The 144179-nt window shown below is 34.2% G+C and overlaps 1 protein-coding gene across 2 annotated transcripts; it reads left to right on the top strand.

Annotated features, from left to right (window-relative positions):
* Positions 1 to 16973: 16973 nt before the first annotated feature.
* On the top strand, positions 16974 to 107836 carry LOC106710984 (netrin receptor UNC5C). Of its 2 annotated transcripts, none has more exons than XM_045678265.1 (12): positions 16974 to 17031; positions 69911 to 70001; positions 75611 to 76180; positions 82746 to 82945; positions 86054 to 86132; positions 89941 to 90114; positions 95555 to 95710; positions 102629 to 102766; positions 103418 to 103565; positions 104844 to 104965; positions 105139 to 105372; positions 105787 to 107836. In XM_045678265.1, exons 2-12 carry the CDS (start codon positions 69935 to 69937, stop codon positions 106965 to 106967), a joined length of 3069 nt encoding a protein of 1022 aa, XP_045534221.1. In that variant the 5' UTR covers positions 16974 to 17031; positions 69911 to 69934; the 3' UTR covers positions 106968 to 107836. The 2 variants fall into 2 exon arrangements, with proteins under 2 accessions (XP_045534221.1, XP_045534220.1); XM_045678264.1 differs by lacking the exon at positions 16974 to 17031 and adding an exon at positions 61363 to 61598.
* The last annotated feature ends 36343 nt before the right edge of the window (positions 107837 to 144179 follow it).

Below are 144179 nucleotides of genomic sequence, written 5' to 3' on the forward strand. Positions count from 1 at the left end.
CATCGACTATTTGAAGACTATTCGAAGATTATTCTTCTGGTGATTACTTGGCTATGTTTCAAGGTCACATCATGACTTATAATTCCGAACACTTTTTGAAGACTTATTTCAAGGCATATACAACTTTAAAATTTGCAATATTTAACTTGTACCACACGAAAAGAATCGCTGCCAACGCCCACAGAACATGCCTCCTCGTAAGATACTTAAACGAATATGTCTTCTTTAATGCAACACGACCCACGTCGCTGGTCCCGCTATTGTAAGTTCCCTACCTGATGATATTGCTTTTAAGGAACTAAATTGCAGTAATTTCGTGTTTTACTCCAATTGTAACAACATTTATTGTCTCACGTCAATGATTGAAATTTCAAATTATCTTATTGATAGTCGTTGCAATAAGAATTGAAAACATCTTGATATCTTAAGTCTATGATAAAATTATAACCAGATGGTTGTTAAATTCTTGAATTATTCTATTGGTTGCTTCAAAACTCTAACTCATGTCAATAATAATTGTATTTTTACTTTTATTGTTTAATTTACTTGATAAATTGTATCCTTACTATTATTATTTATATATTTACCAAGAAACACAATGCAACAAGATCAGTGAACTACAAAGTGCAACATTCTCGCCCCCGTCTTGTCACTTGGCCGTCGTAAATGTGATTTGTTTGGCATTAAAAGCGGCATTTTACAATCGCCAATGTTTATTGCTTTGACTTACAGGTTCGCTACAATGTCAACGTTGTATCGTTTTAGTGGCGCACTTCGATTGTTAGTGCTAATTTCGTTTAAGAAACCTTACACGGGTGCGAATCTTTAAAGATATTAGTACTGGGGGACATAGAATGTAATTCAATATAATATTTATACAAACTAGCTTTTACCCGCGACTCCGTCCGCGCGGAATAAAAAATAGAAAACGGGGTAAAAATTATCCTATGTCCGTTTCCTGGTTCTAAACTACCTGCCCACCAATTTTCAGTCAAATCGATTCAGCCGTTCTTGAGTTATAAATAGTGTAACTAACACGACTTTCTTTTATATATATAGATGAAGGAAATTTGAGTCATTTTTAAATTTTCCTTAGACATGATATTAGAAGTTTGCTATTGTTGTGTACTTCCATGAAACCCCAACGAAAAGTGAATTCTGAGCAATCAACAAATTCCAAATAAATTTGTGTACAACTATTATTTTCATGTTCCGTAATTATCCAAGTAATAAGTTATAATTCTACTCGTACTAATAAATAAAGTAATTTATATCTTGTAATACTATTCAACAAAATATGGTAGGGATAATAATTTACAAGTAGACGCACTAAATTTCGTCAACTATCAGCTCCTTAATTATGTAATTTATGTTATTAGATTATTAATTGCTACAACGTTTCAAACTTTTGACTTTTAAGGGACAGGATCTGTCAAGCACTTGTCCATTTCCAAACTTGCTTGTTTGTGTGCTTATTTTCTATGTGTTAATTTTTGTGTCAATGCGTGCGAAAGGAAGCAGAATTAATTTATTAAGACGACGACACTTTGCCCAGTCCGTTTCTCAATAGTCTAAGTTTTAGATCGTGGAATAACGGTTGACAGTTTTATTCTGTAACAATTATGAAATTAACATTTTTAAGATTAATTACTATAATTTAAATGTTACACCAGTTCAGCGGTTCGATTAAATCTTTATGTTATCGAGGTAACATTTTTATGGGCAATGAATACATATAAAGTTTTATTGCGAAGATACTACGATAGCTTGTTTACTACTTTTTGCCAAAAACATCGTAAACATCGAGGTTCAATTCACGAGAGAACTTTACACAGGCTATTTGTATTAAAATTCCCTTGTAAAGTGTGTTCTTTGAAATATCAGATGCAACCTTGGTTGCAAAATATTTTTTTTTTATTACTAAGAACTAAATTATTTTTTTTTAATTAGAGTTACGTTTTCTCGTTAATCTAATCATATGATGACAAACATGAGTAGGTATCTTAATATTTTACATTATAAATGTTGGGATGGATGTTTTTACTAGGTATCTTTAGAACCACTACACAGATTTCGCTAAAATTTGGCATAGATGTAAAACATAGTCTGAAAGAACACATATGCTACTATTTAAGTTTCTTTAACCGTGGTAAAGAGTCGCGGGCGACAGCGTATTTTATAAATGCCTTAATGTCAAGAAATTTCCACGTCATACAAACATTAAAGCTTTCTTCAATATTGTTTGTGTTGACCGCATTCTTGCTTCAGTTAGCGAATGCTGCGATAAACGTTTAATCAATTTGTAAATTGTGCCAGTTTGATACAGGGCGAGGTAGCGGCTTACTTTATCTCAGGATTAAAGTTTTGTGTGCAAAGTAATAAAAGGTGATGTTGACATGAAAGCAATATTTTTAATAACAATAATTATTAAGAGCTTACGTAGTGAAAAAAGAACTTGTACAAAACATTATAATATCAGCATTTACTGTGGCGTTGACATTGACATAAAAATCAGTTTCTATTCACACAATTAAATCGAAGCTCGTTAAACTTACGAAGTTATGATCAATAGGCACTATTCATTTATTTAATGTCACGGGTGTAATTTATACGAACTATAATTTTTTTTTCTAAATCTAAAGGTGGCAATAGAGCAAACGACCACCAGCATTCGCCGACATAACGAGACAACCGTTACCCATAGACATCCGCAAATGCAGAAGAGTTGCCTACCTTTAATCAACGGAGGAGGGGACGCACAGAAAGAGGATATTTCCCCTTCCTATGCGTCCCTCTTTCGCCAAATCCACTTCCCTTTCCCATCCTTTTCTAATGGGTGAGTAGGGAAAGAGGAATAAAATTAAGCCTCCGGCTCCACACTCATCAGCTTGTACGCGAAATTGCTTCCACGTCACGCCTGTCTTCGTTGTGGTCGTGGTATTACACCGGACTAGGCTCATACGTGCACCAAACAAATATTGTTGTTACGGAATCTACTACTGTTAAAAATATCAAGTGATATTATTTCAGTCAATTAAAAAGGTCGAGCACGAATTATATTTCTATACGTAAATCATACCTTTCGTGATACGAAACTGTTCAAAATTAGATTTTGCCTCTATTTTGTATCTGTAGCATTGTAGACATTCACAGCATTTTAATATGCCTAGTAAAACTTCTAAGAACGAAGACATTTAAGCTACCTTAATAACTTAATCAAACGTACTTACTTTACTTAACAAGGCGTGCCACCTACTTGGAATTGTATTCAATGAGTAACTAGTGCTTAGTAGCTGCCAAAGGGATTACGTCGTAGAGATTAATCTCGGCGCGTGTCGCGACAAAACAGGATGCGGTTTTATCTGGCTCGTATTAGCTACTCTGATGCAATGCGGCGGCCTGATTATGAGAAACGGAAATTTTCTTATTTGGATCAATTTTTGGATAAAGAATTTAATGATTCACATTTTACCTAAATTTAGTCGCTTATGAAAATACATTACCTACTAGAAAATATCTAATATTGATCTTCATTTATACTTTATTCGATACTTCACAATAAGTGATTCTTAATCTTTTATCAACTCTATTTAAAATCAACATCATTATAGAATCTAGCGATATAACTGTCAACAGACTATTAAACTGATATTGCGACAAGTGGTACGGCGATGTAACGCTCGAAACAGTATCGTTTTAATTGCGCTCGCGTGAACAGTACCAGTTGTAACGTAATATAGCGTTCTAATCGTTGTAATTAACGTTCCTAAATCACACCGCTTATCTAGTTACAGAATTAAAAGCAATTTGTTCCGCCTCATGAAATACTAGAGACAATTTCGAATGCAAATCACAGACCCCAAAACTTGTTGTCTGGTTACTAACGGTTATTGTTTTCGTTTTAACGCCTGATAAAATATTATCTTTTCAAAGTAGAGACTCGAATAATTGTAGCGGACCTTTTATGGTTAGCTTTTTATAACTTAAAGAAGTTAAAAAACTATTTTGACAAACAAATTAATTAATGTTCGTACACAGTACCTTAAATTAACGTATTTTTTCAAAACTTCATTCTATTTCTTTTTTACGTTCATATAGTTCAGAATATACCATAAAAATTTAAATACAAAAATTTATTTTCTTTTAAGAAAAGTTAACTAAAAAGTAAACAAATGCTGCAGATGCAGATGGCAACATACAAACATCACCTAACATCAAAAACTATGGTTTATAAATGACTTGTAAGTACCTATAAAAGAATTCTCTAAAAACAAATCAATCAAATACATAACAGAGATACAGAAAAGACCGTCCTTTGTTATAAAGAAATTTGTGTTCGGACGCATAGATTATCCACGGTGTGGCCGTACATACTCTAGGTTATTCAATATTCAGGTATAACGAGCTACAGGTAAGAGGCGGGGCTCTGGCTATTCAATTTGCTCTAGTGTGATACACTTCGTTTGTGTCCGCTCTTTCACTGTGTAAGCTTTTTTATCTTCACTTGTTTGTTTTTTTGCGATACAAACGTATGATAAAAATTACAGTACTTACAGATCTTATCTGATCTACAGATGTGTATTTTAGAGGAAATTTCCTGTGTGATAATGTTTCTTGTATCATCGTCATCCTCAACCTGCTCTTATCCCTATGGAGGGTCGGCACAGTATGTACTCCTCCATACATCTCTATCTGCCGTCATATCTGAATTTAACCCCTTTTTACGCATATCCTCTTTCACACTATCTATCCATACTTTCTTTGGTCTTCCTCTACTTTTATAATGTCTTTTATATACTTATATATTCTTATCAATATGAATGATGCATCTATTCATGTGTGTAACATGAAATTTAATTTACAATTGCCTAGTTGTTTCTAGATTATTATACAATCATATTAATAGAGTGTCGGTGTCTAAGGGAGTAAATACTTGACCTAATCTGCAGGTCCTGGGTTCGAATCTAGCCATGTATTTTTCGGTTTACATTTATCGGACGTTCTTGCACTGAAGGAAAAACATCGTGACTATGGCCTCGTCGCCTCTCTAGAAAGGCTCCAAGTCCCTCAGTGGAGACGTGTAGTGAGCTGATGATGATGATATTGAGGTGATTGCAACAAAAGAAGACATAAAAACAATTTATGTTTGGACAAAACAAAGCAATGTACTACACATCCGAGGCCGGATGAGCAAACGCAAAGAGTTGTCGTTTTTAATCAGATGCATCGGCCGTAGTATGTAGCTGTTCCCTTACATATGTATGTAAGTATGCCAAATACAACTCTTGTAAACAAACTCTTGTGTTGTAAGGTTAAAGAAACATTAGTACACGACATTGTATAGATTACGTTTGTCGATGCTGCTTTCTACTTGTTTGAATTAATATAATGTGTTAAGAGCATGACATTGCGTCTTGTAAAGTAAATTTAACATTTATAAATAAATGTGTTTATATAGACCTGTTAGTGAAGTGTAGACAAAGACTTGAAGTGAAAGAGAAGAACAGAAAATGTTATTAGTAGATATATATAGGTAAGTATACATACTCCCGCTATAGAAAAACAATTCTTTATACCAGCAAATAGTTTATCATTATAAAAAATGAATGTATTAAAATGAAACATAACTTAAACATCATCAATAATTCAAAAGTCGATGGAAACTTCTACAAATTTCCCAAAGAAAAACCAATGCAAAACGTACCATTGGCTACAACGTACGAGAGTGAATTTTTTATAGCATAGGGCGCTGCAGCCCCCTAGAAAAACACCGCAGTCGGGGCGCTGGCTAATAACGTCCGAAGACGATGCCTTCCCGTAATGAAATGGATACGATAAACATATTCGGGCAATATAAAACGCCTGAATGGTTGTGCCTATAGCCAAATGTTTATGACGACTCATACAATCAAATGTAAAGCTACAGAAACACTACGTACAAACACATCGACGGTGTAAATTAACAGATTTGTATATCCTACATTAGAATTTCCTACATTAGAAATCGAAAACGGATCAAATATGGATTCTCAAGTAATGTCGTTAATGTCTCAATAATGGCTTTGTATAATTAATTGTAACTTGTCTTATCCAAAAATGTATTATTGAATCCTCGGACCAAATACCACACTAGAAACATCTGGCTGTTCTCAGGGGTCCGCGAACAAACCCGGTGTTAAAACAGTCGGGTACCGCCGGTAAGTTAGAATATAGCCCGAGGCATTTAATTTGTATGGCGCCGTGTTCTAAATTATTTATAGGAATTTTTAAACTGTTTGATTAGAGACTTGCAATAAAGGAATGGTTGTGGACGGCTGTCTAGAATTTGTTATTTACAGAAAATGTATTATTAGTCTAGAATAGGTGGCCATTTTATATTTTCTTTGTGTTTATGCAAAATGTTTCTTTCATTATTCAGGAGATCGCAATGCTGGCAAGTGTTCAGCTATTATGAATGCGTTAGTTTTTTTTATTTCCGCTAAACCTAATACCGACAACTTCATAAAATAGCAAATTAAAAATTAAAAACATAAATAAATAAAAAAGTTTTGCTTAAAACTATACGGTCTGTCTGATAAACGGTCGCTTTAGTCTATTTTTTTTACTAACTCTTTACTGATAATTAAAAACATTAATATAATTTGCATGTATAATTAAATATCTGCTTATCGAATATGATCTCTATACCCCTAACTATAAAGTTGAATTATGATTCGTTTATAATAAGAAATAATAACGCTTTAGTGAGCTTTTGTGTACCATCCATCATAACGCTTGGCACATCAATACTATGAGCAAATACTGCATGTAAACTGGTTTCAAACTACAAATCGATTTTAATCCAGTAAGATTTATAGGCAATGTAATTTATATTTCTCTCCAGTAAAATCACCGCTTATTCTCAAACGATTATCCTATTGCCATGAGATATGTCCCCGTTTATTGGACGTGTTGTTGTTGGACTACCGTAATGTTGGTATAAATTTTATGACGCAAACTGTTTGTTTAAAATTAAACAACTATAGCAGTGCAATGTTCTGATTAACAACTTTCAATATTTATCAGAAATACCTTGATCTGTGTATGTGTTTATTTTGTACTAGTTGTTGCCTGCGACTCCGTCCGCGCGGAATTAAAAAAACTTAATATCTTATGTGTTCTACCAGACTATGTTCTACATCTGTGCCAAATTTCATCAAGATCCGTTGAGCCGTTCCGGAGATAACTTCAAACAAACATCCATCTAAACATTCGCATTTATAATATTAGTAAGATTAAAAACAATTTTAATTTCATGCATCTGTTTAAAGATTGATATTTTTCCACTTAATCATTATTTCCTTAAAGGCAACTATAGGTTTTTTTTTGCTGAAATCATTGTCTTGATAGATAAGAAGCCTCGCTCAATCTTCTTTAGCCGACTTTAATTCCGAAAGTAGACTGGCGTCATCGTCGTAATGGCACCTACATCAAAACCGATACAAGCATTATTAGGATCATCGTCTTCTTCCCCCAAAACAACTTCGTTACAAGTGCGAGCGAGATGGTAGAAGGCACGTGCGCTGTTCCCAGATTAAAATTGATTGTTCGGACGTTGGCTGTATTTGTGGGACACGTTGTGCGATTGATTCCTCATCAATCTTTATTCGCGGCATTAACAACTATTTTTTCTTATTTCTCCGAGCCTTTGTTAAACGTCGGCCTATTTGTTTTTCTGAAGGCTGTACGGGAGTCATTATCTAAATAATAGTTCTCCGAGATTAGTTTGCTTAGTATTAGATTGCTTTTTTCTTGTATGTGATTAAGTATTTAGCTTTTTATATCCTTCCTGGTACACAGCTTTGATTTTATGAATGAACTCTTAAAAAATACAACACGTACTTGTATTATTTAATTTGATTCTTATCTAGTTTAAACATAATATAATAAAAAATGGGTTCGATGAATTACTTTATACAGGAGTTGGCGTTGGCGTTATATTTTTTTAAATCCCTAATGTACGGACAACAAAATAAATTGGTCTCAAAATATTGTTAAAAATAAAACCTTAATGAATTTTGTAGCAGGTGATGCAATAACAATAATTTTTAAAAAGGCCAATAAAACCGTTGTCTCATTAACGCGAGTGTCCACTTCGTTCAGATTTAAAGAGATTTAATTTGACGATTTATTTGTTTCCATCGTTAAGCTTCACTTCTGGATACGAGCGAAGCGATTAGACACGGTAGGCGATGACAACACTTATCGTTTTCGAACTTTAACGCCATTTAAAATTTAAGCATTGATGCATTTACAAGACCTAGTTAATATAAACTCTACTACGTACTTACGTTGTACAAAATCTTTAATTTTGTCTAAAAAGAAAACTAACAAATGAATTTGCCGGTTCCTTGAAAATGTACTTTATACTCGTAATACAGAAGAAGTGCTGAACTGAAATAAACCTTAATATTGTTCTATGCGTAACACTAAACAATAATATTTTGGTAAGTTCATTTTTAACATAAAGTAGTTTACTCTGACTATTGTAAATGATAATTTTCACCTCATTTCAATTGCGAGGTGTCATTTAATTTTAGTGAATACTATTAACAGAGCTAAATCGAGTGTTACTCGCGGCGGCTGATTGACGTTTTTAATTAACAAGCCTCTTTCGGGACAAACCGATTTTGTTTTAAAAGTAAGTGCTTAAAGTTCTTTTAATGGACGCACCGAATGATCGATCGTATAAGTTACGATCCTCGATGAATAAAAAGTAGATTCCGAGTTTAATGCAGGCGTAACCTTAAAAAAAGTTTATTCAAAAATCGAGAAATATCACCTTCAGTTTTGCCTTATTCTATGTACGAGAATAACTAATGTAACTAATTTATGAAGCTTCACCGAAAAAAAAAATTCTCATCAGATCTATATATATTATCGCTAAGAAGTTTTATAGGATTATTTGTTAGAAATTATAAATTTAGCATTCCTTTCAGCAATTTCTACATCGTTGATTTTACACCGTTTGGCAATTTAGTAGGCGGTCTGAACACATGTAATAAATTTCTTCTCATTCCTGGAATCACCATCCAATTTATTTCAACACTTCTTTATTTATTTTATAACTTGATTTCACATAAAGAAAATCAAATGAAAGTTCTAACCTAAAATCATAATAAACTTTAACAAACATAATTAAAGACAGTTTCGGAAATAAATAGAAAATTAAAAGAAATTGTGTTCATAAAACATGGATAAAAATATTCCATTCGACTTGAAAAATATATTCGATTCCCAACACTTAGCGGCTCAAATACCGAAATATTCGTGCATTATTCGTGTGTCGTATGCAAATAGCCCTAGAGCCAGACAAACGGAAGGTCAGCGTGTATATTCAAATCGCTCAACTAACCCATATCTCACCTGCGATACCTCCCTTGTATTATTTTAATGCACTCATAAATATTTAGTGGAGTCGTTACGTGGCTCACGAAGCGTATGAACTTTTGAATTGTCGTTACAAATATTTTTATTTTATAGTCGTTTGCAAGTTTCGCCTAAAATAGACGAAAACTTATTTTAACCGCTATCAATTACTGTTCTATTATACCATACGGTTTATTGGTATCAATAAATATTCAAGTAAACCTTTTCTTCGAAACAATCTTCTCACGCCTCGATTCCAAAATTGTCTCCGTCAATATTCTGAGAAAGGGTAATCAAACAATGTACAAAAAACACCATAATCGTGCCTCATATATCAAGTCACCGGCGTCATAAATTCATTATATTGTGATGAGAGTTGGTAACTACCAGCTCCGTTTATGGTGAAGTAAAGGTGTCCTCGGAACTTTCCTTTGATTACGGTACTAAAATTATCGTAGTTGTAAGAAGAAAGTTGCGTAAAACATATTCAGAAGTAAAATCAAGAAAAGAGGAACATTTTATTACAAATCTAAAATAATAAATTGACAACATGATAAATTATCACCCATTATAGTAATATTGAAAACTAATAACTTCTCATTCCGAGAAAAAAAGAAAACAAAAGCGGCAAATACTTCAAAAGGCAGACATAAAAGCCTGATGAGGCATTTTAAACTATTAAGATAAAGTCATTACAGATGTTCATTTGGAAATTAAAAATAGACAAAGAGCTAAAGGCAAAACCGACGAATGCGTAGCCGGTCCGCTATTAGAATCGGTGTGGTCGACCGATAATGCATTGGTCACGCGTAATAATTTCGCCCTATTACGCCCAGAATTCGGGGCAGCGAGACGAATTGACGTTTTTATAAAAGATTTTAAGTCCCTAATGTTTTCAAAAGAAAATGTTTAAAGTATGGAACCTTAAGGATGTCGCTGCTTTAAAATATATTGCACTTAATTTCGTTACGGCGAATTTTTTTGTTTTTTTGTTAAGGTCATTTACAATACAGTCTGCGGTTTTCAGTGCCGCCGGTTTCTGCGATTGTATTTGGCCAAGTAACTACAAAAATAGTACCTAAAATTAATAAATCGCTGTGGTCTTGTAGAAAAGATAACAAAAGTAAGCAAGTAAGAAGACTACCTTTACGATTCCTTTATGAGAGAACTGGTTTGAGCATCCTAAAAAAAATCCGTTAACGCATAATAAAAATCTGACGCAAATTAATGTTGTCACTAAGGCTCGTTATAATTGCATCAACTCGTTAGCAATGTATTTTTAATTCACAATTCTTATTTAAAAAGGTAATTGCAAGTTGCCCTTGATTAAAAAGTAATATCACCCGTAAATATAATATAGATAATGAATAGTCTACTTTTGTCATATGCTCGTCTTCTAAAATTGCCATGAATTAGATGAAGAAGCTTTAATTATTTAACCACTAATAACCAGCACTATAGACAGGTTTCATCACTAAGCAGTATCACCTAACAACCTTAACTAAGAGCGGCATTATCCCAGCAATTAAGTACCACGCCAGCAAGCGTCCTGTGCATATTATAATCAAGTTTACACTTAATTAGCCGAGTTTCAAACAATTTACCGCGGATCCCTTAGCATTGTACTCATTAATACATTACGCACACATTAAGATGCGACTCAAGGATTCATAATGGAGCGTTACGCAACCCAAATGTCCTATGTCAACATGGGAACAATTTGATTCTAAGGGCACAACACGCCCACGTACACAGTTCACCCACAACGAATAAACAACAGTGTAATTGTGTCTTTAGATCCGATTGGGGTTGAATCTCAATTTAAACATTTTCCCTAAAAAGCAAAAATAAATAGAAGAATATCTTAAAATGACACAAGTCACAACACTAACGTTCGTCGTTAATCTGTTAATAAAGCAAAAGTAAAATAGTTACATATTTAAATAAGAAAAACACACAGGTTAATTTGTTTATGATAATACCAGCTGTTGCCCGCGACTCCGTCCGCGCGGATTAAAAAAAAAACTCAGTAAGTGGTCTATGTGCCAAATTTCATCAAGATCCGTCCAGCCGTTCCGGAGATACCTTCAAACAAACATCCATCCATCTAAACATTCGCATTTATAATATTAAGTAAGATTATAAAGAGTAAGGATTTGATTGGTTGTTTGTTTGTATTGAATAGACACCGAAACTATAGAACCGATTGGAAAAATTAATTAACTGTTGGGTGTAGCTTACACTATCCCCGGGTGACATAGGCTATATTTGCTATTATTGTAGATTTCTTTAATTCCGCGCGGACGAAGTCGCGGACAACTACTAGTTTAAAATAAATTTAAAATCATAGACAAAAGTTGTCCGTCACGTTTACTAGGCAGGTGGTCATGGTCAAAGAATAAAACGGCTAGATGTATTTTAAATAAAGAAAAAATATACACATCAATGATAATGTATTTTTGATTTTAGAACATTAAATAGTAACCTCACTCATACATAAATACATTTACATAAATAAGTAAAGCTCGAAAATTGTAAGATTTTTTTTTTGGCCATTAAAGTTTTTTATTCCCGCGCATACTAATTCAACTTCCAATTCTATTTAACTACATAAAACATCGGTTATTACAGTAATCATCTCGTAGAACGGTTCGTCTTAATTTATCGCTTGGTCTTTGTCAGTGTCGCCATCTTGCCGTCGCGTCGGGCCCTTTGATATCCCGGCGCGTGCGCAGGGCATGTTGTCAGCGTCGCCTATGATGCTTCGTATTTCGAGTGCGTGTGAAAAACGTGTATTCCTATGAATACAATGCACTCGTTAATTCATTTTATGTTTTTTTGATCATGTTTAACAAAAAATTTATAACTTCCTTTCCTTATGAATATTAATTTTTCATTTATATACAAAGAAAAAATAAACATAACATTAATTATCATCTACTGTAAATTCAGCTCTGAAATTTTTAGTATTCGAATATTCTTGTTGCAAATTTAAAAGATGTTACGGAAAAAATCACGCCGTATAAAAATGACTACTGGCAACATTAATTCGAACATTTGACATATAAACAAATTTGATATTCTAAATTTAAAAATAACATTTTTTTTAAAAACTAATGGCTTTGTACATTACACCTTTGATTGACAAGTTACTAATTTATTCATTTTTTAACCATTCCCAATTGGACATGGACTGCTTTCCACCAAACTCACTATCCCATAAGTAATAATTGAGCGTGTCACAACTTTTCTGCTGTTTAAGATATCATAGTTAATTAACTTAATGTTACAAAAATAGATATATGTATTACTATACTATATTCGGGAATACATAAGCTGTTGAGATAATAATCAAATGATATAGGACAATAAAAATACTCCGTGTGATTTAAGACATCACGCCCCCTTAATAAAGCGAGGCGACTTCATCTCGCTAATTGTCACACAGAGTGCGTTAATAGTCGGCGACATTTATAATTGCACTTCTATGCGGGTCACGTGCTTCACTTTTTTTTAATTACTGCATAATATTGTACAATTCCTTTGTGAATATGCATAGATGTTTATGTTAAGATACGTGATCATAAAATTATGAAGCATTATCTTGTACTTGTTACGTAAAAGAACGTTATAAAATCTGATTATGTGCCGTTTTTTTGTCTCTTTACTTTTTAATACTATGTGAATTGCATTTTCACGGCTAATTAGCCTTCTTTTGTTAAAAAGGTAATGCAAAATAACTACATCTCACATCATTGCTTATAATATGACAAGCGAATTAACACTAAACAGATATTGATAAATGATCAAAGTTTAATCTTTTAAATTTGCTTCATTGTGAATTTTATCATCTTCCATTCAAATGCAGACATAAATAAATTATAAAAGTGAACGAGAGATCTGTCTGGCCTTTTTTTAATGCTTCAATTCTGATTCGGTTCATTTTCGATCAATCACTGCGATGTCGCGGGCCACTTTGCGAACATTGTGTGCCGATATCTTCATTCATCATAATGCTTTACATGTCCACTTATTGACATTCAAATTGTTCATTTAAGAGGATTTTATTATAAACTAGCTGTCCCACACGATTCTGTCTGTCTGTCTGTAGCCTATGTATTTTTCCTGACTATGCTCTACATCTATGCCAAATTTCACCGAGATTCGTTGAGCTGTTTTGGTGATACCTTCAATCAAATACTAATAATAAAATAAAAGAAAATAAATAAAAGAAATATTAGTATTTCTACAATCTAATATTAATACAAACATACATTTGTTTCTATTTTTTCAAAGAAAATGTGAGGGATGACAAAATCTTTTATTCAATTGTTTCGACATTTGATACCCACAACGATTGAGGTCTCAAGATATTAAGTACGTCATTAGTATAAATACCAAAGCTGGGAGCAGACTCGCAGACTGAAATAGTTACGTGTCTAATAAAGGCGAACGTAATAGTCAATACAGGCCTATTACGTAGAAGTTCTCCAAGAATAGCGAAGCATTTTTCAGGTTGATACCTCAATATTAATAGATGTAAATAGAATAACTTCGATAATTCATAGTACTGAATTAGGTCTTTTTGGGATCAAGTAAAGAATACAGGCATTTTTTTCAACAATATCTTCAGCCAATTTTATCAAATAATCTATTAGCTCCATGTTTTTAATCATTCTTTAACTAGGGAGTAAAAGTATTCTTTATTTTTATATAAAATAAAGATTTGCTTAATTGTTTAATGATAAACGAGTCGATTGCTTCCAAGATAATGTACATATAGATACAACAATAACAATATATGGGACAGTATCACAAAGAGGACCAAAACAAGGTACAGCGGCCGATACAAGATAACCGATTCCAAGTGCATCGTAAATGTGCTTGTTACAATTAAACGAATGTAGTATTATTGAATAGCAGATCGTAGTAGCTTACAAAACACAGAGGTCTCACTCTACACAAATTTATATATATTACTCGCGATTTTTTGATTTTTCTTCCTTTTTTCCTATATCTTTATTCATTTTATTTGTTAAATAAATGTGATTTAATAAACCATTCCGAGTTGCGATATAAAATAAGCTTCAATAAGCATCTCCGTGTCTGTGTTAGTTAGTAATTATGTCTCTGTGTTTAGTTACTCTGTGTGGTGAGTACGCAGGCTCACTTTACGAGTTGTAACGTTTATAATGTAATTGGAATGTCAGCCGCTGATCGATATTTATCTCGATTGAAACGAGTAATTTTAAACCGGGAAGCGCGCGTTGTAATTCTTTATCATAGTGTAGCGCTCTGAAAATCGATTACATTTGTCATATCTGACAGTATAGTTTAATTTCAATTGAATATCATATTTATGTTTCTGTTTCGATGCTCTATAATTAAAATTAAATGAATTTATATTTTATGTAAATGTAATCTTTTATGAAAAGGGCGCAATTCATAGAACTAGTAACGCCATCTATTACAGTAAAAATGTACCAGTACCTGAAATTGTCTATATATATAAAAGAAAGTCGTGTTAGTTACACTATTTATAACACAAGAACGGCTGAATCGATTTGACTGAAAATTGGTGGGCAGGTAGCTTAGAACCAGGAAACGGACATAGGATAATTTTTACCCCGTTTTCTATTTTTTTGACTAAAAGAAAAGCCAATGAAAATTTATTAACGATTTTCGAATGCCTGTTATTAATAATAATAGTAAAAATTACAAGATTATTTGTCAATTGTACATAAAAGTTTTTATAGAGAGCCACCGATATCAAATTTACGACATGATTAGAAAGTGTAAACTTTTTGTGGTGTTGGCTTACGGCTTCTATGCGGCGCTAACAATACCTTGCGGTCAGTAACTCGTGTTTACAACCAAAATATATCCGTAATAGAAACTTTTTTATGTTTCCAAATGGATAAAGAGTTTTTATATCAAGTTTTTCTTTAAGTAAAGATATCGCAATCTCAAATTCCAAATATTAGTGTACAATCCATTCTATTATACATTTAAAGAACGATATAAATAAGTTCGAATTTTCTTTGAAATGTATATAGACGTTTATAAATGACTTATAAAATAATCTTCAATTCTTTTAGAATTTCAATTTCTGAGGCAATGGAGTGTAAGCGTGTACGGAGAGGATTACCTTCGTTATTCCAGATACGTTTCATATTATTGCAGACAGTAGTAATATTTTCTTTCATATTACTTTCTTTTTATTGGAATTTCTCTTGAATATGTATAGTCCTATTTGGAATCCAATACAGTTGAACGTTTATTAGTTAATTATAATTTTCAATATTCAATGAATGTCAGAAGATGGGAATATAAAAAAAGGTGTGTTGACTTTTAACTAAATGAGACATCGCCTTGCATTTTCTGTTGCTGTTCAATCTTCATTCAATCACCTTTTCCTTTAAAAACGCGTCCCCTATTCCCGCTGCTCTCCTCTCTCCTAATGAGTTCAACAGGCGTGAAAGAGAGAGCCGATATTATCTACTTCAACCCTACTTTTAGTGACGTAAATGGCGTCCTGCAGGAGTTCGCGACTCTCTTAAAAGAGCGACGAAGCATTAAATAACCTGCTCTAAAGGCGGCTATTCACTACTCGACTGTTATGTTTCGAAGTGAATGGGAGCGTTTCAATTTAAAAGAGCTTTTAAGGAACTACTTAAAGTTGGGATTTAAATTTTAGTGGAAGTCGATGTAGGTGTAGTTGTGAATCAAAGAGAGCACGCAAAAGATTTAAAAAAAAATCCGAATTTAGTATAAGGTACTTTTTTACAGCCCTGATGCGTCAAAAATAAATGGGGTTCCGAATTAACACACAGATATTTTTTAGATCATTTTTTTTTATTATTAAACTGATTTTGCCAGGTTAACTTTTTCTTATTAAGAATCATGGTCTATCTGTAACATCTTTAGATACGAGTAAGAGAAAAAAACACATTTCAACACTTCTAAGGCTTTTCTTCGTAAAATACCAAACAAAAGATTGTAATTCGTATAGTGAGTATTCTCCTCTTTGCTTCAAGTAGCAACTGTTAGAATACATACCTTTCACGTGTCTCATGTGTTTATTTTCAGCGTGGAGTTGACAGAGATATCAGATTACAAACTGAAGTTGCTTTCAGTAAATTATTTTGTCATCTCATTGTTAATGTAATTTAGATATAAAAACGTGAGTATTTCATATTTTTTGTATTAATTTTTAAGGACAAAATGTGACGATGTTCAAATGTTTATTTGGACAATTGAGGGATCAATGCCATAATTGCTATAAGCAAATTCTAGAACTGATTGATGGGAACTTTATTTGGATGCTTTCGAAAGTAAGAGACAATTTGACACAGTTTCAAAAACAGTGAAAAAATAAGCGGTAATTGGAACTTCGTATGCTGGACAGGGACAATGTGTGTCAATAGAAGAAAAACAGAACCGCTGACCGTTTGTTGCAGTCTCGTGCGAGCCTGTGTGCAATGTGCCCGCTTTAACTCAAATCCCCGAACTCGCGCTCTACTGAGTTTAAACTTTTTATTGTGTTCTTGGAATTCGCAGTTACGGTGAGGTGCCGACTGTGTTTATATCACAGCTGTTTGGATTAACACTGCCCTTCTCATCGTAAGTATTAAGTAATTGACGAAGCATTCTTAGAAGCTTTTGCGAAAGTTAGAAACATTGCAAAGTTTTTGCAGTACCTACTGGATGATATCGTAACGAAATTAATAGTCAATAGTAACAATTTTACAATGTAAGACAATCTACAATCTAGTTAGTACTCCATAAACTTTATTGACTACCTATTCCTTTACAATTTTATTGGCACACATAAATAATTTAATGCAGACATATTACAGGAAAGCGTGAAACACTTATCATACTAATATTATAAATGCGAATGTTTAGATAGATGGATGGATGGATGTTTGTTTGTTTGTTTGAAGGTATCTCCAAAACGCCTCAACGGATCTTGATGAAATTTGTCATAGATGTAGATTAGTCTGGAAAGACACATAGGCTACTAATAAAGTTTATTTATAATACCGTGCGGACGGAGTCGCGGCCGACAGCTAGTCCTCCATAATTTTAAACCACGAAATGATAATGAAACAAGTGAATGTAAATGACTTCTAGAAGCGCATTATAAATATACCAATTTAATCAATGTAATAATATACCAATTTAATCAATGATAATTAATAACAATTTATTCGTATCCTAACGACCGTCCGAAACATTGAGTATAACATTAACATAAGTAAAGAGTTCCTCAATACTGGTTATTAGGATCGCCTAATACGTTGAGGATATCGGAAATCGGATGCACTAATGGTTGGCTTCCTGACTTCTTAGAAAATTATATTTACATACATTTGTACTGACTACGTTTGAAATTTTTAACATGAAGATTGGCATGGACATACTTGATTCCTACATTATCTATGATCCTCGAGGACAGGGGTTGGCAACATTCGAAAATTTGTGCTTTGTGCCAAATAATTTTAAAGGCAAAAATTAATTGAAATTATATTGTTCATCGTTCTAATCATAGATCGGGTTAATGCACTTTAAAATTTTTAACTCCGATATTTTTTTAACAGTATCCGAACCGCGACAATTTCCTTAAACTGTACTCGAATTACAAATAAAACTGTTTATTGAACCCTGCTCTAGACGAAACAATATCCTAGCGGTTTGCGGCTTTACTTCGATCGAATTGATCTGTACATTCACACTCAAAATATTGCGAAATATTGAATCAAACACTTGGAACTTGTCTGACAAAATTAAATAATTTACTGTACTGAAAACTAAAATACAATATACCCAAATTTGTATTCAAAATGTTTATTGAACCCTTCATTTAAAACTTCAACGAATTAAGACTGAACTGTTGAATTTTAAAGTTCAGCCTACTTATGCAAAGTTCGTGTCATCGTGTATAATATAAAGATAAGTATTGCTCGATACAAAGTTATATAGAGGCATTCACACAACATTACGAAGCAATTAACTAGTTAGAACAATGGTGCATTGTGAGGGCCACGGGCTAGTCGACACGATGACGACACGGGTGTTAATTTGTGATTCCATCGACCCGACCTTTGTGTGCGTCGTCGTGAAGATCCCTGATAAGGGGAATACTGATGTATAATTCATAGATTATCTATACGTAAATATACGCTGCAAAAGCATGAATTAACATATGCCTTGATCGTTGGAGAAGCTATTTTTATACTAAACTGCATCGCAAGAACATGTCTTCATAAGTAGATTAAGATTTGAAAGAAGCGAAATGCGAAACGACATATGTAAGATGATTTAAAAAAATCCGATTAACGGACTTCAAAAGAATCCGATGAATTATTAGACGACAGTTTTTTAACAGATTTTTTTTTTCTTAAAAACCTAACAATGGACAGAACAGGACGTTCCGTTTCTAATTCGAACTAAAACATCGTGGGAACAGTTTGTAACTGGATCGCGGAATTGGTCGCCACCGATAGCGTCGGCGGCGTGGCGTCCAAACGCGCCGACCGTCTGCTGGGACGTGCGCCGAAGACGGCGCTACTGAAAAACAAAGAGCACGATGCATTAGTATGCACAGCACAGCGTGGCCGGCAGCCATCGAACTCCGATCAATAAGCAACACTCTAACTGCTCTAACCATATCCCCCCTTCTATGAACCAAGACGATAATTACTATTAACGTTACGACTCTAATCACCGTTGTAATGTAAGATGCGTGTGAAGGTAAAGTGGAGCAGAGCAGCGCCTCGATACCCAAAAAACTGTTTAATAAGAGCACTCATGCGTTGTTACACAACCAATTGTATTACTTACGATTGTTCTATGATAAATATGAGGAACTCATTATTACGGTAAAACACACTTTAATATTTTCGTTCCATCGACAATCGAATGTTTCTGTTCCGTACCCAACATCCATCATTTGTGAAGTACCTCCAGGCACTGCAGCCCCATCACCGAAGACTAAGATTGAACGGCTTATTATCACTAATGGCTTCAGAGATATCCAAACAGCATTCTGTTACTTGTTATAAGGGCTTGTCGGACTGACCAATTAAGAATTACGACAACTTTTTTCCAGTTGTTATTCGATAGGCTTTAATCAGTTGTTATTTTATTCGGTAAAAATTAAATAGTGGTTCAGAATCAATATCAAACTATTATGTCAACGTTTACTTTTTTAAGAGGAGTTATTTAATAAAACAACTAGCTGTCGCCCGCGACTTTGTCTGCGCGGAATTAAAAACAAACTTAATATTGTAGCCTATATGTTCTTCCAGACTATGTTTTATATCTATACCAAATTTCATTAAGATCCATTAAGCCTTTCTGGAGATACCTACAAACAAACATCATTATCCATCCATTTATCCATCAACATTTTTCTGTCATAAGAACCTTCTCTTGACAATAACAAACACAAAAATAAAGTGAAATCGGTCCAGCCGTTCATGTGATGTGGTCAGCGTGATGGCGTGACCAAGGTATATTAAGTAAGGCATTCATTTTTATATATATATAGATTGTTTAATATTGTAAGACTGTAACATCTAATCACAAAAGCTTCCAAAGATCTGCCGATCCCGTGACCTAGAAGTTGGTAAGTTATCATGAATATTGCATAGTACGACTGGAGTCGACCCGAACCTTTGCCGATCGGAGTGCTGCGTAAAATTTAAATGACTTCGAGAACACTTGGAAAGTTTACTGGTTGCTAGCAAAATATTTATTGTTAAACTATTAACACGTATTGTATAACTTATTTAACTTCCTGTGTATTGTGCAATGTTAAGAATTGTACACTTCAGTTAAAAAATAAAATTTTGTTCAAAATTTGATGCAAGTTTCATGTCATGCATTTTTAAAATTTCCAAAGTTCTATTTTTAACTTCTTAATTAGTTTCACTCTGACCATATCGTGTAGCTCCCCATGAAATAAATTCAATCTGAACAATAAAATTGTAACACTTCTAAGTCCATTAAGTTTCAGTGACCGTTCTTTGATTTTTCCGCTCATAAATTTTACTACTTCGACGGGCTGTTAAACTGCCAGAACGGAAAGTCGAAAACAGCAGTCGGACAATGAATTGATAAATGGGAGAAAAATACTGGCTAAAAGTATTTTTAGAGCAAAAATCTTTCTCGTTTTCTTAAATAAGAAACATAATCTCAGATAATTAACTAATTATGTTTACTAAAAAAACAAATTTAAAACGCTGGGAACCATAACTAACAAAAGAACTAGTCCATTAACTTGCAAGTGAGTTGCGTAGCATTTAATTCAATATCTATCAAACACTTTGTAACCATAATGTAATTATTTATTAGCTGTTAAATACAATAGTACAAACATTGAAAATTAATCCTTCTATAATTATTTACTAGAATTAGCACACCTTGTACTCTACGAAGGATTCGATTCTATATCTGAAATGAATAATTATATAATTTCATACAAAACATCAACTAGAGAAATGCAGATAACGTCGCACCATCAATAGAAATGTCGAAGGGCTAACATCACGGACATTAATAAAGAAGCAGAATTGAAAAGAGCACTGTCATCTGAGTCCGATGTACTTCTAATTCATGCCATGTTAACTTTAGACGTTCAGGAAACAGCGAATAACGAAATATAAAATATAACTAATGATCTTTGCCACAAAGCAAATGAATAGTGCGCGGTGGATACTAAATACATTGAATAGGGACATTCATCACACGCCGGCCGCTTTCTGTGATGTTTATTAGGAAATTGTGTAATACTAAAGCCAATTTATTGCGCCGCTTTCAAATTATCAAGCGATCACGTATGAATAACTACTGTGATATCTGTTTTATAACCAGGAAAACTGTTTTATAATTTCATCTCATTAGTTTCTTCAAATTAAATAATGATTTCGTAATTTGTTTTCCAATTCTCACTGAAAAATTCATTTCAAATTTTTCGATGGCCAATGTTTAGAAATGTATTTAGTACAAAGGTCACTAAACATTTATCGATTCTCTTTTATAAGGATCAATATAATTGTATTTTCTTGTGTTTTTTTTTTACTTTTTGTTTGTATTTTTTTTATATTATTGTTCGCGCAAAATATTTGTGTAAATTGCTTCTATTTGTGAGGACCTATTACTGGCTATATTTGTATTAATTACTGTCTTACCTACTTTGTAGAAATGGCTGTTGGTCTCCCTAGAAATAAATAAAAAAATAAATAAATATATAAAGAAATATTCAAGCTTCAAACAGCTATCTTCAAAATAAGATCAATAATAGATGCTATCAGATTTGATGACAACTGGCAGGAGAAATTACATGGTTAAGCAAGAGAATACGTCAAATAAGGCTTTCTCATTGAACTTGCGACCTCTGTTTCAACAGTAACTACGTTGCGAGCTATGAACAGAATGACGCTATAATTACTAACCACTTTATAACTTTAGCAGCGTTTGCATCGAAATGTTAACAATTTTCCAACTAAACTATACCTTATGCTAAACAAATCTTTATTATTTCATTTTTGTAGCTTTTTTAATATTAAAACCCTTTGTATTTTAAAAACAAACCAATCTTTGAAGCAACAAAATAAAATTTCATTGCAAGCAATAAAACAGCGCAACTCTGGTCAATAGCAAAACAACAAATGTATTTGCACATCCGAATAATTTATACTTCTTACAAATGAGCATAAAACAACGTTTTCTATTACAAAGACTACCATATCAGAACCAATAACAATCGGAGTGCAATGACCTTTACGACAAACGTGTGTTTAATAACTATGCACAACACAAACTAACAACGATAATATTAACCATTGAAACTGAATCGACGACCAGATTACCTAGACCTATGACGATGTATTCGACTTCCCCGCGACATTCCGATACAAAAGTGCAAGAGAAAGGCGGTGAAGGTCTATTTTAAATTTGCTACTTGAATATCCATAGTCAAATGGTCGATTTATAACGTTTCTGAACGACGATTCTTCGAAGGTAAATAGCATTGAAATATGTCCATTTCGACAGATGTGTGGAATTATTGCCTGGGAATGTACCGATTTAACATTCAAAATGTGAATAATCAAATACTAAAATAAACATGAGATAATTTTGTATACGTCAAAAGAATATTAGTAATATTATAATGTTATAACTGCATCCAATAAAGATCTGTGAAGTAACTTATAATTTCATCTCATTTTACCATTAATAATACCAAAGCTTTCTATGTTTATGTATTTGTTACATTCACGTGGAACTTGAAAATGAATTTCTTTTTTATATTTATTTATTTCATAGTATTTATCATTTTAAGTATGAAACATTTATCCAGAAATTCGATGTAACTTGTATTCGAGAGGTCAAGTAAAATTTAAAAGTACATGTTTATTTAAATGGATTCCATTAATTATGTATGTAAAAAAAACAAAAGCGAACGGGAAAAATATAAACGATAGGCCGTTACTGTGTCACTTCGGTGCAACGAACTCATTCATCACGCATGCATTGTTTTTACGTAATTAGTAGACGAAAAAGTGCATAGGGATCATATGCGCAGTATACAGAGTTGAAGGTGAAATTGTACGTTTAGTAGAAGCAGAATTGAAAAAACATACCTTCTAGGAAAAACGACGACTTGAATAACCAGAACGCTGATTCAAAATCCTACCTCCGGATCAAACTTCGATTTTGATTGATTGATTTGAATTGATTAAAAAATGTAAATAATTTTGTCAGTTTTTCTCTTCTCTTATATAAAATTTAAAAAATAATAACCTGTTCGGAAAATACATAACAAAATTCTACATTTCCCGGTTATGGGATTTGACAAGAGCATATCGAATTAGAAATGAGACTAGATTCGCTCGAAACGATTGCCTGCGCCATATTCCCGAACGTAATCAATCATGTTTGATGGACTAACCGCGGGACAGAAAATCTGATGGTGGTTCAATACAGTTCCGCTTAGATATTGCAGCACAGGGATATATTTGAAATATTTCTGGTATATTGCAATAGTTAAAAGAAAAATTTAAGTTTTTTACGTTCAGTTTTAGACTTCATAAATGTGCATCTAACCAACTTTCAAGATATATTTAGTCATTCATGGAGACTTGAAATTATTATGATGTATTCTTTTCAAACGTTGTTTTAACTTTATTATGCTTAAAAAATTATTCAAGAATTTATAAAACTCAATTCTCATTATAATATTTCAACAGTACGGGAACGCATTAATTTCCTACTCACGACAACCAATAGATACAACGGCCACATTTACTGGCGCTCTTATCTCGACATGACATTTGACATTTCCTATCGCCTCCGAAGTGTCATACACGCCGTTACTCTCATCTTATCTCAAAGAAATTGCAATTACCGCTACACACTCACTACGAACACTACCGTTTTTGATCGCCTGTTGTTTCTATACAATATAGAACTCTTTGCTTTCGAGTCACGTTCCAGTCTATTTGTACTTTTGGAACATACTGTACTTTATACACGACGTGATTAATTCCCGCTCCGTTTATGTCATTGCTAATTTAATTATCGTAGAATAGAGATAAATCAGAGCAATTACGATTATTGCCTCTTGATTTATCTAAACGGGTACATTAGCTCTACACTCAAAACAACGACTAGTTGTTATGCAAATAATTTATTATATCTATTGTTTAGTTGAAGTAAAACATTATTAGTTTTATTCTTATTCTTCCCCGTCTATATTTCTTTCCCTGGATACTATTCGAGCTAAAAGCCATTACAATCGCATTGTATAAAAGAGGTATTGAAACATTTTCATGTAAACAAAGTTTCTTAGCAAAGGTATTGGAGCGTATAAGCGTGAAGCGAGCCGGAATGTTTGACGTGGAATTGTTGTCAGAGACATTAGCCGGCTAAATTGTCGAGCGGCGTCATTGCGGGGACATTGTAACGGCGACGCAGTGCCGTCGTCGGGAACTTAACAGCGGAAACTTTGTAAAGATAAGTGGCTCTTTACTGTTACAGTAAACTTCCCCATGATTGATAGCCCACCGCAGCGACTAGTGTAACTAGTTTAAATTGTTTCTTCTGCTTCAAAATTTGATTCATTGTCACTTGATACAATGGCTTTGGTATACTTTTTTTTAGTTTGTTCATTCGAAATTATTCAACAGTATAAAAATATAAGTATAGTAGCATTGTTTCTATTCAATTTAGTTGGAGGTTGTTTTATTAGTCGTTAGTTTTATATTTGTTAATACAACCCTAGAATGGTATACTAATCACGTCTTGTACTTAGCATTAAAGCGAACTATTATGGAGCTCGAAAATTGTGAGTTTCGGACATCGGTAGTTCGTTACTTAGTGGAAGGCGCCAGGGGAGCCGCTAATCTGACAAGTAACAAAGCACAATACAGCCTGCGGCCGGCCGTGGACTTATTAACGGGCCCCTGTCACTTCTCCGACTAACTTTCAATTAGGGCTTACACCGGATTAGAGAAACGCAAAGGTTGTTTGTTTGCTAACCCTTTTGTGTTCCGACACTCGGCCTTAGTGGTATTTTATTAAGACATTTATGTAAATATTAAATAACAATCGCATGTTAGTCGTTGCTTGAATGTTTCAGTGTGTCGATGCAATTTGTAATGTTGTTTTATCTCTGATGTGTTTAATTTATACTTATAGATACGTTCAAGTAGCCATTTCAATAGATTGGAGCAGTTCGAATAGGAATAACGGTTGTATTAGAATTAAATATAATTTAATTAATAATTAGATAACATTTATTATTCCATGAATTTGATTCAATCGTCAAAGTGGAGTAAATTTTGGCAAAATAATGATAACACATGTTTATTAATTTCATTTTATCATTAAATGATTAAGGTGTAATGCTTACTGATGTACTCAACAATATTACATTTTCAAAGTAAAATTCTATACACTGAACCAATGTCAATATTGGTCAAATTGATATCGTATTGCTTCTCTTGGAATTCCTTCGCACTTCGTAATCTTATACAATATTTGACTTTGGTCAATATTTAAAGAAGTCAAAGAACTATTCAAATTCTCAAGTCGGAGGATGCGATTAAAATAAACATTCAATAAAGCATTACTGTTATTGGAAATAGATACGAGTTATCGCTGCTAGAGATCAGAATGTCGAAGATTTGATTCCAAACCAAGATACCTTTAATGTAATCCATTCTCTATTATATAAGGTCACTACAACGAGCCGATACTACAGACATTTTTGGTCTTAGGATTAGTTCCTAGTATATAATTATGATTTTTTTTTAACTCAAAAACGAAAACAATTATACGTACCTCAACCAATAGAACGTCTTTTTATTGATGAAATTTTTCAAAAGTAATAAAAGTGGTAACTAATATTTATATACGAGTACATAGGTATATTAAAATACAGTGAAAATTTATTTCAATCTAGGCGATTGAAATAAATTTTCACTAAAAATAATAATAATAATTTCTTAACTTACTTACTTAAAGGAATTATACATTAAAAGAACCAATACCTGCTCCAGTGGAATCGTAAAAACACCAAGAATCGAAGCTTGTAAAAGGAATTTTCTAACCGAATAGAACTGGTTTCCGAACTGTTGAATTTTCGATCGAGAGGACAGATGCTGTGTTATTCGATTATCGATATAAACGAATGATTTCAATTATAAGACGGTCAGATCTTATATCGGAAATGTCGAAATTAATGGAGACACTAATCTGAGATTCATCAGTTGGTATACACTGATATGAAATGAGGAAATATTTTTATTAATGTGATGAAGCTTTTTATTTATAATTCTTTATATAATTAAATTGATAAAAGATGTTTTCATATATTTTTGCATCACATTTTACATCAAGTGAAATAAACAATAGAGTATTACCAGACGTTATACTAAACTTCATATCCGATGTTCTTACGGTGAATGAAAACATCGTGATGCTGCACATATCTGAGAAGAAATTAAATGATATGTGTGAAGTCAACCCGCACTTGGCCAGCGTGGTTGACTATGGCCTATTCACCCCTAAGTTAGGTTAGGCTCCGAGCCCCTCGATGGGGACTTATAGTGAGCTGATGATAATAATATACTAATATTATAAAGAGGAAAGATTTGATTGTTCGTTTGTTTGCATTGAATAGGCTCCGAAACTACTGAACCGATTTGAAACTTCTTTCACTGTTGGGAAGCTACACTATACCTCTATACGCTACAATATATAAGTGACATAGTTACTATACTTTTTAAATTCGCGAAGACGAAGTCGCTGGAAACTGTTAGTGCAAAATAATAATTACATTATTTATACGTGAAAGAAGTAATAAACATAGAGAATAAAAATTCTTCACTAAACAGTTTATGCTTTCACCGCACCGCGCACAAGGGGTCCATCAACCAATTACAAATGTTGACAAAGAGGATTTGGTCCATTAGCTCATTGAAGGAAATTAACAATTGCTTGAACTCTAAATAAACTCGTCAACTTAATTCCGTGATGTCAGTTATCATTTGTCTTGCACGGTGTCGTTACAATGAAGTTGATTGACCCGCTTTTACTATATCGAAGTCTACTTGAAAGGTAGTTAGTTATTTTTCAATTAGTTAAGTATTTCTAACATCCTTTATTAACTTACATAACCTCAGATATTCAAATAACCAAATTACTGAAAAAAATGTGGTAAGAAAATATAATATACTTACTAAGTAGGTGTGAACGGCTAAAATCACGTCACTTATTTCAGTGTACTGTAAGTTAGTTTTCATCTTCACCCAATTAAGTGATAAAACTATCTTTGTAAAGTAAATTTAAGATAGCATATGAGTGATGCGGGAACTGATTAATTTTGCACACTGAATTTTACAATAAATCTATATCTATATTATATATCTATCTATATATACAAAAGAAAGTCGTGTTAGTTACACCATTTATAACTCAAGAACGGCTGAATCGATTTGATTGAAAATTGGTGTGCAGGTTAGAACCAGGAAAAGGACATAGGATAATTTTTACCCCGTTTTCTATTTTTTATTCCGCGCGGACGAAGTCGCGGGTAAAAGCTAGTTTAATATAAAAAGTACAACATAAGGATGCGAACAAGAAGATATATATCAAAATGTCAAAAAGAAGATTTTATAAATGTTTTATAAAAATTTATTGTCTTTGTAATTCGTTAGGCATTCATCAGAATACCAATATGTATTTCTAAAACAAGCGTGACACGTACGAAGGCGAAGTTCAAAAAGATATAAACGTGCAAGAACCACCTTCACTTTGATCGTGATCTGAAATTCAAACAAGCTTTGTTTACATACAAGTTATCAAATATCCCAATACACTGCCGAGACTTGATCGTATTTTATTGCACTTGACAAAATTTCTCCGCACGAAGCGTCTTTCTTCAAATTTTTCACACGTAACACTTTCGATTATGTAATAATTCTTTTAACAGGAAAATATCTCGTTGGTAAAATTAATTTTAATTCATAAACAACGTGACATATTGAAGAACATTTAAATAATAATTTTAGTGTTGTTTCCGGTAGTCATAGCGGTTGAGTTTGAAGATAATTCATTGCCAACTATTAAGTGAATTTTGTTACATTTTCTATTCTTGATCTTCTGCAAACTACTCGTTAAATAATTCTAACATGTAATCAATTTGTCTGTTGAGTTGATATGAACCGGATGTAGTTGGTTATGATGAACAATCAAACGGAAATGAAAGTCGTATATCGGATATTAAAATTGAAAGTTCATCAAAAGTAGTTGATCAAATTTACAAAGCTTACAATAAACTGCTATTGACTAACAAAAGTTCCGCGTATGGCATTTGTTTCTCTGTACTTAAATGATATTTTTATAATTCAATGAATATTTCTTTTCAACAATAAGAAGTAAACGTCGTGTATGCAGCATCAAGAATACTGATCAGTGTAAATGGCGCGTTGGTGCAAATTCCCTGCATGCAAACTATGCGCACAGTAAAAACTTCAGCGGATGTTTTCATGTCCGCCGCCTTTGTTCCTTTTGCTTTGAAACTATCTGTAAATATTTCAGACTGAAGTTTTCAGTTGGAAACAAATGTTTGTTTTATTATTTTATGTAACTGGTTTAAAGGATCGCTTGGTTTGTTTCAGTATTAATTTAGTTAAAAGCATACTTTAGTATCATATTATTTGGTTTTGAATTTATTAATTATTTTTTATATGTTATTTTTCATATGTTGTTGTTGTTATTTTAATTATAATACTTCATTTCAAAAAGTTCGTTTCGTAGAAAGTCATTCTACCGATATATGATACCAACATTATTTTGTCGAGTAAACATTGAAGTTGGTTCGGTCACATTTCCATGTAAATAGACGGCTGGGTAATTCCGCGGAGCGATGTCAAAAGCTTATATACCTTTGGTGATCGTTACGATTGCCTCCTCACATATTCAGCGACCGACACGATCTTAAGGTCACATATATTATGCATACGACTCGACCTCACTCGTATCCGAATCAATCCAAGAATGTTCTGAATAATGTGATCGCGCCAAACAAAAAGCGCCTACATAATAAGGGCCAGTGGAAAACTTCTATCCCTTTGAAGTTTTGCTCAAAGGTGATGGCTCACATTGGCCCAGATAGGGAATGTGTGTCTCATGATGCCTTCGCGATTTATCAAACACTTTCCTATTGTAATTTAAGTAAGAAAATAAATAGAGTTTTAAAATTTGTTATTACCTACTCGATTTTATAGACAATTTATTATCCCCTTCGATGGAACCTTAATTCGGCGCCGCATGGCAAATTGCTCTCAATCTCTGCCGCTCTCCCTTCGAGCCGGATATGAAGCCCTCACGTTATTATCTTCCCGCCAATCTATAGGGAGTAAAACGATGCGGCGATTAGCGAATGCGCTCGCCGGAGCGCACACGCAGATAAGCGCGCGATAACACCTAATGCAGATGCTCGGTATTCCACGACGTCCGCTACTCTCTATTTCAATGCCCACAATAACATTATTGACCAGTTCCACGTCCATTGCTTCTCCCTTACCTTTATCACGAGCATGTAAATTAGTAAAAACGTTAATGGACTTCCGGACGTTGTGAATTGTAGCCCCGTGCTCCCTCTATGGCGATATCGCGTGTCCGCTCTTAGCCTTTATGCAAATTTTAGTGCAGCGAATATAATTATTTGCGGACTTTTGTAGGTATTCCTGACCCCGGATAAAACGGTTTTTGCTATCGAAGAACAAAAGCTTCTTCGGTGCATTGCGGTCTCCTAACATGGTCATTTAAGTAAGACTCTACGTGCCTTTCTCATTTTGTACATAAGTCAATATTTTCTCAGTAAATACTTTAAAGACTTGGAAAGTTGAAACGTTAAACAGTTTCTTGTTTTTCGTGACTTGTCGTATTTGAAGAGCTTAAAAGTCGTGTCGCTAATATTCTTTATTTAAACGCGAAATTTGCCATACTATTGTAAGATGTGTTAACATGTTTTTACAAAGATAATATCTAATGTTACAGATTATTAACTTTTTTATTTTTAACAATAAAACTTGCAAACATTAAGCTGTCGTTACAATAACAAATTCTTTTTCATTTGTTTTTTTTTATTCTGAATTGTATTTGTTTTATTTTTTAAAAGCCATCGTTACATTTGACAATAATATTTTAGTCTGTAAAGCTTTTTGCATTGTTATGTTAAATTCAATGTTTTAGCGGTGACCCAAGTCATAAGCGGCTACTGAATTTAAGTATCTTTCAAATAATGAATTTGTTTTGGCATTATAACAAGGCAGAAGGTATGTGGGCTTAATAGAATAAAGGTTGTTATTTCGACATTCGATTCTTCAGATTTTAAAACTATCATGAATTTAGGCCTTTGTCCTAATAGGCCCCAGACCCAATCTTACCTTCTAGTTTATTTTTTTAATGACACAATTTACACAATTAAACAGTGGTAGATCCCACAACAACAATATTTGTTGGTAGCACGAATGGGCCGGAGGCCTAATTTTACTCTTCTTTCCCTTCCCACCCTTCTTATAGGAACGGGAAGTGGATTTGGCGGAACGCAGAGGAACAGCAAATATCATCTTTCTGTCCGTCCCCTTCTCCGTTAATTAAAGGTAGCAACGCATCTGCATTTGCGGATGTCTATAGGCAACGGCCGCCTTGCTATTTCGGCGAATTCAGGTAGGCGTTTGCTCGTTTGTCACCTTTTGAGATAAAAAAAAAATGCTAAATTCCAAAATTGTTACCTACTCATAATTACTTTAGTTGACAAATATAAACTTAACTTAAGTGTTATATAAATATTCTTAACTTCATCTGACCTTTCGCCTATACCTTGAGCCTCATTTAGTGCTCTGACCATTGTTATCGCGTATTTAATTGTTTACGATTCAATGTAGGTAGTTTTTGAATCGATTCGCTTCAAGTATTGAACTCTATGAATGATTGCTTTTGCGCTTTGTGCAGCGTTGAGTATGTAATTTTTATTGACTACGAGTAGTCTCAATTCAAATCGTGTAAAATTGTCCAAACGTTAAAGATGTCAAATGAATCAAAGCTGGTCGAAGATTTATGAAGTTTGAGGTCGAATACAAATTTTATGTCGCTTTTATTCGTATGTGATGTGGTGATTAATGTAGAAGACAGGTTTATTTTATCAAAAATATGTAACTTGCATTTCAAAGGACAGATGTAAATACACTTTTTGTGAATTTTCTTTCTAGAAGAGCATAGTTGTGTTTTACTAATTGTTTGTCTTCTATAAAACTAAAGCAATACAAATTAAATAGAAATGTTATATCAAAACAATGTAATGAAGATAACGAGGTACTTATATCATAGTTTGCAGCTGCATTATTTGTGTTTAAAACATCTACATAACTTCAACAATGAACACGTAACAAATGTTAAAAGTAGCGAAGTAATCCTAAATTCATTATTTGGTTGGGTTGAGTAAAAGAGATTAATTGATGCAAATAGCCCATAGGGTCACTAGGAAAACCATGGCTTTCAAAATTCTAGTATAAATGCAATCCAGTCTCAAAATTCTAATGTCATTCAATTTAGAAAAACACGATCAAGTACTGATTCAATATTAATAATTTTCTCTATCAGAGATTGCATTTTTACTAAAGAAAGATAAAATATATAATTTTATTAATAAATACGTCCAATAATTTCCCGAAGAATTGCTATTTCATGGTTCACGTAACTTTAGACCATTATCACCGTATTAATCGATTTGAACCCTACTATTGTCGAGGATCCGATCGTTCATCCATTTTATTTCATTGTACGAACCCACACAATTTACTTTTTACCCTTTTGTATTTTTGAAACATTTTTAAAACAATTTATATCAGTGCAATATAAACCTTAAAACAATGTAATAGGGATCTTATTAAAATATTTATACCTAAACGTTTTTAATATTCATGGGAAAATGTGTGTTGTGGTATACATATCCTATAATTTGACAGTATAAAATTTATTGAAGAAAAAGACATCTGTCTTTTAAATATAACAGTTTGTTTTAAAAAAGAAAAATATTTGATGTTATTGATTTTTTAAATAAATTAAAAGTATTTTCATAAACCGAATTTCAATACCAAAAATAACACGACTTTAATGTCTGATGAAATAAAATTGTAACCCAAATATTCAGTGAGGCAAATTCATTACTCTATGATATTTGCTCGATGGATGACAGGAAATTTAATACAGAGAAACTTTAGGTCCAAAACTGGGACAATATAATTAAATCTTCATTATCAAATTTTTGGTCTTTCTTCAAAAAGGTAAGTACAAAAGAATATATAACATAGTTTTGCAACAAAAGTCGTAGATTTGTTCAATTAATTCTGTTCGGCGGCAACCAAAGAACTCGCGACATGGAAATGAAAGATAAAAGTCCATAGACAACGATGCTACGACTATTTGCATATCTTTTGATATAAAGCTTGAGACAAAAATTCATTCTAGGTATATTTTACCATAAAAAAATGACGTTTGACCACTAGAAGAGTTCATAAAACGAATAATACGACAAATCCGCCATAAAATATACCGCAAGAGCAATACGATTAAATTTTTTTACTCGTGCAATGGAATTTTCCTCGTTAAAATATGCTCAATGGACTATAAAAAGTCTGAAATACTCGGCGGCAGGGCGAACGATCAACAATTTTAATTTAAAACTTGATTAGGGAAAAGCGAAACGCCATTAAAAGGACCCTGAGCGATAATTTTAATGCGAAACTAGTGCTATTATTTTTATTTCAATAAAGCCCGCTCCACGACGTCATCGGCAGAGAGGAAAAAATTTCACCAATAATAAAATTATCGGGCACCGCCCGGCTATTAAACGCAGACCGGCCGTGAAATGTGGAGCTCGCGGAGCGGGGCGCAGGGGACGGCCGCGAATTGATTGTTCTATCCAAAGGAGAGAAAAATGTAATTCACCAAAGGACGAAAACGTTCCGAAGATTGGATATTGATAAAATAAAAATATGTATACTGTTTGGCGACAAAAATATGGCATTATTCTGTTGTTATTTTTACTAAATTCTGAAATTAAGATTACTGAGATAAGATTAGTAATTTAAATTATAATTTATAATGTAAAGTATAAGGTGATAAGCGAGCAAGCGACTACCTGAATTCACCGACACGCACACTCATCAGACAAAACGCGGAATTACCCTTCACGCATTTCTTCTGTGTAGTCGCAGTATTATTGATGTTGTTGTTACTGGTGTCTACCACTGTTATTGTTGTCTCTTCCTTTTATCTCATAACAGCTGATCATCACGAAAAAGGTTTTACAATCTCACTAAGTTGTGTATTAACCTCTTTAGCTTTAAATAATTAACTTCAACAATCCGTGTGAAAATCAATTAACTCCTAATTTACGATAACGAAGTAACATAAATATTTATTATCCATTAATATGAATAAATTGTGACCACAGCAGTCGTTCACAGTTTCATAGTGACATGACACATTGGTCATTGCGGTGTAAATATTAAAACAACTGACGCTATTTGGAATTAGTTCGTCGACGGAAATTAATTAATTAAATATTAAACTACTGTTTTATCCATTAGCGTAATTCGATGTTCTTTTCCTTAAGAGCATTAGTCCACCAACACCGTCACCGTCACCGGCACCGTCACGAGCTGATTTCTGTCCGAGATCAAAATGACGTGACGGCGTTCGTTTGTCCACAGCGGCGATCTCGGTGGTTCAGTCAACTAATTATCCTTAAAATGAAACTACAAATAACAAAAATAACACCGTACATGATAAAATCAACGTACGGCGCCCGCAAGGTGGACATGTACTTGTTCGTTTACTACTGTTTTGTATTATCGACACATCGGGACGTCACAATGTCAGCACCGTTCAAGAGGTAGCGCCGATCTACACAAAATATCGAGATGACGGCGCCGGGTGACGTGTGGTGAACAAGCCGCTTTCGTTAATGCATTGTCGCTACCTCGGCGCGGCGCCGTCAAATGATTCTCGTTCCCGTGACGGTGACGGCATTGGTAGAGAAACGGCCGTAGGTAAGTTTACATAAATATAATAAATGCTAATCCGCTCTTGCAATGTGCCCGCAGCCTTATCGACAGTATTTATGCCTGCTTTATGCAAAGAGCTTGCGGAATTTTCTAAGCCAAGTTTACGAGAGCTCCATTCATTCTAAAATAATGTTGCCGTAAATTTGAAGCACTGTAAAGTTATTTGTATTTTTATTTACAATCCAAACAAACAAAAAAAACATCCAATTTATTTTTATACAATTTTTTTCTAGTCTTGTTTCTGATAAAAATTAATAAGCAACTTAATATGACACGCTAATCTGATGGAGAATTTTCACTCGCTTTAAATTTTGTTGAATGAAAAATCATGTATCCCACCTCTTTTGTAGACAAGGAGTTTGCGTTCTGCCAAAGAGTTACTGGCTGGCCACTAAAACGTTTGCCTTTTGAAAAAAGATAGATTAAAAATAGTAGGAGAATAATAGCGCGCGGGAAATTAACAACGGGATGTACTAATTATTAGAGTTTAATGGAATTTTAGTTTAAATATGTATATAGTTTAATATAAGTGATTTAACAACGAATAAAAAGAATATTTGGCAGCCGTGCTGGTGTTTTCAATTTATACAAATTTTACTTTAATTAGTCAAGATTAGCTACATGTGCACCTCCACATTTAATCATGTAATTCTACATTTAATTAGTAACACCCCGTAGGCAGTAAGAAACGACTACTTATAGAGATGTCTCTAAAAGAGTCCTATGTTGTAATACGATCGTGTCATAAATAAAAATAACAATAATCAAATACGATCTGCTTGTTTCAATTATGTAAATTAATATTCAAATCATCAATACAACAGCGTTAAAAAATTCGCAATGCGAATACAATCGGGTCCTAATTTATTTCAAACTTGCAATATCAGTTAACATCGGTGCGTGTTTAGAATTTTTAACAACGCCATAGTAATTGAGGGGCAAGTAGACCGCCTACCGAACAGACGACAAATGAAAAGTCGCCGCCAATTAATTACGGGACCCGGCGAGGGCTCGTGAGAACTGTTCGTGACTTGGCTCTAGTTATGAGAGGAAACAGGAATTAAATAACTATTATAATTTAAATATGTACTTTATAACAGTTAATTAAAGAAATACAGTTTTCTTAAATAATATAATTTTATCCGGCGTATACAACATATAATATTACTTTATAGGTATATCTAAAAATGTACTTAACCTATTCTGCCTTATCTTCCTGTAAAAATGAAAACTTCACAAATACATTATGATAAAGTTACAAATTAAAAGAACCATTTTCAACTTTCACTAAAAAGTAAGTATTTTTTAAAATTTATCTTAATGGATACTTTTCATCAATTAAAAAGTTGTTAGCTTATTTCTAACGCTTCCGCCCTTAAATTAAATAACTTAATTGTTAGACTCCCTAAATTTATAACGAGCTCATTAAGAACTTTTTAACTTCGAACTCTTTTCTATGAGCCTATTGATACCAATCAAACCGATTAAGGAGTAAAATGACGACTTCTCTTATACGTATAAGTACCTACTTATAGTTTATTTAGATACAGATTATTAGACAAAATAAAATATAAATTAATTTAAACATTACAAAATAAAACTCTCGATGATTAAATGAAAGAAAAATCTCTACATATTATTTATTCCACACGTATAATTAACGCTGTTTAACGTATTGTGTAACATTGTTTAAAATCACACTAATGTAAATTGTTAATAAAAAGTTTTATTACTTGTGAAAACAATTATTACCTAATAATTTAATTATTGATACTGAATTACGTTATAGTTAGTAAATTACATTTTCAAATACAGATATAGATTGATATAAAATAAATAAACTTTATGTACTACATATCGAAACTATTAAGCTAACAAAGTTACCGTTAACCGATGTCGTATAAGTAAATAATATATGAAAGAGAATGTACACGTATAATTCTGAACCTGAACGCCAATCAATTTAGTTAAACTTATCTAATCAAGACAAGGGATAAATTTGAACCGAATCTCTCCAATGCACAGAGCAATGAAACACAGAGATACCTAGATAAGATAAGTTGTTATGCTTTCTCCAAATAGGAAAAGACAAATATAAGCTCTCGAATCCTAATAAGGTTTTCATGAACTTTGTACAGTTTAATATTTAAAATGTTTAAACACTATTTTATAATTTCTTATTATCTCTTAAATTAAACTTTTTTAATTCAATTTGCGTATTTGTACAAAACTTGATAATTATATTTTGCTGAGGCAAAGAAGAAATCACTCAGCGTTGACAATCGAGTAAAATTTATCATGTACGCTTTAAACAAGTCTCTCTTTCACCTTACTCTATAGTGTTGTTATAATACAATTCAATTTGTCTATGTTTACGATGGCTCCATTACATCAGTGTATTATTAATTCTGCACGGCTCAGGAGTTGCGGAGACACCATTAGATTAAGCGAGCGATAGCTCTGATAGGTGGAACTGGCTTGATTGATGGTCCCGGCCTGTGTTTACACAGATCTCATGATAGCGAACTTGATTTATTTCACGCTCACTAAATTGACTATTATGAACTACACAACGCTCTACAAAGTATAAGACTCACAATCTATTTGTTATAAAACATGTTGAAAGATTTCATTTTAGGTAGGTGAATAGTTCTTGATGCCATGATTGAAAAAATCTAAACACAACATTATTTCGTTAAGTTAAAGATAAAACTTATAATGCAATTAAAAGTAAAATTCGACATTAGATACATGCTGTAGTTTTATGGTTATAAGTAGTAAACAATAAAATCTCTTCGTATTGACTTCGATTTAGACCAACAAACTAATGATCCAAGAGGCAAAAACCAGTGCAAGCAATATGCGCTCGCCGGGCATACGGTCTACACTTGTTAGGCCGCCCGGTGACACGTGCGAGCGTAATCGCACGCCACGCGTCAAATCCGACGGACGTGACAATTTCGAGTGCGAAATTATATAATATATATATTTTTTTTTTGCTTAGGGGCGTCGGCAATTATTTGCATTCGGTTTGTGTTTCTCTGACACATCTCGGTTACAGTATTTTTATTTGTTATTTCTAATAGACTGTATAGATTTGCAACCATTTATTTTATATATATTTTACTAGGCTCATAGAAAAATCATTCGTGTTATTTTGACATAGGTACGTACTTACTCTTAAAATGCATATAAAATTTGAAGTTCAATATTATAGTAACAGACAGATCTGATCAAAACCTGTCACTGCTTATGAAACTCGAGTTTTTTTGTTACAAATAAAAACAAGTTGAAATTCACGTGAACTGTTGTGGTCGAAAGTTTTTCTGGAATGCTTCATTCACTAGTTGGAACGTTGCGTTGGTAATCACGCGTCTGTCATACAGCGTGATAGGCAAAGGGTGACGTGACAGGCGACGTGAGGGAACACTCGGCGTGTTCCCGACGTGACGCTCGGCACGTTTGGGTAATGGAGCCTTAACAACGTCTTATGTCGAGATGAATTTTTGGCTCAGAGATTTCTTGGGAAATTCAAAGATATTTGTGTAATCAAAGTGTTCGGATTAAGCTTACGTTGGTTAAATGTTTAATTTTAAATAATTTGCGGGTAGTTCGAATAGATTAGATAGAAAGTTCTGTAAAAACTCTATTGGTGGTAGAATAAAGGTTCTAATGTGGATTCTTATACTAAGAGGAACATAGCTGCAAATGTGGTAATGATCGGCTAACTTTTCACTTAAGCTGTTAAACTTGTTGAATACAGTTTTTTTTCTATAGTACACAACTTATCAAACAGTATAAACATCTGTCTCGCTATTCAAATGCTATTCGGAAGCCGCAAAACATTTTAAGTATATTGTACCTTCCCTGTCGGTGCGGGCAACGCCACCAAATTGCAATGTCTACTCGAGCGAGGCCGTCAGCCGCGGCGCTGTCATTCCGATTGATGGTGGAAGTGACAGCATGTTGTGATATATTTACTTTCGATTTTATTAACAGATATTGAAATCTCCAGACTTACCGTTGGTTTCTGAGAACATCTTTGGTAAACAGATATTTTGATCTTAGAAACCCACAATAAATGAATAAGAATTATACATACAAATTTAGATTCGAATAAAATATTTAACCAAGGGTCGTGAAAAAAAAAAAGACTGGAATAAGCACTATATAGCCTAGTTCTGTCTCCCTTACAAGAGATAAGATCCCTATATGCATACAACGCGTATATGTTTGAGTTAAAAAATTAAACGAGCAGGAGTCCGGTCACCCCGCAGACTGCTGGACCCGAAGTAGATGGCTATCGATCGACAGCCAAATTTTTACACACACGTTCCCTACAGTAACAGAGTGATGCTTTTCCATATGCAAATTAGTTTGTGTCCCCTGTTTAAAAGTGGTACTGTTTGTTTTGGACGTCGGACTGTCTGTATGGATACGTCTAAATTTATGGCGCGTCCCGTTTGGGGTGTTGAATTGTGGGCTTTTACGTAATTTGTACAGCGCGATTTTGTTTGCTTTGTCTTTAATAAAACATTGCCCGATTTCAAATTGATTTGGTACTAGTAAAATATGTTTTAGTGGTTTATTGTAGAACTGTCTTTGTACAATTCATCCTTTTATAAATATGCGACCATTAATAATCTTAAAAAATAAAGAATCATAACTGCTAGTTTACTAGTTTATCTACCAGTAAGGATCAAAGTACTCGTTTAAATGCAATAACTTTCAGATACGAAGCTCCCTTTCAACACCAATTTTAATATTTCACGAATAATTTAGGTACGCCTTCACCAAAACAGTATCTAAGTTGTTCTAAACATGCCTCTAAACTATAATTAATAAACGTATAATAACAATTGGGAGCGCCATTCGTTATGCCGGAGTCAAAATCATCGGGGGAGCGTGTATAAAGGCAACACTTCATATTTGTTATTATGAGGAGCGCGCGGGAGGGTGCTATTCATATTCAAATTACTTTCAAATCTACAACTATTATTATCCCCGATGCATTGTGCCGGTCCTCGGGGACCTATATCATTATTCCTGGGCGTCCTCCAAATCAGTCGCGAGGTGGCGGGCATTGTCGCGACCCGGCTCTGGACAACGCGTGGGCCAAATTATTGTCACGAGGGTGATTTGGAAACGCTTTATTTCACTTAACTGCCTGTTTACCATACACGTTTATTTTTTCGGCATGTATTTAGGTTCCGTTGAACGAGTGACCCAAAAATTACAATACACCGAGAATTTCAAGATGTTACCGATTCTAGGAAATAAAAAAAAGGAATTTTAAATAAGGTCCGATGTTAATAAATTTTCGGGTAGAAATTATAGAGTCGGACAACATCCATTAGTAATAAAACATTAGAGCCGTAGATTCGATAATTCGTCGGCTCCTTTGCAGAGTAATTTATGTGACGGTAAATATTTTTATGTTTCATTAATCTACAATTGGATTCTGGTGTCGGATTTTGTAATGCGAGTGGCGCCTGAATACCGCGTCACAGGCGGACATCCTCCGCCGTAAAACTTGTCTCGAACAAATATCAACTTTTAGCACCCACACCACACCACACCACACCACACCGAACCGCATCTGCGTTTGTTTTTTAAATAAGCATGTTTTGTTTTGTCAGGATTGACTTCGCTAGCTTGTATCAAAATATTGACTTCGCTGGTGGTGTTAAAATGTATTGTGACAATTTAAACTTAGTCAAAATACAATAATACTATGACGTGAGGAATATTTAACCTAGAAATAAGTATAATTTTGAGTCATCCAAACTAAAAATCATCAAACAATCGTCGTCCTTTGTATTAATTACCTAAAATCTTGTAACATTATCTAGTCTTCCGCCATCACTTCATTAATTCGTTTATTCACCACAAATAGCTTTGGGAAACCAAAATCTGTCATCGTGCCAACAAAACTTCAAACCTCCACCGTTCTGCGAAAACAGACGGCACAAAAACACTTGGACACGTGTTTAGAATTTCAACTTACCGGTCGCGTGTTGGGGACGAGATTTTTTGTCCTTTCGATAGCCTCCTAAAATAGTATTTATAGGATTTATTATTCTCGTAGGGACGTTTAATGGTTAGAATAATTTTAGTTTACGACTGCGTGAACTCGGAACACGGTATGGTTATCGAAATTTTTCAGTACATAAAATTTTATTTCTAACCTAACCTAACAATACTTTCTTTTCTTGCATTATCTATTATATCTGGAAATAATTAATTAATTCGAGACAAATATATTTTATAATGATTGTTTTTTTTATAAATGGATAAACTAAGCTTTACTACTATTACATCGATTTCTATTTAAATTTGATCGTGTCCAATCAGTAATATAATCGTATATTTAAACAGAGAAAGTCGATGAGACCACACCTACATCAATAATTATGACTTGTAATGCATGGCATGTAGCGTCTTGGGCAGGGGAAGGGGCGCTCATGACATTCGGATTAGCCATACAAACAGTTATCGAGTAAAAAGGCCATGATGCCACATTATAAACTCGTATCGCCGCGCGTTTCCGCTGATGGTGTTAGAATGATAAATTCCGGATATGACAAAACCATGGCTATTGTTTCAAAGCTAACAATGCAGACAGACAAACAAAAAAATAAAAGGGCGCCCGGAGTGAATAAATCTAAATCGTATTTAAGTCGAGAACTGGTCCAAGGGTCCTTTTCGTTTTGTAGTTCTCTTAATCTTTAGAAAGCGACATGGCTCGTTTAGAGAATCAGCTTTTGACTTGCCATAATAGGTAACGGATTTTTGAACCAGAATTTAAATGGACTTGACCAAATGGATTATGTTTATTGTTGGAACTACTTAAAGAAATCTCAATTTTTCCTTTTTTTAATATAAAGTTTTAATCAATTAAATAAAAGCGATTGTAACAATTAAAGTGTAATAACTTATAAAATTATTATTCTACGCAGTACTTTTCCTAAACATAGTATTATTTGATCCGATGTCCTGCAATGGCACAAATTTACCAATGATCTTAATTAAATTTACATATGCTTCGTCATTGCAAAAAAGCCTTTTAAACGTGACTTATCGGAGCGAGCATCAAAAGTGTCAGTATTCGCTGAAAGCCATTTGCGATTGCGTCCAATTAAACAGACGTACATAATGAAGGGCTAAACCAGATTGGAATTAAATTATATTGAAATATTACGTTGATTGCCATAATTCTATTTGACTAAAATATATACAGCAATAAAGAAGGAAGGATGAAACTAAAAACTTATGACAAGGCCATATAGAATAATTAATTAGGAACTCACGTGTGATAGATTCGGACCCTTCGGGGGTCCATCTTTAGGGCGAGTGTTTATTTTGAGGACTTCTCGGTCGCGTCGCGTCTCGCACTGACGAGTCACCGGACGATCACACGAGAGTTAAGCCGTTCTTAATTAATTAATTATTATGTCTTACGAAAGTTTAAACAAATTGTCGTTTCACGCGGGAATATAAAAATTATTATATGTTAATATTAATCCTTGTTATATCTTTCAATTAACATACATGTCTGCCTTTTTATGTTTTTTTTTGTACTTAATCTTCGTATTCATAATGAAAACCAACTCACAGTCGGCCTTTTTCTATTAACTTATTTAAACCATCAAAAGGGAACCTTAACCTTTTTATGAACAAGTCAACAACATTGCATAATACTTAATAACAAAACAATAAATATAGATATTAATAGACTTCTTTATAATACCCGTTATTCTCTTTGTTTGAAGCTTCTGTGTGAAAGATCACCAACGAGTTTATCTTGGTCGACCTTTAACCTGAAAGAATTTCATTACGCACAGTGACTAATGCATCAATACATCATCTAGATACGCGAGATGAAAACATTCCTGGCGGCAGACACTCAGATAAAGTATTACATATGTCTTTAAGCGTTTAAATATAAAAAATTGCTTGTAATTTAAGTCGCGATAACTTTGTGTTAAGCTTTCAAAAGTCTTATAAAATAATAAGCTTAAAAAATTATTTCAAATAAAAAGCCAACATTCTCAAATATCGTTGCTTAATTAAAACTTTTTGAAATATTTAGGATACTGTAAATTCAAAATGCTTTTATAGGAAAGTTTCAGCAATATAAATTATAAGTACAATAAGATATATGTATAAGTTAAAGTACCTAAGTTCTCAAGATGTATAACTCATACTGTTCAGAAGAATAACAAGCAATCGCTTTGATGAAATTAAAAGGATTCGCGATAAGCCACTGAGTTGTGCAAATTGAGTGTTGTCGGTATCTTATTGTATTGTAACTGTGTTACTTTAAGTCCTGGCTTAAAGTATGTTGTTACAAAATCTTAGGATATTAAATGTGTCATAATTATAGAAATACATTCATGTTTTTTATAAATATGTGTCATGGTTAAAAAATCATTTAATTTAAAGTTAGGACTTTTAAATGTTCGTTCTTTGAATACTGGCAGAGATGAACTATTTGTGTACTTGGAAAGACATAAACCTGATATACTTGCACTTAATGAAACCTGGATAAAAGCTGGCAATGAAAAATACGCGCCAACAATTCCTGGGTATATTTTAAAGCATAAGCCTAGACCTCATGGTATAAAGGGTGGCGGTGTCGGATTTTATATACGTCGCAATCTAAAAATTAAGGTTATAGCGAAACCGGTATCTATTATGGAACAAATGTGGCTGGAATTAAAATTACCAGGACTCGGTTGCTTGGCTATTGGTACTGCTTATAGGCCAGAATCTGTTAAAGTTGATACGGCCATCGAGGAACTTAGTAACATGATTGCAGTTTTTGGATATTGTAAGCACATTTTCCTATTAGGCGATCTTAACATCAATTTAATGCACCCAGATAAGAAACCAGCGTCAGATCTTATTTCGTTTCTCTCAAATTACAATCTAGAGCAAGTTGTTCATCAACCGACCAGAGTAACAGACGAAACAGCTACATTGTTGGATTTAATAATAACTGATTCACCAAACCTATGCAAAGACGTTAACGTATTTCATAATCCCACGCTCAGTGACCACGCTATGGTAATTGCTGAATTAAAAATAAAAAAACCTAGAGATGTTACACGCTTTGTTTTTAAACGATATTGTAACAACACGCCAATAGATGTCGCCAGTTGCAAGCCTACGTCATCCTGCTAAGCCGCTACGCCATCCTCCCACCGCCAATGACACCTGCCATGCCTGGAGGGAGAAGCGTAGCCAGCCTATATAAGCCAATGCGCAGCTCATTTAGACAGATTATGTTTACTGTAAAATTAATTAAGGCGAATTACTGCCCGATTACACGCATAAAGTTACCTTTAGCGTTTTATTTCTCAATTACTGTTTTATAATATATTGATAGGATTAATTTAGACATATTTAAAAAAGACTTAGAAAGCTTACCATGGGAATTAGTACTAAAGTGCAATACAATTGATGACAAAGTAGAATGCCTAAATGCTCTCATCAATGTTTTATTTGATAAACATGCCCCTTTACAGCGTACTCGTATAAATAATAAGTCTCATCCCTGGATCACCGAAAATATAAAATTAATGATGAAGCTTCGCGACAACGCTTTTAAAAAGGCTCGGGCTACAAAAAGTACATGTCACTATGAATACTACAAATCACTACGAAACTATACCACCAAGGCCATTGATAGGGAAAAGGCAGCTTACTTTAATTTTTATGTTAACAAAAACAAATATAGGCCCTATCATATGTGGAATTATTTGAAAAGAGCTGCAGTGCTTGGTGATCCAGGTACACCAATAATTGCACCTCATTTGAGTGATCCAGACAAAATAAATGACTTTTTCTTGAATTCGCTTAGCACTGCAACGGACGTTAATACCTTAAGCTTTTTCGATAATAATATCTGCACCGATAGTAGATTTCAATTTGAAAACTGCACAGAGAATGAAATAGAAACAATTATAAAATCGATCAACACAAAAGCGATGGGTCATGATGGAATAACAATTGACATGATTAGGATGACTCTTGGATCTACTTGTAGTGTAATAAAACATATAATTAATGAATCTATACAATCAGGCACTTACCCTGAGCAATGGAAACTTTCAAAAATCAAGCCAATTCCTAAACAACCTCACGTAGAAGAATTGAAAGACTTAAGGCCAATAAGTATTCTGCCGACACTCTCTAAGGTTACAGAAAAGATCGTATGCAAACAGTTAACGTGCTATTTGGAATCTGAAGACCTATTACCCTCACTACAATCAGGTTTCCGGAGTGGTTACGGGACAGCTACGGCACTGGCTAAAGTAAGCGACGATATCCTCGCAGCACGTGATGTGGGGGAAGGAACTCTTCTAGTACTACTAGACTTCTCCAAAGCTTTTGATACTATAAATATAGAGCTTCTAATTAAGAAATTAAGCTATTACGGTATATCTAACAAAGCTTGCCAATGGTTCAGGTCTTTTCTCTCCGGTCGTAAGCAATTTGTTGAAATCGAGAATGTTGAAGGTGTAAATGTCAGATCACAAGTTAAAGACATCATTAGCGGCACCCCCCAAGGCTCCATAATAAGCCCAATTATCTTTAGTCTTTATACAGCTGATATCACAACATCGATCGCACACTGTAAGTATCATTTATATGCAGACGACACGCAGTTATACTTGTCATGCCGCCCCGAGGATTTAAAACAAGCGGAGGCAAAGATTAATCAGGACCTAGACAATTTATCTAATTGGAGTTTGAGAAATTCTCTTAAGATAAATCCCTGCAAATCTAAATATATAGTTTTCGGAAATAGACACCAACGTGAAGCTATTGTCAGGCAGTCTCCTAGAATCATGATATCGGGTCAAGAAATTGATAGAGTAGAATACGCGAAAAATTTGGGGCTATTGATGGACGGGGATTTACGCTTTGAAGGACACGTAAACAGCAAGATAAAAAATGCTCTTTATAGACTGAAACACCTATACCAACTCCGTAAATATTTAACCGAGGATATCAGAAAAACAATTACCGAAGCACTAGTACTTTCCCTTTTCAATTACTGTGACATTATTTATGGACCTAGAATTACAGAAAAGACAAAAAGGAGCATTCAGCGCGTGCAAAATACATGTATCAGATTTTGTTATAATATACCAAAACGTTCGCATATTACTCCGTACATAAACTCGCGCGAAATCTTAAACATGGCAGCGAGAAGGGAATTACACTTAGCTTGTTGTATACATAAAGTTATAAAATCTAAAAAGCCATCATATTTATATACAAAATTCGACTGGTTCCAAGACAGAACTGACAGAAAAACACATAGAAGAATGGAGAATTTTCTTAAAATTCCCAAACATAGGAGTACAAGCTACAGAGGAAGTTTCAAGTTTGCTTCCACAAAAATATGGAACGACTTGCCCCCACCCTTGCGCGGTCCTGTATCTGTACAGATTTTTAAAAAAAAAAATTAAACAAAAATTATTGTGTAGACAAATAAACTTATAATTAAACTTATAATTAATCTATTTTTTGAATATAAAGCTAATGTGCTCTTTTTTATTTTAAAGTAACCAATTTTTTTTTTTAATTCTCTATATTAGGATGTATTTTTTTGTTTGTATTACAAAATTCCTTATGTTGTAAACCAGCAGATGGGCACCTCTGAACGGGCGCATGGCCCACCGGCACAGGCTGAAAACCAGCTCCACAAGGCTATGCCTTGCGGTCTACGCTGAGCCTGCAGCCCATTGTTGTCATATTCTTGTGTTGTTATTAATGCCATAAATATTGTATGTATTCCTTATGATGACAATAAAGAAGTTTATTATTATTATTATTATTATTATTGAATGACTCTTAGTACATGGTGGTCGAGAGCGGAGCAATCAAGTGAGATGGGGCACATCGGTCTGAGAGCACATGTCCATCATAGATTGAACGGCTACAGCCTTAATCAATTGGAAAACATCTTGATGTGGATTATTTGCAGTATTTTCTCTTTTGCTACTAAAAATGATGATGAGTTACTAACTGTGAATTTCTGAGCCTAAAATCTCCGTTTAAAACATATTATATGTCTGTTTTGTTAAAAATAATTGCAAGAATGACATGCTTTATACAGAAAATTTGGTCTCAGAAACCCACGGTAAGTGATGATGATATTTCTTTATAAAAATTTACTATCTAAATTGTATTCATCATCAGCTCACTATACGTCCCCACTGAGGGGCTCGGAGCCTACCCATAGTTAGGGGTGACTGGGCCATAGTCAACCACGCTGGCCAAGTGCGGGTTGGTTGACTTCACACATATCATTGAATTTCTTTTCAGATATGTGCAGGTTGCATCACGATGTTTTCCTTCACCGTAAGAACGTCGGATAAATGTACATATGTAAATCGAAAATCGAAAAACACATTGGTACATGGCGGGATTCGAACCCTGGACCTGCAGATTGCAAGTCAAGTGCTTAACCCCTGAGCCACCGACGCTCTTCAAATTGTATTGGTTAATTTTAATAACTCGTCTTATTATTTAAATCCGAAGGATGTTGTAAAATATATTAAAGATTTTATTTAAGTCTTTTTTGTGAATTTAAAAACGGAAAATTAAGAAACGACTACATATGTTTTCTCAATGTATAAAATTGTTTACATCCATTATGTAACGCTCACTTTTTAATATAATAAATGACTTTATCTAGTGATGCTCAAACTGCAGCTAGTCCGGAAGTAATTACATCATAAAATGCGTCAGGTGCAACAAACAGTGTGTTATAAACAAGTCAGCTGACATGTTTGATTAGGGTCGGAACACTGTCAGTGCCGATAAACATGTTCCCTTGAGAATCTTTCGAGTTCACTTAGCCGGGATTTATTTTGTTGTTTAATAACTGTAAAGTCGAAATCAATTGATAGTAGACCATTTTATAAACTGCTAATTAAATTTTATCCCTTTACTATTTCTTTAAATTGATTTTTTAATTAACATTGATATTAGCTTCACACCAAAATACCAAGTTAAACTAAGAGGCGTGTTAAAAAACGGATTAATCCTTTTTACTGCGAAACTGTTAATGCCAAGTTTTTATAAAGTATGAATTATGCATATTTATAATTGCTTACTTTTTGTTGTTTAGCTTTGCAACTTATGAAAAGTTTAATCAAAGCCCAACCGGTTATCTCCGATGGCCATAAAGGCGATGTACGACTAGGCGTGGTTATAATTTCGTTATCAACACATCTCTTTTGGGCGCCGACGCAACTTTTTATGTTCCCCTTTGTCCTATCTCACGGACATCGACATTGTTTTCTTTTAAATTCGTTGCCTCACTCCCAACAACTTGTTCGGGGATCGTTCGTTTCGCTAAACTGTTATTATACAACGCTTCAGACTCTTTTATACTTTGAACTCCAAGGATGGTATTGATTGGATAGTCAGATCTTGATTTAATTAATTTTTGATGGTTCGCATTAATTATTTGTACTAAATGTAGTAAAACCTTCGGTGTTGAAATGAAAAAAAGGCTTTAATGCTAAAGGTACATGTTAAGTCAGTACGTTATAATAATATCGACAAAAGCTTTATTGAAATAATCCATGAATCTTGATTTTGTTTGGTGTATTTAGAAGATTGACGTCACCAACGTTAGTGGAACATTTACATTGGAGAAATTAAGAAAATAATTTTGAATATTAAGTATCCTTCGCACAAAAATAGATCAAACAAACGACAAACCGCTAAATTCTATGTCGAATTAATTAAGACTCAATAAAAAAAGAACAAAGGAGAATAAGAAATCGACCGAATGACAATCCAGATTCAACAGCGCCGACAGTCTGTTTAAGGAATTTCACGATCTGAAATTCTAATACGATACAAATTTATTTTCTTTTTTAGTTACGACCAAAGTGCGTCCACACAAGACTCCTAATTTATCCGTTAATGAAACTAGCGCTAAAAGGACGTTTTTTACATCGACCCAAAACAATCGTTCAAATTCCAAATCGAAAGCAGGTATAAAACGTCCGAAAGTAAAACAATAAAAATCCACCCGAGCAATATAAATATTCATTCATTTCCAACATAAGAGCTGAGAGGGGAGCAAAGTGCTAGATATATGAGGTTTATCAAAGTGAAAAGTAATAATAATTTTTATATGTCATTACGTATGTGAAATGTTCCCGCGTCAAAATTTGCATGTAAGAGGGAGGAATAGGGGCCCGTAATAAATTATATCTCATGCTTTAATAATCGCGTTAGAGATTTCGTAACGCTAAGATGTTTCACGCTTCTACACACATAAATACACATTTCAAGAAAGTTTAATATAATTTAAACTAAGGCACGCGAATGTTTAAATTTTAATCTGTGTTAAGGAATAACTTTAATACTAAACATCATTAATTATGTAACTAAAGATTGTAAGTGTCTTGATTAATTTTAAAATCTTAAAACGAATTTTTAAGACAATTCTTAAGTTATTCACAATTTCGTCTTCTTTCCGTGTGACAAAATTTCATATTGAGTTTAAATAAAAAAAAATACGAAACATTAGAAAAGCTCTTAAATAAACTGATACATTTCAAAGCAACAATAAATAAAACGTTTTTTGATTTAAAACGGTTATTTAATTTAAAACTGAAATAGAAATAAGTTTGTGGGCCAAACGATCCGTAATAGACGTTCCCGAATATCAAACATGGTCGGCTAACAAAAAATATACAAGCCAAAGTTTTTTTCAATATCCCAAGTTTACGTGGGTCGTGTTTTGTGCCCACCTTTTTTATTTTTAGGGACATTGATTGATTGAACCTTATGGTACGTCTATGAGAATCTTAGCAGGGTATTGTTTTTTGTCGAATACAACCGTTTTCTGATCGTATTCAGTTTCGAATTAATTTCCAAATTTATTATATCTTCATCTCGATATTGATATTCATGCATCCATTTACAAAAGGTAAAATTGTTTGTTTTTGTGAACATTTTTTCGATGATTGAATCTTTGAAATTTGTTCTTATAAAAAATAACGTGTATTTCTTTACGAAAGTATTAAAATGAATATTGCCTACTTCTTATTTTTGACGACTGTTAATATTTATATCAATTTTATAAATGTACTAGCTGTCGCCCGCGACTCAGTCCGCGCGCTGTTAAAAAAACTTAATAGGGGTATGAAAAATAGATAGTAGCCGATTCTCAGACCTATTGAATACGCATATAAAATTTGGTTAAAATCGGTAAAGCCGTTTCGGAGGAGTACGGTAACTAACATTGTGACATGGAATTTTTATGTATTAGATCTAAAAACTTATTAAGCCATTTTATAACTAGACAAACACAATAATACTCTATTGGCCATTCATTGTTCAGTAGCGATGTTATTTCTACCTAAATTTCCTTCACCTAAAAATGATTTCTAGAAATATTAAAAAAAAAAAACTTCTCTCCACATTCAAAATGTATCCAATAACGTACGAGTGAAATACAAATAGCCATCAAAGAATGTTTAAGGCTAAGCATATTGAATTACAATTACGTTACTTAATATTTTTTTCAGTCGAAATACGTCGATACACATACGTCAGTATGAAAAGACTGTTGTTAAAATTCCGGCCGCGTAATTTATTGTAATGATTATGATACCACTTGTCGATATTTCGATAGCTACAAGGCCTTCGCTTAAAGGTTCGCGGAGTTTATTTTTTCTTATCCCGACAATGGGATAAGAAAAAATAAATCTGATGATGAAACCTTCTTTTGATTTAGCTTGAAATGATTTTGTTAATGATTACAATTAAGCTTGTTAGTTTAAGAGGATACTTCTTGGTTCTTCTTTTTGCGAGATAAATGAAATTGTCATTTGAATGCTGATAAAATCGCATGTTATCATTTTATATTATATATCATCATGCCTTTACTTTTTTTAGTCCTAACATTTTGTACATCGTGATATATATTCTGTTAAATTATGGTTCCATAAAAATTGTCTTATATTCGCGAGTAACATCAAGATTCTGCGTCGCGAATAAAATTGAGTGTATCGCCTCGGGGCTGGAGGGAACAAATAGCCTCTTTACCCCAATCTCTCAAGTGTCCGACAAGAATTTTATTCGTTATTTCACTCCTTACTTTTTTTTTTCTTTCGTCCACAAACTTTAAATTGCCGTCCTAACAGAATACTGACAATTATTCTTGTGCGACTACTTTAAGTAAACTTTGTTACGTACTTAAAGAATTGTGCGGCAATAAACTTAAGTAATGTTTTGTTCTTGCAAACAGAGTTGTTCACATTTATTAGCAGAGGAAGAAATAGCGAGGTCTGTTCTAATTTCAAAATTGTTTTTTTTTCATAATTGCTTCTGATTCTTTACTGCAAAGATCAAAATGCAGCTAATTGTAACTAAGGGCTTGTTCACGTTGACTCTAAAGCGCGGTAGCAGCTGTGGTCACGTACGTAACGCACGTGCAGTCTAAGTAGTGGGCTAGTTAGCGACAGGCACGCGCGGCTCACTCGCGACAATATCAAACTCTTTAGATATTTGCGTGTGTTCACGTTGAACTAGCGGCATGAGATTCACTCACGAGGTTGTCATTGACAAGACGTCACATTCACGAAAACATCGGGCAGCCTGCTTATTTTAAAGAACCTTTTTTATTTATTTACTAAAACACCCTTGTCAAAGTAAATTATCCTCTTCGAGTGACCTTATTTCAGTCCGGTGAGCTCTCTGCATGAACGACCGCAACCCATCATGGGTATGAGTAAGTTCAAAAAATTAAAAAATTAACCTTTATCATTTCAAACAGTTGTCTTATATTTGTTCTTAACGCAGTGCAAGTAAACAGTAAGGAGTTTGCGACACAAGTCGTGCCTTAAATTATCACACAAGTAGTTCTGTCGAAACCCCCTCGGGAGCTGCATTAAGTGTACGTATTATTCAACATTTAGACAAGGAATTTCAGCTCAAAGTATGCCAACGTAAATTACACTGCTACGTTATGCGCAGTGCAGTAAGTAAGGAGACTTTTGTTTGTTTTGTTCTAAGCGAACAGATATTTAACTATTTATTTTTAAAATGATAATCAAGACTAGCGCTAAACAAAGAATGTGGACGAAAATGTGTTCCTAATAATACAAGTTGAACGTGTAAATTGTCATTCATTATTTTACCTGACAAATAAATTATCGAAGTTAATACACAGAACAACAAAATTTGGAATAACCTTAGAAGCCATTCATATGTAAAGTAAAAACAATTCGCGGGGCCATTAGGTACGAGGGAAAACGAGATAAATCTCAGGCAACAATGAAAAATTGGAACATAACGGGGCCGTACGTGACACGGCCGCTGGTTGCCCCATGAGTTGCCCCGAGCCGGGAATTTCTTGGAAGCATTGCCCTTTTTTGGACAAGGACACTTAGTCAAGACGCACCCCAGACAAAGTTGCATCGATCTTGTGCAATAAAATTACAATGTCAACTTTTTTCGACATAAATATTTTCGGTTTTAATAGTAGATCAACTTGTAGTACTTTAAATACATTACAACTTAAAATATTAAAGTTAAACTAAGTATGTGAAACTGATTGTAAATTTTCAGGTGTTTTTTTATTTGATATCAATCTACTCGATACTCCTCGCCTACGGCATTTCTTCGACTGTTTGATTTATGTTATTTCTCTGGAGAATGTTTTATTATTACTCATGCCATATATTTGTTGGGATTCGATGGTGGCGCAGTTTTTCTTTATTTTCCTCCTTGTTTCCTTGTTATATTTCACAAGTTGTAAGCCGGTTGTTCTCTGGCTTTAATAAATCATAATATTTTGTAGCCACAGAGAGCCGAGCCAGACCGTCCGCGGGGATTAGCAATGATGTTTTATTTGACGGGAACGTCTTTTGAGCTGGATACAAAAGAAAAGGTGAATGAAACGAACGTTAAATGCGGCTGGGATATTGTGCTTACATCTTTTTTTGTCTCTATTCTTTATGTTATTGGCTGTCTTTTTCGAGTATTTAGATGCATTTATACAATACATTACTTAATAGCGTTTATCGAATATTGGACGAAAAAGTTTTTAATTTACCAAAGATTTATCACCAGTACCAAATTTTCCGAGGTCGCAAATTTCTCTTGTAAAATCTGTCGTCTATCAAACGTTAGTGATTCGCTTTGAACTGTGATTGAGCTAGTGAAATTACCGGAGTAACGAGACGTACCATTCTGTCTCAATGTAACGAACGGAAATTCGTTTCGTAGGGACTTTATGCTATAAATATTGTCGAAGGTTTTAAATTCTTGAATTCAAATTCTGTGAAGCTCTAGACGTATTAACGTTTAAATGCCAGTAACTATTTTTTCAAAAAATATGTACAAGAAGCTAATATCAATAAAGCATTAATCACTGTAACAGTCTATTGGTTTGTTTCAAATGAGTAAAATTTAGGAACATGTTTGTCTTCAACAGTAATTATACCTTAATGGCTTGCTATCAATCGTTAAACTAAAATGCAAATTAATTATGCTCTCTACGCGATGCAATGGATATTTAAATACGGAAAATATGTATGTAAAAGTCTTAATGGCTGCGTCCCAACGAGACGCAATCAAGTGCTGAGTGGAATGGCTGCAGCGGGACATTAAGGCGAAGCGCACACGAAGCTATGACTTTCAAGTTATGAATTTTAACATCTCATCTTTTTGTTTTTATACGAATGTACGAGTATACAGGATGTTGTGAAGGATGGATGGACTGAGCAAAGTTTTGTACTTAGAATATAACGTAACGCTGCACTTATATATTTCTTGACAAAAACAGTGATGTTAACAAATTATAGGTATAAATTTTATCTTACTAATATTATAAATGCGAATGTTTAGATGGATGTTTGATGGAAAGTATCTCCATAACAGCTCAACAGGTTTTGATGAAATTTGGCACAGATGTAGAACATAGTCTAGAAGAACACATATACTACTCAGTATTTTTGTTTTTTAAATCCGCGCGGACAGTCGCAGGCGACAGCTACTATAAATATAAATGTCCTGTTGAAAAAATCGTCCTCTTTTAAATCTTTATAGAGCACATAAGTCACCGTCTCAGAGGCGTTGAAGTAGAGTCATATAATTTGCAATTCATTTATATTATAAACATATAATTTTATTAATCTCTCACGTTACTCCCCGCGGCTGCCTTCAGCCGACCGACTGATGCTTTTACGACTGTAACATGGAAATACACGTAGTCTGTTACTTGATATACCCCTACAAATAAATCAAGCTTTTTTGCACCTTTTCTTCTTTACAATAAGGTTTTTAATCGTGTGTGTGATAAATTGTAGTACCCAGCATATTGCTTGCATTACTCGGATACCTTGTAATCGAGTAACATATAATTAGAAGTTGATTACTTCTCATATTTAGATTCGGGGCCTATTTTACGATAATGGCCGAGGTGTTAGCCGCTTGTTGGTCTTAAACATAGTGATTAGCGCTCGGCTCGCCAACTTTACCTACGTAAATAATTGAATTCATTTACAGAATGGCCTAAGGCAAGTACGCGTTATTTTTGCAAGCGATTGCAAGAGAAATTTTTTCATTGGACTTTTTTCATACTGGTTTCAAAAGCTTGAAGGTATATCGGTTCATGGGCTTAAAATTAAAGCATACAGATTCGAATCCTAACACAAACGCACTTTTTGTAGCAACAGCATAGCATAGAAAACTTTGAATACTTTTTATGACTTAGAAACATTTCAGCAATCAGATTTTTACACCAATAAAAGTAACATAGAATTAGAAAAAATACTACAAATGAATAAGTAGCCACGGAATCTAATCCCACTAAATTCAATGATTTAAAGCTATTAAAACGATAACCACAAAAGCTTACTATGTCTAACGGAAAATATTATTCAAAACAACTACTTAAACTGGAGAAATTAACTAAATTCTAAAACGATAGATATTTTATGTTAAACTCTTGTCACATTATTAAATATAATGCCACTATGTCATCATTATAACGATTTCCTGCAGCGTCGTGAACTATGACCGTGCGACTGTCCGAAAAGATATAACGTGCGCCCACGCCGCCATAGATCCGGTTGTACCTGAATATGAAAGGTTTATTATAAAAATATATCACATACGTGATATTGGTGACCCATAGATTATTAAGATGACCTTATTTTAATAAAGTTAAAGTGAACTTGAACACCTGAGATTTTTTTATCGTAGCTGTTGTATATTTTTTTATAACTGCAGATGACTCTGCCTCTAGAAATAACGCAAACCTTAACATTTTTTCCATGAGTGCGGTAAGTAATAATGTCGTAATACATGTTTCTTTATAGAGTACAAAGTGCACCAATTTACATTTTAATAAGGAAAACATTAATCAAAACAAAAATGGACCAAAACACTTAAGAGACAAGTCCGCTACTAGAAAATTTAGCGAGCACGACAAACGCTTAGAGGCGCACGAAAATATCCGATCGCGAAGATCTTAGCGATAAACTTAAGTAGCGAACAATGCTAGAGTAATGTAGGGAGCCGCTGGGCGTGGGCATGGGATGCAAATTGTGCGGCGTGGCCATGGGCAAGGCGTCGTGGGCAGTGGGCAAAGCGTGCGCCGACCGCACCGGTAGCACACGACCGCCGCCCCGGGCCGCTGCTTACTGCTCTAGTGTTTATTATTCCGACGGCGGTGAAAATACTCAGGCGGTCATGTCTATGGGGAATTTTAGTATTCGTATGACACGCCAAAATTGTTTTCTAAGTGAGAGTTTAAGGATAGCTTTGTTAAAGTCGCAAATATTTCCTAAACCTTACATAATACATGTTTACCTACCTATACGCAATTATACGTAAAAGTTATCTTTAACACATTATCCAAAGAATTTAATATTTTAATCAACAGTATAGTTTGGCATTAATAGCAAAGATTTTAAGTACAAAATCAAGCTATAAATACCACTTCATAAATAAACATTTAATAACCTAGACTTGGTTTAAACATTTCAAGTGTATTTAACGTAGTTTGATAAAAATTCACTGACATTCAATTAGCCATTGGTTACAGTGAGCACTCGCAGCACCGTGAGTCGAGAACTGATAGACTGGAAAAAGGAAAAGCTTAGCTCTTCAATACAGCTCAGGTCTTACCTTTTTAGTCTAGACTAGACGGAAGCAAAATATCGTATCATCGATATAAGGAAAATATCCAATGAAAATGTTATAATCTAAATTAATTAAATGCCATTTATTTATTAATAACTCATTTTAAGATATCAATATGATGACGGAAATAAGTTTTAACTTCAACTTTGTTTTAGAAACTGAATACTTCGGATAATAATTGGACCAGTTTAATTTCGATACGAAGTATAAAGTGACATAACAACATAGGATTGATAAAAAAGCAAATTTAATCTTAAGAGCTTATGTTTACATAACATAAATTACGAAGATATTAAAGTTACAATAATAAAACCGGTATCCAACTCGTTCCAATAGTCATAATAAAATAAATTGACATCTAATGCTCGTGCCACTTTTATTTTCATGTTGAGGTACTAAAAGAAAACCACTTATCTAGTCGAGTCTCCGTCACTATTTGTTTTTATGTAAAGAGATAATATATTGATATATCTGCTAGAGAGTAATTTGCTTCTCAATACTATCGACGTTTTGAAATTACATATATATGTAACAGATTATTTAACGATTCTATTAAAAATGTAGGTATATAGCCTACGTAATATTTGGAGTATAATTTTCCTATCAAGAGCTTTAGCTAGGAAACATGAAAAAAATAAAAAAAGTGCATAATTTGAAAACACCCACCGAAGACTTTTTTAATACATTCGAAAATGAAATTTTGTTATAAACGACTACTTTCTATATAAGCACTTTTTACGATAGGTAGTTGAATGGAACGGTCTGATCGATTTCTTATAAGAAAGATCGAAAAGGTCAGATTCTAAAAACGAAGTGAGCGCGGAAAAGCATAACCGTTACGAAAGATTACTCTTTAACAAAGGGACCAGAACGCAAAAAAAACCTTGGTACGCCCTAATGGAATCTCCAAACTCGATCTATTATAGACGCTTGAGTCACGTAGAATATTAGACCTTTGCATTTGGAATAACGTGAAACGATCGAATTGACGTATACACAGATCAAAGGGTTTTGTGAGTACAGGCGATAACGAGCAACAAGCCTTCAATTGGTACTAACACGTACATTTACCGCCTATCTCGTTACGAATCTAACCGCTAATGTTTAGTGGTAATCTGCAAACTTGTTACAACATTTCAAATTATTTTACTAACTAACAAGCAAGCAGATAGACAAGACTTTTGCTTTGGTTTTTTGATTCAAAAGTGTGAACTAAAACTTATGGAACTCCACGAATTTACGTGGACTCGATCACCTAACATTTAGATTTCACTCTTCTTTTGGAGTTAAATAAATTCTTTCCACTTAGTCGTTGTGTAGTACCCACAGTATGAGTATTGCTAAAATTAGTAATATGATTAAGTCACGAACCACTGCAACGTAGGATGTGAATTAATTTTCTCTGAGTTTGAGCTGTATCGAACGCCAGACTTGTCCAGGTCTTAGGTCCCTTGTCGCTGGTCTGCAGTAGAATTTTAAGTTAGCAATGTTATTATCCACCTTGGCGTCATTGACGTTTTACGTGATGCGCATCCTTGCATTTGAATGGAAAATGAAAAATTACGAATGCAACTCTGTTTGCAGATGTTGTTAAGGATTAGACTTGTTTTATGCAGATTGTTGATTAGATCGTGTGAACGACAGACTTAAAATAAATGTCTTTATACAACTAGTTAGTTCAAGGATCCTTAAGAAGTGTCTTAAAAATCAATCATACAACGTGTAAATTAAAATCAACTATATTTATATGCTTAACAGTAAAAAAAATTATTGAGTCTTATTTCTTCAGTAACAAAACTACGTATTAGATAATTTACAAATGTCGATGAGTTCATATCTCCAAACAGTTCAAATGATACATCACTTGTCATAATTACTGATAAAGAGCGAACAGACAAACAAATTTCGAGGGTTAACAATAGTTTATCTTTGGCCACGTATACGCTATTTATAGTCGAAGAAGAACCGAACGCAATTGATCTCCCCGATAAAACGTCACACCAACGATAGGAGAAGAATAGAAATTCTCTTGAACAGAAGTCGTTTCTGTGCAATTCTCTCGATGTCTGGCGCAAATTGATCGTAAAGAAACTATAGTCGATGCATTGAAATGTGAGCGTGAAGATCCTCGATGGGAATAAGAAGTGCATTGGTGTACGACGGACGGATGAGTTAAGTTGGTACGCGTCTTGAATAGTAATTGCGCGAACGACGATAGTGTCGACTCGCATGCACCGCGGCCCGGGAGACTAACCACCGGCAAACTGAGCTTTACTGACCACCCACTAAACTTGATAAGGAGCCTTATTATCTCCTTAGCTTGTTAGCAGAAGGAAATGTCTTAACCTGATACCATTACATTAGAACTGTCGCTCGGCATTTACAGCGTCGTTGTACTCTGTCTATTTAATATATCTTGATAAGCTTAAGAATTTCTCAATTCCTGGAGTTGCAAAAAGAACTCAGAATATTACGTGTTACGATAATTTGTTAACAATAATTAATAATTTAATTAGTAGCATAAGTAACTTAGTATCTTTTTCTGGAAGAACTTCGGCACTTAGTATTAATCGTGAATAAAAAAATATAAATATTTGAGATGAAAAATTACCACAGATAATTAACACGCAATTCTATATATTTACTACTGAATAAGAACAATGACCAAAGCAATTAAGATGGCGGCTAAATCCTACAATTTGTATAGCTTAATTAGTAAAACAGGTTCGGGAAGAGCAGTAGGAATAAGGGGAAGCAATCAACGGGGAGCCTTTTAATTATCCCTAAATAATTCGTGGTTAAAAATGTTGAATAATTTAAAATGCTAAAAAGACCGCGGCTGGAGTCTGCTTTGTAATTAATCGGCTTTCTTGATGATAAACATGTGTAGCTTCCTATAACGCCCACTTTTACTTTTAAAAATATGGTTTTATGTTTAAAGTTTGATTAATTTTCCGCCATATTTTAACATTATAAGTCCTCTATACATCTTCAGTTTTAACTAACAATTTTAACTGAATTGTTTAAACGCTGTAGAGGGCTTTAAATGTAACAATGCCTATCCGTCAAGTAAACACATAAAACATATAAATGCCACAACTGTCAGTAGATCAAGCATCTCCTTAGATGTTGTCTAGAGCCCCTCAGTCTGAGAGCAGATCTATGTAGACATGGGTCGGACATATTAAGTTTGATTCTGATTAGATATGATTGAGTTTAATTTAATTAATTTGACCATCGTTGATGTGACGTAGAGAGAGATCACAAAGTGCCAACAGTGCGTGCATAAAACTAAAATAAACTCGAAACGAACAAAATGTATTATTCGGTGATCAGTTGAATCCGTAGAAGTGATACCATTGGAATCATAGTTCCAAAGTTGCAAACCAAAAACTTTTTCTTTGGTACCTTTGCAATATATTACCCTTTAAAGGTCTCGGCCAAGCGTCCTTAACCTTCATGCCTTTGGGGGTCATTATATGCCTGGGAGTTAACAAAGGCCATCAGTCATAAAAAGGTCTTCGCACCACATCACTGTGTTCGCAACGGGTGCGCACATATGGGCCGCAGTTGCATACAGATCGGTTGTAAAACTCATAAGTACGCATTTACGAATCACAGCTAACAAAAAATCACCACCCAGGGCTGGTAAAAAATGCTACTCAAACGACATAAAAAGGGTTGAGAGAGTTAATCTTCGCTTTGGTGGTTAACAAGCTTAATGTCAAAGGGCATTTACAGTTTTATGTGTCAATAGTTTTCCTATTTTTAAGACCAAAGAGTTTTTATGTATTATATTTAATCTAATATTTTAATTTTCTATATATATTAAGTATGAATTATGTAGAAAATATTAAACTACATCATCATAACAGAGTAAATCCACATATTCATTATTATTATAGCTTTTACTTGTATGACCTGTAATTTATATATTACCAATAAAATTGTAATTATAATTGTAATTATTAATAAACAGACTTTCATGATAATAGGAAAAAAATATTGAAAAACAATAACAACATTTGAAAACAGCAACAAGTGGATAGATGCTCATCATATTGAAGCAAACAAAAGTAACTTTAAGAAATGAGATAAATTTTAAAATGTTCACACTTCAAAAAGGTGTTAGATAAAAGTTGAAAGCTAGGAGTGGCATGGAGCTATTATAGAGGGAGCCACGAGAGACGCGGCTCGAGCGTTGACGGATGACGGCTGAGCTCCGGGGCGTCTCTGAGTAATGATCGGCCAACCATTACTCATTACGCGCCGTGACTCGCCGCGCCAAGCTTTTATTTCAGCGTCGCACTACTGTTTGCGATGATTTATGTCGCTTTGCGGTGCATTGAGATGTTTACCTTTGTTTAGCTTTTTGGTTCGTTTGCGTCTCTCGTGATCTTACAAATATTAACATTATGTATTCAATTTGTTTTAAATTATGACTTATTTGTAGTTAGTATTTCTACTGTCGCTTTATTTGTATTATATTTTTTTATCATTTTAATAATATTATAAATGCGAATGTTTAGATGGATGGATGGATGTTTGTTTCGAGGTATCTCCAGAACAGCTGCAGATCTCGATATTTGGCACAGATGTAAGACATCTGCTGGAAGAACACATTGGCTACTAATTAAGTTTATTTTTAATTACGCGTAGACGGAGTCGCGGGCGACAGCTAGTTGTTTAATATTAGTAAAATTGATTTAATGAATACGATATCGATATTGCATTTTTAAAATGGTTCTGAAATAAATTGTATATAACTGAGGTTTTTTCTAACACTTAAAGAGTTTATATTTCGTAAACCTAAGGTAATCATCCATCTTAGTAATATATAAGATATAATAATCGAATAGGTACGGCGTTAAAAGTTTTAAAAAGTACAGCCCATCTCTGTGATTTTATTGTTTTTTTTTTTTTTAAATCTTTCATTGGGATAACTCATAGTTCATAGTTTAAAAGGTTCACACATTAAGGGCTTTTATCATTGATTTATATTGACAGTAGATATTGAAGAATCTTATAATAAGGCAACCGTGAAAGTGTCCCTTTCTTGTATGAGATTATCTTAACTAAAAGACTTTTTTTTTAATTACAGTTTTCTAGTCACTATTATAGCAATGTAACTAACAAATTTCGTTTAAAAACTTTCACACGCCTCTCTTCATTGAATATTTGTGAACGCAAAACCGGAAGCTAGAAAAAACAGGCTCTTGAAAATAATTTCATTTTATCTATAAATTATTATCTGCTTCTATAAATGTATACAATTTGTTCATACACTCGAATTTCACAATGTAACTATTTGACGCTAACGGTACGCCCTGCAAATATCTGTGAACGAACGGATCATGGTTTCCCGTAAAAGAAATATGGACTATAATAGTTCTCGTATTACTTGAAAAGTGAGAGAAATCACAGACGCGATAAGGTAATAACAGGAGCCGATCCTATCTGTTGCGCCCTTTTGTTGCACGCAGAGCACAATGCAGTTGTAAATTTTTGGGTTCTTAACTCCACAATGTTCCCGTCATTAATCTATGAGACGCCCGTTGTAATTCGAAGCGGGGCCGGGCCTGGCTTTTGTACCTGCTCCGCGCCTTGGCCCTTTGTACATCCCCTGACATGTGCGGGGACCAGATAGAAACCTTGTGCAATATCGGCTGCCTCCGACATATTTGAATGATCTGGAAATAATACGATAGAATGGAAGACTGAATGTTGGATTCGAATTGTTTTTGATTTTTTTTCTAATATCTGTCTCTTCGTTGGCTTCGGTATGAATCTAACCAAATTAAATTAAATCTCCCCAGATCGTTGTAGCTATTTTAGAAATGTCACCCGCAAGCCTCACCGCACTTTTTCTAACACATCGTTTCCACTAAGCCCTCGACATGCATTAACACTTAAAGCTGTGACGTGCACTTTTTTCTGTTCGATCTCCAGATGTGCCTGTGTCATTAAAATTTTCTATTACTCCAAAAAGATCAAAACTTATCTCCTCGGCTGGAGACTCTCCCTTTCCCCCGTGAGCTCCTTGCCCCTCCGTTCCCTGTTCCCCTCTATCGGGAGCCGCGAAGGCAGTCCAATCGTGACCTCGGCGGGCGACGGACGTAAAAGCCCGCGTTGGCGCTACGATCGCGCCTCACCGCGAAATTGTAGAAACAGTTTTCGTTGTGTCGATTCAAATCTATGAAGTGAAACTTTGCATACGCGTGTGTTGTGTTCAAAACTGTTAAACTAATAGTCTAACTTTTACACAGCTTGGATTACGTGGATTCGAAGTTATTTCTACGAGGAAGTGATACTTTTTGAAGGAGACATAACTCTTTCTGTGGTGTAAGTTCAATGTTGAATGAATTGATTTACAGTTTTAACCAAGTTAAATGTAAAACTAAAATTATACACCATAGAGGTAACCTTCGACAACATGAGTTGAAAACTTACTTTTGTACAAGTGTGAAATTAAATTTTCGTTAAAGTCAAATAAACTTATAAAACTCTACTTAACTTCATCAATAGTTTAAGAACTACCCGAACTGCTGAAGTCGACAAAAACATTGTTATCGTGTAACCTTTCTAACTAGAAACTGTAATGTATACATTTCTGCTGATACCATAAAGATTTATTAGACTCTCCAACCCTGTTATTGTTGATAAAGAAGTCGGTCACCGTACTATCGGATCTCCAGCCTCTGTTATTACATGGTTTTATTTTTTACGACAAACGAAATCGTAAAGGCGGCAGCAATTGTTGGGAGCTAAGCCAAAATCTGATAGTTGACAATCATGCGCCTAAAAAATAGGTTAATGTCCTTTCCCATTACCGTGTTTTGTCACGTGTCGAAGATTATAGATTAAAGAGAAGAGACGCTTATTAAAGTTTCGGATGTAAGTAAAAGAGATAACATTTGTAAATTGTAATATTATGTACATTCGTAGAGAAGCTTTCTATGACTGATTAAGTGTCTAGTGGAACAGTTAGAATAATGGTTAATTATAAAACAAAAGGAAACGTATAATTAATCTTCAACTTGCAATTTAAAATAGTTGTTAACGACCACTTGGCGCTACTGTTAGCTTGTTTAGAAGTTTAGCCGCATGTTTCTGGTTCGATTAATTCGATTGACAGAGAATTTAAATTCGAATGATAAATTAAATTATAATTGTTTTTTGACAATTATTTTAATATTTTGTCTTATTTACGATTCGAACTCAGCTGCCGTCGGATATCAACTACATATTTAGCTTTAAAAATTGATAAAAACATAACGCCATAAATCTATTAAATAGTAGTGTGAAATATTTAAAGTCTTAATGTTTGTTGGACAAAAATAAAGTGATTAATCGAAATGAATAAAAAACGGTCGCTGAGCCTCAATTTGACAAGTTAAGGCTCATCAGAATTTTTTTTTTTTTTTTCAGATTAGAATTTATACTCTTTAATATAGGTATGCGAACATTCTCTAAATTTCAGCAATTGTTTAAAACTGAATAAGCTAAAAATTAACATGACAAACTTCTGCAATGTAACTGTTTTTGAAACAATTGTAGTTAATACGAAATTCTAGATTTAGGTGTAAAAATTGTGTAGCTATATTTTTAAATCATTTTTAATCGATCGATTCGTTATGATATTTATTTATAATTATTCAAGTTAATATTTTAAGTGATAAACATTATATGTTACTGAAACAGGAATAGACAATATTATTCGTATATTCCCAGAATAACATAGATTCGGTTGACTTCATGGACTTAATTGTAATAAGTTAATTTTGCTACCCTATTTAGGAACGGAAAATTTGAATTTTAGTGGCTGTTTAGTAGCGGATAAAAAGTTTTAAGGTTTTATTTATTTTTATTAGCCGTCTTCAAAAAGAAGGAGTTTATAAATTCGACTGTATTTTTTATGTGTGTTACCGCGAAGCTCTGCCCCTGGTGCTCCGATTTTGATAAAAAATATCGAATAATATTCGAATTAATATTTTAATCGAAAGGTAGTGCTTGCAGATGGGTCCCATTTTTTTGATTATCTTTTTAAAATAACTAGAAGACTAGTAGATTTTGAGATTAGCTTCAAAATGCGTTATATTAGGGACATTTTGGCTTTCATCGCTTATCATAATGAACTCCGCATTCCTTTAAATCTTAGTTCAACAATCTTGTTTAATAACATGAATTGTATATTTAAGTAATAAATTAAATTAAATAATATTGCAAGGTTTCATCCGTAGGATACATTTGATTGTACTTTTGATGAAATATTATAATATGTGCATAAAGATTTTTTGGTGCAAATGCTTGGCTTTTTGTAGAGGCTGTAAAAAACCTACATGAGATCCACTGCCGAAACATCTGCGCAAAAAGAGATTTTTGTTATACTTGCTTTTTTTAAAAGAATGTTTGCACTGACAATATTTTAAGATAGGTGTTTCGTCAGTGAAAACTCACGGTTATCATACCTTTGAAAACTCTCTTCAAAATAATGTAAAGGTTACACACATCATAATAAAAATTCTTAACAAACTTATGAGAATTTATAGCGGCACTCTAAAGCCTATAAATTATTTTATCTTATAACAAAAAAAAAAAAACATTTTATAGCACAATAAAGCGAAATAATAGTTTAACGACCAAATATTGCTTAGGCGGATGGGCTGCGTTGTCTATTGTTATAAAAATCATATTATTTTGTATTATCTTACTAATATTGCTAGCTATCGCCCGCGACTCCGTCCGCGCGCAGTTAAAAAAAACTTAATAGCGGTATGAAAAATAGATGTTGTCCGATTCTCAGACCTTACCCAATATGCCCACAAAATTTCATGAGAATCGGGAAAGCCGTTTCGGAGGAGTTTAACCACAAACACCGTGACACAAGAATTTTATATATTAGACTAGCTGTCGCCCGCGACTCCGTGCGCGCGCAGTTAAAAAAAAATGAAACTATATATACTATATAGAAACTAATGAAACCTACTGAATATGCTCACAAAATTTCATGAGAATCGGTCAAGCCGTTTCGGAGGAGTACGGTGACGAAAACTGTGACACGAGAATTTTATATATTAGGTCCTTACATATGAAATTGGCGTTTTGTATGGGAGGAACAAAAAGTCGAATATTTTTTTAATATAATATATTTAATTAATCAAAGTATGAACCATTATTTTCTATGCACTTTTGCCATCTCATAGGTAGTTCATTGATCCCTTTACTAAAAAAACCAGTCGGACGGGAATCAATAAAATCTTTGAAGGCGATTTGGACTGCCCCATCGGAGTTGAATTTTTTCCCTTGCAAGAAGTTATCCAAATTTCGAAAAAAATGGTAATCTATAGGAGCAAGGTCCGGGGAGTACGGAGGATGTCTTAGACTTTCCAATTGAAGCTCTTCTAATTTAGTAGCCGTCTGTTGCGCAGTGTGTGGTCTAGCGTTGTCGTGAAGCAGCAGTGGCGTGGAGCGATTGACCAGCCTAGGTTGTTTAGCCGCTAGCTTTTCCATCATGGTTTCCAATTGCTGACAATAGACATCAGCCATAATAGTCTGGCCAGATTTGAGAAAACTGTAATAAACAATACCGGCACAAGTCCACCAAACGCTTACAAGTAACTTTTTTGGGGTCGTTTCCGCAGCACTAGTGCCACGGCGGAACTCGTACTCGTAAATAATGCGATATTTTAAGTTTTCCATTTTGTAAAATGAGTGACGCAAACAGAAAAAAACAGAAGAAAAAAAACAAATGAATGACGGTCATCGAACCACAAATACATGAGTCTATAGCTGTACAAATTTGAATTTGGAATTCCTTACCAAAGAGGAGAAATTCGTGATTAAAGTGGTCAGTACGAAAAACGCCAATTTCATATGTAAGGACCTAATAGGGTAAAGGCGAGATAGATGCCTCAGTGGGATAGATGCCTCATTTTCATAAAACCTAACTTCCCAAACTCGCGACTAAAAATCAATAGTATAACTAAGAGCCGCAGGTACCCTGCACCTTAGTTAGCAATGGGCCGTGGTGCGGTGAAGATGCATTTCGCTTATTTGTGGATTTATGTCCGCGGCGAACTTAACAAACACGTCAAAGTTTTAAAGGTAAGTATTTGCTGTTGTATATCTTTATAAGTAGTTATTAATTCCGTTATATTTTTTATTACGTTAATATACTGATTCATCAAGTATGCATCTAGGTGGAAATAGTAGCTCTTTTGTTTTTTACTTATTTAAAAACTACTTGGGCATCTATCCCTATCAAAAAGGATAGATGCCCTGATTTTCTGCGGTATAGGTGCCCCTAGGGGCATCTATCCCTCCATTCACCAAGTTGTACTGAATGCGCTTTGAACATATTTTTATGTTCTATTATATTTTATATGTCTTTATGTATATTTATATTTAGACTTTTTACTGATTGTAGCAGAACTATGCCACGAAAATACAAAAGAAAGGAAGGAGTCCGAGCTCGAATATGTTCTTGGACTAGAGAACAATTACAGTCAGCTTTCGAGGAATTGGACAAAATACAAATTAACTAAAAGCTCTATCCGGTTAAGTATCATTTCAGTAGAATTACAAGATGAAGATCTTTTTGTGTATTTTAATTTTTTTAAGTAAAGGCTTTTATGAATACGCGTGTTGAAACTTAATAATTAATAAGTTATAATAAGAATTTAGAATTTCTGTTTTTGTTGAACAAATGATGTTAGAAATTTATTATGATAATTTTATTTGATCTCATAATTAGAATTAAATTGTAAAGATGACAATTAAAAGGTTTTAAAAACTGCAAGATGCTTTTCATTATAAATAAAAAAGACAAAGACACAAATAAAATGTTATAAATATTATAATTTTAAAGTATGAAGGGCATGTATCCCGCGCCGCAGGCATCTATCCTTGTTAGTATTTTCATGGTGGGGCAACTATCCATACGGGAAGGCATCTATCCTCAAAAATCGAGGTCCACAAAAAGCTAAAATCTGCAAAATCTGTCATTTATAGGCCCAAAAAGACAAATCATAGTAAAAGATAAAGAATTAAACTAGCTATATTAATAAACACTATTTATATAAAATTAATATTTTTTAAATTAGGAGTATATTCCAAAAAGTGGGGCATCTATCCCGCCTTTACCCTATTAGATAAATCGGAATGTCTAGATGGATGGATGGATGTTTGAAGGTATCTCCGGAACGGCTCAACGGATCATAATGAAATTTGGCACCGATGTAGAACATAGTCTGGAATAAAACATAGGCTACTTGTTACTTTTTTTTTTAATTCCGCGCGGATGGAGTGTGACAACTATCTGTACATATAATATGGTACAAATATGTGTTCTATTTTTAAAATCTCATTTCGAGTTCTCAACAGTTTGTCATATTCCGATATTTGAAAGTATTAATTTAAAATTATATGCATGTCTATACTACGGGCTGAAACCTGTGTCATGTCTATATCCTTTCGTAGAACATTTAACATTTAAACTATTTAATATTAATTTATTGATTTACAACATATTGATAACATTAAACGGAATTTCATTCACATTTAATGTCGGAACAAACTTGCTAGAAAAATGTTTATCATTTATTTAAATAAATAAAAAAACTTTTAAATGAATTAACAATAATAATACACATTTCCTTTGAAGTTCAAGAACATAATCAACACAAGGCGTTGTAACCGTCTATAGTTCATTTGTTTAAAAAACGGTTTACGGTTCTTAGAATCAATATTACCACGAACCCGAGTCGTACATCGAGCGTAACAGTAAAGGTCATTAATACGAAGCGGGGTCGACAGAGATAGTCTCTATCCGTGTTTCGCTTAACTAATTAGATTGTCAATGAGACAGGGGTCGGCAGTAATACATAGTAAAAATCGCACCACGAATACATGTTTTTAGGCAAGGGTTTTAGTATCCTTGCAAATATGCTGTAACTTACAACAATTATAGCTTTCGCAATTGTAATTTGCTTACATTATAAGGCCTTTCGTACACAAAATAACGTTAATCGTTGAAACCAATATTATATCCATGAATTGGGAGTATCGCGTCGCGCTCCAATGATGAACGTCGATGCTAGATTCCGTCAATACAGTCATTACTTCTTAACGGGTGACGCATATTTACAAAATTACAACTGCGTTTCTGCTGATTTGCTCCGCCATCTTGAAAACAAGACTTTTCTCATGACGACGATCTCAAACAGAATCGATCACGCGAACCTGTATAGGAACCTCAATGACATTTTATTGCGTAAGTTACTTAGCGACTAAAAACGCCAGATTTCGCTAATTTATATCGCATAGTGTATGAAGGACTGATTTTTTTTTCACAAAATTAATTGCACCTCATTTCTTTATGCAGTCGTACAACTTTTAATAATGTCAAAGTTTAAACACGTAGTACAACGTATTAAACTTACTTTACTAGAAAATGCTTACGTAATATTCACTTTAGCATCACCAGGCTAACATAAACATGACAAAGCTCACCGCAGGTTGTTTACGTAAAACCTATCGCTCGACGGAAGCTGAGCTTATCTGGTATAAAACAAAGTGTCGCAACCCGGAGGTGGCTCGCAACAATGAAATGGGCCGGCGTCGTGTTGCGACCACTCCTTATCGACTCAACGCGGACAGGCTTAAGTGCTCAATGTATAAATTACACATAACTGCAACTCACTAATGAGGTTAGCTAGGCCACACAAGTCGGTAGATAACGCAATTATTTTAAGACGAATCATCTTTGTTGTTATCGAACTATTTGCGTATTATATGAGTGGCGAAAACCTACAACATGTCAAGTCTTTGTTGAATATTTAAAAAAATGAAACAATTATGCCTGGTTTACATTATGCCAGTAGAGCAGCGCTTAAAATCAGTGTTGGTATATAACTGGCATATTGGAAACACAAACAGGTGTCAGCGAGCACTTACAATCCATGCCAGTCCAGCGCTACCAACTGTACCTACTGGCAAAAAGTAAACCAGGAATAAATTTATTGTTATAGTTTTAACTAAACTATTTGTTGCAAACTCACACTTACAAATTAATAAGCTCTATTTATACAATTCTATTATTCTATGGATTGAACTGGTAACAACAAGTATCAATTAAACAATAATTTTAATCGCAATTTCCCGCTAATGAGCAACGTTGAAAGGTAAACAATCAATTTACCGTCGATTCGCTTTCAGCGTCCGATCAAAATTATTGACGGCTGAATCAAATTGTTCTTTTCGTTTTCTATAATGTATCAGAGATCGTGACCCGATGCCCGACACATCGTCGACAGGTATACGTTCTACTGACTTTGGTGCGGTGTAGGCGGCCTCTTATTTGGCAATAATTTCTCGATCATTTTAAAATCATTTCACGTTTTATTTTTTAGTACAATTGAATATTACGGAGTTTGAAGAAAGCATAGGTCAGTTTTACTTTAAATAAAAGATTTACAGTTAGTTGCCAAAATCTAGAGACAAAAGTTATTTGACGAAAATTTTGCAGTAAATAAAAATTGCAAGCGATTATCTGAATAGCCGTTACTTTTAATACGTTTCTCTTGAAATCAACCAAAACGTTAACATATAAATCATGTACAATAAACATCTGCCGCAAGGTATTAGTTCCGAACCCAATAATTTCACACGACGGACCATAAAAGTGGTTTTACAACATTTCTCGACCAAACCCACAATCCTGTTATTTGGTTTTTACACAAAAATCTCTTCGAAAAGGGACCAATTAGTTACGCTCTGATGCCAAACATAAATTCCAACCACTGTCCTTAAAACGTCGAAGTTAAACTCGCTTTAAACAGGTAGACATAGATCAAATAAAAAAAACTTAGGTAAAAACAAAAGCAAATCGAACACAAAAGGATTAAGCTTTTATAGGTAACCTTATGAATATAGACAATTCACACTCAACAAAATAATAAGGTTAAAAAATGGTGAAAAAAAAATAAAATCACGTAGATGCCATTTGCAAATGTTTTTCTTGTATGATTTCTAAATTAAAGTAAACCGCCATTAGTTATAATATCAACTTTGTAGATAAACTAAACAAACTTCGTTAAAATTTACTTCGAATAATGGTTACACCATAACACGTTTGGGTTACAAATGTTATGTTTTATCTTTTGGAATCGTTTACTGTTACAAACATAGAAAACATATAAACCGCATCTTGTTAACATTATTTGAATATAAAATTCTATCTTTTAAAGCGGTTTTCTGAGTCCAAAATCCCATTTAAAAAACAATGTTATTATTATTATTTATTTATTTATTTACAATACAATAATAACCTAAAATAGAACTATGTCCCACAAAGTTATCTTTGCTATGTCAAAGATAATGACGGGGATGACGATACGTTTTATACAGAAATTTTTGTCTCAAAAACTCACAGTTAGTTTTTAAGCTATAATATTTGTGTCTGTTTAGAACGTCCGTAACATTTTTAATTAATCTCTGACAAGTATAAATGATCGATTAAAGAATAATTCTACTCGCATATCTGTATCTATTAGTATTAGTTCCCATTAAACGGCTTTAAATCTACAAGCGTACACTCAAGGAACTGAACAAACAATGTGGAGTTTTACAGAGTCAAATATGGTTTATTGTTTTAGGTGATGCGAGGTCGCGCGTGAAGCATGGCGCGGGCAGGGACCGTGTGTCTCGTCCTATGGCTGCTCGCCGTCGTCACCGATGGTAAACAAGGTCAGTATTACAATAACACAGAATAATACGTCCAAAGATTGAAAACAAGGAAAACAAGGAAATCATTTAAGTTATTGAACAGAAGAGAACCCAAATAATTTTGTATACGCTGAACTTTCATTCGAGCACATAGTGAAATGGCTCATCGTAGGTTTCTGAGACTTAAATCGAATGACGGTATGTTATGAAAAAATATTTCGGTCTCAGAATCCCAAGGTTAGTGATCTAGTTTTATTATACTTAATTAACAATAACTTGAATAACTCTACTACGAACATTTATGATTGCAAAACGTAAAAAACTACATTTTGACTCATAAAGAATTTTAAAATAAACATTGTAAGTAAGTACTTCATTAAGAAAATATGAATAACCAATGACAAGCTACCCACTTATGAAAGCGTTAAGAAAGATAATAGTAGCTAAAAAAATTTAACGCAAGGCTCTTGAATATAACCGAAAAACTTTGAGAGGGTGATAAAAAGCTTGAAAGATAACGCCAAAAATTCACTAAAAAAGACTCTCTTCACCTCTCCGATCAGATAACTGAAGGTAGGGCAAAAAATAACTGACATCTGCACTGAGTTACCGTTAAATCTGCTTTTACCGCAAAAAATGTTACGTAATTATTTTTTAAAATCACTCCCAGCTATAGCTATAGAAATCAGATAGACATACCGTCATACAGCGTGTCATTTATCGCTATGTGTCGACGCTTTTCACATGTCTGAAATATTATGTAAGCTTTAAAAATCCCATATTACTGAACATATTTGGTTTTATAGTATTGTTATAGAAAGATGAGTTTAATTTTTGTAAATTTTTTTATAAACACAAATTAACAAAAAAATGTGTGATTGTTTAAAAATTAAATAAATATAATATACAAATTCGTAATAAAAATAAAATTACTGAATCAAAAAGAAATTGTACAAAAAAAAAGATATTCTAAGTTGTTTTCGAAAATGTTTAAAAGATAAAGCGAAGACGTTAATTATCACTTTTTTCTCTGCTGGATCTCTGAAAAAAATTAGAGATATAAAATAAGGCAAAGAAGGACTCGCAAAAAAACACTCCTTCGTGACGAACCAAGAGCCACTTCCGAACACGACAATCCCATTAAAAGTTTTATCCATAGAAATTGTATTATGTAGTCAACAGATAGCTTTTATTAACAAAATTATGAACTTAGTTGTATAAAAACTTGCTTTTTATTCTTTTACGTAGTGACTTTTGTAGTTTGAAGAATATATTCAACAATTCTTTAAAGTTTAAACTTTTCAAATTCGCATTTTGGTTTACTTCCCATCCCAAAGATCTAACCTGATGGTCAAGGACAAATTCCAAATACAAAAGAGTTTTAAATTACATTTGTATTGCAAATAAATTGAATATCAATGAAACCCGATGCACCAGCACGACACACAGCAGCTGCTCGCAATGAAACAGAAAATAATAGCGGGAGAGTCCCCGGAGATGCCATTATAACTCCACTAACAAAGGGATTATCTTGTTTGGGAACCTCTTGACTGGCACTCGACGACTCTTTGTATGTATCGTGTTACATTTCCAACGTAAAGGTAAAGGCTATTCAAGCAGTTTTTGTGGGTGTGGTCCGCCTTTGTGTTTTTTCTCGCACAGGGGTGAGAATTTGTCGGCGCGACTGTTCAAAGAATAGTTTAATGCGATTCTAGATTGGTCTGCTTGCACCTTTTTTTCTGCCACTAACGGACTGTTAAAAGCGTTTAAAAAAATAATTAGCTCCCTTAAGGGTATAGTAATAATAAAAAAGTTGGTCAAACGAAAAATTTAAATGCAGTTTACGTTTTCTGTAGCAACTTAAATTAGTTGAGGGAAAAACTTTAGAGTTATAAATCAAGATTAACCTTTTTGGCTATTACGTGACCACAACTGTACTACAAAAAACTATCAGAAAAGCGATATGTAAGGAAATATATTACATTTTTACTGCCACATTGTAGAAATACACGACATTTATAGACAACAAATTGTAGTATTGTTTAGTAACTTTCGACATTCAATGAGTGGAGTCGGCCTGCGCGGGCAATGAGTCACGTCGGGACAGCGGCCGTATATCAAAATGGTAGTCATCATTTTAAGCCCCTCTAACATTTGATTTAGTTTAGGAAACGTCGCAGGCAAATCATCCCGCCCACGGAACCGTTAACTACTCCCAGTGCATCTTTTTATGTCTCCCTCCGCGTTAAGTGCATTTACGAGTAAACTACATCAAGTGAAGCGACTGCGCCACGCCTCTTTATTTTATTACGTCCCGACTCAAATATATTGAAACACATCATCCTTGATTTATTGCATCTCTCACAAACTGATAATAAAAGCATAATGCACTACTATGTTGAAACTTTTCGTCACACAACATAATACAAAAAGGGTAAAATTTGTTGTAATAGATGCAATTTGTTCAGAAAAACATAAAAAATAAAATTGTTACATTATTTCAGTCACAAATACAATTTTATTTTAACATACTAACCACCGTTAAGAAGACGATATAAATTTTCGGATAACGAATTCACTGAGAAATAAAGCTCTTTAAACGTGCATGAGTGAAGCTACGAATGCTCGAAGCACTCAAAATGCAGACCGGACAGAGTTTAATGTCCGATATCTACATCCATTACACTCTCTGCATTTTATTCGATCCGTATTAGGTTCGAGTGGCACTTATATAGGTACTATGCATTATTAGTTGCATGTGTTATACTTTAGTGATAAACTGGTGTGTGGCACGCTCGTTAAATAGACCTTTTAGTATTGACTTTTACTTCAGCTGTATCTAGTAATTGGGGCTATTAATACTTATTCTGGTTATTTCTTGGTTGTTAAATCCGTTGGTTAGTTCTATATGCAAATTAGTGGTGTTGTATCAACTTATACATGCGATAATTCTTAACGTAATCAAATTGTAAAAGTTGATATTAACATAGTTAACGAACTTATGTTTGTAATAAATAATTCACATTAATTGCAAAACGATGTAGTGACTGCTGTTAGAAGTAGGATTAAATGTTTTCTGCTTTGATTTCGAAAAATCAAATTTCGAACTAAAAGAATCTGTTAAACAAATGAAGCTCATTTAAAACCGATATAATGTCTATTTAAAAAAAAAAGACTTAAATTACCTGATCCATTTATAGACATCTATTATGAAGCAAACAATGCAAATTTAAAGATCATTTATTATCCGCTGGCTGTACATTCCGCCGCCACAGTGAGCCGGGCGTTGATTAAGTATTTCCCATCAATAAGGACCTTCTCTATCGTGACTTGTATCGATCGGGACCTTAATTACCGGAATGCCGGACAAAATGTCGGCGTCTTTGAACCGCTCGGCGACTACGACGGCGACGGGGCGGCGACGCCAATTCAATGAGTTTTCGGTTTGTTTTTAGATCTCGTTAGTAGTCGCCTCAAGAATTCGAACATTCATCAGTACAAACATATTTCACTTCGTGCCGCGGTGATGTGGCATTTCTCCATTTGCATTCTCTGATTTCCTCAGCCTGTCGGATCTGAAATGGTATTTTAAAAATAAGAAAATAATCTATTTAATAGACCAGTTTGTCGACTGTTGGAATTCTCTGGATGATTTGACAGACTTTCACTTTAGACATTACCATGATTAGTGAACATAGGGCCCTTAATATTGGTAATACATATAAATAATTCAAATCATTGAACATGTATGATTCAAAGAAGTCCGCAGACTGTCTAGGAGCGGGAGCCGGCAGTCGGGACACTCGGGGCACTGACATTTATTTACATTTTACAATCGCATCGTGACGTCCGTCCGCTAGTTTTCGTTGCGCTTCTTGTAATAGCGCATAATGTATTCTCATAACTTCAATTTATGCATTCGACTTTAGATCTTAGATAAGTCCGAGACGAGATATAATAGGGTGCACGTAGCCGACTTTCGACTAACAAGCCGTTTTGAAGAGCGTACACGGGATTTCGTCACTTGCCAAGATAACACTCGAAACTGTTGAAAAGAAACGTGAGTACTTCAATCACTTAAAATCTTTAAAATGGTCGCTGATTGAAACTAAAAATATAATTGGTATACGAATGAATCTATATACTCGAATTGTATAATATAAATGAAGTTTACGTCGATAGTCGATGAAGAAATAAACAAATCGAATAACTTACTGAACTTATACTGACGGACTAGATTACGGTGGATATTGAAATACTGGTTATAAATCAAATTGAAGTGTTAAAAACCAATTAAAACTGACGCCTCTCGATACGATAAAGTGATTACACAATTCAAACGATAATACGTATTCGACACGGGATAAACATGACTTTATCAAACGTCTGCTCAGAACGCCGGTGATTCAGGAATTTATTTATAATTGATTTTACCTGTGTCAGAATAACAAGTGACACGGACCTTGTTCCTGTGTTATTGATTGAAGTCATAATAGAATAAATCTTCTCACTTGATGCTTGTTTGTTTTCTAAATATCAAAATGGAACTCGCATAAGTCTTGGCAGTTAAGCTTGTAGACATTTTATCAGCCACATCCGGTCGTAATGTATGAGCGTTTGTGGCAAACTTCGTGAACTTTCGGTTATATGATTAGTTTAGGTATATTGACTTTTACTAGAATTTACCAGTACCTTTCTTTAAAATAATCAAATCAAGATTACCGATGTCTCAATAGTTTTGACCTTCTAAATACTGCAATAAAACTTATTTGATATTTAAAATTTATTATACTATATATATTTTATATCTACGTATATGTCTTTTACATTCTATTGCAACATATTAATTTATATACTCAAATATTTTAGCTAGTAAAATATATTACAGCAACGATAACAAACAGCAACTGAGTTTAAAGCGTACTCTCCACTCGTCATCGATTTCTCTAAAAGTCCGCACCTGGTTTGACGCTTCACTCACGCCTATTTACACGCAAAACATAGATATTTGGATATCGTATACCCTACTTTATCAACTCCCCTTCCTGCTAAGCGAAATTGGAACGAAACTTTTTGGTGCTAAGATAAAGTTTTCATTGGGGTTTAATTTTACAGCACCCTCTGCGGAATTTCGCTCAGGAATTGTTATCAGAACATCAGTGTATGTTACTTTTCCAACGGCGTTGACAGTAATACCTCTAGCATTGTATTATTATTCGTAGCAAGGAATAGCACGAAAATAAGCCGCGACTCGCACGAAGCGAGGATAACTTAATTAGTTTCACTTCCGTTCTATGTGTTTCTATTTCCGTTTCGTAGGGAACGAGAGCTATTTCCTTCAGGAATCTATTTTTCCTTAATAAGAATTGTTTTCAAGTGCGGTTTTCCCCATCCCGCGGTTACAGATGGTGCGTAAACAATTTTAAAATGCTTACATTCTTTCTGCCATGTGCGGTACGTTTATTGTTGTTGTTAATTATCCATGCTCTAGACTTCCGTTAAGTTTAATTAAAAAACCAATTCAACATTGGAACCGCCATAATTTAGTGTCATTTGGATAACCGTGTTTTATAAATAGTATGGAAACAAATGGTTATTCGTAAAATAAATATAGTATTACTTTGTTACAGAAGTGTCAAGTTCAACAGAGGCCGAGCACATCACAGCCGCCCCCACTCCGCCAATACCATTGCGACCTGAGTATGCTCACCCCGCGGGAGCCGAGGCCTTAGATCCTTACAACTCAGAGAACAATCACCCAGCTCCTAATCACAGAGACTATTTAGAAGAGGATTACGATCACGAATCCCACAAGGAAGACGATCATGACAGTAGAGATGACGCGGACGAGCTGCCGTCGCTCTCGGGCGATCATTTGCTACAAAGTTCAACAGACGATCTTCCAATATTTCTATTAGAGCCGCAACACGCGTTTGTAGTTCGGAATAAACCGGCCATGTTGAGATGCCGCGCCGCCAACGCACTGCAAGTCTACTTCAAGTGTAACGACGTGCGCTCCGTGGCCAGCACTCAATTCGAATTTGTCGATCCTCAAAGTGGCGTCAGAATTGTCGAAGCGGAATGCAACGTCACCAGAGACCAAGTCGAGGAGTATTTCAGTGAGGAGTTCTCTTGCACCTGCTTCGCTTGGAGCAGCAGAGGAGATATACGGAGTCAACCCGCCATTGTTAAACTTGCATGTGAGTATTGAACCAGAGCAAACATTTATTTAAAACGTTCAAACTTTTATCGTATCGATAAATCAAACTTGTTCGCTTCTACGTTTAGAAATGTAAATATATTTTATTTTATGTTACCTCTTCGGTGTGATACAAATATACACAAACATCCGAGTAATAAAAAGGTCGATCAACTGTCATTATGTAACGAAACTGTTTTAAAACTCCCTATATCCGCTTCAAATTGGGTGCCGAGCAACATTTCATCAAAAGTCATAATTTGAGTGAGCTTCCGTTGATAATTATAGACTAACCCAGTTGTACCGGCCGTTTCTATCCATTCCAATTCGTAGACAAATATTTCTTTAAAACTCACCACCTATAAGAAAATAAAACATAGGACAATATAACTTACAGTTTAACATTTTGCTATTAGTTGACTATAATAATTAAAACCCTTATTACGCAGTGGGACTACTTAGCGATTACTAAGACGAAGATGTAATCTTTAAAAATTTTAAAAACTGTTGTAGAAAAGAATAATAATAATTTGCAAAACATAACTGTTTCCTTAAGGCCTACCTGAGACCATAATAATTTTACATGTTGAAAATTCATGAATAAATTAAACGATATATAATTACTAATCATTATTGTGAACGTTATACAAGGCAATCCTATTAACTTTGAGTCAATTATCGATCATTTAAATATGGCAATATTTGATTTATTTTCTTACGAGACGTCAATCATTGTATGTAAATTCGAAGGTGTAACAACAAAAGATGAATTGCTTCAATACGCTACTCGACAAAATCGATTACTGAGACTCGATTAAATTCAATGTTCGCCGGAGGTAAATCTTCTGTGCATATTAAATAAATGTCGGAGAGACCGTTTGTCAGATTTATGTCGGACACTTCTTAATATACGGCGGCGATTAGCTGTTCAGTTCCACGTTCAGTAGAGCAACTCGTGCCGTATTCGATCTTGAACATTACCAAGTGTTGTTGTTTTATTATTTACACCGAATACTCTATTGATGAGGTTTTGAAGATAAAATGATTCTTGGTGTATTTGGGTTTAGAAAGATGGTTGAATAGGAAAATTTATGTGTAATTATTTTTTAAATGTGCTAAAATATAAGGTAGACAAGGTTTGATTTCTTTACCTCTGCTCTATAATATTTATTTATTGGTTTAAAATATTCTATGGAATGAAACAAAGACATTATTGTCTTTGTTTCATTTCATATAATCTATAATCTTATGATTACTTGACAGATTTATCAAAACAAACTGGATCATATGTCATTGTTAATAAGTAATTTATCTTATAACATACTAATTTTATCATCTGCTAGTTGGAATTGTATACGTATAAATACACATTTGTTCCAATGCATCTTTTTCAGACAAAAAACCTGTACAGTCGTTTAGAACATCACGTCAGGGTCACCATTAAAGACACATTTGTTCCAATGCTTTTTTACTCATATATACATCTTACTATCTAGCAGTCTAGTTCCAACTGATTGACATCTCATCTGACATGCACAGTTAGCCTGCGCAGTGGTAAAACGCCACACTTTTGGTAAAATTGTTTATCTTTGATGATATATTTACAGATGTACTTTACCATTAGTAAAAATAAATACACATCCTTTAGAGCATTCAAAGGCGGCTTTGTACAAAGACAATAAAATCCCTCGCAAGAAGTAAATTGAACGAGAATCAGAATAAACACGCGGAGTTGAAACTCATAAACGTCTAAATATACTCGAAACAGAAGCGAAAGCGAGTGAGACGTTCCCACTCCGTCCTAATTGCGCGAAGCAGCCGTGTGTAACACAAACGGTCTAAATTCTCCTTCTGACAGTTTTAATTGTTCCCTGAGAGCTTTAAATACACTCACAAGTGCCATCTATTCCGCTATTAATGAATGTACGCGTGGTATCGCAGTGTGCGTAAAAGTGTCAGTTGTAAGTCTCCCAGTCGAAGATTTAGAGCTACCCACTGCGTTTAAATTGTCCCTTAAGTTATTATCCGGGTACTTTTTAATGGATCAATGAGCACGTGTTAAATTAAGTATACATGTAAGCCATGGGGCGACGTTAAAGAAGAACTAATGTCATTTTTATGAGTACCTACAGACGTATATTTAAAATGTACCTGTCCTATTACGTATAAGTTATAGACGTGGAAATATTTCGGAAACCCTTTGCATGCTATTTAAATAAAAAATCTACGTTAGCGATTTAAAATGCGTGAACGAAAACACTGTGTAGAAAGACAGCGTTTCGCACGTTCACAAGTTGCAAGGTTCAAGCGCGGTGTGATTCCCGCCCACTTCGGTTCCGTAGATACGAATCCTATACAGGAAATGAAACGTAGTCTAGTTAATTTATTGCCCTACGCGAACTCCCCTTTATCATTCACGCTCACCAACTGCAGAATTGAAGAATTTTCCATGATTTCATACAATTCTTAGTACTTGAAAACTTTTAACTGCAGTATATCACTGTGCTCGCGACATATAACTTAGGACCTAAGATATGGTCTTCTACTCTGTCCATAAAACTGGAAAACTGATTTAGCTTGACATAGTCAATTTACTTTAGCTACTCTTGAACATCATTCTGATTTATTTTGCGCTGAGGATGACCTCTAGCGGTGAGTTTTTGAACGTCACTACATAGTTATAGATGTCTACGCCGTAGTAGGTACTCAATACTCGCTTTTCAGTGTAAAGACACTAAGTTTTCTTGAGATATTACTTGATGGGATCTGTTATAATATTATTACGGTAACTGTATGTTTTTTTCATTCAACAACTGTATCTCACTAGCGGCACTTGTCGTTTGAAAATGCTACACAAGCACACAGCTGCTGAGAGTCTAATTTATAACGTAGCATAGTGTTGTGACTTCAGGCTTAATCCTTTAATGTCGGCAGCATTATACCGCGCGCCATCTGTCCAGCATTTGCCATACTTTACAATGACAGCAACGGCAAATGTAATAACTTAATATAAATTAACACTTAAATATTGAGCACTTAGTACAAGACGTTTATTATTTACATACATACATAATAACTTTATTGTACATATTAACTTTTGTTACTCACGTGTTTTTTAATGCGAAAAAGTTATTTCAATAATTGACCTCTATCATGTTATATGTTGGCGGTAACCGAAACTGTAAAATTGCGTTATTTATAGTAAAAAGTTTTAGATGAAAATGGAAAATTATAATAGCTCCGGCTCGTACTATTTGTTATAACTATAAAAGTTCCCACTCAACGTAAACAAAAACATTTTGTTTGCACGTGACATTAGTTCGCCTTAGCAACCTTTTACTGTAGTATTTTTACATCCGCCCCCATATATCACTTGGAGCGCGTTTAGAGTAACTAATGCACCGGTTCGCGCACTGCAAAATGAACGTTTCAACTGTGAAGTGGTCTGAGCGAACGCAGCCATAAATCTGGTGAATGTTCGCTCCATTACCCGCCCGTGCCTTACTCGCGCCTCACCCGCAACCGAGATGCCCTGTGTCAGTTTTATTGTTCGCCGCTGCGGTAGCCAAGTGAATTTCGAAACATGAGGTTAGCGCTCTTGTAAAACGCATGCAGCTTTAAAGGATCGTTCGAATGCATATGCTTTCAACTTTATAAATTCAGTTATTGATTTCAGTCTCATCAGAGTAGTTTATACGCCTCAGCACCATTGAATTGTATACTAAGGTTTACTGCCACGCTCATTAACGTTGATTGGTGACTAAGGGAGTCCCTTAGCGTAGGTATATTATGTGTGAAAAATCTATATGATGTAACTGCGCTAGTAACCATGGACGACGGTAAAAATGGCAGTTTTTATTAATATCACGTTTTACTAGCTGTCGCACGCGACTTTGTCCGCGTGGCATTAAAAAAAAAAATAAGTAGCCTATGTGTTCTTCCAGACTATTTCCTACATTCGTGCCAAGTCTCATCAAGATCCGTTGAGCTGTTCCGGAGATACCTTCAAACAAATATCCATTCATCCATCTAAACATTTGCATTTATAATATTAGTAAGATTATTGCTTGAACTTTCCTTTTCACGGTAAAACTTCAGTGTATTTATTAGTTATGGATATGGTTTAAAGTAGTATTTACGAAAAAGTTTCGTTTTTTCGTTGGTCAAGAATTGTACGCGAATAAATGTTTTTTCCTTTCATGTCGCTGATATTTCTGTTTTAATAATTAATTGCTGTAACAAAGTTGAGATTTATTCGAGCACCGCGTGTTGTCGGGATATCTTTTTTCGTGTATTAACGTAAATCATAAGAGATGGCGCAGCTGCGCTGTTCTTTACGGAACCATTTCTCTTGCCTACGAAAGTATTAAGTTAAATTATGAATTCATTTCACGTTTTTTCTGAACATTTACATTAAGAAGGTAATAAATGTATGATACATTTTTATGAATGAACCGGAATTTTGAAATATCGTTGTTCCGGAATTTTTACGGAATATTTAATTTATGAATTTGGTTATTCGGTAACTGTTTTAATATAGCATAACGTTTAGAATGCCGTTTATATCTTACTAGTTTTTGCCCACGATTCCGTCCGGACGGAATTAAAAAAAAGTTCTTCCAGACTATGTTTTACATCTGTACCAAATTTCATCAAGATCTGTTGAGCCATTCCGGGGATACATTCAAACAAACATCCATCCATTCATCTAAACATTTGCATTTATAATATTAGTAAGATTAAGTTAGATTTATAAGTTTTTACTTTGCTGTAATATTAGCACCCGCATGCATCATTTTTAGTCAGTTATTAGATAATGTATGCAACGTAAGTATCGAAAATTCAATATTTTACACACTCAGTTGGATTGTAGTTTGACCAAAACGTATCAAGTAGTACTATCAAAATTACTATAACAGTTCAATTATTCCATTCCATTTATATGTGATTAGCCGATAAACGGCTAAACAGCGTTAAATTGTTTAATATAGGCAATTATAGGTAGTGGGCCGAGCGGCGAAGGACCGCTGAGCGTTGTACAAGCGACGTTGTCGTTACGATTTTTTATTAGGATTGACATGGGAAGACAGGAGACACGATGTGGTACAATTTATAAGATATTGCGGGAACTTTTTGCAATATCTAATCTGGGTAACTGTGTGAACTATTTTCGTTATCTTAATATATATAAATCTCGTGTCACAATGTTTGTCCTCAATGGACTCCTAAACCACTTAACCGATTATAATAAAATTCGCACACCATGTGCAGTTCGATCCAACTTGAGAGATAGGATAGTTTAAATCTCAAATTATAGTCGCAATTTTAATTTATTGCTAATTATTTGTCTGTTATTATTTGACAGTCACAATTATCTGTTAACTGCAAATGATTCTAACAGATGTCGATACCTTTCGACTGGGTTGAGTAAGTAATCAATAGATGGCGCTGCTATGGTAAATCTACGAACGTGTCATATAAGCTACATTTATTTTTATCTATTTTTCATACCCCAATTAAGTTGTTTTTAACTGCGCGCGGACGGAGTCGCGGGCGACAGCTATATTATAATAAAACTCAATCTAAAATACACGTGACTTTTGATATCTAAACGTATACGAATAGTTCATTAAATGAATGTTTAATCGTTAACGTTAATTGAGTCAGTAAAACTTCGGTTAATTGCTTATAAAATTCTATATACGAGTTAAAAGAATTTACAAAAACCGGTTAAGGTACTATTTGTATGATTAAGACAGAAATTTATAAATATACAAAAGTATGCCGGGAGTTCGCGTCACAATTCCCCTGTAAATCTGTTCCATAAACGATACAAATAAAAAATAATGAAAATTGATGTCAACCTAAAAAAATCATTTCGTATTACGTACATTTAAGTTCTAAAAGTACAACAATCGCGGAACACACCATATACATTTACGAATCTAATACATGTTATATTCGTAAAAAAAAAAAAACAACTTCAAAAACGCTTTCTCTTACTCTTTGCATTTGTAACCAGCTAAGTAACGAATTATGAAAGAAATTGCTCGAATAGCAGCTATTATTGAATTCATTCGCAAGGTTTCGTTTTTGACAATGTCTCGATTATTATTATTGACATGTGACTGTCACAAGATATCCGAACTGTAACCGCTTTTTATTCCTTAATTAGATTCGATATGCGGGCAATCGGCTTCTGTTACATTATTAAATCCACTGACGTCTCAATTATATTCGACGTAATATTAACGAAGATATTAATTACTTTCCCACCCACACAAATATGTGGTTGAAAGGTCGTTGGCTTGAACAGTGAGATTATGGCTCAATTTTTTCGTCTGTCGACTTATTTGCGGTAACGAGGTTTTGATTTACTTTAACTGAGGAAAATAACTACCTACAATAAAACTAAAGTTACTTAAATAAATTTTAGCTGTATCATAATTATTCGTAACACTTGAAGCTTTTGAACTGTTTTGATTGGTTAATAAAGCTTTCTAAATATTTCCTTACAAGTATGACCGATTCACAAACAAATTATTCACGTTAATTCTCTGTTACAGATATAAGAAAGCAGTTTTCAATGTCGCCGTCCCCAACATCAGTGGAAGCAGGTCTTACGGCATCGCTGCGCTGCTCCCCGCCTGAAGCAGTGCCGCCACCTCGCGTCGCCTGGCTGAAGCACGGTACGCCGCTGCAACAGGATCACAACGTGGTGATATCTGCTGAAGGAAACCTCGTTATATCTAGAGCAACATTACAGGTATGTGTGCTTATGTGAATATCCTACGGTGGCACTTGTTTGTTTTTTTAATTGTTTGGATTGGATTGAACTTTTGGATGGACCTTGGATTTTTAATGCAACGGAAGACTTATGATAATTCTTTAATTCTGACTCTAGGTTATTTACAAAATAAAATCTATAAAGCATATCCATACTTTACGATAAGAATGTAATAATATAAATTGAGATAAAAGTCACACAGCATCAAAGCGGAACGATAATTACTAAAAAGAAATAACATTTGTATGGTATAATTATAATTGACACATGACATTTAGTCTCGGTGGTAACACCCCATGCCATACGCCCTACGCCCTCACGCTATTGCGTTTTGTGAAAGGCAGCTGGTATTATGATTGATATGATATTCTATATGTTTCCCTGTCTAATGTTATTGATTAAAAAACTTAAGTTACCAAGTAGGTTATACCTCAAATCTTTTCAACGATCTGAGTCCGAAATTCAAAAAAGGAATGTAACAATATTTTCAATCGAATTACAAATCTGGCGCAATTTAAAGCCAATGTCTCAACCACGTGTCGGACACATTTTATAAGTATGCCTTAAATCTCACCCGTCTTTGTTCATAAAATTAATGGGATAATAAATCATTATAACAGTCCGATTATCATTAATGAAACCACAAGAACAAACAATTGATAACGCACTTTACAACCACGTGTAAGAATTGGGTCTTGAGAATATCGCTTTAAGCTAAGCAAAGAGTATCAATTTAAGAGCATGTTCAAGCGAAACGTGTTATTAATTCTCAAGACAAAAGGACTTTAATCCCATATCCCGGCTAATATTTTATTAGTCACTGCGTGAGTCACATCCTGTATGAGACGTGTTTCATTTGGCGACACATAATCAGAGTTTAACTAAGGGATTGTTTTAAATCAAATGATGTAATACACGTATCGCTTTCATTTCCTGGCGCCTGTTAAATTGATTAATAACTGTTGACTTGTTAATTAGAGCTGAATATAAAAATGTTTCGTGCCGCAACTTATCGTAAAATAATTCATAGGTTAATTGTCACTATCGTAAAATTCGATAAAATTACGTTTAAACATTCATGAAATTAATTTTATTTTAAGCTAAACTTAGTAATTTTATAAATGAACCAAAAAAACACGCACCAGTTACGATAAACGTAATACTTTTTCCTTGAGCCATGTGCCCTGTACAGATTTTAATTAGATTAAGGGACGTCAATCGTTGGCTCGTTACGCACAGAGGCGTAGCCATCATCGGCCACAATCGCGACATCTTGTCGTCTTGTCGCGAATTGTTTGTTTTATCTGGAACCGACTGCGACTAATTAGTCGGGCTGGACTGACGTTTATTAATTGCAGCACAAGTCACCGCGCGCTCGTCCTTTTGCGTCCTGGCTCGGGCGTACTCTTTCAAAGCTTCGCCGGACTCGTTGATAAAAGCGCAAGCTTGTGTCCAGGATTAATTTAATTCAGTACTTGTGTCTTGTTGACAACAACTCTTAGTTTAATTGACTGTTGTTTTATTTTTGTATACTATCAGTTGATCAATGATCTTAACAACAGCGGTTAAGTTTTTATTTAAAGTTTAAAAATCTTTTCAGCACTAATATTTTTCTAGTAATACTAGCTGTCGCCCGCTACTCCGTCCGCGCGCAGTTAAAAAAATCTTAATAGGGGTATAAAAAATAGATGTTGGCCGATTCTCAGACCTACTGAATATGCTCACAAAATTTCATGAGAATCGGTCGAGCCGTTTCGGAGGAGTATGGGAACGAAAACTGTGACACGAGAATTTTATATATTAGATACTATGTTAGCATTAATCTAAGAACAAGAACACCGTGCAAATGCCTACTGCAATGATATCCAAAACCACAGTATTGCGGGCTTTTCATACCATCTCCGGTTGCCGCTACACAGCGTTTGCTAATTAGCCAGTAAAGCCAGACATGGATTAATAACAGGCACTGTCATTCTCGTCTCTCCCATTGTAGCCTACTACATTATCCCTAGGCACAAAGGTGTTGGAGAGCGTTCTTAATTAAATGTAATGTTTATAATCATGAGTCGTGTGCGCAGTTTATATTAATGAACACATCCTTTGTGATTTAAAGCTACATGAATTTTACTCGTATTTTAAAGACCACCTACTTGTTGATTATAGGGAGAAAAACGCTTTGTTATTTTGAAAAGTTTACTGTAAAGAGATGTTTATTTCCAGCCTCGTTTTAGTATTATTTTGCGACGTGAATTTTATGGGTCTTGTGTATTGTTTTTTTAAGTTATTTTAATTTAGAATTTATTATTTGTATATTATAAAATTAAAATAATTAGTTGTAAGTAGCTTTATCTTAAACCGCTATTGTTGTTACGTTAATAGATTTCTAGTTATATTTAAAAGTTCTATCATTGAGCGACTAGAGTTATGGGTGAAGTGTGCAGCGGCGGCGTAGTCGTGTGGGACGAAAGTCTTTGACAACTGTTATTGATACTACGTTCCTTCATTATTGCTTATATCACACTGTCGCGAAACCTAATCTGAATCAAAGTGTATAAAAATAAATAAATAAAATAAAATAAATTTTATTTCGGACCAGTTACATCCATATAGTGTTAGTGCAAAATAAAAATAAAACAACAAAAATCAACAATAAAACAACGTATAAATCATGTATTTCAGCAGAGGAAAACTACGGTTAGAGTTTTAGAAGCTTATGTTCTTTACGTAATAGTCACGTTAAAATTGTTTTACTCAATCAAGTTTTAGAAAATACGTTTCTTCGTTGTGTTGAATAAATTTATTTTGTAATTTTAATATGTTAATCTATAACGGTTCTTATATCTATTAACACACTATTAACAAATTCTTTTTCTTTTCATTTTATCAATTAAGAAAATTGAACTTTTTGTGTAATTTCCATAAAACATGTAATAAAATTTCGTTACACGCCAACAGGTATGCCTTTGGAATTATTAACCTCATTCCGTCTACCGTTAGCGTTGAAGAATTCCAACGTGGTTTTGTTTATTATATACAAACAAATATGTGTCGTGATAATTGGCGATTACATGAGTCTTTTGTTCCCAGGACATGGCTAACTACAGTTGCGTGGCTGAAAATATCGCAGGCAAGAGAGTTTCTGAGCCGGCGCTTTTGACCGTCTATGGTGAGTTTAAAACAATAGCTTTATAAAGGATTGTAAATACTGAACAATTCTTTGCGTGTCAACTTTGTACAATGGGTTTTTTTTTATATTTGTTTTTATTTGTTTACTTCTGCGAAATGATGTTTTTCACTAAATCGGATTATGTTACGAATGCATGTATTTATATCTAAATAAAATCATTGAAAATACACACGTAAGTTCCTTTGTTAAATACGGTTTTGATAATTTTAAAGGCTAATTTTCTTCACTTGTTTTATAACTTACGTTACAAAATTAGTTGATAAAGCTCTTAGAAGGCATTAGTATCAGACTATTCCTGGTTAACCTTTGCTCGTGTTGATTGCATTTCCATTACATTAATAACTCGTAATCCTACAACAATAAATCGAATGATAACCGCAGGTAGGTTTAGACAGTTTAATGCTGCGTGCGCTAACGAGCCTTAGACATCGCTTTCATTATTTCATTTGCAATTTATTGGACGGCCGACGGGTCTCGGTGCTATTTAATGCTCATTTCACCCTCACTTGTGCATAATAACTATCTTTACTTCATAGAGATCAAAGGGCACGAGCCGATGCCTTGCAATTATATAGCAGTGCGCCGGCGCATGGGAGAGTCATTAGGGGCGCTGCGATCGCCCACGCCATCTTGGAAATATGGCGCCTCGCTAACTGATTGCAATCGCCACCTTCGACTTGGCACGGCCGAAGTTTATACTCCGCCGCTTGTTGCTATCGTTATTAATAGTCATGCGAATCAATTACTAAAATTTCGTTTAACAACATGCATATAAATACATAAAGTAACAGATTGTCAAATTATAATTTGTAGTGTTGTTACTTACATTACCTCAATTATTTGTAATGACTAAGGTAATTACTAATAATCTTACCTAATAATGTCGCCTAATATAAAATATGTGTGGTAGATGTGGTTGAGAAATGCAATTGGTCGCTTTACGATGTTAGTAACCAGAAAGTAATAAAATAGGCGAAGAAATAAAATCATTAGTGAGGCAGTGCAGCGAACAATTTTCACCGACGTGATAACAAGGATATATTGTCCAATTCGCATGTAAGCGCTACAACTGCCATAGAACAAACACAAAGGGCTCGAAGCCCTCTAATAAACGTAATTGGTCTCAGCTTGTACCCGCACTAACTGTTCCAATTAGAACCTTCGTTTCTAAAGCTGGAATTGACGAAGTATACAAACAGTTTCCCGTGCTACGTCATCCAACGCCAGTTACAGATAAACTAAAATATATTTCTGTTTTTGATGGATGTGAGAGTTTGTCCGACTGACTGTATATGATAGGATTAGAAATAATCTTATAAGGAAAAAATTTGATGTAAAAGAGAATGTGTAGTGTGTAGAGTTGAAAGAGGTATGTTTAAATGGACACGTTGAAATGATGAATAAATTTAGATTAGCAAAGGAAATATATGAGGTGAAACTGAGTTGCAGCCGTCCAGATTGATGAAATACTAAAGAAGGCGGTATAAACAGCACCAGAAATCGAAAATAAGGTATGCGTGGATATACGAATGTAGAAGCGATAGAGGTGTTTTAAACCGCGCCAAATGGAGGTCAATGGTCTTTGCTTATCCCTCTGGGTTACAGGCGTGAGATATGTTGTAGAATGCCTATAACGTAGTATATAAGTATATCTGTCAAAGGTTATTTTTCTACTGTGTTTGTTTTACAAATAACAATTGAGGTTAAAGTTTTGGCAAAACAACATTCGGTATTTGTCAATCATTATGTTTCGAATTTATACGAAAAATATAACTTTTTAGCCGACTTCAAAAAGAAGGAGGTTATCAATTCGACTGTATTTTTTTTGTGTGTTACCGCGAAACTCCGCCCCTGGTGGTCCGATTTTGATGAAAAATATTTTAATCGAAAGGAAGTGTTTGCAGATGGGTCCCATTTTTTTGTTTTTTTTTTTTAAATAACTAGAAGACTAGTAGATTTTGAATTTAGCTTCAAAATTTGTTGCGAAAATTAGGGACAATTTTGCTTTCAGCGCTTATTATTTATATTATTTCCCTCTCCAACATATCTAATTTTTCACTATCTAAAATTATTTTCTCTGAGTTGGAGTCCATTAGTGTTATTTAAACAGCTTCACCTAATTCCCGGCCACCTTGTTTTCTCATTTGGCCAGATATCTTTAATACGAATTCCGAGTTTTATAGATTTTCCTCTCTTAAGAACATCATTGTTTATATTTACAGTACTTTAATGGGTTAATAACAAAACCCTAACGCTAATGGGAGCTATTAATTTTTATAGTCGAGAAAATGCTTAAATTGGGACCGCGGGTGGTCGTCCTGATCGTAATATTCAGTGTTACAACTCTCTTCTAATCAAAAACAAAAAGTAATGCAGCTATCTTTATATTCTAAAAACAGATCTACTAAACGATTGTATATTATGAGGCGAAAGTCAATGGTAACACTAATTTCTATGAATGATATTTTCGTAAAGTTTATCGACGAGTTAGGTTTATCACGAATAAATTATATCACAATTGTGTACCTTACACATTTGTGATTTTTTGTGATTCACTATTATATGTATTGTTTTAGCGTCCCATATGCTTGACTGAAGTTTTACCAAAAAAACGGCTCCATTAATACCAATTTGTGTCCCGTACTCGATGTAGGCAGCATGTGGCGTGGCTGTGAAATCTGACAATTTATAACCGTTAAGATAATGTAATGTTCACCATTACCAGTAATTTGGGGAAGTATTGGCTATTATAAAACATTTTAGAATATCCCCTGGATACTCTGAGTAGGGAAATTATTATGGAAAATTATGGTATGATGTAAAGTTTTTTTTTTTGTAATATTTGAAAGTGATCCTTCATAAATTACTTTATCGTGCTTTACTGAGATAATGATGAGAAAAATTGTAGATAGTTAAACTTTTTTAGGTTTACTTTATGCATTACTGATGTAAGATTTTAGTTCCACCTTCTTTCTGATTACATTAACAGCGAATTAATGACCAAACCATAAGAAATTCATCGCATTTGTTAAAATAATAAAAAAACAGTAGTAGGAAGAAGTTAATGTAATAAATTAAATATAATATTAAAATTTGACCGCTAAAATAGATTAAAGTTGAGATAAATTATGTAGGCTTATTTTTGTTGCACACTCTTGCCATAAAAGGAATCATTTTAAAATTTAAATTCGAACATATCAAATGTATTCTATCTTTGACTTATATAACAAAGGTGTACATTCTAGGCAGAGCGCGGGTTAGGCCAACACGCCACCTAGCATGTCCTGATGCATGATCGCATTCATAGATATAAATTATATTTGTTGTGTTCCTTACATTTGCGTGCCTGATACTTATTTTGCCTTATTCAGCCTTTATTTTAACGTCGAATAGCTTCATTATACTAACTTTTTAAAGTTAATTAATGAATTTAATTGAATTTAACACATCGAGTTCGGTTACGTTGTAAAAGTCCAGGTGTTATTAATCTTTTGGGACTTTAGACGATTAAATAAAGCTTTTGAATTTATAATAGAATTTTCTGTAGGTACGTAGAATTTGAGATACATTCATCAGACAAACTCAAACCTAGAAGTATCTTATCTTTTAATTTTATGTGTTGTGTTTTGTCTACGCCAGAGCAAATCACATGTAAACGTATTTCGAATTCAATTGTTTTAATCATATATTGTCGTATATCTAAAAACATGACCTCTTTTACCTTACAACGGCTGTCAACCCATTGATCGCCCTTTTAAAAGTTTTCCATGTTTCTTTGTGTATGCAGTGAACGGCGGCTGGTCGCCGTGGGGCCCTTGGACGCAGTGCCGCTGCGGCGGGCGCGCAACGGGCGGGCAACGACGCACTCGCACCTGCACAGAGCCGCACCCGCTCAACGGCGGCGCTCCCTGCCAAGGACAGGCCGTGCAGAGGACCAACGACTGTGTACCCTGTCAGAGTGGTCAGTATGATTTTGAACTCTATTTCTATTGAATATAAAGCAACTATTAGCGTCATAGGTTAAGATTTAGGGTTAGGATTTTTAATTGTGTAAATGACAAGTATTTAAAGGTTATATTGGCAATTAATTGTTTTTATCGAACAGAAACTTTTATGTGTATTAATATAAAATATGCTTCTTTTAATGCTTACTTGTATGAAGATGGATTTATGGATCTTCAAGCATATGACAATACTCAGCAATTATTAATTGGTAAGTACGACACAGCAAAATCAGTTACATTATCAACGTAGACATGTAATGTCGAAGTAAAGAGGTCCAAGTAATGAATGTCTTCTAAATCAGACGAAGTTTTAAAAGGCCCAAACCTGATAGGGTTCAAGAAGTTCTGTTATGAAAGGTATAAACAAAACGTAGGAACAAAAACCTCATAAAAGTCTACAGAGCACGTGCCAGAAATCCTTACAAATCTAACTCAACAACACTCGAGTGTCATAATCTCTCATTTCCATCTAAACTATAAAAATCAAGCCATTTAATTTACAAAGGGCATAAACTGAATGCCGACCGCACACATCAAAGGCTTTAAGTATTTCATAGCAACACTAAAATTACAAGCGAGTGCTGTGTACGAGGAAGTTGGCATTTCTAAATTGATACACATTGCTTTGAAGAGCGAACTGACTCCGTGCATGATGAATAACAAAGACTAATTAGGATTAATGAATTAGTTCCTGTACGAATCTCAGGAAACGTTCGAAATAAAACATCAAAAGTTTTTTGGCGTTCGAAATTTAAATTGTTAATAATTGCAAACAAAAAGCTGGCTATTTTATATACAGGAAATTATATTATCGTTAAATTTCCTATTACCTAATGAGTAAATGATCAAAATTTTCCTTTCGACTTGCATAGTTTTCATTTCCATTCCTTATCATCTATAAATAAATCAATGCAAATATTTTAATATGAACCCACCTGTAGTTAACAACATTTATATGTCAAACTAACCGTGCCCCGCGACTTCGTCTGCGCAGAATTAAAAAGCGTATGTGTTCTTCCAAACTATGATCTACATCTATGCCAAATTTGATCGAGATTCGTTGAGCCGTTCTGGAGATACCACCTTCTAACAAACATCCATCCATCCAAAAATTCGCATTTATAACATTAGTAAGATGTATAAGATGCTTCATAAATACCACCGTTGGTAATAAAACTGGAAAAGAATCTAGTAATCATCATTTGTTGTAAGTAACATAGATGCACTAGAACATGATAGACAATAAAACGCAAACGTTAGTGGTTTGAGAGTGAATCGTGGCCGGATCATTGTTCGCACTAATTGGTAACACATGTCGAAGCGGCGAAGCGATGTAGCGGGCCGGCGGTACTGTCTGGTGCAGATACATCGGAATACTATCGAATGACAGCGAGAGATTCAAATAAGAAATGTTTTAGTACATTGGAAATGTTTGTTGACTCAACTTCGAAGTCACACAATCAAAATTAGGTAAATACTATATCGTGCAGAATATGTATGCATATTTCGAAAAAGTGATTTGTCGTTGTTAGATTAATTTGCTATTATTTCTAAACACTTAACAGATTATACCCCAATAGTAAACTCCATTATTAGCTAAATATTTTAGTATCCAACAAAACATAAGTAAATGTTGCAAGGATAGTCCGCGGCAAACGACCGCATCATGACGCGGCGCCGCTAAAGGCATCGTGCACGGGTAATTGCCGTTAAACTTAAATGGAACTATAATCGATTATTCACCTGTTTTATGTCACTTTTTTGCAAGCGACTTAGGCATTGATATCTTAGGCATAATGTGATCATAAAGAACACGAGATTTATTTAAGAGCATTGAATCACCTGAAGGACCTTCTGAGCGTATTCATCGTAAACATACGATATCTCGAGTTTGCTGTAATAATATTAAAATTATGAGAACTAATTAATTTATGATTTACTTCATATGTTAAAACTTTTGAGCATGAGACAAAAAAAATAAAGAATGTGAAAGTCCTCTGTTGCGTTGTTCCTGCTCTAACGAACCTCGACTGATTTATGTGTGCGCGCATTAATTAATAAGAAATGATGCACACTCGCTCAGTTAAATATGGTTTTACACCCACACATACGGCACAGAGCATGTGTGGTGTAAGTTATGGAACATTAAGTATTCATTAGTAAGCTTTGAAACGTTTATTTATTATTAACTAGATAGTTAGAAGCTTATGAGTTGGATTTTTATGACGCTGCATGGTTCAGTGGATATATAATAGCCGCCATTATTTCAAACCTTGTAATGCTGTATGGGTGTGTAAAAACTTACCTTATACGGCCAATGAGGGCCACTACCGTCCACTTTCGCCGTCGATAGATCGCTATCATCTTTTTTTTTTTGTTAAACATGTAAAAAAGTCTGTCTATCCTAGTTCACATTAATTAGTCGACCAACAAAAGAAAAGTTGTTTATTTGGACCAACACGACAGGAGGTAGGTCCATTACATTTTAATGATCGACTCAGGGATAATTTATTCCACTTTTTTAAATTGTAACGTATATATAAATTTGACTAATATATACGTTACAAAAAAGGGTTATCCACATTATTTTGTCTATTCACAAAAACTAAATTATTAAACTTGCAACGATCTGTCATTGTAATAAATCCTATTTGATTTTTCTTTTTGTTTTTAATTTCGTTTTATTAATAAATTCCAAGCTTACAAGGTCCTTAACAGTTACATAAGCTTCGTGTTACCATTTACTTTCGCATAAATCATTTATATCAAGCTATAAAACAGTTAAATACAAAACGAACGAGCCGTCATCGCTTGTCGATTGGACCACGCGATAACTCAGTACCGAGTCACGGCACTATTATTTCTTTTGTACGAAAAAAAATATATTGTGATTTATTCCTCAACGGCATGTAAGGGCAGTTACCATCTTGGCGGTGTGTTTTAATTTCAATTTATAGGGTGATTGCTTGCGACTGGGATCGTTGTATAATTAGATATAAGATTAGTAACAACTCTTTTGTAATTGGTTTTAAGATATACCATCAAGTTGTTTCACAAAAACGGGTTATGTTATAACACATCTCATTCGCTTCGCTTGTGTGGTGTTACAAGAAAAGATAAAGTTAAGAATGTGTATATCGGAGGAAGTTTGAAAGTAGCGCCAGTTATCGAAAAATTGAGGAGCAGAAGGTTAGCGTGGTTTGGACATGTTATGCGGAGAGATGAAAATCATATAAACAAAAAAGTAATGAGATTGAGTGTGGATAGCTATAAAGGTAGAGGAAGACCAAAGAAAGTATGGATGGATTGTGTGAAAGAGGATATGCGTAAGAAGGGGGTAAATTCAGATATGACAGCTGATACAGATGTATTGAGGAGTAGTACATATTGTGCCGACCCTCCATAGGGATAATGGCAGGTTGATAATGACATGTCCCGCGTGGTGCCTTTGTATATTTTTAAAAATAACTACTTATTCTTGACTGTAATTAAAAAAAATACGCAGATGGTCTAAGTATTATATACCAATTCGTATGTTAAATATAACAATACCAACCGTGGGTTTCTGAAACCAAAATCCCTATTTAAAATATATTATTATCTCTGTTTTGTCAAAGATAATGACAAGGATGACGATATGTTTTATAAAGAAATTTTCTTAGAAACCCACGGGTAAAAGTTCAAAGTTCTGATAACTTACGATAATATCCTACTTTGAATATTTATCGTTTATAGATTATTATTACTATATAACATCAAACTTTCGTGGTTTTTACTAATATACTGTTCGTAAGAAACGGGATTTTTACCACGATTAGGCTGTTTGAGCTCCGATCAGTCAACCCGTGAACATGGCGCATACAACTGTGCCGAAATATCGGGAGCTCAAACAGCCTAATGGTGGTAAGAATCCCGTTTCTTACAAACAGTATATTATTATTACTGCTATTAATTATAAACTTTAATATAAAACTAGGCTGTAAGTGGTTTAAATTTTAGATTAAATCATAAAATTTTTAATTAGTTATCAAGAAGCAATCATTAAGAAGCTTGGCCGATGACACTAACCTCAACTTCGTTGGTATAATTTTAAAATACACATTAAATTAAAAGTCCCCAGTGGGCGCGATTAACGATTATATTCGTTGTGGTAGCAATTTATGATAAAAATGAGGTGTGTTTTGTGGTGATAAAATTTAATTCCCTTTGCTTTTAATGTAATGTTTCTCCCTTTTTTAACATTTTAATCATGATAAGGTTAAGTCATGTATTAATTTTTTAATTTTATATCAAAACGACGTCGGTAGTTATTTCTTTAATCAAAAATTGATTATTTTACGTTAACGATGCGACCAGTAGCTGATTACATAACTAAGATATACCTAAGATATCGAATTTAATACTTGTAGATAGCAATGACTTACTGATTAATTACAAATATGTATGAATACATTTCTCGATTACATTTATACGAGTATCAAATCTATTCACTCCTAGTATGGAGACTTTGACCTCAAAAATGTTCTATTTTTTTTCATCATAAGCGAAGTTTTGGCAACGAATTTATATTACGAGTGTTATTATTCGTAACAAATCGATAAATGTGGCGATCGCATGTAATGTAACAGTAATAAATATATGGTATCAACGATTCAATTTACCACGCCCGAGTTATTGTTGGGAACAGGAACAGAAGTGGATATTTTTTGGCAACCGCAAATTGATTATGCAATAAAACAGCGTGTAGCTAAGTCGTAACATATCGTAGCTGTATGTTCTGTATATAAAACACACTAAGACGCTTGTAAGATATTTAAAATCGTTTTTAATGTATCAAACTTTAGAATGGTTTTATTGTTAATCGATGCCACATTATTTTATTATGTTCTCTCTCAAATTCACTAATCTGCTAGATTTCGATGAAGGCAAAACCTTCTGAGAAACTTTAATGACAGACGAAGTAAGAGATAAATAATAATTAATCTAATACGAGTATATTAAATTCTCGTGTCACAGTTTTTGTCACCGTACTCCTCCGAAACGTCTTGACCGATTCTCATGAAATTTTGTGAGTATATTCAGTAGTTCTGAGAATCGGCCAACATCTATTTTTCATTTTTTTTTTAACTGCGCGCGGACGGAGTCGCGGGCGACAGCTAGTAATAATATAATAAATAAATAATAAATAGCTATGATAAATAATCTCTTGATTATGTCCAGCGTTTACAGATTGTGTCCAAGACTTTGAGAACTAGAGAAATAAATTAGTAGTCTATCATCCAGATAACAACGAGATACCTATATTCGTAATTATACCTCAAGTTTACTATATTACATACCTAGATGGTTCTAACATACTCTCCGTGACGTCATCTCTAAAGTGTAATGTTCTTACAGCGTTGCCGGGTCGATGGGGCGCGTGGTCTGAGTGGTCGGTGTGCGGTGCGGACTGCAGGCAGACAAGGAGACGTGCTTGCGCTGGCGACACGCCCTGCGCCGGCGCACATACACAACACGCTGACTGTGTCGGCGACTATTGCGGCGTGCATGGAGGTAAGGATTTGGAGTCTAATATAGGTCAAATATTGATCGATGACTAATGTGGCAGTAATTGATTCTACATAGCCGTTTTTTTAAGTGAAAAATATTATTACTATGAAAAATATTTTTTTGTAAATGTTGTAAACGAATTAAATTGCACCAACATAACTATAAAGTTCATATTTAAAACAAAACCATATCGAAAAGCTTATTAAAATATTTACTCATTAAAAGACTACACTTTGAGAGCGGCGTTCTGTTTCTCCTCACGTAGGCCCGTAGCCTTCTTGTGGCGTCTTTGATCTCTGATATAGAATGCATCGAGCCCCACTTACGATAAATTTACACCAATGTGTTAAATGCTTTTAGGAAACATTAACAGACTTTATTTAGTTATCTCTTCATTTGAAACTGGACATTACTTTTGTTACAAAAAACATATTGAGTAAAAATAGGAGAGTAATTAGGTGAACCCATTTTAGGAACCGGATCCTATGAAATGATTATAAACAGGTTCTTTGGGATAAGTTTTTTAACGTGACATTATACCGTTTGTCTTTTTTTTTCAACAAAGTAATTCATCACGTACCTACTAAAATTTACTCCCAAGTTCAATCGTAAGGACGCAATTTCATTAGTTGATAACTCGGTCATAATACAGCATGCGGGGAGTCTCCGCATACGCGCTAACGACAAATGAATTGATAGATCCATGTAAAACAAGCGTCGTATGGAGACTCAGTTGACGAGGATAATGCGCGGTAAGAAAAAGTAGAGACTTTCGCCCAACGCATGCGGGATTTAACGACTAATGAAACTGCGCCCTAACGTACTATTCTATTAACCTCTAGAGTTAAGCAGCTTTCGATAAGATCAACTTTCTATCACGTCAATAACATTTGCACTGAATTAATGTTTACACTTCTTGTGACAGCTCCATTAAGGTAATGTCCTCTGACCTTCTTATTCCAAACATCTCAGTAACATCAGGTGGTCCGATTAGAAAGCCACAGCTGCTGAAATTCCAACGTAATGACGTCTCATAAACCGTACAATTTTATCACACCTATGTTTCCTGCAACACGTCTCCGCGCATTAATTTAAGTGACATGTCATTTTTGTAACACCAACAACACACCGCAAATAGAATGGACGACAAGCTTTTAATAAAACTCAACCTTAAGCTTTATGATTCACTGTCACACGACACGGAATCTCTAGTTATGAAACCGTTCCTCCAGGGACATGTTAATTAAGCCGATTCTATGAAAGGTACACGGATTCGGCCACCAGATGCCAACAGACTAAAAATATACACTTCCTTTTCCGCGCACGCTCATAACTATGAAATGTAACATGGCCCGGTCGCTTTATAACAGGCTATCGGCTGTCATAACCTACCAATGTAAAGTGACCTACGACACCTTTACTCTTCACAGATCAGGTCGACATGATAACCAATATCAGGGGTCAAGAGCGAGTGGACGCCTTGAAAAGATTTGAGAGATACTAAAATTGGTGGCCGTGACCATCTGGGTCGTGTCATATCATCTAAATTTGGACGACGAACTAAAATTTTATGACAGTACTTTCGTTGTAACTTACAACTTCATATCTTAATGTTTTTTGCTCAAAATTGGAAACATTGTCCAGACTTCTTATCTTTAAATCTCTGTTGTCTTTGTCCTGTATGAAGTTAATGACTTTAATTTAAAAATCTTCAGACGCAAAGTGAACTCAAAGTTTTTTGCTACAAATTTACGTTGAGAGTCTTTTGTAACGACTTGTAAAAATAATTTTGAAGCATATTGGCAATATTCTGATACTTATTTTACATTAAAAGTCCTGCATAATAAATCTTTGTTAATGATAGCCATACCTGGAACAACAAAACGATTAAACATTCACCATAACAGCTGGAAACGTGCAAGCGTGCTCCCTCGGCGGTCCCGATCCAATATTCTAAATGGAAAATGAAAATGATCAGTCAATATTTAGTTTATAAAGCCAATAAATCATTTTTGTGGTTGCCGTTGATTCGGTTTCAATTTCCTTTGCTGTTTATCGAACGCTTGATAAATAGCCGTCGGCTGTCTCGTGTTGTTCGCTTAACTCGACGAATTCTTCCCGCTTGCAAACACTTTCGCTTTTTACGCTAAATAAATCTGCAATCTCCGTCATATTTGCCTATAGATTGCCTTTGTTTATCTTCTCGTACACACTGATTGTTATTTATTGCTTATCGTTTTTCAATTTTCTCTTGTTGCTTCTTAAATTATTGTTTGTATCAAGTTACATTGTCTACTCTCGCATGTTTTTCTGCCTTCATTTCCTAGTAAAATGAATTTGAACTAATTCGGAAACACACTTGCTCACTTTGGTACGCAGTCAAACTTATTTCAAATATTCAGAAAATAACAAAGCTTTCTGAATAAATGTGCGTCGTTCAAATAAGTGTTACATTCTGTTTTTTTCTTTAATCGGTCATAATAATCATAATATTATAAAAATATTATTCTGTTGTCAATGAACTCATAATTTTATGTAAAAATACCGCATAAAAATATACGGAAGGGTTTCATTACCTTCCGCTATGCTTGAAGGAATATCGATCGCGCGCGGAAAAAACGCCAGCTATCCGTCCGCAGTTCACTCGCATCTAATTCAAGTAAATACTGAAGCTAGGATATGGAACATCAGTAAATTAACCCACATGAAAGGTGAGCGGTGAATGCAAAGAACGCTTTAAAGGCCCCATTCATTGCTGAGGCGAGCGGCCACTTCATTAGCCTAATTGCCAACATACAAAGAGGAAATGGTGAATTTTATAGCGGCTTTTCATCTTTTGTTACTAAAACATTCGAATATCCTTAGTTTAAAGATGTAAACGGCGGAGAATTGAAAGAAACAAGTAACAGTCTGAACGCTACTCTGAAATTGAACGGTTACCGTCTTACGTCATTTAATTTTATTTACTCCTTGATATTTTTCTCGGTGTACGTTCAATAAACTTCATATTTGAGAAACAAGTTAGAAACATACTAACGCTTAAAAGGAAGACTTTTTTCAACGAGCATTACTCATTTATTCTTTAATTTTTTTTTTTTTATATTGAAAAAGTTAGCGCTTGACCACGATCTCACCCGATGAGGTGAAGATGTGGTCTAAAGATGGTACGCGCTAGCTTTGTAGATGCCTATTCACCGTGAATGGTACTCAACACGACTGTTGTTTCGTGTGTTTCGGACAATTCGGCGTTGTTTAGGAAAATTGGGAATTATTTGCAAATAAACCGAACGTAGATCTTTAATTAAAAAGTATGAGCATATTTGCCTATTTAAAAAAATAGTTCGAAGTTTACAAATAGTATATACCTATACAACGTTCTATACTTAATATAATTTGAATAAAAAACTAGATAAAAAAAATGTCTCCAGCAATGTCAACGTATTAAATTGATGGAAAAAGTATCTGATCTCTTTTTATATTCAGGCTCAAGTCGTTCAAATGGTGATAAACACTATACAAGTTCTAGTAATAACATCTGTCAAGAACTTGACTTTTTATAGAGGCCATAACAAACAAAATAAGTAAGGGGAAGGGGATTTATACGCGATGCAGTTCTCATTATCGAAGGTGGGCTCCGTGAATGATTTGTTGTGATTTCGCCGAGTGAACGCAGCGGGTGATCGCAAACTCCATCCACATATCCCGTCTAACGTAGCACACGGCTATAACCATTAAGTTAAAAGACATTAAGAGCGACATTCCCGTATCCGAGGTATTGTAGAATTTAATTCGGAAAGGCCTCCTACCACGTTATGGCCAACGCGACAAGGGTTTGTATATTTCGATTGGATTTCGTATCTGCAATCTCACTGCAACGGACTCGGATGTACGGCTGGCACTGACAAATGTTTGCAGAGTACAAATTTCAACAATACTGCTTAGGGGTCGTTGGAGAATATTTATGGAGTTTAAATTGTTAAGCGTTTTCAATAAAACACCAATTTTTTTACATATCGTTTAGTGTTTACAACTAAAGTCTAGCTTGGTTACAACTAAAGTTTTCTGTTTAATTAAATTCATGACATCCAATATGATAGATTGTTTCGTTCTTTTGGTTAGAATTAACTGTTAACAAATACTAGATTTTTAAACTACTTTACTAACTAGCTAGCCTTCAATACAATTTGCCATTATTCCTACTACTTTAGCTCTTAAACACGGTACTTTGAAGATTGGAGAGGATTAAAATAGTGAGTATATTTGGACCGTTTTAAGTCTGTCCCCGTAAATACCCCGACCCGTGCGTAATCCGTTAAGCTTCAGTACGTATCGTGCGCGAATTAATACCCTTATATTCACGTTTACGTTTACGAGGTTCCGCGTAACGCACGGCACGAAGTAGCGGATGTTAAATGATTTATTGAATTACAAACATCGTTCGATAATAAAACGAACGGGGACTTGAGAATTATTTATATCGAAGATTTATAGGCGCGCCTTACATTTTACAGCGGCGTTGCGCCACCGCATACGTCTTGTGCTGGATACGAACCCGCTATCAAATTTGATAGGAGGTTGCGGACAGTTACTAAAAATTTCATTGCTTTTTTATTTTTATACCAGACTTATAGCAAGACTTGAAACCCCAACGATAACAGAACTTAGATCTAAGAATTTGTGATTTCTTACTTACCTAACAAACAAAAAAAGGGATTATTTTCGCTTCAAGTTACAGTAATTATAAATTGTTTAATTCTATAAAATTAATAAATTTTAATTGAAACATTAACTAAAAGATTAATTGTACAGATATTAAAGTTTGTATGAAACGTAAGTAAAATAGTAGTTTTCAAATAAACAATGTTTTCATTTAATTCCATGTCGTAGCGCACTCAATGTAAAGAGATTTACCGACTTGTGTACTTAATACTTAAGTCTCTAGAACTCGTAAATTTTATTAGGTTATTACCCTACTGTAACATGTTACATTTATAAATGTTACATTTAAACTTAGTTTCACATAAATATTTTAATGACCAATATTACATAATATCTTCGTACTCGTTAATTTTAATGGCATTTTTCTTGAATTGGAAATATCGTCTTCAACCCATTACTTGTGGTTCATATAAACTCCACAGATGAGCTCAGAGCTTACCTAAGTTAGGGGAGGGCGAGGATGTAGTCTACTACGCCAGCGCAGTACGCGTTGGTAGTGGTACCATAATTTTTTTGCAGATTTTTCAACACGATTCTTATGCTTAAATCTATTCCTATTTTACTCTTTTCTAACGGGCTTAGGAAATTAATTTATATTCAACATAACGATATTTTCTCATCAGGCAGCATCATAATATGTTATGTAGGGTTGCGAGGTACAGTGTCGCCAGCTCCGTTTTAATTACGTTCACAACGAGCGATCGTTATCGGTTTATCGAGCGCACGATGACTTCATTGCGACCGAACGACGTTGGAGATTATTTTCGTTTTTTCGGTTACTCGACGAGCATGCCCTCGAGAGACAGGTACACGATCTCATCAGGATCGTACGTATATTGAAGGAGTTTTTATTTATTGGTATTTAATCACTTTTACGCTCCTATCGTAGTTCGATTCTAGGCTCTAAGTTATCGCTCAGTACTTACTCTTAACATGCATGTCAAAATGTTTAATCATGACTGTTATTGTTTCTTAGTGGATTATATATAAAACACTTATCAGTACTGTTTTGCGGGCGGCGCTGGGGTTCTTTTTAAAAAGAAAACCCAAAACTTTTCCACACACTTTTTAATTGAAAACTTAGATGGTCTCCGAATCCGGGTTGTCACCTCGAGCTCTAGCAATCGACTGAATTATTTGTATAAATTACTTATAAAGAAAGCTATATCTGCTGATGACAGATATTGCAACAGTTATTACAACAATGGAAAACTTCGTCTTCAATATATTGCTGATTAATCGATACGTCCATACTGTGAAGGGTTATAACAGTACGTTACTTTGGTTAGCATACCAAGCTATGATGAGCAAATATTGTTGATAAAAATCTTTATGTAACAACACTAACATTACGCGTATTTATATTGTTCGTAAAGTAAAACCAACGTTTCATAATTTCAACTCCTTTTAAAGTTGGATAATTACACGAAACCCACTCGTTAAAATGCGCGGCGGGAATCGTAAACTTGGGGACACGATGACATAAATAATATTAAGAACCGCTGCCAGAAATTGAATGCTCGTTTTCATTTGTATAACATAAAACTATCTTCAAACTTTGCAGTAATAATGGAACTGTTCACAGGAAACTGTACCTTAGCACTATAGAGAGACAGTCTATTAAAATTTTATAAACGCATAGTATATCTTTGTCGAAGGCTATTTGAAATTTTATAGTCAAACTCGTAAAACCGTTAAAAACTTATCATATCACAGGTGTCGAGCAATTACGCGGTGCGTTTTATAGTGTTAGACAACATCTCTTATCATCATTCACTCTGCTGTTGTTACTTCACTTTAATGCACTGATAGTGATGTTGCCGTTATATTTCCAGTTGAAAAGTGCTTCGAGAAAGTTCGATGAAGTCAGTTTGCAATTTATTCGACTTTGTTGGCTCTGAAAAATTTTCTAGAGGAAAAAAGAAACATTTTTTTCTTAAGGCGAGCTAGTAAACTAACGTTGAAATAACACGCTAGCTTTTGTTCAACAGACTTGAAAACTTTATGACAAGTTTGCTTTGGCGCTTTTATTTTACGTTTGTATTTATAATTTATTCCTAGTTGAAACAAGTAAAATAACAAATGTATACTCTAATAAAGCAATAAATACGTACATCAAAAAAGATCGACCCCTTTTAAATTAAATTCGCAAGAATCTTGTGTTAGTGAAAATAAATTATAACATCCTGTATTGTTATACAGTAGCGGCTCACAGCGACATCCCCCTGTACATTGGGATCGCGGTGGCTGTTGTCGTGTTCCTGTCCGGAGCCGCTGTTGTTTACAAGCTGCTACAGAGGAAGACCAGGGATCACTCACTTTATACCATGACCAGAACAGGTAAAAAAAATTGAAAAATCATCAGATATGTAATAAAAATAAGCACACCATCAATCTACATCAAAGGTGCTCTCTTCGTGACCACTTAATGACTAACTGGCAAATAAGACTTGACAAAAATATTCAAAGTAAGCCGAACGATAAACGAACCGTAAACAAGAATTAAATTATACTAACCAATGTTCTTAGATGAAATTATTTGGAATATGTTACTTTTGAAATATAAAAAAGAGCCTACATGTATGTAATGTTAAATTGTGAATTTTGGTTGATTTCCACAGAATTGAATTAATCTCGCATAATTTGGGTGGCCGGATAATTTAATTCGAATAGTATCGCTCACATAATCCAATTTGCTTCGGTACCAATCAATTGGTGCACATAATTTGGATGATAACGAAGTGGAAGCCTATCGCAATAATTCGTTGGAAGCTGTTTATAATGATTTATTTGCTTAGATAAATAATACAAGAATACATCACTAAATTTGAATAATAATGGAAATGATAATAAAGCTAAGAATGCTCTGATTTCATGTTGGCGCTAAAATATACATACGCAATTTTCTATTAAGACAGTACTATATTGTTACTCGATTGAAAATTATTCTTTCCATTGCTGTTTATTTTTACAACTGCGCTTTTTGTGTAGATTTTCAACCGGAGATGTATCCAACTGTTGAGAAACAGTCGCTATCTCTTGCGCCGGACTTGATGCAGCACCGGCCGCCGCGCTACGAGCACCCGCCGCCAGATACCAGGGCAGAGCATCACTATGACGTACCACATCTCACGAACAGGTTAATTTTACATTGAGTCTCCACTGTAGTAATACATGTATTACGACAATATTGCCGTAACTCTCATTCTCTTTTAAAAGAAAAAACAGAGACAACAAATATATTCATATACACGTTTCAAGTCATTCTAAATTCACGAATAAAAGTTGATTTTACCATAGGTCCATGCCTAAATGTTTATGGCGCTAGTGTCGCATTTCATATGGCAATACCATAAAAGCATTCTGTGTTTGAATTTTTATTTATCAAGACCAGTTATGTACCAATTTGTATTTTCTGAAATAAAAAAAGATACTTTTAAAAAAACAATGAAAGAATCCACTTCTCTGCTGTGAGGGTTACGTTGAGAGACAGCAAAATAAATAAGCCAAATATTGACGCCAAATTGATACCGTAATAAAGTGAAATTGACCGAGTTCCCTTTTATTGTATATCTGTCCCAATTTGTTCTCAATAAGACCTGAGTCGAACCCAAGTGGATCGATAGAGATTTAGTTCAAGGGCACAGCAAATCTGTTCTTATCTACCGGTCATAACTTCTAAACAAGTTAGTTAAATTTAGCTATATTCGTGTTATTTCTATTCCTATGAAAAATACTGTAATAAGTTGTTATAATAAATGCAGGTTATTTTACTAAATAATTTTCGTTGACGAAGTAAATCCACATAGAGCTTTTGGTTTTAATATTTACACCGCAATAACCGACGTGCCATGTCACTGTTGAAACTGTGAACGACCGCTGCGGTTTACAGTAGCTATATCAATGTGTATACATTTATGAATTAGCTGTTACCCTGTACTTCATCCGCGTGGAATTAAAAGAAACTTAATGAGTACACTATGTGTGCTTCCAGGTTATGTTCTACATCTATTCCAAATTTCAGCGAGATCTGTATAGACGTTCAGGAGCTACCAAGCATCCATCCATCCATTCACCCCTACATTCAAACATTCACATTTATAATATTAGTAAGATAATGTTGTGATAATATTTATGAATATAACGGTGGTACCCGTTACAATTTATTTTTAATAGGTAACTAAGTTTATTCGAAGAATGTACAATAAAAATAAAAACGTATTTTTTCCTAAAACTAAGGAAGTGTCATATACGAGTAGGTCGCATGCATTGGCGTTGCAATTTCAACCGATGTTGTTCTTCAAAGCACATATAGAATATTAGAAGATATTACATATGGCACATCCATAAGCAGTGTACTCTCCTGTCCGACGTGCGAACTTAATCAGCGGGTTCTATCTGTGAATTTTGTGCACAGCTACGCGTCCCCGGTGGATCAGCAGGTGACACCTTGTGCTTCCAGCAAGGGCCAGAGCGACGAGTACGACAGCAAGCCCTACAGCGAGTCAGAACATTCCGTCTCCAGTTGCTTCACTAGCTGTGAGTTAACGTTGCAACTTTATTTTGATAACATAGTTGAAAAACTGGCTAGCTGTTAGAATGGAATAGTTTTTTTGCTCAACAGATGTTACTCCGCGGTAATCACTAGAGTTTGAAATGCAGCGCTATGAGTTTCAAATTGGCTTTGCAACTAATCAAAACTTTTGTTCCAGCCGGGTCCATGTACGACGCGGCGAACGAGTCCGTGACGCTGCAACTAGCGGAACTCGTCTCGAACTCGGCCACCTCGCAGTCGCTGTGTGTGACGGGAGCGGGCGCGCGGCTCGCGCTGCCGGCCGCCGCGGTCGCGCTCTCCGTACCTGAGGGCGCTCTTGGTAGGAGCCGCCGGGAGCAAATGTACGTCGCCGTCGTCAAAGATGACAGATACAGATTTAGAGTAGGCAAAGGTAAGTTTATTGACTTTTTTTAGTAGTAATTTTATCAATTTCGAAATGCGCCTCAACCCAAAACTTTTCCACTATGTTTTTATACGTGACTGTGTGAATATAATCAAAACATATTACTGTAACCTTAATTTTCACAAATACGGATTTTTTTTTTACAAGTAATTCTGCCCGAAAGCGAAAGTTTTTTATGTAAATTGCGGATAAGGAAACGCATAGATCCATTTCGATCAAATACGCAACGACGAGTGTACGAGCTCAGTTTAAATAAAATACCGGCATAACCGAGGGCATCATTATACGACAAAATTGGAGAGGTGTAATTTATGCAGAGTGACCGACGGGCCTCGAGCGAAATGAAGGCACTCCTCGCGCAATCCACAGTTCGTTTTCTTAATAAGATTTCTTTACCCGCAGGCATCACGCAACTGAGCCCCGTGGTGAAGTGCGGCCCGCCGCGCCTACAGCTCAACAAGTCCGTCGTCTTGCAGATCCCGCACTGCGCCGGCCTCAAGCACGGCTTCTGGAATCTATCCCTTTACGCCATAGACCATAATAATTCCAAATCGGACAACGCTTTGCCCCAATGGAAAAAAGTCGTCGGCCTCGGCCAGGAGACTATCAACACTCCAGTATTTACTCAATTAGATAATGACAAGATATTCCTAGTTACCGATATATTATCTACTTTTGTTTTGGTCGGAGAGAGCTTTAACGGTAAGGCGGTGAAAGCGCTGCAGCTAGCGATCTACGCTCCTGCTGTGCCCAACGAAACGTCCTGCGAGTACAGCATCAGACTTTATGTATTCGAGGACACGCCTTGCGCGCCCTACTACTGCCAGGAGCAGGAGAAGAAGTTGGGGGGTGTGCTCATTGACCGACCGAAGACGCTGCTGTTCCAGGATGGCGGCTCCAACCTATGCCTGAACATGGAGCACGTGAGCCCCGGCTGGAAAACCAAGCCGGGCTTCGGCTATCAAGAAATACCATTCAATCACGTATGGAGTTCCAACTACAACGCTCTGCACTGTAGTTTTATTTTGGAGAGGACTCACGACTGCGACAGCATTGATTTTAGTATTTCAGCATGTCAAAGGACCAACCCGACCTACAAACAAATGTTCCGAATATCACTGGAAGACATCCGCAGCCGGTCGCCGCGCGGCAGGTCGCCCCGCGCGGAATCGCAACGCAGCTTCAATATCACCGAGAACTTAATAGAGGCGCGGATGTGTCGGAGCGAGGAGGGTAGTGAGGGCAGCGCCAAAAGGAGTGTCACCGTCAGTGAGACAGGCGTCAACGAGTGCGCAGGAGAAGGACCTTTTAAGTTGAGCGCTCGCATTAAACGGCAGTTGTGCGCTATATTGGACCCGCCGAACGCGCGCGGCAACGACTGGCGCGCACTGGCGGCGCGGCTCGGCGTGGACAGGTACACGACGTGGTTCGCCACAAAGAGTTCCCCCACCGAGGCCATCCTCGAGCTGTGGGAGTGCCGCGAGCGTGGGCCGGGCGCCACAGGAGCGCTGGCCGCCGCTCTGCGCCAGATGGACCGCCACGACGCTGCGGATCTGCTGCACTCCCGCCCCTCGTGGTTATGAATCGCCAGCGCTGTCGTGCGAGCGCCACCCGCAACCATTTATAAAGACTATAAAGGGAGTCTATCGAATAGACATGTTTAAATAAAAAGTTAAAGAACGTTTTGTTGATAAAGTTAAGCGTAGTTTAAATGTTTTGTTAGAGAAAAGAATAGTTTCGTAGGCCAGCGGCCTAACTTTGTAAAATCGTGGTAGATTATTTTGTATAGATATTACTCGAGCTGTAGATAAGCGACGAAATATATAAATTATATTATAGTAGCAATAATAGTGCCTAATGTCTTTTAAAGAGATGCCAACATATGAATCGTTGGTGTACAGATGGTTATTTTGTTAATTTTTATAAGTGTTTGAGTGTTCTTTGTAATCAAAATGTATTGCTAAGTTCATGTTTACTTCGCTTGTGCATTTCTTTTGTTTACGCAACTCAAGAATTAGATGTTCGTGCCAAATTCGCGATGCCACCAAATAGTTTGGCAATAATGTTTCAAATTCTATGCAACTGTTCAGAGCTTAATGTAATTAGGATTACTTTAATACTTTCTCATTTCACACTCTCAATCGAAAGACTTGACTCGAATGCATTTACTGTCCTATTTATAACTTTAATGTAATTCTCAACTTAAACTTACACTGCCGCTGAGATAAGTATTGAGTGAAGTCTCGACCTCAACAGAGTTCCAAGAGGAAATCCTAGATTATGTTCTAAATTTCCCATCTATGTGTAAGGTAAATAGATTGTAAATAATTGTATCGCAGTTTGCAAATAGTAGACAGTGTATATGTATGTACTAACCGAGGTTTATGTAAATGGGACTCATCACCGCTGTAGACTATACTTATATATATTTTTGTTAACGTGATGAACTTTAAAAATAAATGGATCTGTGATACTTAAAATAATATTGAATAAATTATGTTTAACTGTGTGAAATTTGTTTTATTCCATTATAATATTCAGACATGCACATCATTGACATAATAAACTTGAGTAACTTAGTCTCAAAGACATAAAAAAAAATCTCCTTACATTATGTACCGTTGGTTTCTGAGACCAAAAACTCTGTATAAAACATATCGACACCCATGTCATTATCTTTGACTTTTTCTAACGGTTTACATTTTTCTTACGGTTATTTTGGTCTCAGAAACCCACGGATGATCATTAGTAAGAGATCACCTAGTTACTAGTAACAAAGGATCACGTTCATATTCAAGGGTAACTGCGCTTCTTTCACTACGTGTCAAACCAATACCATATCAAATCAGACACGTTTCGGAGTCCATGTTAAAACAAACAAATTATACGTAACTCTTGAATTTAAAACATTGAAATTCCTCTCGCGTACTTTACATGACGAGACCAAAGTTGAAACTAGCAATTTGACAAGCGACAAAATCGTTAAGCGAGTTCACAATGATACGGGCAAGTTGCATGTAAATGGTCGGGCCGATAGCCATTGAGCGTAGCGGACTCACTAAGCAGGTGCGGGCACACTGACGGCGGTTTGATTCTTCACACGTCACTGAGCTGTAACTAATTCGCTCGGGGTGGAGCGCGAGTGACAGCGGGAGACATAAGCGGTAAGCGGGAGTTATATGAATGCTTTTCTACTAAGGTAATGTTTAATATGTTATTAGCCTAAGCTGGATATTTTTCCGAAATGACTAGTAGTTTCAAACCGATAACCATAATTTAAAGTTGACACTATTTAACATTTAGGAAATAATTTAACTAAATTAAATCGTAAACCCTTACAAAAAAATATATCGAGTGATAGTACAAGGGAAAATTATTACTTTTATTTAGTACTTCGACTTTAACAAAAATTATAATAAAAATTCATTAAGGTAATATGTTAACCATCCGTTTGGTTAACATATTACCTTAATGATTTTTTTTTATTAAACAATAAACTTTTAGAAACCTAACAGCCTAGCATGTTCAAATTTATAAATTGCTAACAGTGAAGCTCCACTATTCTAGCATTAAAAGCTTACATTTCCATATATTATACCGCCGTAACAAAAGCGGGTGCTGTTAAAAAAAATAAAGCTGCAGGCCATAACTTTTTACACCCTTTTTTACCTGCCAGAAAAAACTAGAAATATACTCTGTTACAAATGATTATTGTTCGATTAATATTTTTTTCACTCATCAACTAGAGTTTTTAAACATCCACTATAACTGTGACTAAATGTGTTAATTGTATTTACGTCATAGTATAGTTAATTAAATCGTTAGACTTATCCAAGCTTCTTAAAAAATACTCGATCCTTTGGAGTTAGTACTTTGGTACTCGCTAACCACTACCCATAATGTTTGTTGCAAGAAAACTGACAGTAAAATATTATATATTTATAGTTCACCAATCTTAGTGAGCTCACAACGTAACTAAGATCGTGAAAGTTTTAGTCATTAACACTCAAATTAATATTAAAGTCATCTGAATACGACTCTGTCTCTACAGGTAAAGCTCTAAGCTTTAACTTCTTTTAAAAGTAGTATACTATATACTATATAGTACACAGTAGTATATTGAAAAATGTATATAAGTATTTGTATCTTTCACCTCGCTACCGCAACCTTTACTTCATCAACCCTCCTTAGCGTGCTTCTATGAGGCTTCTCATGCTCATAAGGGTTGAAACATTCAATAATAAAAGGCTAAAATAGTGATGTGCTTCATGAAAACAAAAATACTTTAAATGACAACTTTCTTTAATTTGGAATTTAAAAAAACTTTTGTATTTATTAGTAAAGTTTGCAAATATCTCTATCATGTAAGCAATAAAATCAATTAAGGTCTGTTTAAAAAAAGAAGGCTCTTGATGGAGAAATAATTCTGAAAAAATTACTCGTTCCACATAGTTGCTTAAAGTTTTAAAGACTGCAGATGAGGCTTAGAAGAATAAGAAAAAAGATTGCAAATAAGAAAAAAAATACAAAAGAAATTTGCTTTTGATACTCTTAAATTAACAAAAAACATAATTTCATATGTTTTTATACGTATATTTTCCATTGTAAATAAAAACCCTATAGTTATATCAGGATTGAGTGAAATCCGATTTTATATGTAAAAGAAATCAAGTTTCAGATTACTGCAAGGCTCGTCCCTACCAAAAGGGCAGAAGCTACCTCGTTATCGATGACGACAGAGGGCGCGGAAGGGCGTCAATTCATCAAGCGACGTTGTAAGGTCACCGGCGAAGCGACCCAACTATTTCCTTTCACTGGTAAGGGCTCTTTTTGTTGGACGGCAAATTAATTTGGTGTCGCATGTCTTAAGGTAACAGCTCACGTCCAAATTACGCATCAGTACCCGACACTTCCCGACGAGAATAAAGAATTTTATGTAATAAAAATGAAAGTAACGCTTTATTATTTTAGTAAGAAAATTCAATAAACACTTAATTTAATATCGCCTCTTTTGTCTTTTCTGGACGAGTCTATAATTTAGGCGATGTCAATTTTGCTGTAAAATACATTATCATTTCAACAGTCTTGTTCATTAGATGTATCAGCTTTTTAGTTGTCTTTGATATCGCTAATATTATCAAAAATTGCTTTGCTTTCAAATTACATTCAGAACTATTAATGTTTATTAAAATATCCATCAACTAAATAGTGCGGTGTACTATATCCGGTGTCCGGAAGTTGCCCAAACATGATTTAATGTATGTGAAATGATTTAGTTACTATGTTTTTGGGCTGTAACAATACTCAAAATTATAATTTAATATTCACATAGACATCGAATTATCTTTCTTTATCCAAACTTGTAACAATTTTTTTTTTATTTCATAAAAAATTCGGCACCCTACAAATATTGTTGTTGCGGGATCTACCACTGTTAACTTTTATCACAATGCTGTCAAAACCATGAAATATATCGCTGCATGTCGATTAAAGATGATTTTCATAATAGATCCGTATCTATCGTAAACGTGGACGAGGAATAAGTCTTTACAAAGCAGTGAAATTAAATATCAAGAGATAATGTAAATTCTTAAACTTTTGCCAAATATGGGATATAGCCGACAGCCTCGTAAAGAACAAATTGAGCGAGGCGATGGTTAAAACAAACGCGGACCAATACCTCAGTAAGGTCCAAGTTAAGGTCAAACGGGAAACGGGAACGATATTATCGATTGTCCCTTTTGGCCGGTGGCCGATCGTGACTTACCTTACATGATGAGAATAGTGTACAAATTATAAGCGAAAGCGGAATACATCCCAATATCTGGCGATTTTTTTTTTCGAATTTTCTTTGTGGATATGTCAAGTTTTATAATTTTGCTCCACTAACTGGAAAATAAAACATATTTTTAAATAGTATAGATGTTTGTATGCTTATGTCTTCGTTCAATTGTCATCTCATGAAGGCTTAACAGCTCCCAATTGATGTATCGTTCGATTCGCAATTTTCCCCCATTATAGACATATAAATTTGATTTTTTCACATTAAGAAAAGAAATTAAAAAAAAAATCACATTAAGAATATCATCATCATCAGCTCACTATACGTCCCCACTGAGAGGCTCGGAGCCTACCCCCCCCCCCAAGTTAGGGGTGACTAGGCCATAGTCAACCACGCTGGCCAAGTGCGGGTTGGTTGACTTCACACATATCATTGAATCTCTTCTCAGATATGTGCAGGTTGCATCACGACGTTTTCCTTCACCGTAAGAACGTCGGACTTTATTAAGAATATAACATTAAAAAAATATAAGAGTAAATTGACGTAAAAAAATGCCTTCACTATCTCTTATAGCTTAAGCCGTTAACAAAAATAGCTCGGACAAAGGCGTGGGCGACGGCGAAGAGAGAATGATGCGAACGGCTTCACGATTGTTAATTTAAGAATGGTCGATGTGCACTGAGCTTAATGAGGGTAGGACCATCTTGATTGGACCAATTTTTATGGCTGCTCAAACTAAAGTCATTACTCTTGTTAGTGATAAATCGCATTCGAAACTCGCTGGTACAGGAAAATGAAAGTTGCTTCTACTTTTTTTAACGATGTATTTTATGTTAAGTGCAATTCTGATAAGCTTATTTTTGTCACAGATTTTATACAGTATTTAAATCAACACTTCAGTTTTAAACATCAACATTAAGTAGCTGTAATCTCTCTACCTCAGTGGTTAGTTGATAAAAATTTGAATTGCTAGCCTATATTTTGAAGTTGTGTAATAAAAATATGAATAAATCCTGACCAATATTAAAAATATTAGAGAACATCAAATATAAGTTCTATCGAGAATGTTGTATAACAGACTTAGTGGACATTTGAATCGGAGTTCAAACAACACATGTTTACGATCACTCACCTAATCTAAAACACATTTTTGTCTCTACGATCTTGTATAGATAAGTCGAAGACTTTAACCGCACGCCGTAATCAGACGCGCCGCAATTAATCAAGAAACAAAGATGTTATCTGATAAAATGACCACCAGCGGAGAGCATGGCTTGTACATGGGTTATATTAATGGACAAGTCTATTGTTTTTGTCACTCCCCGATACGGAATAATCAATAACGAAAATTCTTTGCTCTTTACAAAACAAAGTAAAAATTCTTTGAAGTTATATTTTGACAATACCAAATCTACATATATGTACGTATATTAGAACTAGCTGTTGCCCGCGACTCTGTTCGAGCGGTGGTAAAAATAAACTTTATTAGTTAGTCTATGTGTTCTTCCAGACTATGCTCTACATCTGTGCCAAATTTCATCAAGATCCGTTGAGCCGTTCTGGAGATACCTTCAAACAAACATCCATCTATCCATCCATCTAAACATTCACATATTAGTAAAATTGATTGTATTTTAAATAAAAAGGTCAAAATATGTAAGACACAACAACTCTATGGAATCTATACAAAAATGTACATTTTACATTTGCGAAAAGTAGCAAGTGATTTATTATTGTTACATTAAAAAAATATTCTGAAAGCTTAAGGAATTTATTTGTATTGAATGCTAACATTTACATTGAAACATATCCATTCGCAAGTACTCCGTGTATACAGCATTATGGTAGGTGATGAAAACTGTTGAGATGTGATACCCAATCATTTTTTTTGTTATTTTAAGAATCTTAGCAAGTATTTTTTGAACATTTTCGTTTATACAACAAGACGTTTATATTTATAACCCACTGTAAATTAATCATCTCATCGTTGTCCCCAACAGAGGATCTAACATGAATATTTGCGATACGCCTCTCTGTAACATCATCGATAAAAGATGTCAAAATGAGTATGAGATTTGTTGGTGTACTTGATGTTCTGTGGGGGCGCTGCACAATTTTTAATACAATTTTTGTCGAAAAGGTTACGAAAACGTTCTCACGGATCATCGAGCTAGGCCCTCTGTACTTGAAAATATTGTATAAAAAGTCTCCTAGTATTTTAAATTAGATACCTCTAGCTTCAAGATTGTTTCACAATATATGTTCATAGATCGGTACAAAATAAGACGATCAATTTTAATATAGCTATGTATATAGATAATACCAATAAAGCCGCTTCTGATAGACAAGCTGAAACAATTTTAATTAAAATACCTTCTTCCAACCAAGCTCTTTATAACGTTGCGTTAAGACGGATAAGAAAAACAATGTAAGATAGTTTGCCAACATTGGATAGCTAACGTTCAATTACAGAACAGCTTTATTTTCATAATACTTAGAATGCTGATGGGTAGATGTTTTAAATCCAATCAGTTTTGTTAAAATTATTTAAACTACTTAGTCTAGATAACATTCAATAAATATACACTTTAGAAATAAGCGAAATCTTCTTCTTCTGAAATATTTTTCTTATATTGCATACCTTATCTAATATCTTTTTTTTTTTCATCTACATTTTCCAAAACAAATAATATGTAGAAACATGGTATTGAGAGTTGATTGTTTTTATTGTATTATACTCGTTATATGGCAAACGAGCAAGTAGCCACCTGAATTTTCTGAAATTGCGAAGTAATCGCTCTCCGGAGACATTCGCAATTGCAGATGCGTTGCGTACTTATACTCGACGAAGGAGGGGACACACAGAAGGAGAATATTTGCCCTTCCCATGCGTCGCATCTTATATCAAAACACTTCCCATTCCATCATTTCCTTGTAAGATAACGTTGCGAAGGGAATGAGGACTAAAAGGACTCCGGCACACACAATCATCATATGCAACGCGGAATTGCTTCCACTTCACGTCTATCTTCTGTGTGGTCGTGGTATTTCACCAGGCTAGCCGACCCATTCGTGCAACAGATGCTAGCGTCTAACATCGATAAGGTTGGTTTTAAAAACATGATATATCAAATATCATAAAACTGAACACTAGATGAAAGAATTTTAAACCCTTTAGCAAGTTTTAGGGGCGCGAAATGAGACGCCAGGTGTAAGATAAGGCGGGACCTCTGTCTGCGGATAATTTTGGCTTTTATTATGACGAGGGTGAGAACCGATGTTGAGAGCTATAAATTTTAAATATAATCTGCAGCACCTATCGAAATTAATAAACTTTTTTAATTATACATTTAATTTTTGATGCTAAAACTCAACTGTTATTATCTTATCTATCTGTAATTTTAATATTAATAGACGTTATACTTAATCAATATACTTAATTAATAGGTTAATGGTGAGTTTCTACCGTAAGATTAAAAGCTAGCTATTCCTCTATAAGCTTTAAGTATCCTATAAGTTTTTTAATATGCTTTGAATACTTAATTTATTGAAGCTTTTAATTAACATTTAAATATGTCGAAGAGACTTTTTGCGGCTAACTTGTAACAATTAGATTCCAATAATAGCCACTGAACTAAGTAAAGGTTCTATCTCAGACAGCGGATATTTTTCAGTCGAAGTGACAATCCGGGTTCTTTTGTGCGGATTAATTACGTCTCTTCGCCTCAGCAGCAGTTTTATTCTGCAATTAAGCTCTAACGGCCGCTCATCGAAGACATTTCACTTCTACGAAACTAATTGGATTTTATTTAAAAAATTTCTTTTTTTTGAAATGACAATGTTTATCCACTCAGGTCTTCGATGAATACTAGCTAGCTTTTTATTTCAAGATGTTCCTCTTTGTCTCATTTTTTTCAAGTAGACTTTTGAATGTTATATTTGTTTATTGTAATATTATACAATGAAAGAATTTTATTATTTGTTTGTATTGAATAGACTACGAAAGTACTGTTATCAATTTAAAAAATTCTTGCACTGTTGGAAAGGTATACTATTTTCTTTTTTAATTTCGATCAGACGAAGTCGCGGGCAACTGCTAGTATTGTATATTGTAGTATATTAGTGTAAATTTAGTATAATAAACCTACACTAAGGGGCTTGCTCGGTGACGTACCGTCTCTGAGAGAGGCTTAAAACATTTACATAAAACAATATCACAACGATAGTAATTAACACTTACCTAACTTTGATATTCTCGTAACTTGTGTCGGATATGAAGTAAGTTTTAAAGATCTAAACAAAGACGTGTAACAGATAATTAAAGTAAAATGAATCATAAACAACACTAGAATTAAGCGTCGGTGGGAAGAAACTAATAAATACAAGTCACTAAGATGTTTATCTATCAAATGATAGAGATGTTTAGATTACATTTTTAAAATGACTTCAAAAGTAATGCCGAATCGACAGTTAATTTCTATGTGAATTCATTCGTAAATTAGGAAGTTTGTAACTTAGTTATCATCTCATCAGCAGAGATTAAGAGTTTTTAAGACTGACATTTTTAAAAATTAGTAAGATTAAAGAATTACAAGGGAAGTCCTAAGTCCAGTGGTGGACTGACAGCCTGAGATTGTTGACGAATGTGTAGATTTTAATACCACCCAGTTTAACTTATGTTAAGTTATAAAATTAACAAATTATAGATTCGCTATCCCAAAGATTAAGACACTAACTATATGCGTTTTAAATTTTAATGTTCGAAAAACAAATTATCATTTTTAATAAAATAAAAATAATTTTATTATCTGTTATATTCATCTAAAACGAAATGACACATGTAGTTTATTATATTATTATTATTACTATATACATAAATATATTAGATAAATATATTACATAGATTAGATAGATTGATGAATGTTTGTTTAAAGGTATCTCCAGAACGGCTCAACGGATCTTGCAGAAATTTGGCATAAGTGTATCATAGTCTGGAAGAACACATAGGCTACTAGTTAAATTTTTTTAATTCCACGCGGACGGATTCGCGGGCGCCAGCTAGTCGCAACATGTTATCAAATAACTATTAATTTATCCGGACAGTATTAAATGTCATAAATAAAACATGTGTATGTTAATGGGTGTTTTAAATTAACTGACTTACCGATGAAATATTGATTTTTATTGTTTTAAACACGCCCTGTATAATTGAGACGTGAAATCGAATACGGTGATAGCACCTTATACCAAAGTCATTAAATATTTTATAGCTCCATGTATTTTTTATTTATGTTTCCTTTTTATAATTGCAAAACTATAAAGAACAAGTTTAATTATTAGTGGCGGGGAAATTGTTTTGTATAATTTATATTTTATTTAAGTTACAGGTGGGCAGTATCTATCATGATGCAGCGGTATACAAATTAATACGGAGTTTAACACACACATATGAATACTGCCACATTCAACGTTATTAAATGGTTACCAAGTGGGTATCTTTTATTAGTTAGATTTAGTATTAAAAATTTGGACATAATGGTCCTTTACAGACACGGCTTAGCCCTTACTTAGATAGTTTAGTTATTGCGTTACTGAACTACAACTTCTGGGCAGAATTTAAATTCATTTAAAGATTAGTACTTTTTTGTACACTCATATTTTCTTTCCTGCCAGGCTGCGAGATCATCAATAGAGCATGTATTTATTAAATCGTAATATTTTACATTTACATAAAATATTCAATTTAAATAAATTGTAGAGTGCATGTTACAGCGTAACTATCCTACAAACGCCGTGGAGCAGGAGCGAGGGCCACTCCACGACAGGAGAGGACTCGAGGAATACGGCCACGACTCTAATTTAGTTTTTTGAACACGTGAAATAATTATCAGTTAGTCGAATTTTCACCACATTCATAAATTACGCTTGCCTTATTTTTACAACATCTAGGTGGCTCTTTAACCGCATTTTCTTTACAGCAGTTTTATATATGTTTTATTTAATTTAGAACACCGTATAATGAAATGAAATTCAGTAACTTTATGAATCTATTTTGCTAGCTAATATTTTCAAACAACAATTCATCATGCCTTTTATTTGCCGTAAGAATACGCCATTTTTCTCAAGGAAAATAATTACATCATTCTTAAATATATTTACTAGTGTGCTTGCTTAATGGGATACATCGTTTATGTTAATTAAAGTTGAGATTGCACATTACTTACGTAGCAGTTACAAATTATCACACTCTTATCAGTATGATACGTTTAAGCGAATGGAATATTTCAACCGTTTCGACCTTTATCTTAAGTAAAAACACTTTAATACCTGCTTTTAAATCCACAGTCGCTGACATTTTTGCTACACTTTTAATGTTAATCTGTTTATAGCCTCATTTATTTTATGTGTAAAATATTCAGGTTGATTCGGAATTCTTTATTTTCTTAGTTTTTAACATTTTTAACGCTTATTAATAGCAGCTTGTGCAATTAGTTAGTTGCCACTTGGTATAAAAAAAAGTCTGTCATTAACTTAAAAAAAAACAACCATACTTTATAGAGAGTAAGATTATCATTGACAAGTAGAATAGTTGTATCGATTTTCCTTAGCTTGTCTCCTTATGTAGGAAACCTTATCTCATAAGAGATAATCTCAGAATCCGTGTCTGCTGTAGAATTTAATTTGTCTTTACAATTTCGTAATAAACAGGTATTACACCAAAATAAAAGGTTAGATGTCTCAATCAAAGACCTCACACGCGTTCGCTGAAACACTTCGACATAAGATGGGCGCCCTAAAGCGATAAATCTCAGTGTTCCCTATAATTACTTTATATCGACGTTCATTAATAATGCATAACTCGATCAAACTACGCCCCGAGACAAGCCTAAAGATGTGTTCACATGACCCTGGCTCGGTCTGGCATGAGATGTTGCATAAAGACAACACACTTTGTGTGGACTTTTGAGCATGGAAGGAACAAAGATTACATCAATTTTAACCAAACAGAACAGAACAACATATAGAAAGTTTTCTACTTAAAAAGCTGGTAACAGCTTATTCTTGACTTAAGACCTATAAGTTATATTAACATTTATAAGATTGGTTTGTTGTCAATACCGTTCCATGAACATTGACGTTTACTTCTACAACAAAACATATATGAACTAGATTTTATTTATTGACAGCTTAATTTACTGCCTTTTATTTTATGCATACAAAGAATTTTTAACTTTATTCGAAACTGAACATACAAGTTTGTTTCGTAAAGCAGTAATGGTTACCTTCATCCACTCTTAGAGTAAAATAAACGTCAGCTTCTTCTACTTTATTGCTGCTTCAAATAAGTTGGAAAAGCAGTTGGGCCGGATGGAATACCAGTGGAAGTATGGAAGCTCCTAAAGGCGGACGGATTGGTGTGGCTGACTCTATTCTTCAACAAGTTGTTACAGGAAGAGGTGATTCCAGATGAGTGGTGTAGGAGTTCGCTGGTGCCAATTTTTAAAAACAAGGGTGATGTACAAATCTGTAACAACTATAGAGGAATAAAGCTCATGTCACACAGTATGAAAGCTTGGGAGAGAGTGGTGGACGGAAGAATAAGAGAGGAGAGTGAGGTAACTCGGAACCAATTTGGGTTTACACCAGGACGGGGGACTACCGATGCCATTTTTGCTATTCGCCAACTTTGCGAGAAATATAGGCGTGTGCATAAAAACCTGCACATGGTGTTTGTAGACCTCGAAAAAGCATACGATAGGGTTCCGAGGAAGGATTTGTGGTGGGCTTTGAAAGTGAAAGGAGTGCCTGGGAAATACCTGCAGCTTATTCGTGCTATGTATTGTCGAGCCAATACACACATCCAGTCCGCTGTTGGCGATAGTGACAGGTTTGGTGTCTCGGTAGGTCTACACCAGGGTTCGGCTTTAAGTCCGTATCTCTTCCTCCTGGTAATGGATGCGCTAACGTCAGACATACAGGAGGAAGCACCCTGGTGTATGCTTTATGCTGATGACATCGTGCTTGTCGGGGAGGATGAATGCGAGGTGCAGAGCAGGTTGGAAAAATGGCGAGATAAATTGGAGAGAGCTGGTCTTAAAATCAGCAGAACCAAAACTGAACATTTATTCTGCGATTTTGGTGGTCCGACCAGCTTTTCTCCAATCGCTTTAAATGGTGTTGACCTACCAACCTGCTCCGATTTTAAGTACCTCGGTTCACTCGTCCAATACGATGGTGGTGTTGACCGGGATGTGAAAAGCCGAATAAATGCAGGTTGGATGAAATGGCGACAGGTCACCGGTGTGACTTGTGATCCAAGAATGCCACCCAAGCTTAAGGGACAGATCTACAAGTCAATCGTAAGACCTGTCTTATTGTACGGATCTGAATGTTGGGCCACCAAGGTTTCGGATGAAAGAAGATTGCATGTAGCTGAGATGCGTATGCTAAGATGGATGTGTGGTGTGACAAGAAAAGATAAAGTTAAGAATGTGCATATCAGAGGAAGTTTGAAAGTAGCGCCAGTTATCGAGAAATTGAGGAGCAGAAGGTTAGCGTGGTTTGGACATGTTATGCGGAGGGATGATAATCATATAAATAAAAAAGTAATGAGATTGAATGTGGATGGCTATAAAGGTAGAGGAAGACCAAAGAAAGTATGGATGGATTGTGTGAAAGAGGATATGCGTAAGAAGGGGGTAAATTCAGATATGACGGCTGATAGAGATGTATGGAGGAGTAGTACATATTGTGCCGACCCTCCATAGGGATAAGGGCAGGTTGATGATGATGATGATGATGCTGCTTCAAATACACTCAAATGTCAAACAAAAAAGAATTTATTGTCAAAACTCAAACGCATATAAAATAAAAATGATACAGACTGAACGCATTCGAGCGAAAATCCTCGATGCTGTCAGCGAATTGATTCACATTTAAAATGTTAAGCGGATTGTTTTACACACAACGCATAACGAGTTCGTCTCTTGTGTGTCGTCGTAAACACAATGGCGAGGCCGCGACGACGCTCTCGATCTTATCCCGAGAACTTCACTTTAGATCAAAATCCTCTTGAAATTTATCAAGAGATGCTTTACTTTATCATTTAGGTGTTTAAGTGTCAGTGTTATATACATATAAGACTTAGTCTTTTTAGGAAATTGTATTAAATTTATTCAAAACGGGTAAATCCTTTGGAGGTAGAATTTTACCTTGCCTATCTTATTCAACCCTCCCTTACAAAACCGACCACAGATTTACGTTTTAAAACTAAGTACAAAAGGTCAGACAGGTGAGGTGAGCGCTCTATAGGATTAGGCAAAGCCGATAATGACCTAATTGTAAAAGGTGTCAGTAACTCCGGTACGTATTTTATATTACGAGAACACAATGTTGCGAGCAAGGTTATATTTCTGGTTAAATAATTTTAGCATCAAGCGTCGCTATTTATATTTATACTAGCTTTTACCCGCGACTCCGTCCGCGTGGAAAAAAAAATAGAAAACGGGGTACAAATTATCCTATGTCCGTTTCCTGGTTCTAAGCTACCTGCCCATCAATTTTCAGTCAAATCGATTCAGCCGTTCTTGAGTTATAAATAGTGTAACTAACACGACTTTCTTTTATATATATAGATTTATATTTTAAACTGATTGAATTTTTAAAATTCCTTTCGCATTTCATTTGTTTTAATAATTAAAAAAATATGAAATATTTTAAACATTATTATTTTTTTATCTTATGATTTTTTTTTTTTTTTAGTTAGTTATTTTAAACAAAAACTCAACCTTTTTTGATACCTTTTAAATTTTTAATGGTGAAACGTTTAAATGTGAACAATAAGTAATCTCACATTGTTGACATAGGACATTCGCAGACAAAGCGTGGCTAGATCATAATACAGAATTCAACGCGCCGTGTCTTCTCCCACCCAATAAGCCTCCAGCCGAATGAGGCTTTTGTGATAAAATTAATTGCATTTTTCCCCTATGCGCCCCCACTGCACGTTCACACTATGCCCGCCTGAGAAAACAACCAACTGATTATATTTGTATGCTGCTATTAGCAACTATCTTAATTCAAAACCTACACAAAATTAGATAGTGAATTTGAAGCTAATCAAAAAAAAATCTACCTTATCTTTTTTTTGTTTTATATCTATTTAATTATTAGGGCCTAATTTCGTTCTAATAATAGACATAAATGTTATATAACTTTAAAAGTGTATCTAATCTATAGTTCTCAAATACAATCCACAAACATTATTAGTATTTTTAATTTGCATTTGCAACACACAATCTAATCTATAAATATTTTCTTCGATATATTAAACAGGCAACAAGGTGGAAGAATTTTAAGTATTAATACTGTGTACGAGCATTTGTTGGGTTGTTACAAAATGGTGTCCATTAAACGAATTCTTTACGTCCGTTGAAAGTTTTCTTGATTTGTGGGCATAATTTCATATCTACGCATTTGCGAATCAAAAATGTCATTTAAATTCTTGTGAATCTAAATTCTATTTTAATATTATTTTAAACTAAAAATAATTCATAAGCTTTTTGTCCGCAACAAACTTTCACATTTATAATATTAGTAAGATGTAGACTATAATCTGAACATATTAAGTATAACATTTCCTTTATGTACCCTAATACGTCTGCATCGGATACATCGGTATCCAATTGCGTATTTATAGCTATAGTATGGACCGGTAGCATGTGGTGAACATGAAAACTTGTCTAAAATTTCCTTAACATTAATAACATCTCTAATACCAAGTTATAAAGTATATTTTGGCATAAATCTTCATATTTGTTAACTTTGTAATAAATTGCAGTAACAGATGTTGTAATCGACCCTAAATATTTGAAGAGTACTTCAGAATTGATTACGGTATTGTATAAGGACCTGAGTCCATAAGCGGATTTCTCTTTAATGGTTTTTTCTTTGAAAATGCTTTAGGAAGGGAGAGTGGGCAGTGGCGCTCGCCTGATAAGATTATATCTATGGAATTGATTGACCAATACAACTCAATTGAATTATGAAATAACATATTTTCGTAAAAGCCAACTCTAAAATAATTCAAATCAAAGTCTATATTAGATTAGATAAATTAAAAACGGCAAAAAATATTACTTTAATAAGAATATTAATGCAAAAGTGTTCAGAATAGATATTCATTGATGCTACGAAAATTAAATTTAAAAAAAATGTATAATTCCAAATTTTAAAATTGTTTCAAGAATGTGGTTTATGTTTCTTAGAGTACAAATTTAATTTAGTCATCATCATCAGCTCACTATACGTCCGAGGGACTCGGAGCCTACCCCAAGCTAGGGGTGACTAGGCCATAGTCAACCACGATGGCCCAGTGAGAGTTGGTTGACTTTACACATATCATTGAATTTCTTCTCAGATATGTGCAGGTTGCATCACGATGTTTTCCTTCGCCGTAAGAACGTCGGATAAATGTACATATGTAAATTTAAAATCGAATAACACATTGGTATATGGAGGGATTCGAACCCAAGACCTGCAGATTGCAAGTCAAGTGCTTAACACCTTAGCCACCGACGCTCATATATTTAGTCACTGTATTAAAATAGAGATAGTCTTGTAAGTGCGTATTTACAGCGGATGTGGCTGAAGTTAACTGAAGCAATTAAAATGAGCTTTTGAATTAAAACGATTTCTAAATTTGTTACTTGTGGTTGATCTTCACGACCATTTACGATGTTTAACTGGTAAGAGTGAAGTGCCTATTTTAACTACATTTCAAACACTAATAGTTAACTACCTAGTTTTTTATATAAATTACATTAATTTAGATTTAGCGACTTTTATATCTTTAAATAATTATTCACATATAAATTTCAATGGAAGTGTGTTCTTTATTATGTACCAGTTTTACCTTCTCTGTAGGAATAATGCAATTAGAATTGATTTGGGTAAGAGTAATACTCGGATATTAGAATTTCGTAGGCTTAGTGAAGAAGCTCGTTAATGGCGCTTAATTAAGTCCATATTAAAAGCGTCAGGGTGGATTAACTGAACGTCTCTTTACGGGATTAGGGGGGGACTCGCCGAAATAAAATATAACATCATTGAGTTGATTATAACATATTATAATTATAAATGTAATTTAAAGTATTAATTATTTGGTCTTAGATCGATCTAAAGATTATTTTTCAATATTGAATAACTATCCAAGATACCTAATTTTGAAAGAATGGATCGAGATCTTCGTTTGTTTATTTTTGAATTTATTGCTTTGTTTATAGAAAAGTTTATTTGTATAGATTTCCATATGACCTAATAAATACGAGAAGCATTAGATTATTGGCTGTAAGGCCAAGTTATTGACTCAATTAAGAAGGCGAATCGAGGCGCCAATTAAGCTATTCATCGTGAATGTTGTCTCACTTTTATATGCTTATAAAAACCTTGGGTGGCTATGGCTCTAATGATCTTAATAATTAACATTCTTGCCACTGTTTTTTTTTAATTCTGTCATATAAATATAATCTTAAATTAACAAGCAAAAAGCTATCAGTAGATTTTTTTTGATGGTTTACTAAAACACTTAGTATAGTTAATTGAGCACTAAGGGAGCCACTTAATGTGGATATCTCATCTCTACTTATCTAAGCAACTTAAACGCCATATCTATATCTTATATATAAAATTCTCGTGTTCGTTAAACAATGTTCGTTCCCGTACTCCTCCGAAACGGCTTGACTGATTCTCATGTAATTTTGTGAGCAAATTGAGTAGGTCTGAGAATCGGCCAACATCTATTTTTCATACCCCTATTAAGTTTTTTTTAACTGTGCGCGGACGGAGTCAGCTAGTAATATACAAAAGAAAGTCGTGTTAGATACACTATTTATAACTCAAGATCGGTCGAACTGATTTAGCTGAAAATTGATGGGGAGGTATAGCTTAGAACTAGGAGACGGACATAGGAACTTTTTTATCGTGTGTTTTTTTTTATTCCGCGCAGACGGAATCGCAGGTAAAAGCTAGTTTTTAATAAAGAATTTATATTCCTGTATAACTATATGAAATATGTGATATCCGCTTTGTAGATGTAGAGCACAAGTCTTGTTTGAAATATGTAGCGCTATCACAGAGATAAGCAACGCTCGCCGACCGCCACTGGTAGCTCGCTACTTACGATGTATTGTGTCAGCAAACTGATACCACTGACCTGTATACGATTGTCCTGCTGCAGTAAAATTGAAATGAAGACAGTAGCGACCTCTCGATATGTCGAAACTGGGAACGTAATATTTTCCAACAAGAATTTAAATTAAAGAAACGAAATGAAACTTAAATAAACCAAGATGATGCGGGAACTGATTAAATTTGAATTAAGCTGTACATATTTTCACGATTAATTTTATAAAAAACACGAAAAAGATAAATTTATATCAAAACACGTACAAGAATGTATAACAAAACGTCAAAATTGAATAAATATCAAAATGAAAATTTTAAAAATATTAAAAATTTATAAATATAAGAGTCCAAAGAGGCGCGACAACCCCATGGCAGCAATACCAAGATGCGATTTAATAGATAAAACCAGTAGCCATATGTCAATTTAAAATTCCGTTGGACGAAATAAAGTTATAAACTTATTATATATATTATAATTTTATTCGTGCAGCAACAAAATCTCACAGCAAAAATCCCAAACCCTCTAAAGAATTACATGCCTACTTTCCCCCAAAAGGGAAACGAAATTATGACAGTTACATACGATAGACGTAGGAAGTTAAACGCGAGGCGGGCATTGTCGGAGCCGGCCGGAACACTTTGACTGTGACATGCATTGTTAGCGATGTTGCCGTCAGATTCCGGAATCGCGCTACAAAAGTTTCAGAGGGTACCTTTATAGCTCTGTGTAGTGTTTGAGGGAACTCGTCAGTGAAAATCGTTCGAAATTTGAATTGCCTTTTTATTTACACTATATATTATGTAAGTTATTCACTAGAATTTACGTTAGCTCTTCAAAAAGAATCAGCTATGTTTTAATTTATAACTGAATGTTATAGTAGTTAAGCATATATATAGTGAACGGCTACTATGTTTATCTAATAGTGTTATGTACACTTTATTTTAATGGTAGTAGTGAATAGGATTTTTTAATTTATTTAATCTTCATCTATTTAACTGTACTTTGACTTGTAAACAAAAGAGTACATCAACTACTGTAGCTTTATTTTTAATACTGTTACCATAATTAGTATACGAAAACGTAATTTTACTTTTATTTTGGTAGAATACGAAAAACACGTCGCTGCAAAACAAAAAAAACAATTCATAAATTTGTGCAGAATGCAAGCTGCCAGCTAAATGTCACGCTTTTCATTTGAGCGACTTCGATGCAATATTGAAACAAATTAAAATTGAAAGGATGTAGAAATTGTTTCATTTCAAATTGCATAACAAATATTATTTTTTTCAATTCAATTCCTAATTGTTTACTGTTATATAATTTTTATTATACAAAATATTGTGTGGAAAAATAAGAATGACAATTCCTTCATTCAAACATCGGTTAGAATATGCGAGAACAATTCCATTGAAGCAACAATTGTTCTACAACCCATTAAAAAGCAGTTTAAAACAAACGACTCTATTGGATCCTGCCACTAAAAGCAAATTCTTAATGGACGCTTTAAAAACTTCGTGGGAAAAAAAATCAAAGGTTTTTGGCTTTTAGACCTGTTACCTGTCGAACGATTTTGGGTTAAAATGTAACGTGGAAACTGTATTAAAAGCACGTTAGTCCGAAACTCTATTAGTTTTATCGTGACGTCGCTATCGAGGCTTCACGGGTGGCTGGCTCCGTCATTCCCAACCGCACTACCTTGTGCCACAGAGTATGACAACGCAGATGTACAACCCATTTTTATTGAATTAGTATAAAAAATCAGTTTTCAAATTAGGTTAAAACAAAAAACAGATTTATGCTTATGATGGAATAAATAAAATAAATTCTATTTATATGTTAAATAATATTTTCAGAAATAGGTGAAAATAATAAATTTATGTTTAATTTATTATGACACAGAATCTTTTATATACAACTTGACTTAATACGATCTAATTTAATTGAAATTATATAAAGGGAAGAGCCACAATTTTTGCCTTCAAGCTTTATTTAAAACTTAATGCATGGTAGAGCTTTTGTAGACTGTTCAGCGCCGGTAGACGCGGTAATATTATTACGTCACTACAAGAACTCATTTTGTTACCGATATAAGCAAAAAGCTTGTTTTTGTTTTTTAATTAACATTTATTTGTCGTAAACAAATCTTAATTTAAATTAATTCTTTTTCAAACTCAATTTACTGGAATAAAAAAAACTGGCTTTTGCCTTTCTAACCGTGGGTTTTTGAGGCCAAAAACATCGCATAACTCATTTATTATTATCTATATTTTGTCAAAGAGAGATGATATGTTTTATACAGAGATTTTGGTCTCAGAAACTAGGTTAGTAGTAGGTTAATTTAATAAAATGTTTTAACAATATTAATTGACTTAAATGTTCGTTTTACTTTTTCTATTTTATTTAAACAACATGATATTCTTACATTTGAATAATAGCATAAATTATGCAGTCAATTTGTTCAAAAAAAAAATGTAAACGATGCTTCCAACGCCACAATTTCAAACAAGGAATCCGCTAAATGCCATTTGGATTACGAGCTTTTGATATAATTTGAATGTTTCAATTTGGAGCAAACGGGTTTCATGGAATTCAATTGATTGAATTTCTTGTAAATTCGTATCATCAAAGTTTAAGATGACTTTATACAAGCTGATTACTTAAATTTGTCAATTTTATTTAGGTTATACTAGCTTTTACCCGCGACTTCGTCCGCGCGGAATAAAAAAATGTACACAAGATAAAAAAAGTTCCTATGTCCGTCTCCTAGTTCTAAGCTACCTCCCCATCAATTTTCAGCTAAATCAGTTCGACCGATCTTGAGTTATAAATAGTGTAACTAACACGACTTTCTTTTACTCGTATATATATACTAGCTTTTACCCGCGACTCCGTCCGCGCGGAATAAAAAATAGAAAACGGAGTAAAAATTATCCTATGTCCGTTTCCTGGTTCTAAGCTACCTGCCCACCAATTTTCAACTAAATCAGTTTGACCGATCTTGAGTTATAAGTAGTGTAACTAACACGACTTTCTTTTATATATATATAGATGAATTTCATTATGTTATAAAAAGCTTAGTGAAAAAGTTCATAGTTACTATGGTTCTTTCGTTCATAGTTTCTTTCGTTAGAGAAATACCTACATGTCACGTATTCGATTTCTAGTCCAGGAAACCTTTTTATATTAATATATAAATTATAAATATAAAAACCTTTAAACACTTCACAAAAATTATAGATTTTCCTTTCTACTGTAACTAATGAGTACAATGGTTTATTGAGTTTTACTAAGAAACGAGTATTGCTAAAATTCTGATTGTAATATTTACGAAACAAAGATCATTTGTTTGACTTCCCGAACTTTGACCGCAAAATGTTTTCATTTCACAACGATTCTCCGTACAGCCACAAACTTAAATTATGTTATTTCTGGCCGTTAAATATTTAACAGTAAAAATAAATGTAGCTTTTGAATAACAGCGGACTGACAATAGACAATAACGTTACCGCAATCCGAGAGCCGACACGGAATCAGTTCTTAAGGGTCGTTTCCATTCGTTACATTACTTCTTTTACATTTAGCACAATGCAAGTTTTTCAATATTTAAATGGTGGTATTCTTTTGATTTTTCAGTTCCCACTTTATATTCTAATGTTCTCGGTGCTTATTATAACATATTTTGTCAAGTATATATATTTTTTAAATTATATTGAATTGCAGCACGAATTGAAATAGTAAATATCGATGAGGCGTTCGATTTTAGTCAGCTATAACTTTCACCATCAAACAAAAGTATTACATCTATATTGCCGTAGTAAAAATGTACCTTAACATCCACACGAGCTTTTAGAATGTACGCGTGAACAAACACGAGCTTTTGTCTGAAACACTCCAACAAAATAAGCGATTTGCTACGCGCCACGTGAAATAGGAATGAGTAATTCGTCACAGATAGTGCGCATAGGAACAGGCTCGCATTTGTTAAAAGAACTTTAGCTGCAAGCTTAAAGCTCCCATTGTATGCCACAACAGACACTGTGGACTCTTCTTTATTACCATTTTATTACCTACACAGTTAATTCCGAACGTTTCATTGATCGCAAATTATAAGATAAGAAGGCTTTTAACCTCTGGTAAGATTTTAATCGCTTAGATCTTTGATGATAAATTTTATCTGATTTACTTTCAAATCGTCATAATGTTTGAATTCTCTGGACCATTATAAAATATAGGGATTACAAAAATTACGGTGCTATTTTTAAAACTTCTATACAATTACTTGAACGATTATTAAAATGTTTGTTTGCGGACATATTGGCGTATACAATATTCCTTTCAACGATTTACTTTGACTTTTTTCCATATTTATCAAATTTCGTATTAATTAATACTTCTTCGATTATATTTATTTTTTACTTTGTTTTGAGGAATTTTACAAGTACAGGTAAAGAAACAAAACGACGTTAATTTAAAACAAAAAGTATCATCAAAGAGAAATCGCGAAATTCAGTTGTTTATAATTAATTAGTCGTACTTTAATAAACTTAGTGAACATTTAATGGGCGTTTTGATTCGTTAGCGTCGAACCACAACTAAGTTTATAACCAAATTTCAAGTTGCAACGTACTCATACCTATGTCTACAGTGTTAGTGTCTAGTATATTTACATTAAACACGAGTTTAACCGCTTCCCTGATTGTTCTCCGAATAGTTAAATACTCTTAACCGCAAGTGAACCGAACTCAACTAATAATATATCGGTAATGTTTGCTCTCACGTTCTATCGGGAAGTTATAACTAATTGAACCTACCTTTTGGGATTTGAATATTTGTACAAAATTAGCATAACACTAAGATGTATAACTCAATTATTCTGGGTCTTACAATAAAAACATTCTTCAATGATAAAAATCGGTGGCAGTCAAAGGGTTAAAACACGTGTTTAACTAAACAGTGTGTAACAGTATTTTTAGAGTAATACAATTATGTGCCCTATGCTATTTGAAGATATTTAAAAACTGATAATAACAACAGAAATTCTTTGTTGCAAAAAATTATCGTTTATGAGATGATAATCGAAATTTAAATGTTTTTAATCTGTAAAAGTGTAAATAAAAACTAGAAATAGATAGTGTTATAAAAATAGACAAAGTAAGAGGTTAATCGAACAAGTCATAAGCCGAGACATTCAAAAATATCAGCTGTCAAGACACAGGTAATTTTTAATAATGTATTAACTTTCTACGGCATCTGTAATCGATACACGACTCGATTATTAGCATCGAATTACCGACATCGAGTTAACAAGGAAAATAATATTTGACACTGGCCGCAGGTGTCGCGTGTCCGGGGATAGAAAAAAATAAAGAAATTTTTATACCGCTGTCACGCGTATTCGTTTTCGAACTTCGAACATTTTTTTTTTAGGTTATACTGTTATGCATCATTCTAGTGTTCTCTCATTTGGGGCTCACTCACGATGAATAAAAGGTGCCTGATATAACCAAATTGGTGATAACCTCAAGAGTTTTGATTTTGAGGTCACCCAAAAATGATTAAAAATTACCGATTTAAGAATTAGAACCAAGTCGATTTCAGAATGGCGACCTTTACGTTTGTAATAGGACTCACATTCGCAAAAAATGCATTTTCTCTGTTTCGATGGATTTTTTTTATCGTAATTAATAGTCTAATGTCAAGGTGAAGTCATTATAACGACAGGAACCGGTAGTCCGGAACACTATATATACCATCTGGCTGATTGTCCGCTGGTGTAATTTTACACGAAGGGCTACACCGCGACAAATGTAATGTATGTATTGAAAAAACTTCGCACGTTTCATATGAAAACGTGATATTTTCTTGTGTATGTTTTTAACACGTGTCGTACGTATTTTTGTTTTTACATGTTTTTTTTTTATAATTGCAAAGATGAATAAACTATCACCTAAATTATACACACTAGCTATCGCTTTCGACTCCGTCTGGGCGGGATAAAAAATATGCCAAATATTAGCGAGATCCATGAAGCCGTTCTGGAGATATGCACCTTCTAACAAACATTCGTATTTATAATCTGTAAATTTTATATTTTCATTTGATTACACAATTGCTACCATGTATAAATTATTGAAGGTTCCTACATTGTATTAGTAATTTATTTAAACCCGAAAGAATGCAATTTAAATTTGGAAGGACGTGAAAAAGTTAGGCGAGCTCTTTGTGTATTGACCCCTTTCTCCGGCCAATTGGAATTACAATGTACCTTCACATTGTAAGATTAAAGCTGTTTAAAGCCTTAAATCGCTGATGGGGCCACAACAATGCTCGCCGCGACCACAATGACATCTTTGACTACGCAGGTAACGTTTATTGGAAAAGTTCTGCTGTGAGTGTATGGTACAAGTCAAGAACTGGCTACGACTTTTTAATAAAAATTTATAAATAGTTTCAAAATTGATTAATTTTAACAAGATATATGTTAAAATTCATCAATTTACATACATTTTTTTAATGGAATTTATAGTGATATTTTCAAAAACAAACTGGCTAAAAAGCTTTGGTAAAGAAAGAGCTTGTGTTAAGATACTCGACATTAGTCATCGAAATGAACAATCCATTTTGTTTTATTTATATTCAATTTCAGTTTTTTTTTTGGCAAACGTACTTCCTTAACAACAATAATAATAAGTGAATAAATATAATTTTTTTGTACGTTCTAATCTCGTAATTTACACCAGAGTATAAGAATGCATGGAATGGTCAAAACGACGGCGAGTACCTAGACGAAGGCTTTCTGGTTTGCATACCCGCTATTTAAGCTCGGGCCGAGCTTCGACCTTTCGTCCGTTTTGGCGCATTCGAGTAAAATTGTTTTAGCAGATACTTAGCATTCTATAGAAGCTGACATTCTGTTTTCGAAACCATTTAACGGTTAAAGCGATTCCATTTAATTTAAAGTTACTGAAATTGTGATCACAGTAAGAGTTATTTTTCATATCAAAGTAACTTAAACTCAAATTTTAATTGTCGCTAATTTCCTTGTTTTTCAATTGTAACAAGTTACGCAAAGCGAACAGAACTTTTTTTGTGACTTTCTTCTACGGATCTCGTAATATCTTTCCTTAAGTATTATTTCTCAACAATTTCCATAAAGTAATATGAAGAATATTATAATATTAAACAAGAAAAATACTCATCGAATTCAGTTAAAATTTCACAAAACTTTGTAACAATTTCATTTTGTAATAGACGCAAACTTTTTAATTGCGTCATCGTTCTAAGTCATAGCCGAACATTCACAAAACAATCTCTCATGAAGATATTAAACTGTTTAATATTAATTAAATTTTGATAAAAATTTCGAATACTTTGTATTTTATGAATTCATTTTATTGAGGATAGTCGAATTTATTGCGAAGAAAAACACGATAACTGTCATATTGTTTAAAATTTCATGAGACATAATAATAAATTAATTACGCGTCGCGACTCGTGCGAAACTCTAACTCGAAGTCTTCAAAATAAATTCTCGCCCTGAAGATGGACCTACGGCAGGTTCGAAACTAGTCGGTGCCGTCACCGGATGATCACACGTGAGTTAATTAATTTACGATTAGTGTTGTAAATATAAAACTATTTGTAAACCATAATTATTTTGCCTTTTTATATATTAGGAAATAATTTCAGTTATTCACAGATGTCTAAGTGACAGAAACCGTTATAAGAAAATAAAAAGTATATAAGGAAAAAAGGCTTTAAGAAAATAATAAATAAACAGTAATTTATTATAGGAAAGCGTTTGCCGACTGCGACGTTTAAATATCAATTAAAAATTTAAATGAAATACACTTGCAGGTGACCCAGTTTGTCAGTTTGGCGCTCATTGCGAATTTCAGACACACCATCTTTTTGATCAGACTTCTTATTAATAAGGAAAAATTGTATTTCCCGCTTTTTATAAAAAAAATAATTACAAATTTACTCGTCAAATTAAATGAAAAATACGTCCTGGTTTATCAGACTAATGATGATAATTGCACCATTTTTTTAAACTAGGATTCTTTAAAAATCAATGAACAATTCCTTATTTGAAAATGTAATTTATTTCCAATTTAATCTTAAGCTTTTCATATCTCAACATATCTAGATATTCCGAGAGGAAATTCAACGCAGATTTGATTATTAAAATTAACGCAATATAAAATAATTTTCATTATAATTAACAGTAAAATTACTGATACTAAATAAATTACGGGATATAATTAGTATTACGGGACACGTGAACGGTAATACGGGTATTAAAATTTGATATATGTAATTATAATCAAATATAATTAAATGGCATATAACAAATGAGGTGGCTTATTTGAGAGCATAATAATTTATGATAAATATATAAAATTCATTAATTAATAATGTTTGGAAATTGAATCGAATGTAATTCAGCCCCGCGAATATTTTGTCACTCATATTATCTGGAGGCAATTCCGCACCCAACTTAATTATTTAAATACGGTTAACGTTGGAATCGTCTGTTATTATTGATAAACTCGACAGAGAAATATGTTATTGTGCTGATTTATATTTATGCTTCAATAAATATTTATCACAAGTATTAACAATAGAGCATCGGTGGTTCATGGTTTAAACACGACTTGCAATCTATAGATCCTGGGTTCGAATCCCTCCATGAACCAATGTGTTTTTCAATTTACATATGTACATTTCTCCGACGTTCTTAGGATGAAGGAAAACATCGTGAAGCAACCTACACATATTTGACAAAAAATTCAAAGCTATGTGTAAAGTCAACCAGCACTGGGTCATCGTGGTTGACTATGGCCTTGTATCCCCTAACTTAGGATGTCTACCCTAAGTTAGTGGTCTAGGAGGGGGGGTACTCCGAGTCCCTCAACGGGAACGTATAGTTAGCTGATGGTAATGACAACAAAAAAGACGTGCATGATGACGTTAAAATTCAGTTAGTCATTTCTATTTATAAAGTAAACGATTAAAGCATCCTGTAAGCAACCAAATTTTTTTTTTTGTTCATATATTCATAAAGTCGCATAATTTTAACCATAGATTTATAAACCTATCAATAGCTTATGCAGAGCTCAAAAGTGTAGCGAAAAAAAGACCTCCGGAGGCCTTTTGGAGTAATTTTCCTCAGTATTGTCTTTCAAAATACGATACGTCACGTATCGTATGTGTAAAGAGCTTTATAATTAATCCAGTCGTTGGTAGTAGTACATTGGTGTAAGCAAGTTAATATTCAAGGTATTATCTTGCATAAGCTGATTACGACGACTTGTTTTCCTTTCCTCGCAAAATCTCTGCTTAGATCCTAATTTGAAAGGTAAATAGATGCGACGGTTCGCAAGCCAACGAACACTGGCTTAGCTTGATTACTACCGTCTTATATTATTAAAAAAAAAACAGGGTAAGATTTTTTTTCTTAAATTAACACTTTTTTTCTAAATAAGTAATATAAAACGTTACAAGAAAATACAGCAGTTTCAAATCTAAATTAGTTTAGTCAGTCTTATAAATTTGTTCCAATAATTTTATTTGTACTGAAAATATTTTATTTTGGAATTGGAATTGAGTACACACAAGTATTCTTGAGCCTTTGCAAGTATAAAAGAAACAAGATAGATATTTAAAGATTATGTTTTTAGTGCTTAAGTACTATGATATAAAACCTTTATGAGCTAATGAGAGCATTTGTAAAATGTGATGCTAAAATATTTTCGCACTTAATAGTGTATGATGATCTCTATTTTGTAACAAAAGCAAGGACGTTAAATATGAAGCGAGTGGTTAAACAGCGCTCGAAGCCATTAGATACTCTTGAGATGTCATTATGCGCAGCCTTAGCGGTTTAATTGTTCCCAAGTGTAGTGCGCGTTGTGATGACAAATGTGAACCTACAATTATCTTATTATGATACAGATTCCTGATTATCCGTTTTTTCATTTAAAATTTGAAAATAACTCTGTCGCCTGTGTCGCTGTCGCCCGCGACTCCGTCAGCTCGGGATTTAAGAAAAACTTGATGAAGTACCCTATGTGTTCTTCCTGATTATGTTCTACATTTTTGCCAAATTTCATCAAGATCCGTTGAGCCGTTCCGAAGATACCTTCAAACAAACATCCATCCATCTATCTAAACATTCACATTTATAATAACATAATGAAACAAAACAACTTCCAAATTCAACCATTTATAGCGTATATTATACTAAACAAATGAAAATTCGTTAGTCAATGGAAAGAAAGTGTATTTCCATATTTTAAAATAAGAAATAAACGAACCAATCAACATGGAACCATTCCATGTACCAATTTTGGAGTAAAATAATTTAATATACTAACAACTATATCGAAGAAGCGTCCCAAATAGTGGAAAGTGGTTCTCGGGGCGCGCAGAGCGATTTTACAAAGAACACGCGCAATTCCTTAGCGGGAGCTTACTTTATGCATGGTAAGATACCGTCTACATTGTTTTGCTTTTAGCTAATATTTTGTGATGCTTGTTAATTCGGGTTACTAGTAAAACTTTTTAGCAAATACTTGTAGAAGAACGGATTAAAAGGGAACCAAAAATGTATATTTAATTTACGTTATTATCACAGTGAGCTGGGTCAATAGATATGGATATATTATGTTCTATCTTTTTCAATAATCCTTATCGTAATTTATTAATTTTCAATCTTCATTTATCATTAGCTGTCGCCCGAGACTCCTTCCGCGCGGGATTAAAAAAGTTAATAAATAGCCTATGTATTCCTCCAGACTATGTTTTACATCTGCGCTAAATTTCATCAAGATCCGTTGAGCCGCTCCAGAGATACATTCATCTAAATATTCGCGTTTATAATATTAGTGTGATTTCTTTGCTGTGATTTTCTAGCTAAGATTTTCTTGTATTAAATTTAAACAAATGAATGTGAACAAAAGACAATGTTAAGCACGTATACGAAACGAAATGCCGGGAAGACATTACTATGCAGTTGTATGAATTATTGCGCGGTTGCAGCGAAGTTAAGACGGAGTTAATGGCGCGTGAATAATAAATTAACATCGAAGTTTATCTAAATGTTCGGTCTTCCTCCGGCAACCGCCCGCGCCGCGCCGGACGAACTTTGACTCCAGACAGACAATGTTACGAAAACACGTCTAAATTTACATGTTACGGATAGTTCCTAAACTTATGGTTCTTCTTACCCTAAGTGGTTGGTTGTTTCAGACATTAGTCATCTCTTAGCGAAGAAGTCATAACTGGATAAGCTTGCACTGAACGCTTTTCTTTTTTTTTAAATGAACTTACATATAATGAACCTCTTTACCTAAATCCTTGTGAAAAAATACAAAAATATAAAAAATATTGGTACATAAACTGTACATAAACATAAACCAAAATTAGCTTCGTTTATCAAACATTTAAGTTACCTAAATATTTTTTAATATAAAAATAACATGTAACCATTCATCATTGCGTGATAAGCCAATCGTAACAATTACAGTTGGCTGGTTTATTTAATAATCCGAATAAAGGTACAAGTTATTTTAGATTACGAGGTCGTGTAAATATTTTATAAACCAACAACAAAGCTTACACGATTCTTACCTGTATTACGCACAAAATATTAAACATCATATAAATATTACTAGCAAAAGAATAGTTTTATTTTTTTGTATAAATGTAATTGAGTTTGAGGTGAATCGGAGGCATAGCACGTTACAATCATTAAAGTATGATGAATTTTTTATTTGTTAATGATCTTAGTAAAGTAGCTTGAACAAAGTTTATTGGTGATAAGAATAAAACAAAGGGTCTAAGAAACCATTCTGTAAAATTTAAATATGATAAAGTTGTAGAGATTTCTAAAAAATTTCAAAACATTACGTCAGTACTAGCTGTAAAGGCCTGCATCATACGAAGGCTTTATATATCAAAGAGGCTCTCCTGCATGCATTCAAGGTTTCAGTAAAACGAGACGTGGAATTTTCAAGAGCTGTTTGCCTTTTGTACGGTGTAATTCTTGCTTTGTCACTTGGATTTTTAATGCATTATTTAAATTCACAAGTCTTTATTAATATTATTATAAACTCTGTCTACACGTTTTATTTGTTGAGCCCGAAACATTTTGCTTACAATGGCAATGGCAATACAAAAGTTGTATAATTTCAGTCCTAAGATTTTTTACACGATTATTGTGAAGGAAACATTGAACTATTCAAAAGTATGCTTCATCTTATACTCGTAGTATCATCGAAAAGTGGAAGTTGGCAGTCATTGTATGTCTGAAAAACCATGTCGAGTACAAAATAATCCATGGTGTAAGTCGGGTACCTGACGGTGGCGTGGCGTGTCGAGCCGCACTCGAGGGCCATTTCCGTCATATTTACCTCGTAACAAGCCGCTGTTTAAAAACAATGCCACACCAATGCGAACGCTACAGATTGTATAGATTAACATATCGTGAACGCGACCTTAACTTGTTTTTAATCGACTTCAATTTACGCAATCTCAAACTAAACAATATTATTAATCCGCAGTACATTTTTTCTTACATTAGATTTTATTAACAGTACTAGTAAACACGGATTATAAGGACGTTGTTTTAGGCATTAATATCAGGCGACAACAGCTAACTCCGCTGACCTCAACAAATCACAAGCAAGCGGCGCTACACTAAACTTGTCCGAACAAGGCCGCCATTAAGACGTGATCTCGAAGTCGCCTACGATCGTACAACGTCACTATATTTCGAACGGACTCCAAACTTGCTCCATAACTCCGGCCCCGCCTTGCAACGCTTTAGGTCACGTAGTTTACTAAATTTAAATGAAAACACTGTTATACTGTAAGTTATTCTAACAACGTGCTAACTTAGAACAAACAAGTTAACGCACATTTTAAGATTTTATACTGTGTACTTGTACAAATATGTATTACTTATGACAAAACAATTTTTATTTCCTTAGCTAAAGCAGTCCCTTTAGTACAGATTATTTAATACTAAACTCTCCCTTAGTGTCTTGTGAGTGTTTCTGAGAGTAGCATGGTTATACCATTCAATATACTCGTAGCATATACAATAATGTACTCCGGGTTTCTGCTGAGAATTTTATGAAGAGCAAGGCTTGTGTACGCGTAAAAAGGCTAAGATATTCAGACAGCGCGGCAGGTGAAAGCATTCACGTGAATATTTCAGCGCCCTCGCCCTCCGCGGCGCGGCGCTAGCAGCGCTGCATGATTATACTACGAATATACCACACTGCCTTTCACGTTCCATGCTGACAATGTTACTTTGAATTAAGTTAATAATCTAAATACGTAATCCATCCTAAGTGTGAATATGAATTGATATCATTAATGCTATAAATCTTAGATGAAGTTATGTTACCAGGATTTCTAACACTTTTGCATGCAGATGATAAAAGAGCATGCAGTCAAGACAGTTTACTTCTATTGCCGTAGTAATGAAAAATCAATAAAAAAGGAATATATAAAACAAAGTAGCAATAATCTGTTGATTATTGAATATAATAATATACGAGTATTATAAACGAGATAGCTAATTTTCTGGCAAAAACAAAAGCGTAAGAAGATATTCATGAAATATGGGAGGACATAGAAAGGATAAAATCAATGGGATGTGAACAATATGAATAATAATGTTTGTCTGCAGCGAGGACGTGGTAAGACGTAGAAAGCGCAGGAAACAGGAAACATTAACATGTTATAACTTGTGAAATATATAGAAAATGAAACAAGTAAAGAATTGAATCACGTATATAAAATACACCAGAAAATTACAACATCACGTAACCATAAATCGGTTTTAATGTAGGTGCATGATTACACTAAAAGATTAACCGAAAATTTTTTATAAGAAATAATACAAAGGTTAACTAACAGTTGGGATTCTTTTAAGTTCATCTATTTACAGTTCAAACTAGTATTTGGTATTTATTTAAAATCATACGATTTAAGCCATTTTGATAAAAAACTTAGTAAAAACCACATCAAAGGTTTAATAATAAAACTTATAAATTTCAAAGAGCATTCAACAGCGAAACAAAGTGGTCCCATAAATTCTGAATAATTCCACCTTTTATTGTGTCTCGATACCCGCCACAATCCTTTTCTCCTCATATTTCTAACAAAAGCAAATTTGTTTCTAATACTACCGCACAATAAAAATGTCTGAACTTGTTTTTTGTTTTTGTATTTAATTCATGAAAGATAAATATTGAAGTTTTTTAATCGTTTAATCATCGTTCTTATAAATAATTTCACTTCCTAATTGACGCTGAAAGAAGAAGAAGTGTTTTATTAATTCCTTTGCAGATTCACCTTTACAACACGAGCAAAACTTTTAACTCATCAAGCAACGTTGCAAATTTTATAATCCCTTACTATGAGATTAAAACTCGAACGCTTAATCGCTTGAGATCATTTAGTGCGAAAAAAATGTACAAAAAGCAAGAGATTTTCTGTTATAGTCTAATTGAGTATGTTTAATGTTTAATTTTAATGTGCGATTAAAGCTTATAAACATACATAGATTATGTATATAACAGTAAAGAAAAGCCTGATTTACTTTTTCTAAATAAATTAGTATTTTTATACAGTTCAATACTCAAACTAAAGAAAAGAGTCTAAACTGAATTTTTATTAAAAAAATAAATAGAAACAAATCTTTTTCGACGGATGAGACTTTAATTCGAGTTTAATTAGTAGCAGTCCCTTAATCTTCCGTCAGCAGGCGGTCAAACTGAGAACTCATTAACGATGAAATAAAAAGGTTTTATTACATATTTTTGTTTAGCGTCGAAAACTTTAGACATGTTTGAATTTTATTTTATTATTCAATGTTAAATATATTTGTCGTTCAACGAAGTATTAATTAATATAAATCAAACTCTATATACTTCCGTAATGAGTAGAAATTTTTATAGAAGTAGGAAGAAGGAAGCAAGGATTCTTCTCTATTCCTCTCTCTTCTCTATTCTATTACTTACATGTTAACATACCAGTAATATTCTATTGATTACTTTTTGTGAACACGCCTAATTTACATATACTTTATTTCGTTGTAATGTCAAATTTTCGTGTCTTTCGTTGCGTAATTCTCGTGATTTATTGTTTTAAAAATAGTATTTTTTTAAAGATATTACAACCTTAAAAAATTATCGGAGTATTTATTACAATGTAATGAAAACAAAATTAAACCGTTTCCCCAATTCCGTACAAAGTAATACCTATCAGGCAATATGACAGTCATTCGGCTGTTTGATTAAAAATGAATCGCATGGTGTTAAAAAGTTATTAAAAAAAGCTTGATAAAGTGTGATAAAATCTTTTATTATTTTACTTTATGCCCTTATCAAATTTTATGCTAACAATGATTGTACTGAAGAGATTTTCCAATATTCATCTGATAAGTTTAGGAAGATTAACTTTTACTAAGGTAATAACTTTATTTTTATATGTATTGAAACATCTTTGTCGGCTTTGATTAAACAAACTAATTTTCTTGATTTGTTACATTGAATTTTGTACCAAAGGTCATTTTACATCTATTTGTTCTATTCAACAAATTCTGACGCAATATTTCAAGTCAATACGTAGAATAAATAGATAAAAGTTTTATTTTATACATGGAAATCAGAATGTGTATGTCAGAAGAAGTTTGAAAGTAGTGCCAGTTATCGAGAAATTGAGGAGCAGAAGGTTAGCGTGGTTTTTTTTTTTTTATTGGGCGGCGCTATGCCGCCCTCTCGTTCTACCCCTGGCGTATTTTGGGCCAGAGACGTTATTTATTGTTACGCCATCTACACCCGCCTCTTGAGCCTGCACGTAGCAGAGCGGAGCTACAACGCCATCTACATCCGCCTACTCGCCAGCAAAACGGAAGTCGTCGCTGATCAATCTTTAACGTCAACGATGTCGTCACATCCCGTGAATCTACCCTATATAAGCCGTTGCACTGACACCGCAAGTTCAGTTTTTATTCTGTCGTCGGAAGGTCAACATAACTTCAACTTCAGTTTACTTAACTTATGAACTCAGAACCAACCACGCTGCCGGTTGCCTGCTTGTTAGATAAGTACTGATTACCGAGTCATTTCTGCCTTTTTGTCATTTGTATTCGTGATGTTAGCATTACAAACCAGTTTAAACTCTAGCCGTTGGTAATGATGTGTTGGATTTTGTGTTGAATTATTGATTTTGTGATAAAATGTAAAATCGCGTTGTAATAGACATCTTTCATCTAGGACTTTTAATAATTCGCTTTAATAATTTCAGAAGTGGGATAGGATCCGCGTGATTCTATCCAGTTTGCTCACTCTGTAGTTGTTTATATTTTCGTGAAAATAATTGCAAAGTGAAAAATTTCTGATCGTTACCGTGATGATCGTTGTAGTCACAACAAGTTGAATCGAGATCAGAATCGTAGCAGTGTTCGCGAAGCATGGGTAGCTGGACCAAGCCATGGATTCTACATGGGAATATGTGGGTAGTGAGGTACACGCGCCGTCTGTGTATTTCACAGCAGACAGGATTGTGGACGCGATCTCTTCAATTTGTACTGCGGTAAGATCGGACCAATATCTTTATATTTCAAGTTTTGATGCCAAATAAGTCAACATAAAAGTTTTCAATTAATTTAAAGATGTGTTCTTTACTAAAAACTGAAATTGAATACCTCGATCAATTTATTAGTGAGGGTCAGGTAAGGCCGAGTCGTGACAAGATTTTAGTCATTACCTAAGTCAGACGCATGTCATTATGTCATAATAGTCATTGATGCCCTTTATGAGTTCAGTTTGCTTTGCTCCATGTATTGTCGAGATGTTGTCTGTGAGACATGCTGCCAGGAGATGCGTCTAGGGTATCTTCTGGACTGACAAACTGCGGGTTGCTATTAATATCATGTAGAAGACATTGAGTGCAGGATTGATATCGTTCGTAAAGAGGATATATAGGTACAAACTATTACCGAATCAGGCGGTCCTAGTGTCAGTAGAAAACAGAAGCTCGTCTGGGGGAACTATTAGTACTCGACCAAGGTATTTTAATCTTGCAGGATGTGAATATATTTTACCCGCTACGATACTGAAGGGGCCTGGTGGCGTGGTAAAGGTTTACAACTTGGGCGTGAAGGACGTGGAATTCGAGGCAGGGCAGGTGCTTGTTCGCGGACAGAGCTGTGTGGAGGTATGGGGCAGAAAAGAAAACGAAATTGTAAGTCAAATTCTTTTTGTTTTGGTGTAATTTTGATGTATGTAAATATGTGGCTGGCTCCGTACCGTGCTGTTCGAATATTTATGTTGGCTCCGTACCGTGCTGTTCAAATATTTGTGTTGGCTTCGTACCGTGCTGTTCGAATATTTGTGTTGGCTTCGTACCGTGCTGTTTTAATAGTTCTGTTGGCTTCGTACCGTGCTGTTCGAATATTTGTGTTGTCTCCGTACCGAGATATGAAAGTAGTTCTTCTGTCGATGTTAACGCTGTAGATATGAGTAGAGATGTCGACCGTTCACTTTCAAACCCGGTTGAGACTGACGTTCTTACTTTATCTACTGATGACTGGTTTTTGACTGTACAGCTACAAGACGATCGATTAAAGAATATTTTTGCACGGCTGCGTAACAATGACCCAAATCCCGATTTAATTAATAATTACAAAATTATGAACGAATGACTGTACCGTATGACGCTAAAAGGTGACCGACTGGTAGTGTAAGATAAGGCTCGGTGGAATCTGTTACAAATATATCATGATGGAATGGGCCACATTGGTTTAAAACGGTGTGATAATCTCAAAAAGATATTAGTCATTACTGACGTTTTCTCTAAATTTGTTATTGCTCGCTGTGTTCGAACCTTAAGTTCTTCTGAAACCATTCTGAATCTAAGAGAAGTTTTTAGTTTATTTGGCTACCCTTCCATCATAATATCTGACAGAGGTATTGCATTCTTTAGTAGTACTCTGTAGCAACGCGAGACGAATCGGAGAGGTTGAATCGCACAATTTTGAACGAGTTGCATGTAGCGAGTGAGGAGAACACGTGGGACTTGAAGCAACGTTTGGCACGTTGTTTTTGGTATTAACAATTCTTTGCATGATACCACACGCCACGCCCCCTTTAATCTTATGTTAAAACATAAAAGTAGGGTGTTGTCAGATTTAGAAATTAGTGAAAATAATTTAAATTTAGATGAGTCCAAACTAACAGCTTCCAGAAATATTGTAAATAAGCAAAATAAGATGAAATCACGGTTTGATAAATCGAGGAAACGCAGTCAGTCGTATAAAAAAAGGGGATTTGGTGTTGTGGAGGAATCCAAAGAGTTGTGCTCAAGCAGGTATCAATAAAAAGTTAGATCCTTCTTATGCTGGACCCTATAAGGTGTTTAAGGTTCTCGGACATGATCGGTATATGATAAAAAGAGCTCGCTGAGACCTTATGTTGGTGCTGTAGGGTCAGATACTGAGGCTGATAATGATAGTTTTGCTTGATACAGAAGACCTTATAGATCTTCTAGAAAGTTAACTGTGTACTAATATGTTTCGTGTGGTCACTCAATTTCAGGATGGCCGAGCTGTTACGCCATCTACACCCGCCTCTTGAGCCTGCACGTAGCAGAGCGGAGCTACAACGCCATCTACATCCGCCTACTCGCCAGCAAAACGGAAGTCGTCGCTGATCAATCTTTAACGTCAACGATGTCGTCACATCCCGTGAATCTACCCTATATAAGCCGTTGCACTGACACCGCAAGTTCAGTTTTTATTCTGTCGTCGGAAGGTCAACATAACTTCAACTTCAGTTTACTTAACTTATGAACTCAGAACCAACCACGCTGCCGGTTGCCTGCTTGTTAGATAAGTACTGATTACCGAGTCATTTCTGCCTTTTTGTCATTTGTATTCGTGATGTTAGCATTACAAACCAGTTTAAACTCTAGCCGTTGGTAATGATGTGTTGGATTTTGTGTTGAATTATTGATTTTGTGATAAAATGTAAAATCGCGTTGTAATAGACATCTTTCATCTAGGACTTTTAATAATTCGCTTTAATATTATCTTTATTTATTAATCATAAAATTCTTAAGCTAGTTACTAATTTATATTACATTATTTCTTAATACTACTTTAAAACTTAATGCTATGTCATATAATTTAACATTATAAAATTACTATCTATAATCTATATACATATAAAATTTTAATTTAGAATACATATAAATTTGCTAGAATTACAATAATAAAATGATTTACAATTTAAAACTTTACTAAAACTTATGTCGAGGTTAAAAAATGTAAAAGGTAAAATTAGAATAAATATCACATTTTGGCAACTAGCTTACTTATTTTCTAATGTCGACAGCATTCCTATTGTGTTCTATTTCTATCTATTATCTTATTTGCTATTTCCTTGCAATATTCTATAAATTTTGTTCTACTCTCCTTGTTTCTTATTAAATTGTTTATGTTTTCTAATGATATTTTCTCTTTTGTTGCAGTTTCAAATTCTACTCTCTTCCTACCAAACACCGGACACTCTACTATGGCATGCAGCACGGATTCGCCTCGTGCCGGATCGCAGAAGGTTAGCGTGGTTTGGACATGTTATGCGGGGTGATAATAATTATATAAACAAAAAAGTAATGAGATTGAATGTGGATGGCTATAAAGATAGAGGAAGACCAAAGAAAGTATGGATGGATTGTGTGGAAGAGGATAAGCGTAAGAAGGGGGTAAATTCAGAGATGATGGCTGATAGAGATGTATGAAGGAGT

Source organism: Papilio machaon, chromosome 6 (genome assembly GCF_912999745.1).
Source record: "Papilio machaon chromosome 6, ilPapMach1.1, whole genome shotgun sequence".
In the NCBI taxonomy this organism is placed as follows: Eukaryota; Metazoa; Arthropoda; class Insecta; order Lepidoptera; family Papilionidae; genus Papilio; species Papilio machaon.

What these genes read in the sequence shown, in the direction of transcription:
- LOC106710984 (XM_045678265.1), top strand. Translation starts at nt 69,935, where the DNA reads ATGGCGCGGGCAGGGACCGTGTGTCTCGTCCTATGGCTGCTCGCCGTC. An exon ending in TATCTAGAGCAACATTACAG is followed by an intron (nt 82,946 to 86,053) that starts GTATGTGTGCTT and finishes TTTTGTTCCCAG; the next exon opens with GACATGGCTAACTACAGTTG. An exon ending in CTGTGTACCCTGTCAGAGTG is followed by an intron (nt 90,115 to 95,554) that starts GTCAGTATGATT and finishes ATGTTCTTACAG; the next exon opens with CGTTGCCGGGTCGATGGGGC.